A 144,179-nucleotide genomic window follows, 5' to 3' on the forward strand; every position below is an offset into this window, starting at 1 on the left:
TTCTTCATCTTCAGCATCAGTGCCATGCACTTGAAACACTGTATTTCATGGGTAATCCCAGGAATCCCTTAGCTGAACTTCATTCACTGAAATGAATGAAGTATCTGCAGTATCAAGTACGTGACTGCATCTGCTTGGAAGCACTAGGCTTCCGGGTTCAGAGAGAGGCTTTCTCAGTTATTCTGTGCTAATATTTTCAGTTTTGTGAACATATAACAGATGGAGAATGTGGCCTTGATCTCTGAATCCCTAATACTGCCAAGATCAGTAAGAGTACACAGGATTTGGGGCTAGATAGAAAACATTTTTCCTATCCTGCACATATTTTGAGACTTTCTAACATGTTTTCTATTTGCAATAGAAAAAAGATAATAAATTTGGAAACTTTTAATGTAAGAAAATGAAACATAAGATTGTCCCCTGGGATAATCTGTAGCCATATTTTCAATCAGGATACTTATTGCATTTTGGTGGAAAGAATATACTATTTTAATTTTTTGCTCAGCTTCATCTCAAAGAGGGTCTAGATGTCATTTTAGATGACTACATGAACTGACCATTTATTTTGTGGTGAATTTCTTTCCATCTGTTCTGCTGAAGATGTTTGTTCTTTACATAAATACAAATAATCGGTAGTCACTGGAAAGACTAACTGACTGTTATTCAGGAAGATCATTTGGGAGGTAGGATGAAATCCTTGTGTCAGTCATTCACTTTTTTTGTGCAAAGTGGTTTGGATAAATACACTGTGGGGCCACATGAATTTTGGGGTTTGATGATTCTGCTTTTTCTGATGGAAAGAATAGCATTTTCAGAAGAGATTCCACCAGCTCTACTCAACATGATGCAGAAAGTACTAAGCCCACAGACATTTCATTCTAGTCAAGGATCTCCACCTTTTCTGCCTAACCTTCATGTGATGGGCACATCCTTTTTAGTCACAGCCTTTCAACTACACAGTGCAGTTCAAATTTCCAATCAGTGTTGTGTTTTAGGAGTATCTCTGCCACTCACTTCAGCTATCTCACAAGGTCTTATACAATTATAGCCTCCGTGCGTGCTCTGTCTCCATGAACTGGCAGTCAGCAGAGGTGTACTACTCTACAAAGCCTACTGTCAGCCCCTCTCTGTCTTCCTCATATAAAATGGAGGAGGGAACATTTTGCTCTATGAAAAATCTTTGTAGGCAGCAAAGAACCATGCATTGCTTTCTTATTTATTTGTTGTATAATAAATTTCCTACTGCCATAACAACAAAATATGAGGCATTTTTTCATGTATCTGAACAAGCCACTCAAGTTATATCTTTATTTTTGTTGTGGACTACACCAGAATCCTATCATCACTTGACAGGACTGGTTCACATCCACTCTGCTTAGGAGAAGTGTCGTAAGAAAGGTCATGTCCATACTGCATAGTGTCTCCTGGATCACATGTGGTCTTGTTCTGCTCTTCTAAGAAGAGGCAGATGTGCCATCTTGAAGGTCAGTGTTGCTTTGTCCAGCCCAAATGACACTGTTACTGTGTTCTGTAAATCACTACCGCATGGGCTGCCACTCCAGGAAGACAGTAAGAAACATTCCTTTTCACATCTGTGGTTTGTATCTTCCAAATATAATCTTCACAGGAATGTAAAATGATCTAGCCCTCCTAACTGGGAGGAATTGTCCCAAGAGGAATCTGAGAAAGTCTGTCTGGAACCAGCTGAGTTTGAAGGGTCTGATGTTTGCAGTGTCCCTACCACACATCTATATAACAGACACCCTTCGCAGACTTAGCTTAGGCTGCCTCCAAATTCATGGCCACCATTAGGCTTCACCCTGAGAGAAGTAGAGTTCAAGTATTGTAAAAACCTGCTAGTCAAGAATAGTAGCCTGAACTAATCTAGCTAGCATTAAGGAGGACTTGAGACTGATACAGCTGGGAGGAGGGGGTGCTCTTTCTTGTGTTGTTTTTTGGTGTTCCCTGAGGGGTCTATGCAGACAGCCCACAGTCTTGGGTGACTGTAGATTTAGTTGGTGGATTCACTGCTGTTGGTAGAAGAACCAAGTTAATTTAGGTGGATTCTACCTATGCTAAACACACAGTTCTGGAATGAGCAAAAGTGGATCAGGAGGTTGAGTCCTCTCTGGCCGTGGTTTCTGCTGCCATCAAAGACATGAATGTGCAGGAAGTGCTGTTCTTTAGAGGTTGGCTGAAGGGCTTCCTTACTCACTTGAAAAGCAGTAGTATTTTAATCTGGACATTAGCAGTACAGATTTGTTGTTGTCAGGGCTGAAATCATATCTTTGTCATGCTTCTTGTTTTATGACTATGGATTCAGGGAAGAGCCTTAGCTGCAAAAGTCCTTCTCCATTCACATGGTCCAGAGAATTATCACCTCCCACTTATTTACCACTAGACATGGCTCTGGATGCTCTTCACGTCAGTTAACTCTGGCCTGGCCCTGTAGGGTACCTCAGTAAAAGAAGATGAGCAGTCCTTTGAACAGGTATCAGAAATATGATAGAATGCTTTGGTCTTGCTGTGAAGTCTTGGCCTGGAAAGAGAAGGTGTCACCACTCACAGAGGTCAAGCCTGAGCACTTGAAACCAGATGTCTAACCCTTTGTTGTTCTCCAGGTGCTGGCACAATTCCATCCTGGCCACAGAAGCTGTCTTTTTGCTATAGCGCGTGGGTGGATAATGGCAAGTAAATGAGGCAGAACTGCCTGGTGGGGTCAAAAGACATCAGGGAAGTCAGGGAAAGACAAACACCAGAAGAATTTGGCCATGGGAAGCTACAAAGTAAAATGCCATGTTTGAGGGCTGCCAAGACAGACTGCTGCACAGGTACCCCAGGCCAATTAGAAGAAGCCTGCTGTGCTGCAGAGTACAGCTTCAACAAGGGACAGCCCTACAAAGTGACTCACAGCACAGTGAGGATGTGGCCGGGCAACCAGAATAATTGAACTAATTCCTTGGTAAAATGCATGCTCTCCTTCCAGCCACATGCTTTGGTTTATTAGTTTCAGTCTATTAGATTAAATCCTGCAGGCAAAGCAGTAAAAGAAATCTGTAGTTTTCTGATTCTGACAGGTCTAGACACAAGGTGGCAGGTTGGTTGGCAGTCAGTTAGGATTTTAGTAGAAGAAACTTAGCTGATGGCTCGGCAAGGCATCAATAGCCTTAAGTTTTAACCAGGGCATTGGAAACCTTAAGGAACTCAGTTGATGCTTGATTTAGGTCCTTTCATGGCTTTAATCCTCATGTATTTAACTCAAATCATCCATGATATATATGACAAAGCAAGAAAAAGAACATAGGTTTCTTAGTTACGAGCCAGTGTCCTGTTACGGCATTGTGCTTTTCCCACTTCACTAAACTCAGTACTTTCCATTTTTTTAGGTCCAAAAACAAGTGAAGCCAGTGGAAGTTTCCAGGCATCTTCAGTGGAACCTTTCTCATGGAAAATTCTGATATGCTGCACTACTAATATTGCAGAAATTGTTTTTGACAAAAATGCTTCAAGAACACTTTTATAGTTCCAACATGAAAGTTATGCTCCAAAACAAAAGCAAAGAAACTCTAAAAATTCGGCAGTCTAAAAACTAACTTGTATATGAGAATCCAGAGTATAGATTCTCAATTGAGGACAATTCCAAATGAAGAATAGCAAAAATTAAATGAGGCTGTCATTTGTATCACAGAAGTATCCTGACTATTCTTTTATTGGAAATCCTAATATAAATGCATTTCAGTCATACGGAAGTGACAGGATCTCAGGATTTTCTGGAAATAAAATGCACAGTCACTCCAGTGACACAAAACAGTGAATGACGAGGTAGTAATATAACAGAGTGATATTGTAATTAGGATGTAGTGGGAAATATACAGGAAGTAAAAACACCAGTTTATTTCTGATTAATTAATTGCTATTACTTCTATGAGCATCTGAAGAGTGAGAACTGAGAAAGAAATAATCAATGAGGAGATCTTCCAGAGCCTGGGCCCAAATCAGTCAAAATAACAGAAATAACAGAAATTGACTTTGATTCAAGAAGTAACTGCGCAGAAAATAGCTGTTTTGTAGATTCTACTTGGGAGACCTATTCCTTGCATGCAGCCAGTCTCAACTTTACTAACAGCTTGAGAGAAAATGCTGTCAATACATGTGCATGGTGTGGAAGAGCACCTGGCTTTGCTAACGTGATGTTCAAGCAGAGGAAAGCAGAAGGACTTCATAAGCTTTCTTACGGGTGCCAAGCAGGAAGCACGCAGCCTGCAACTTCACGTTTGGGAATTCTCGGCATTAAGTTCTTGGGTCTTAGAGTATGAGCTAAACACTCTGAAAATGAGTCACTTGATGCGCAAAGTAAATATCGGATGTGGGCTTACTATGCCCATGTGAAGCTGCACAAGCATTGACTCCTGAGGAAAAATACTTGCTGAAAGCTCAGGCTCAAACATTTACAGTGCTATTCATGCTGTCTTAAATAAACACTGGAAACTTCAGTTTTTTGTAGTCTCAAAACATCCTCTTGTTCCATTCACAGCTCTCTGCCTTGGAATTTTAATGGTAATCTAAGTAATGACTTGATGATGATACTGATGCGTGTTTAAAGCATAAAGTTTCTCCTTTGACCTAACGATCACAGTTCCAGAACGTCAGAACAGCCCGGCTGTCCAAATCAGAGGCTACCTCACAGTGTCCTGTTTCCCTCTATCTTTAGAGAGAAGTAAAATGTAAAAAAACCTCACCATGGAATGCTGAGACGTAAAATGTCTCCTCAGATTCTGTTTGTTGATTTTTCCTTATTTTTTCTTTATTTCTGTCTTGCATAATTGTCCTTGATATCCACATTCTTACTTGAATCTCAGATTTAAAATGATATAGTAAACTCCATAGAGTTTTTGGTTTTTTTGAATGAGTACCTCCCTATTATCTATTTTTCAATTGATGTCCTATTTCACAAAATGTATCGTTATTCTCCTATTAAGAAACAGAACAAATAAGATCACCTACTTTCTGTAAGTTTATTTAATGTTATTTATTTCAAAAGTAAAACTGATGGGTCAGTTGTCTACCACCTGATGTGAATATTATTTCTGATTTTCTTAACAGTTTTGACAGTCTTTTATTCCTGCTATCTGCTTTTCAAGACTGTATAACCAGGATTATACATACTATCCAGGTCAAGTGAATCAAGTCATTACATTTCTAATACTATCATCAATCTCTTTCTCTAAACTTCATGACTTTATAGATCATAGACAGATGTATTTTAAGACGTTTACTTTACTTTAACTGCTGTTATCAGAGATGCCATCTAATAAGGAAAAATAAGCCAAGGAAATTCAAACTTATGAAATCATCCAAAACAACAAATAAGTAAGAGCCAGGAACATCATCTGTATTACTTCAAAGATTATTTGTCTTCTATTTACCATTGGCTTTGTGTTTATTAATGGTCAGAGATCTGTGTAATCCATTTGAAGAGAAAACAATTAAATGGAATAAATTACAAGCTTCACTGAAACACTAAACATGTTAATCAAAATTTTAAAGCAGAAATTTTATAGCAAAATACTGTTTGTTTCATGGAAAAAGCTCTAATGGCATCCAGGACTCGTGTTCCAGAAGATAAATTTGCTTAAATAATAACTCTGAATATACCTAAACCTTATAATGTCTTTTTTAAGACAACTTCAATTTATTTTATCTTAGCTATGCAATTATCTTATCTTGCAATTTATGTGGGACCACAATTAATGGTGGATCCAGAATGTAGACTGTATGAGTCTTGTGAATTTAAATGCTTCATCATCATCAGGGATCATCAGCTATCTTCAGCACAGTCTCATTCCTGCTGAGAGGAAAAATAAAAAACTGTCAAATGTTATATGCTTTTGAGTGTATAACATCTAAAAAAAGGGTATTGCAATGTCTAAAAGCAATGTCTCTGAGAGAAATGAAAACTAGATTTAGTATCTATGTTCTTGGTACAGTGCATGGAAAGAATGAACTGCTTTCTATTTCAAGGATAATTTTTGTTTTTATTCAGTGACCATGCAGCAGAACACAGCCAGGATCCAAGGACTTTCTCTTCCAACTGATTGCCCTATTCATTGTGCTATGGTAGAGGTCATTCCTCCCTCTTGGTTCCACAAAGCTTTGCAACTGGAAGTTGATAGGTACTGAACTATTCACATCCCAGGAGTCAGCATGGATCAACATAGGCAATTAGTAATGGTCAATATGGGTCAATTCTATCTGCCAATAAGGAGTCACAAAAACAGCGCAGCCATGCTATTATAACAGAAGCACTCAGAATTAAGGTAATAGATGTTAACATTAGACAAAGTCAGGGACTAGTATAAAACTAGGACTTCCCTGAATATATCCTACTATAAATAAACTTTTGACAGGGTACTTACAGCTCCATTTATTGTGACAATCATATGATGCTAGGCTTTGAGAAAATAAATGTAAAACACAGCAAAAAGAAGAAAAATGCTGAAAGTACATTTCTCAGAATATAAGGATTTGAGGAAATAAACTCCACTTCATTACAGAGTACAAATTTAGCGAATGTTTGGAGTGAAAAGCTTTGGATTGTAGGATAGGAACAAATTGTGGCATCAGAAAAAAAAAGGAAGGTTATCATTACCAATTAACTCTGCCAGTGCTGTTATCCTTAAACGGGAGGATACATAAAAGCAAAACTTTCAGGGGCAAGAAATGCCAAACCAGCCTTGACAGATATGTGAAACTCAAAGATTTAATACTAGGAGGAAATCCACAGGCAGGTTAAATCACTTATCATTGCCCTGTAGATCAGGCTACAAGGTTACTAAGGTGTAATTCTGCCACCCCCTTCTCTACCTTACAACAACCGCAGCTCTTTGAGTGACACAGATGTGCTTAGGCTTGAATAGCACTTAGGTTTTGATGAGCTGAGGTAACAAAAACTATTTTCAGTATTTCTAATAATGTAATTTGTTACTGAATATAGTGTATATGTAAAATATCGATTTTTAAAAAGTCTATTTTTAAAAAATGACTTAATTAGCCTTACTTCCTCTGTTTGATTACTAAACAATAACAAACCCCCTATCTGCCCAATCAAGATGCAAGCTACAACTATATATGATATGAGAACTTACTGTATCATTTATTACTCATGTCAGCGATGACCAACATGGACTGCTGCTTTTTCTGACATACTGGGGCAGGGAGAGAAGCAGGCTTTAGAGCCAAAGAACACAAGGTGGAATGCTTTCTGTTCTGGCAGAGGCATGCTGCTTATTACAAGGGTGCCTGTGGACCAGGTAAAAGCAGTATTCTTAACTCCAGTCTGGCATAAGATTCAATTCTTCAACTAAAGAGCTTGTGCTCCAAATAGACATAATACACAGAGAGCTTGCAGGTATGACGCACAGTACGGTGTGAGCAGAGTTTAGCCCACCAGAGGCAGAGTGCTTCCATGGTTTATTATTTTCCTCACTTTTGGATGACATTCTGTTGGCTAGAGAATTAGCTGCACAGAATAACAGGGAGAGAGAGAAGGACCACCAAAAACAGGGGCTGGAAGAGAGCAAGAAAAGGCAAGAAGTGAGAGGAAGAAAGGAGTGATAAGTAGGGCAAGCGGGATGATTAACTAAGGCTGTGAATGGTTAGCTAAGACTACAACTAAGACTGTGAGGGTGACTGAGGAACAGGTTGCCAAGGGAGGCTCTGATATATCTAGCCTTGGAAATATTCAAAAACCATCTAGGCATGGCCTGGGAAAATCTTTCTAGGTGACTCTACCTTGAGTGGAGGGGTTGGACCAGATGATCTTCAGAGGTCCCCTCCAACCCCAACTATTCTGTGACTCTGTAGCTACATCTGGACTGTGGGGCAGGTAAATGCTGTCACCCTGACATCTACAATGGGGAAATGTGGGAGCAGGTCCTTTGCAGCCTCAGTTTCCATTCTATGGAAATCAAACTGTAGGGGAGAAAATATGCACCCTGCTATCACCTCAGGAGGGAGGAGAGACATACCCATGGATCACAGCGAGGCCTGCGAGCTGGGAAGTGCTCCCACATACCTTTGCTTAGCTATAGGGTAGATGCTTAAGTGTCTTGACTTTCTTAGAGGTAAATTGCATGATTCAACACTGTATCCAAATTTTCATATTGAAGTGCTTGTTAAGAGAGCTTTTTTGGTAGGGTTTGGTCTATACTGATCTTTTATTAGGAAAATAGCAGGCTTATATCCAGCACTAGACAGAGAAAAGATTTCCAAGTCTTCCTGTTATTCTCCCAGAACTTTTTTCTGAATAAAGTTGAACTCCTTTTGGGTGAAGATTCAGAAGAGGATGGATGGGTCATTTTATGCATATAGTAAACATTTTCCATGAGCTGGTTTACCAGATCCTGCATTCCCCATCTTAACAAAAGGAAGGATTTACTGACACTTAAGTGACCTATCTTTCGCCTCAAAATTTCTATTGTTATTCAACACCTATCATTTACTTCCTGAGAATCTACATTACAGAGCTTCTTATATTGGGATTTACTTCAGCCCTTCCACTGAAGACTGTTCTTCTTTAAATAACCAACTGTTCATTAAATTTGGCAGAAGGTAGTGATACTGTCGTCTAGTTTTAGCGAAATCATCTGACAGCCAGGTAATGTGGCCCTTTCTTAGTTGTTCTGAATTTATCCAAATACAAACAATTTTTCTGAGGAAGTCTGACAAAGTGCCTCTTTGCTCTATGGTATTCAGGCATATAGTTATTTCTGATATTAGAGATCACCATAAATGGCTATTGCTTTTTTTCTTGGGAATATCCTAGTTTTAATGTGTAGGTGTAATAGTTGTCTAGAATGAGCCTGTTGACTAGTCTACTTCCTCACTTTGAATCATTAGACATTTCCATCAAGCAGCTTGCACTAATTTAATTTTCTTCCAGCTCTCAAGTCCCTATGTTAGTCCACAAATCTTGTAATTTTCTGTCAGACATAACTGCTTCAGACAATCCGTAAATCATCTACTTTTCTTTCTGATTACGTCCTTTAACTTTCCCTTTAAAAAAGGTCTGGAGCAGGATTTAAGAGAAGATAGGCCAGCCTTCTCAGCTATAGACATTTTCCTGCTTGACTGGAATAAACAGCTAAGACCTCGAGGGCCTTTCTACACTCAGCAATAAGAACAAATTCACAAGGCTAAGGGTACGTTATGTAACAGGAAACATTGCTTGCTGGAACTTGTATGAGAATTAAGATAGTACGGATCAGCATTGAAAGAGCAACTCTGCTTCTCAGCATGCAAATATGTTTATGTGAGACTTTTGTGGCAGTGTCTGCACTTGGCTGTCATCCAAGTAAGCAGGACCCCACTGTGACTAGATCCCCTGAGCACTGCTGTCATATAAATAACATGAATTATGCATCCTATTTTAGTCTTCTCTTGCTTCATCACAGCCCTGATGCCTTAAAAATCATTCCTGTCATTCAATTTCAAAGGGCCCAGAATACAAGCAGTATCCCCTGGAATGCACCCTGCAGGGCAGGAGATATGCTACGAATGTCCTGGGACTTTATCACACATCTCCCAGTTACAGGCCCGAAACCATCTGGCAATGAAGAGGTTATAATATATGACGGCAGGCGATGGCAGAATGGAACAGAAGGAACTTGTTCCTTTGAACAGAAGATTGCAAAACAGGTGTTGTTGCTTCATTGCCCATACAGGAGAACCTTTAGGGCTACAGGAGAAACTGCAAACCCAGAGAACAACTTGTGCATGCATAAAAATTTATTTCAGTAGACCAGATGAAATACATCTTGAGTGTCAAAGAAAAATGAAAAAATAAGCTCTCTCTCTCTATATATGTATATAATAGAAATAAGTAAATCAGTCTGTCTTACAGAACTACAGAATAAACTGTAAAATTCCTTTTTCGTACTCAACAGACATGGTAAAGACAGCAGACTGGTGAAATTACTTTTTATTGATAATGTGTATAAGTTCCATCCATATAATCAGTTCTGAATGAACATCATTTCTCTTCTTTGTATTCATTGAACCAAGCTTCACTTGAAGTCATGTAAATGAAACATCATGCACTTAATTTTAATGTGAGCTTAAGGAAAAAGTGATGGACCTCAAAAATAGAGCTGATTAATTAATAAATATTAATAACTAAATTACTCTTTTGAAAAAAATATAAATGATTTTGACTGAAGAATGAATTTGTTAATAATTATTATTTTTTGATCTGCAAGAAAAAATCCAGTGGTTTAGCATTTAGTTTCTATACATGTAGGTTGGCTAGATTGTTAAGCATATACACCTGGAAAGAAGGTTCACCCTCCACCTTCTTCAGGCAGATCATTATGAGGTCTATATAGTTTCCTTATGAGAACAGTTTGAGTAGAGCTGCTTAATTAACTACTATTTCTGTTCAGTGGCTAACCTGAAAAACGTCAATCAAATATCTTTGATTCACAGATCAGGGTTCTATGCTCATAATTCCAAATCTACGAAATACCAGGTTGCCCAATACTGCAAATTATGTCCAGATTAGAGAGACACACAGTCACATTTCTTAGTGAATAAACTAGAGCAGACAACAGAGAATTTATGTGGATATTGTCTGGCTTTACACAGTTGTCAAGAGAACAGACAATAGCAATGCAGCATGAACACTGCCCTTACAGTGTTAATCCATTAAAAGTTTTTTAAAAAATGGAAACTAGTGAGGTAAGCTTCTATCCCTATTGAAAGTCTCCTTTCAGTAAGTTGAGGATCCAGTCATAGCAGATTGGGTTACTTTACAAAGAAATTAATTTATTCTGGGGATGTGGATTAATAACATCAGAAATGATGTCGAGTTGAATACAGATTTGAAATAGTTTCCTGATTCTTAGCATTCCCTTTTAAAACAATGAAATCTACAATTTCATATTGCTTACTCTAATCAAAAAGTGATAGGTATACTAATATTTCAAGTGAGAATAACTATTTAATATGGTATTCCTATCAAAAGCATACTAATATCTACATTTCACAGTAATCAACTTGCTTTTTTTTTTTTTTTTAGTAACATGACACAGTTTAAAAAATACAATGCTGATGCATGTGGCTACATTAAAGGTATATTAGATGACCTTTTCAAGTTTTGTGAGTTACCTGCAACTTCAATTTTGCAATTAATCTTTGCATTTTCCTCTTTCTTTTGTTTTCTAAGAAGCTAAAATTATAAAGAAAGAGGAAAAAAGAGAGTAAGTAGTGAATTATTTTAGGGGAATATGCATAAATAAATGAGAAGTTAGACTAATCTAGCAAAGAGAAACTGAAATTATGCTAATAGTCACTGTTTGAAATAGCTCCATAAACAGCATATGTTTTAAATGATTACCTTAAATACCCTTAAGCTAGGACTAATTTTTACCTGACTTTAGTCATCTGAAGGTCAAATTGCCTAGGCTTTCACTGTAGTCAAGGGAGAGAAATTTATACTTCTAGAAGGTGATTCAGCGCATCCTAACATAGATTAATAGACAATAAAATTATCTGAAGCTAATAAGCAAAATGAAAGATGATTAAATTACTCATTTACCCATGCATTTCCCCAAGATTTCTAGTCTATAAATAATAAATGTCACTATTCATTTTTTACATGCTTACCTAGTAGTGGAGAGATGTTGTGGGAATGAGACATCAGGAGCAATATAATGTGCTAATGATCACTTCTAACAAGCACCACCTGGTAGGATACTTGTCAAGATCCTGAATTCTCTCTTTGGTTCTGCTTCAGGCAAAGATAATGAGCTGAGGATTCAGAAAGAACTGTAAGTAGCAGGCTCAAAATATCAACTAGAATGGAGTGGTATGGATTTCTGTTTTAATTTTTGTAGCTCTGTAATTTGTAGTATTTGCTTTGTTCTTTTCTTTAAGTATTCAGCACTCTGGATACGAAGTGTGTTCCCTAAGCGGAGCTGACTTATTCAGAAGAAGCTCTGTTCTCACAAGAGCAAAAGGCGGACAGACATACTTTGCCAGTATCTTGCACCTAATACGACATGCAGAAGATTTCTAGAGATCAGATGTGTATTTTTTGCTGTGCCGCACTTAGTGCATTGGGGAATCTGGATACTGACAGATAACCAAAGCTCCTTTTGGGCAAGCTGCCTGAGGGATATCTGAAGGATTATGACTGAGCAATCACATCTCTTTCCTGTCAATCTTATACATGATTTGCATTTTGTAGCTTCACTCTATTTCTTTTACACAAGTTCTTGAGGTCACCCTGCATTATCGTATTGAGTGTGCCTCCTAACTTTGTGACAGTTTTCTGTCCCCCAGTCTTTAATTAAGTTCACAAAGAAAAATAGTCCCAAGACCCAGCTGGTTCCTGAAGCTCTTCAGTTCCTCTTTTAGTATATCCTGTAGCATTTTTCCTTATAGTTAGCTGTTTGCTCCTTACACAATTCTTTTCTAAACATCTTTTCCATTTTCACTTGCTTTGCTTAGGTATTGCCTTAAATGCTTTATGGAAGCCCAGGAAGATATGATCTACAACATTTCAATCATCTATTAAAACACTTGATTAATTAAAAAAAAGATATTAAATTTGCTTATTATCCTATTTTGGTAAGTTCATGACATATTTGTCTTATACTTTGTTAAATTCCATGTCCTAATTATTCTCATCTTCAAATTCATTTAAAGCCTTACATACTACTATGGTTAGATTACTAGACTTTCTTTTGTTTGGACAATTGATTACGGGTGTTTAATATACTATATTCTCATAATTCTATGCCACTTCTGTTTGATAAACTTCTTCTAAACGTTTCTGATTTATTCTGAATTTTCAGCTCATACATTTCTCTCAAAATTAGGTTTCGTCTTAAAAATGGTGCTTTCCACTCTATGCCCACATCCTCTTACTCATCTGGTATTTGATCATACATTCAATGCCAGTGTTCCTACCAAAAAACGAGATGACAAATTTTGCTTTCAGCTCATAAAATATCTTAAATCTCTACCACTCTTTGCACATAACATCTTTGATTTTTCTTTCTCTTTTTTTCTCTCTCCACGTAACTGACAAACCTTTTGCTATTTAGTTTTCTGTTCAAGCTCTAATTTGGTTTGACAGCTTTCACATCACCCCTGCATATCCTAACCCCCAAATTAGAGCCTGCTTTGAATGCCTGCATTTTTTTCACTTAACTTTAGGCATCTAAATGAAAAGCTGAGATGTACAGCTATTCTGTGCTTCCCATATAGCCAATGAAGAGAGATAGGCACTGCTGGAAGGTGATTCAGACCACTAATATCTGAACTTCTGCCTGAAGATATCTATCTCTCCAGTGACTACAATAAAGATGATTATTATCCTAAACTAGACAAATCTTTGAAGTGTCTACATTTATGAAATATATCTTAGAATAGCTTCTTTCTGTCCCTTGTATGTATCCTTTCTGCCTTTTCCAAAATCAAATCATTATATTCTGATATAATGAAGTGCTTTTCTGAGAAATTTTACTATTTGTTTGGATATCCAGTCTGTTTCCACATTGTATTCACAGAAAATTTAAATATCCTCTCATTTTAGTACCTGCACTTTTTACTCCAGCTGATTTCACCGATCTGTTTTCTGATTTTGCCCATTACAAGTTAAGATCACTATTTACACCCCTACAAACTGAACATATGTCTAGACACTCAGTTCAATTAAACATTTTGTAGTCAGCGCAGACAGATCTTTAACGTCTTTGGTAATTACCAAAGCCAAAGATAAAATAGGAATACTCCATATTGGGTCAAAGACTATTGATAACACTGTGTTGGTTATAATATCGAGATTCTTCTGGACTCTGCAGCTGTTAATATTACTAGTTAGGAAGTTAGGATGAGATCCATGTCATGAAATGCAGATGTTTAAACCTCTGTTAATCACCTATTGTTACAATTAAAGCAAGGAAATAAACTCCATTTAAAAACTCAGTTCACATAATCTATTCAAGTGTACTTTAGGACAAGATGATTTTTTTTCCGGTTATATATGAGTGTCAAAGGGAGCTTATCCAAATAAGAGCGTTGAATTTCTTTCCGAAAGTCTCTAATAATGATAACTTATATAGGTTTTATTTCTCTAAAATCATTACAAATGATATCTTCATAATCTACCTAGGGATGTCAATCAGTTTATTAACTGAGCATAGTTTTGATCCAGATAGATTGCTTTTTCTTTGAAGTGGCTTGTTTCTTTTTATTCTGTCACATCATAATGTTTAAGGCTAATTTACCTTCCTTTTCTTCCTTTTGCCCACAGAACACACACTTTACTACTTATGTTGCAGTCACACTTGTTGTTCTGTCATGTTATTGCTACTTCTCCCTTCGGATTCCTGTTCTCAGACACTATCTAATATATTTTGAAACTTTTTTTACAGTCAAAAATTAAAGATAAGTCTAAAGATAAATTCTTAAAATTCAGATGTGTTCTGCAACAGAAGAAAAAATGAATAAGAGTTGGTGAGAAAGTATAAAATAAATAACATAAAATAACAAAAAGAAGGAAAGCAAATACATTTGCTTGTAAGCAATTGTTTTGAATAAGTGAAAATCCAGTGTACATAAGTTTTCAAATTACAGTCGGGCATTAAAAAATGATGATGCAGAAAGATTCAGGAAGCCTCTGTGGTCAAGAATGCTCTCAGACAAATAATATGAAAGTGTGGGAAAAGACGGAGAGAATCCAAATCCTTGCTTGGAGTTGAGAACAGGGAAGGAAAGAAAGAAAGGCAGATCTCCAGGGAGGGATTACTGTAGTCCACATCTTTTTTTCTGTCTCTTTCCCGCATAGCTTTTGCTGTTGCTGTTGCAATGCAATGAAGCAGCTCAGCCAGATCAATTTTGTGCAGGTAGCAGCTCCAAATTTACAGATAGGTCCCACCACCCTAAGCCAAACAGCTGGGTATGTATGAAGGCCTGGGGTGAGGCTGGTCAGGGTCACCAAAGCCTGTTGGTGCCATCAGGGCCCTGATGGAAGGGCGTAGGGCACAGCTGCGGCCAAAATGAAAAGGCTCTGTTGTGGGGCAGGGAGGGACAGAGAGCCTGGTCACATGAGGACATAAGGTGCATCATGCAGTTCAGGACCAGAGAACAGTTCTGGGACTTCTTACTTACTGGGACAGATGTCACCAGGAGCTTAGAATCATAGAATCAGTAAGGTTGGAAGGGACCTCTGGAGATCATCTAGTCCAACCCCCCTGCTCAGCAGGGGCACCTAGAGCATGGTAGACAGGGTTGCATCCAGGCAGGCCTTGAAGATCTCCAGAGAAGCAGACTCCACAACCTCTCTGGGCAACCTGGTCCAGTGCTCTGTCACTCTCACAGGGAAGAAATTCCCCCTCACGCTCAGGCAGAACTTCCTGTGCTTCAATTTCTGCCCATTGCCTCTAGTCCTGTCACACGGGACAACTGAAAAGAGTTTGTCCCCGTCCCCTTGACACCTTCCCTTCAGGTACTTGCACACATGGAGAAGATCCCCCCTCAGTCTTCTCTTCCCCAGGCTGAAGAGGCCCAGCTCTCGCAGCCATTCCTCACAGGGCAGGTGCTCCAGCCCTCTGATCATCTTCGTAGCCCTACGCTGAACTCTCTCCAGGAGCTCCACGTGTGTCTTGTCCTGGGGAGCCCAGAACTGGACAGAGGACTCCAGATGAGGCCCTCACCTGGGCTGAGGAGAGGGGCAGGATCACCTCCCTTGACCTGCTGGCAACAGTCTTCCCAATGCATGCCAGGAGACCAGTGGCCTTATTGGCTACAAGGGCACATTGCTGGCTTATGGTCAATCTGTTATTCACCAGCACTCCCAGGTCCTTCTCTGCAGAGCTGCTCTCCAGCAGGTCAGCCCCCACCTTGTCCTGGTGCCTTGGGTTATTTTTCCCTAGGTGCAGGACCCTGCACTTGCCCTTGTTGAACTTCATGAGGCTCCTCTCCACCCAACTCTCCAGCCTGTCCAGGTCTCTCTGAATGGCAGCACAGCCCTCTGCTGCATCAGCCACTCCTTCCAGCTTGGTATCATCAGCAAACTTGCTGAGGAGGCACTCTGTCCCCTCATCCAGGTCATTGATGAAGAAGTTGCACAGGATGGGACCCAGGACTGAGCCCTGGGGGACACCACTAGCCACAGGCCTCCAGCTAGACTCCACGCCACTGATGACAACCTTCTGAGCTCTGCCTTCATGTAGTTCTCAATCCACCTCACTATCCACTCGTCTAACCCACACTTCCTGAGCTTACTTATGAAGATGTGATGGGAGACAGTGTCAAAAGCCTTGCTGAAGTCAAGGTATGCAACGTCCACTGCTCTGCCCTCATTTACCCAGCCAGTCATGCCATCAGAGAAGGCTATCGGATTGGTTAAGCAAGATTTCCCCTTGGTGAATCCATACTGGCTACTCCTGATCACCTTCTTTTCCTCCATATGCCTGGAGATGACATCCAGAAGGAGTTGTTCCATCACCTTTCCAGGCATGGAGGTGAGGCTGACCAGCCTAGAGTTGCCTGGGTCCTCCTTCTTGCCCTTTCTGAAGACTGGAGTGACATTGGCTTTCTTCCAGTCCTCAGGCACCTCTCCAGTTCTCCAGGACCTTTCAAAGATGATGGAGAGCAGCCTGGCAACAACATCCGCCAGCTCCCTCAGTACCCATGGGTGCATCCCATCCGGGCCCATGGATTTGTGGATGTCTAGCTTGCCCAGAAGGTCTCTAATCCTTTCCTCCTCAACCAAAGGAAAGTCTTCCCTTCTCCAGACTTTCTCCCTCATATCCAGGTTCTGGGACTCATGGGGACTGCCCTTAGCAGTGAAGACTGAAGCAAAGAAGGCATTCAGTAATTCTGCCTTCTCTGCATCCCTTGTCACTAGGGCCCCTGTCCCATTCAGTAGCAGGCCCACATTTTCCCTAGTCCTCCTCTTGCTGCTGATGTATTTGAAGAAGCCCTTCCTGCTGCCCTTAACATCCCTTGCCAGACTCAATTCCAACTGGGCCTTAGCCTTCCTCGCTGCATCTCTACATACTGCATTCCTATAATTCTCCCAAGTAGCCTGTCCCCTCTTCCACATTCTCTGTATTTTTTCCTTCTGTCTGAATTTGGCCAAGAGCTCCTTGCTCACCCATGCAGGTCTCTTGTCCACTTTGCTGCACTTCTTACTCATAGGGATGCACCGCTCTTGAGCTTGGAGGAAGTGATGTGTGAATATAGCCATTTCTCCTGGATCCCCCTTCCTTCTAGGGCCTTAACCCGCTTGTTAGCACTCTTTCCCTATAGATGCATAAAATTTATTTACATGGCAGTTGATACAGTTTTCCACCAGTAAGGTCTGTGCTGCCACACCTGCATCGTTATCGGTACCAATCTCATCAGACATCTGACTCCAGGGAGCTGCAATTGGATCTATTTTTTCAAGGAAATTCCCTGGAATAGCTACTGGCCTTAGATACTGCTCAAGAAGAATAAATGCTTAGCTCTTCATTAAAGCACATTTGATTTTCAGAATATTCCACCATTCTAGTTATGTTTCTTCATTCCTGTAGACCTATGTCTTCCGGCATTTGTTCAGTCCATGTTAGGATAGTTCTGATTGGTGTGGAAAGTAGGTACGTGACAGCTGTAGGGAGATGCAAATACTTGCCAGTAGTCTTTACTCAAGAACTTAGCCTCAGGCAGATACTAATAATTGAATCACTGTGCTAAATAGCCATAAACACCTTAGTCAGTGCCATTATAATGCTCTCAAGAAAGAAATAGCTTCAAGAAATCTGGTATGGATTACTGAATCAAATTCATTTTCCAATAGGGCATTTTAGGTTAAGGATTCTTTCCTGAAATGCCTGCTGGGAAGAGTTCAGATAGTGGCACACCTTTGTTAACTCCACAGTTGCAATTTGGTAGCAGTTATTACACTAGAGATTTATTTTTTTTCTAGTGACCTCTCCAGGGAAATTAATCAAACATGTTTCTTTCTTTGCCAAAGTGACAAGATGTTATAGGATGATGAAAATCCTATTGCACTCTCTGCATTATTCTTTGTTTAACAACACAGATGATGTTTTTGCCTTTTCTTTTCATTGTCCATCTTGTACCAAAAACAGATCATTTTTATCTTTCATTGATTAGATCAAGTCGCCTAGAAACTGCTTGTGAACAGGATATATTCTCGTCTATGCTTGCCCTTCTCCATGCTAATGATTCAGTAGTTAACCTGGCAGAGAGTTATTCTTGGCCCTCTCTCTTTTACTAAAAGGAAAGCACAGAATTATTTGTACAGCTGCATCAAAATATTGTCTTTTGTGGAAGGATACATCTCACTTCGCTTTTAACTTTTAAAATTTGATATAAAACTCTCTCTATAGCCAATGGAGAAACAGAGGAAACTCTCCAAGCATTGGCTCAGCTCATCCCAAGGGAGTTACCTAAGACAGCTTGGATGAGCTGCCTTCCTGAGGTGCCTCTTACACTCCCTTGAGAGCAATCAGAATCTACACTATTAACAAATTGGATGCCTGACTTTATACAGGCGAAGGTAGTTTAAGTGAATCCCATCCTTAATGTGCTGGCTTTTTAGTGCTAACGGAGGACATAACTGCAACTCCTTTATTCAGCTCTTCAAAGCGGTTTGTCTGTGGGTGCAAAGACCTCCCTTCATGTCCTTCTCCATTCAGGTTCTGCTTGTTCAGTGGAGGACTCCCCCTCTCATCCTTTCACCTGTACTTTATCTCTTCTCCAAGGTCAACTGTGCACCCAGTAACCCAAAATCTTTATTAATATTTTTAAAGAAAGAATCAGGATCCAAGCCAACACATATGAGCAGGTATTTGTAGTTGTTCAAATCTTCCTACCCTTAGTCTGCCTTTGTGCATATAGAATGTGTTAGAGTTTTCCTCACTATAGATCAAATCAATAGTATCCTCTTAAGCTTTTTTCTGCCCCTACACTGGTGGATATGATTATTTAAGTCTAAAACATACAAGGTAGCTTTCTGAAAGCAAGCAGCTTCCATATTTTTGGTTTAGTTGTGTTCTAGCCATGCATTTTTTGTGATTATTCATCTGTGTTTATTTTCAGGTTTGATATTTTGATAGCCAGATGCTACATGAGTAAAAGAATGCATCATATAATTCTCCAGTGACTTTCTTTGAATTAGTCTGAACTTCAGATGAACAGTCCAAAGGAAAGCATATTTAACCTTCTCACAAAATGGATAGCTGAAGATAAGAAAAGTAGAGTGAAAATGCAAAAGCATCAAGAGTTAATGAATAAAGAGAAAGAAAGCTTCTTGATAAGAGTATAAAAATTGCCATACTGAATGAGTGCAAGAACTCGTCAGCCCAATGCTTCATCTCCAGACTGTGTGTAGTAGTCGACTTTGCTAGAGATTAGTATGGGAGGTACTGTCTATGTAATGTGAATCTTCCAGTACTACCCTCTCCCACCACCTGCAAGCTCTGAGGTAGGCACACTGTGGGAGAGAAGCTGCATCTGGACCATCATGTTTAATAGCAGACAATAGATTTTTTTATCTGTGGATCTTTCTAAAACTTTTTTAACTTACCTGTGGCACATTTTTTAGGTTATGTGTGTTTCTTACACATTGTATTAAACTTATATGATTTTTCCCTATTTTCTTCCAAAGGTTAAGAATTTTTTGATTATTTGTTCCAGATTTTTTCCAGCAACAAAAATTAGCACTTTGAGGAAAGGAAACTTAATTTACAGTGAAATTTATTCAGTGACATGATGCTAATTTCTGCTTTGCATTTTATGCTTTCTTAATAATTAACAATCTATATGCCCATGTTTACATTCACTGCATAGCTCTGTGTATGAGGTACGATCATGGGTAAGCATCATGACTGGACATGAATACTTTGTGTGTCACCACTTAACTCTTCTGAAGGCTGGGGCTGTCCATTTCTGCGCCCTTAGCCAAATATTAGGTATTCTTTTATGTACTGTGTGTTAAGAAAAAATATTTAAAAGATTTTTCTAGTTAAAATGTGTTTTGCAAGCCTTACTTACTTAAAAGGACTCAATGCCTTACTTCTAATACTGCTCAAAAAGAAAAAAATGTGTGTTAAACCAGAAATCTAGACTTGCCAAGTTCAGGAGAAAAAATAACCTCAACTGTTTTCAATGCTTTTGGCTCTCAATAACCTCTGATCTTCAAGTGGTTTCAAAATCCACTATAAATAAGCTTTTTCTCCCTTTTCTTGTCGGCTTTGGGCAGGAAATTGTTTTCTAAATCCATGAAGTAATAGAGGGTGTAAAAGACTGGAATGCTCAAAATATAAAGTGGGGAAATTTGAACATATTTGTCAAGTATTTTTTCTAAAAAAAGGGAAACTTTACTGTGGAGGAAAGATAAATAAGGAGATGCCTAGCATATTACATTTGCTCTGAATAGGCATGAAAAAAAAAGTTTGAAAAAGAATGAAAAACTCTCTAATAACAGTTTAGCAGTGTTGTATGATTACTTTTTACACATATTAGCTGACTAATACATATTACATAATATTTCTCAAATGACTAGCAATTTCCTTCATTATCTGTCCAGCTATGATTACTATTAAAATTGAATCATGATTGAGCTCTTATTGCATCAATAAATCTTCAGGGAATTTTTTTCCCTCTTCCACTAGTGAGTTTCCTATAAAAGTCAAAGGAAATTCAGACCTGATTCTTGCTCATTTTGTTTTAAATTATCGGTCTGTGATTTCCATTAAACTATTCTGAATTTTACCCCACAATAACATGTAAATATGATCTGAAATATTCATCAAATGAGAGAAAGAAATCCAAATGAGAAAAAGAGTCAGGAATTAACTACACACAACACCTGTTTTGAAATAAACTCTGAACAAACAATGAAAATAATTGCTAGATGTTGTATTAGCAATTGTTCTCAGATGTCTTAAGATAAGTGTATCTTAGAATGTATCTCTATTTTTCTTTTTCCTCTTCTCTATTAATTTTTCCAGTATCTAAGGGAAGATAGACCTGTTTCTTACAGGGGTATGTGATATGAATGAGATTTTTCAGATGGAAAATAAAAAGAAATCAAGCTTTCTAGTGATCTTATTCTTATTTTACTGCATGTCTCTGACTAACAGTAATATTTGAACAACTAATAAATAATACACCTTATTTTATTCTGCTTCCATATGGTGGGAATATAATAATACTACTGTCTCTTAATTGCTTTTTTTATTACTTCACAAATATTATATGTATTCTCAGGTGAAAAGAGAATAATATAGCATAGATGTTAGACGAATGAACCGATGATCCATTTTACACAACATCTTGGCTCTAACAGAACAAAATTTGGATACTACAAAGACAGAAATTCTCCATAGTGTAACTACTTTGAGAATATCAGTGTCTGAAAGGATGTTGAAGTCTCACCTGAGGCAATTGCAACTCTACACTTTGCAGTGTAAATCCAAAGATCAATGAGTAGTTCAAGAAATACCAATAAACTGAACAAATGATACAAAATACATTAAAAAATCGATTACAACCTATTCCCTTTGGCTTTTATGTATTCTTTAATACAAATCAAATTCAGTCTGATTGCTATTTTTTTTTTTTTACTGTTTTAAGTATCCATTTCTAAACGCTATAAATTAAGGCTTATTATTAGATCAACTAAACAGTAGGAAAACTTTTACACTTACAAAGTTTTATTCGGGTATGAAATAGAGGCAAATGTCTTCAGAATCAAACACAAGATGAGATCCTTTATTTAGAGTTTATTTACAAGTATATCAATTAAACATCTCTGTAAGAAAAGATGATAGGTTATGTTTGTGGAGCTGACAAACCATTATTTCCCTAAGAAAATGAACATTTCCTTAGTTATGTCTAGGGGAAAGGTAAAGACTGTTTAGACCTATGGATAGTAAAGAGATTAGAGATGGGGAAAGACATTATGTGCCATAAAGCCAATACTTCTGTTGACACTGTATTTTTAGGTATTTAGTGTAGACATATGATTTAATTCCCATTTGTCTTTAAAGGTGTTTTTTAAGTCTTCCTCAACAATTGGGAGTCTAAGAAAAAGAGATGGGCAATGGCTATTTAGTTTGCCCTGTAAGAGAGCACATGGTTAAAGTGTCTTCCAGTGCAAGAAGTGCACGTATGAACTAAAGATTATAATGGGTTTCATTATAAAGTGTTTACTGTAGGGAGAGTGGAGGTGTGTCATCAGGCTTTATATATCTTGTAAATGCACAATCTGGAGAAAAAACAGCTACCATGAGTTCATTACACTGCCTATAGCTTCATTAACACAGCTATCTGCAACTTCATTTCTAGAACTCTGTGACTATCCGTATCTCCCCTGTCTACTGTCACCCTAGCTACTTCTCATCACTCCGGGAACAGTTTACTGGGTCTTTAAGAAGTGAAGGATCATCTCAAGGGATTTTGGAGAGAAAATAACGCACTCACATCTTGCAAAACTGTATGGAGCAATATCCTGACGAGCCCTGCTTGCACGTTTTTAATTAGCTACAGGCCACTATGTCAGTGAAGTAGTGGATGAGCCTCTGTGTCAGATTACTTGAGAACATGGTTAGCATAAAAATGTAATTTCATTTAACATCTGAAAACTAATTCCTGCCCTTGTTTGTGATTGCACACACAGTGTTAACTCAAGCAGAACTATCAGTAATGCCATCCGAAGAAACTTTCTCCAAACTTCTCCCTCTGCCATAAATAGGTGTTTGATTATTTAATCTGGCATTCAAAAGAAACATTTTCCTTGATATCTAGGTTTAATAGAAATGTGGAAAGTTGATCACTTTCTTTTGTCTAGGCATTGTCACAGATGCACAAGGACTGTACCTTCACTGTAGTCAGCATCTATAAAAAAGTCATTTTGGAAAATTGACTAATTTTCTCTCTTTTTAAAGGGAATTTATACTAAATTGCATTTTACTTCTTTTAGACATACAATGAATATGTAATAATTCTGGCTACCCTGCTTAACCTTGGCAAATATCCTATGGGCTGGGCTTACTGTCTAAGAATTGCATCCCTAGAACAGCTTAATTGCCAATGTTACTTTAAAGCTGATGAGCTAGACACTGCTCCAGAGCACTGAAATGAGCTTAGGCACTTTCTAAGGTAACATCTAAGGATTTCTCTCTTCATCACTTTGTGCAAAGATATTCTTCTACCACATGGGTTCTTTGTGGGCATGGGGTTGCTTAGAACAGGCAGAACTCTATGGTGGCCATTGGCATTTCTGCCCAGATGAATGACCTCGTGTTACCTGCTTGTGATTACCATTTGAAAGAAAGGAAGTCATTGATTCAGAAGTATGAGCCATTTAAAAAAATAAATATTTATATACACTATAAATTTTGAACCAGATCATGGTATCTTTCACTGTCTTGTTTGTTTTCCTACCACCTCCAGCTTCCTCTTTGGCCAGGGACTAGTTCAGAAGTCAGAGCTAATGTAGGAGGCAGATTTGGTAAAGACATGACAAAGACATGAGCAGCTTTCACACACATACCAGTAACTCCCAAGCCTAAAATGTCTCAAATGCATCTGGTGGCCTCATATATGTTATTACAGAGGCAGAGTTACAGTACTATATACTCTGTAACAGAAATCCTTCAAAGTAAAAAAATCATTAGTTGCACAAAGGATGCTGTCCACCAGCTGTGGAGATGAGAAAGGTAGGTAAAGCTTATAATTAGTGGCCATGATCTACTGACAGGATCTACTTAAGGATCATTGTAGATTACTACACTAGGACAAAGTGATTGCAATTATCTAAAAAAGGGGGTCAAGGAAGCATGAAGATGTCAAATAATTCCAACTTTATCTATATATACAATACTCTCCTCAAAAAAAGAAAGAAACCCTACCACTGCAGCAGCATAGAATTTAACTCTGTGCTAATCCCTGATCAAGTTCATTATTCAGTATCGGAAATGACTGTTCTAGTCTCTGCACCTAACTAAATAAATATGATCCATCTGCTACAAGTCATTGGTATATAGGAAAACTTTCTGCTTAAAAAACATTGATTCAGAGACGGTATGGATGATTCATACCTTAAAGATAGTGGCTATTGTATTGGACACCAATATCGCAATATGCAACATGAATTGAAGACCAAGATGGCTAGTAGCTGCTTGCCTAAATTTTCAGCAATGACTGTTATATACAATAATGGAATGACAGACAGTTTTCTAGAGCACTTCCCACCTATCCCTACTTGTGACTAAAAGATTTAGAGCACTCAGACTTCCAAAGGAGACATCTGGATCTTCATATTGGGGGCATACCATCTTGGCTGGTTGAATATCTAAGTCAGGGCTTTTTTGGCAAATTACCAGTGGTAGGCTTTTCCTATTTCACACCAGAAGGAATTCCAGAAAATTTTGGAGCCTCTTTAAATTAGTAAACTCTTCATCTCTTCTTAATACTCTGACAATGGCACTGCAATTAAGTTCATATAACATTAACTGTATAATACTAGCTACGGTTTATGGAATTGTCCAACCAGATGACTCAGATGTTAGATATTTAAGCAGCCGTTAAGAGATTAGATGATCAGTTGCATAGGGAAAATGGCTTTCTGTGGACATGTTTTCTGTTCTACAGAATCAAGAAATTACAGTACATGCTCTTGAGACTAAACTACTATCACTTGAGCTATCACGCCAGAGATCTGGAAAATTCTTGATTCCTTTTGTAATGGAATAGGAATCACAGTTTTAGGTCTCTGCACATTAATGTAGCGGGGAGAAGTTCAGCATTTTACTGACCCTTCTTCTTCAGTAAAAAAGGTAGGCTCATGCCCATGTTTCACATTTTCATATTTTGGGAGAGTAACATAGACTGAAGCTAGTAGCAGCCAGGAGAGTGCAGAGGAAACAGTGAATTAAATGTGTCTCACAACTGCAATGCTTCCTGCCTCACCCATTGCTCAGGGCTATGTCTAGCTTCACAGCGTAGCCCCAATATGTTGCTGCTTATGAAATAAGAAGTCTTCTGTAAGGGGAGAAAATTTCAAAGTCTGTATTCATGTTTAATTCCTGCAAACCTTGAAATTCTGGGACACTGGATTCCAGTCTACCTCTTGTTCAATGATAGGTGATATAACATCAATGAACTGCAAAGCTCTTTGTGACCATGCCTGTGCAAAAAAACCCTATGAAGTCAGACACAGTTGCCAGGAAATGACATGCTGCTTAAGAAACTTGTTTATACCCATCAGCTAAATACAAGTGCGGAAGTGATTTCAGCTTTGTTATTGTTGATGATCCTCAAGGAGAAGACATTAAAAGATATTTTGAATTCCTGTTTAATTAAAATCAGCCCAGATACTTTCTTTATGTGCCATCTTCCAGTTTATAACAGAACGTAGACAAAATACCCAGATGAAAACGCTCATATAAGAACAGCAGCCATATATTACAAGACTAGGATGATGAGGTTCCATTGATTAATGAAACCATATGGATATACAGGTACAATATGCAGGCACATGGAATTCAGGTCAATACCTACTTGAGACTCCATTTCATACTCACTTTTCTTTCCTTGTGGATAAAGAGAGGTAAAAAACATTGTCTTTTCCTAAATCTATTTTTTTCCAAAACTATTAAAAAAAAAAAAAAAAAAGACACACATCCAGTAGATAGAAAATCCAGAAAGTGCAGCACAGTGCTCCAATATTATTCAAAATTTGTTCAGTGTCTGTAAAACCAGTTCACTGAAGCTCATTCATAACATGAGAAATTATCCCTGGGGCAGATTCAGATGAGCATGTGAGACTCTCCTGAATTTTCTGCTTGCCTGATCACCTCTTAGCATGCTCAGATAACTAATATAGACTCCGGCCCATACAGTGATACAAAGAGCTTGTATCTTTTGCTGTGCAGTTATTGTTCCTCTCACATCAGCACCTCCTCTCTTGAACTTATCACTCCACCACATTTAAATGTAAAAACATAGCAACGTTTTTCAGGTCTGATATATCCATGACCTTGCTACTCCATCTGGCTTCTTTGACACAGCAAATCAGACAGTAGAGAATTTAGAAACAATATGGGGGTGGAGGAGGTGGGAGAGAAGACATTCACAGATTGTTTTATAAATTTTGGAGGTGAAATCATAGTGTGTATATGTTTAGTCAGTTCAAGATTCCTTTGATTTAATTTGCAGTTGTTAGTACATTTAATTACAATTGTTTATATCATAGAATCATAGAATTAATGTGCCTATATTGAGTATTCTTCTCTTCTTTCCACAAGTCTGAACTGCTAAACAAAACTGGCACGACATTTCCAGATGGATTTTCAACCATACAAAAATAAGAAATGGCAAAATTCCCAGCTAGAATATTGACAAATCTACTAAAAAGCTTGAAGCTTGGGCTGGACCTCATAGCATAAGGGCATGCCAGAGGACATACAGTTCTGTGGTGAGGGAGTATTAGCCTGGCTGTTAGGAGAGTTTCAGAGAAATGCTACGTTCTACAGCAGGGGTCTTCCTGGGAAAGTACCTCCTGTCGTCCTTCAGTATGGTGATTAAAGCACTCACCCGTGATATGGGACGTATGAGTCTGAATGCCTGTGAGCTGAGAGAAGAAATGAGCAGTATTCCTTAATCCACATAAGGATCTGGTAAGAGTCATCACTGCAGTTTGTGAGGACTCAGCCCAACAGGATGGGAGAAAGCATTTCAGAGCATAGCCTAGGGGACTGGTCTCTCAGGGAAGATCAGAAGGTCGGTGTCTAGGTTGGGGGTGCCTATGGGGCCAAGGTACAAAACAGGCACCAACTTGCTCAGTTTGGCCACAAATGAAGTGCCTCTGTGCATCTCTGAAGCAGAACTCATGAACCCATATAATAAGAGGTAATGAGCAACAGGGATATATGAAAAAGTGCCGTATCAGGTCATTTCTTCTGTTCAGTTCACACTGTTTAAATCGGAACTGTGTTTATTGCTGACAAATCTCCACTGTGTCCATGGAAGACACAGTTTGCAAGCACATTAAACCTTACCTTCAAGTCATAAATCAGTTGTTGTTCATATCCTGTAATGTCTAAGACTATGACTGAGAATCCATTAGTTTGAGCCCTAAAAGCTGCTAATATCTTCTGGGTCAGCACGAGGAGACAAGTCCTCCCTTGGATGTACATTCGATGAGAAAGCAATGAGAAAAGAATCTCAGAGTCATGAAGGCTGCTTCAGCTGTGAATTTTCCCCATTCGTGCTGCCAAACACATTGGCAAGACAGCACCCAGCACTCACCCACCCCAGTACTCACCTGCCACTCCATAAATGTCAGCTGCTGCTCGAGCACAGAGGCAACACAGCCGCCAAGAGGGGAAGCCAACAGCTACGAATGAGCTGTGGCATCCTATCTGCAGCTGTACTAAATGCAGTGAGAAATGTTTCCTAAATATTGAAAAAGGCTTATTAAAATGTTTGCCCATTGTTTTTCCTGCACTTCTCCCCTCTGACTACATAGTCCCAGATCCTCGGGATGCAGGAAGCAGTCTCTTGACAAAATGTTTAGTTGAAAGCAAAGAGCATATCTGCCACACGACACCAGCTGCTATTGGGTGCAGAGATATACAACCATAGTATTTTAAATGTCTTTGCCTCCTGTCTGCATTTCTTTGTGTAAATGTAGACACCATAATAATTGCTGCTGCCAAAAGGAGAGATCCCAGCCTCACGTCTGGCTGCCTCCCTGCATTCTTGTTCCGCTCTGTGCTACCCCACCACTCTTTTGTGCTGGCTCCAGTGCTCCCCTGATCCTTGCAGAGCTAGTGCAGCTTGCTAACTTGGCAAAAAACTATTTAGGAGTGGGTGAGGTATTTTTCTGTTCTTGTCTCCTGTAGCTTCAGCTATCTGAATAAGTTGCCAGAGGGGGCACCTGGTACAGAACAGTGCAGGGAAACAGCAGCATGTGCAAGTGCTGGCCAGGATGGGAGAGAGGGACCAGGAGGAGCAGGAGCCCTCCTTCACTGCAGCAAACTGTTGGCAAAGTCACTCATCCCACCGTAGCCTTAGACAAAATGCCTGTGCCACATAACACCACAGTTCAGGGCCCTGGGCTTTGACCTGGGTCATGCAAGCAATGTGACCCTACTCTGGTCTGGCAGCCCGGCTCCTGTTTCTGCTGGAAGGAGGCCATGCCCTTTTCCCCAGGCCACCTCTCAGACTGCAGAGCTCAGCTATTGTGGTGCTAAAATTGTTTTTTAAAGTCTCTGATAAATTTGCTCTCACTGAAGAAGTGGTTTCTTTTACTTCTTTTTTCTCATGTTCAAAAGCAAGTGAATTATTTTTAGCTCATATTTCTTCTTTCAAATTTTCATTTGGGCATTAAGTCAACACAGGATGATTCTGCTTCAAAAGGCAGATGTCTCAGAAACTATAGACAAGAAAGAGAGAACTGAATGACAGTGGTTCTACAACCTCTGCATTCACAGCAATACACTGAGTTCAGAGAAGGACTTAGGAACTGGAAGTAGGACTTGTGGCAAATTTGGGAACTTGGAATCTAAAACCTAAAGCCTTTGTTGTCATCCTTCTGTCTTTGGAGATGTGTATTTTTAGCCAAGGGGAATAAAAACTTCCGAAACATCCTCACCTCGAGGTGCCTGTTATTCTCTAAGACAATTTCTGTCCTTTTTTCATTAGTTGCAGAAATGTTCTTGGCTGACAAGCTAAGCTGACCAAGACATATAATCTGGGGTGCTCTACTGACACCTTTACATTTTGGTGTGTGGGTTGCCTGGGGTGAGTGCAGGAGGACAACAGGATGCAGCCATAAATCCATGATTGCCTGGGCCACTCAGCAGCACAGAGCTACAGGACTAAGGTGGTACCTGGAGACCAGTCCTTCGTGTCTGTCTGCACAGCAGTCCTTCCAGTCATATGGCAAGCCAGCACTTGCATGAGCTATGCACCACATGTTTTCAGGACAGCCTGACTCCAGACATCCTCCTTCCTGACGGGCATAATGCCACGCACTCCAAGGAATGACCCACAGCTGATTTATGTGCCCCACTTTGGCCCTACATTGCCACTGCAAGATGTTGCCATCACCAGACTTGCTCCATCCAGTCCTCCATACCTGGCCCTATGTTAATGTGTAATAGCCTCAATGGCCCCATTGCTCTGTGCTGCAGAGATACCCCCGCACCAGAGTGTGGACTAACATCCTGAAGGAGTGCAGACTCTGAGTCTGGTCTGCAGTGCAGGTGTGGGCCATGTCCACAAGGTGCTGTAGATGCTCCTCTTACAGTACCTGAAGAAGTTATCTTTCCCTCAATCTCTTTGCACATTTCCATTGAATTGTATTAGGATATTTGGGCTGTTCAAGAAGAGAAACAAATGGGTCACTTGTATAACCAGCTCTATCACTAAAGTTAACTGGGAGAAGATGGGCTAGAGAAAGGGATTTGTTCCTGACATGCTAAGGCACTGCCGGGCTGCCTCACTGAGAAAGGTGAGGAAAGGTTTCCTGAGGTCTCTTATCATGGTACAAGGAGTTTTAGATTGATGTACCCCACAGAGAATCAGATTCCTTTAGCACCCCCCAAAAATGAGGTGATTTTTATTCAGGAGATCTATACAGATTTGGGTACTTGTAAGTTTAAATTTAGTAGTCCAATTTAGGAATGAATTAAAAAATGGTACACTGTCCAGTAATATGATTGCGAAATCAGGGGGTTTTCAGAGAAGGTAAGCTGTCGTGTTACTCTGCTTCTAAAACAAAATCTGTTTTCTATGCTTCTGTGGGAAATCAGAGGATGTTATAAGCTGAGTCATGCAACTGTTGATTTTACCAAGCACACGAGTGATATAAATAGAGAAACACTGGTGAGCCTTGGGCAGAGGAAGAAGAGATTGAGAGGTCTTCTAGTAAGGACAGACAGGACAGAGAGGCAAAGATGAAAATCAAGTCCTTTCCTTTCCTTGGGTTACTATACGTAACATGTTCTTGTGCTTTACCAGTGGTTCCAGAAAAGGAAAAAGAAGATATACAATTTGCTCAGGTAAGGACTGCAAGCAGAGCTTTTGAATTAATTTATTGATAAAATGAATATAGTCATGCGTTGGGAATAACGGTAGAATACTTTATTAACAAGTCTACATTTGAAAAGAAACATTTATATAATAACCTGTTTCTTTTTCTCCTCCACCAGAAATACCTGGAAAACTTCTATGATTTTAAAGAAGAGAAAAGCTCTCTCTTTAAATCCAAGAACCTCAATCTCATGTCTGAAAAAATACGAGAAATGCAGTCATTCTTTGGACTGGAGGTGACTGGGGAACTGAATTCTCAGACACTGGACATGATGAAGCAGCCCAGATGTGGAATACCAGACGTCCGCTCATACAGCACCTTCCCTCTGAGCCCTAAGTGGAAAAAAGAAGATGTGACATATCGGTAATATATTCTAAAATGTGCTTCACTGAACAGCACCGTGAAGTTTTGTGAATGCCAGGCAGAAGTAATGCCAACAGGTTCCTTATTATTTTATTCTTATAGTTATCCTTATAAGAGTCATATTCAGGGTCACAGCACCATAAAGGTGGGGAATATTCAAATTCTTTGCTTTAGGCTTACAAAGGATGATAAAAGGGACCAAAATAAGAGTTTACATTGCTTAGTTAAGAGTCTACTCAGTTATGTAGTCAATAAGGAGAAGGGATGCAATTGAGGTTATCTAAGCTAGTGTGCTTGAAATAAAACTCCAAAAACATCCTGTGTTATATCCCATACAGTTGGAAAATAAACAACTCAAGACATACAAACAATAATAACCAGTAAGCAAAATATTTGACCTCGACACTGTGTGCTGTAGTCACATGTGGTCTGGTTGCTTTCAATTCCTTTCTCCATATTTCACAGGATTTTGAACTACACTCCAGACATGCTACAAGATGATGTAGAGGAAGCAATAGCAAAAGCCTTTCAACTCTGGAGCAGTGTGACCCCTTTGAGATTCACCAGGCTCCACAGTGGCGAAGCAGATATAATGATCTCCTTTGCATCTGGATGTAAGGAATCCCCTTGCCTAGAATTGATAAGCATTTATCGCTTTTACAGAATTGCTGAAAAATGTAACATGTTTCTTTCTTATTTTTCTTAGTTCACGGTGACTTCTATTCCTTTGACGGTCCAGGAGGAACTCTGGCACATGCCTATCACCCCGGCAAAGGAATAGGCGGAGATGCCCACTTTGACGAAGATGAAAACTGGACCAAATTTACTACCTATACTGGTAGGTAGGCTTAAGCATTGTGCTGCATGTTGTTTGTTAAACAAACAACCAAAACAAACAAACAAAGCAAAAATCTTGAAGACTTTTAATTACACTGTAAAGCTACAGAGGCCCTAGCAGTAATTCCAGGATTTATTGAGATGTAAAATGTCAATGCATTTTAGCAAAATGATTCTGCCTATTCTGACGTGGGCTGCAATTGTGGTAGTTCCCTGAAGTTAATGTACAGACTGAAACTGCAGGTCCAGTGAAGCAAATGAGATTAGCACAAAACAGCAATAGAGTGAGCAGGACACTTTAAGGCAGGGAATTTTACCATCAAGTAGTATCCTTAAAAGTTGTAATACTGATATCACTTTCTTTTTTAATAAAATGATTTACAGTTATGAAAATCTTTAACTTCTGGAAAAAGTCTTGAATTTGTGGCAAGTGATGAAAGTGAGGCTTTCTGGTGTCTAGCTATGTCCAGGGATGATATCAGAGCCCACATGTTACTGGGCTCTATCAAGCAGTTAACAGTTAAAATCCATGTCTTTTATGTTTCCCAAAATCTGACAGGATGATTAAAATGTTCCCATCCAACCTTCCATCTTCATGATTATTAAGGAAACTTTGATTCTTTGTGGGCAGGAAGACTTCTGGAGCATGAGAAAAAACTGTCTTCAAATTGGTCTCCCAGTGAAAGATAAACACTTATAACCAGAAACACTTCTTTTCCAGGAAACAAGCAGATGACCACCTACCTTAGACATAGTTAAATTATGCTATTTTATTAACACCCTGAATGATGTATCATGCACAAGAGGATGGCATCTGCATCTTATTGTTATGCAAGAAAATTTATTAACTGTTTGTGCTGGATTATTTTTTAGGATACAACTTGTTTCTCGTTGCTGCTCATGAATTAGGCCACTCATTGGGTCTTGGTCATTCTAATGTCTTTGGTGCCTTGATGTATCCTATATATATGGCCAGGGATACAAGAGACTACAGACTTCCTCAAGATGATATTGATGGCATTCAGTCCCTCTATGGTAAGCAAGATGCATCATTTTGAGGCATGGATAAGCATTTTGTAGCCAGCTTTACTCAACAGCTAGACAGTGATAATCTTTCTACTGTAGCTAGGGTATCTGCTTTAATTTCTTAATGTTATTTTGGGCAAATTTCATTTTCTTTGTGACTAAGAGCCTACACCAAAGTGGAATCTGGGGGTTGTATTTATGCCAGTAAATCAGAAGTAGTACCACTTTGTAGTATTACCAGAGGAACAGCCCATATCTATAGTATTAACCTCTCTTACCTTCCAAAAAAAGAATGGTCCCACATAAAACTGCCTTTTGGGAGTGGTGTTTGGTTTGTATTAACTCCTGAGCACATACAAACTGAGAGCGCAATAGGCTGTAAAGGCAAAACCACGCCAGAGACTATTTTAACGATTAACAGCACAGACAACTGAGTTAATTTGCCCAGGAGCTTTCCCTGGCATTGTATGACTTACTGGCTGAGCCGCAGCCTTGAGGAACCTCTACACCTGGCTCTGTATGGTATATCTCCAAGCTCTACAACACAAAATTGTAATTTACCTGTCAATTCCACATTTATCTGTTTCCCGAAGGTCCTCCCAGGGAATCTCCAACAAAAGCTTTTCCTTCACAAGAACCGACTGAAATGACACCTACAGAAGCACCAACGGAAATGTCACCCCGTGAAGAACCAACAGAAATGACACCCTCCAAATCTCCTGCAAGAGCAGAGGACTGTGACCCTCATTTGACTTTTGATGCTATCACCACTCTCCGTGGGGAAATACTATTCTTTAAAGACAGGTAAGTGGTTTCATTTCTTGCAATACCTTTTTTTAAGACTCAAAATGGTAAAGCACAAAGTTCAGGTCACAGAATTTATTTTCTCTTTGATACAACTGAAAATATCTCTTTTCGAAAGTGTTAAGGCAACTTTGCAAAATTTACTAGCCCATCAGGGCTGGGTGAGTATTGTGACTAAGAGGTGAGTAAAATATTTAAACCATCATCCATCAGCACCCTGGTCTGACAGAATTGCACCAGGCTGAATAATCACAGAGTCATTCTTCAGCCTGCTTCGCATGAAGCACTACCCTGGTCAGACTGCGTCTGCATGAAGATCAGGGGGCTACAGAAAATGTCACTAGTGGCAGCAACATCCTTATCCAGGAGTCAGCTCTGAACCTATGGCCCAGCACTGTCTTTGGAGAACCCTGCTATTAGGGCTGTCCGCTTCTTGGACACAATCTGATATTGAGCTCTCTAACAGGTTGTTAACTATGCATTTCTACCTTGAAGAGAGAGATTAAGATGTCAGACCCAGGCTTTGGCTTACTTCTTGGGTTGATAATTGTGTTCTGATTCAACAAACTTCCTTTGATGAAGTGATTCTGATTCCTCTCCTATAACATGTCAAAAAACTATTCCTGTTCGCAGTATCATTAGGAAAGGGGAGGAGCGAGCACTTCATCCTTACCTGTTTCTCAAGGATGTTTAATGTACATTTCTAACAAAACTGAAATTAAGAATGAAGCTGTGCCTGCCTGCATGGGATGTGGTGATGACCTGGCTTCAGTTGCCAGCACCACTCAAGCTGTTGCAGCTTGTGCTGCCTCCTGCGCAGAGCTGTGCAGGTGGAGAGGCCTGATGGACCTCTGCACAACCAGCCCTAAAGGGCAAACGTCTAGGAGCGGGGAGGACGAAACGGTGCCCTGCATCCCAGAGCTCTACCTCAGCGGGAGGACTAGCTCCAGCACCCAGGCAGCAGGAGTTAAAGTGTATTTCTGTGTCACTGATCCAGTGAAATATTAATAGTGAAACACTGCTGTTTTCTTTTTTTAATCAGCTATGTCTGGCGCAAAAGTCCTTACTTCGCAGGCATTGAGCATGACACCATCTCCTCGTTCTGGCCATCGCTGGCAGCTGGCTTTGATGCTGCATATGAGATTGACAAGAAGGATCAAGTGATTTTTTTTAAAGGTATTTCTCTTACATTTCCATCACTCCTTTTTTGTGTATGGATAAACTTACTGTAGTATGGACAACTTACATACATTTGGGTATGTTATATAATGATAAGAGATGTAATATAATAAAAATGGTAATGATAATAATAAAATGGATTCTTAATATTTAAATCCATTTTCATTTTCAAAATGCTGCTTTAATGTCTTTAAATAACATTGTTTCAAAACAGCCCTGTAAAACAGCCCCAAAAGCCTTGGTTTTGCCAGTGAGAGGGAAGGTCATAGCTGAGACAAAACTGACTGCCTACATTAAGTATTTTAAAAGTGTTCCTAAAGGTGCTAAACCTACCTCGAAAATAGGTAATGAGTTTATAAAATGGAAAATCCAGCAGCACCAAAATATTCAAAACTGTATGAGTCCTACAGGAAAATGTTTTCAGCTGGAAATCTGTGCTATTTCATGACATTTGCTACAAAGAAAGCTCTGAGGCTTTATTTGAGAGGAGCTCACCTCTTTGGAAATCCCTACTAAGATTTTACTTTTTTCCTGACAGATGACCAGTACTGGGCTATCAATGGCTACAATATACAGCCAGGTTTTCCCAAGCCTATCCACAACCTGGGCTTCTCCAGAAATGTCAGGAAAATTGATGCGGCTGTTCATGATCAAAATACCAAGAAAACATACTTCTTTGTAGGCCATAGATACTGGAGGTAAGACTAACTCCTCTTTTGTACAGCAGATAATCAAGATAGTTTTTTAAAAGCTGATTAATGCTAGAATTTATGCAATACATTTGTGTTCTCTTATTGACAGCCTTCTTAGCCAATATGAGGCTGAAATTTAGGAAAATTTTTCCAGTCTTTTCATAGGACAAAGTTTGTAAAACTTCACATAAAGACAACATTCATTTACTGCTAGCAACCTGTAGCTAAGAGATACAAGCAAATAATTCTTGTTTGTCCTCTAGAAAGCAGTGTTACATAAAATCAGTAGAGTAAAATAATGTAATGTAATATGAATAAAATGATTTTGTTTTCTTGTTGCACATTCATTCAGTGGCTACTAATGGGCCAGAAGTGCTCTTAGAAATATAAAAACGCCAAATCTATCAAGAAAAGTGCAGAAGCAGATTGGAAAATTGTTTTTAAGAAACAGTTCAACCAAACAGTAATATTATCCTAATAATTAACCAGTAATAATTATTTTATAACGGTATTATCACCGTAGAAGTTTTACATTCTGCTCAGGGGATCACTTCATAGATTGAATAAAATAATCAGTGTGAATAATTATTTAACTTTATTACTCACTATGAGCAACATCTATTCTTATTATCAGTGTTGGGGAATAGAAGGGAACTGCTTAGTCAGATCTTCTGAAACCAGCCTTGTGCAGTCCAGTGAAGATATGAGTATTCACACAGTGAGGATTTATACAGTTCAATGAGTTCACAGATGCTCATAGTGGATTTTCAGCTGAGAGCAGGCTTATTCAGTAGAAATTCCACTTCTCTACATTGGACATCAGTTTGTTTCATGTTTTCATTCAATTTCTTTATTTAGTTTCAATGAAAACACTCAATCAATGGAAAGGGGATATCCCAGAAAAATAGCAGCTGACTTCCATGGAATTGACCACACAATTGATGCTGCCCTTCAGAAAAATGGTAAATAAATTAAAATGCAATTACAAATAAAACAAGGACCACCAATAAAAGCAAAACAAATAAATAGCATACATTTCAATATATATTTACATAAATATATATATATATAGAAAATGTTTATTATGATTTTTTAATTACCAAAGAGAACAGCAAGTGTTTAACAACATTTATACAAAAAAAGCAAATATTCATTTGATGCTACTTCTATCTTTCCCATTTCTAGGACATTTCTATTTTTTCCATGGATCAAAGCAGTATGAGGTTGATGTCAAGACCAAGAAGCTTATCCGTACAATGAAGAGCAACAGCTGGTTCAATTGCTAGAAATATTAAGTGACAGTGTAGGACCGAATTTACACTAGAAATGTTTTTTTCATGTTCCTTGGTTATAAACAATATAATTATCTTTGTGTATCTCAATCTGAAATGAGTTGTGGTCTTTGATAAATCTAATTTAAAATCATAAATATGTAAAACAATGTACAGTTTTAATTTATTTTCCAACTATTTATTAATCAAAATGTGTTTGAGTAATAAAAGTATTTTGCTTGAATATAACAGCGTTTGTGTATTCTGGGTCAGTTCACTGGGGACAAGGAATCTGATATGGCTGCACTCAAGTCTCAGCAGTGTTAGGGCTCCAGCTCTGTTTTTCACTGGGTTCAGTATCTGTAAGAGAGGAGTTAAAGATAAGCAGAAGCAGTTGAGCAGTTTCAAGAGGCCAGAAGAAATGATCTGGGGTCAGGAAGGTGCAAGGCAGGGAGGAGGAGGAAGGCAGACACAGGGCTTGGGGAGGACGTTCCCAGGTGATGGCACGTGAAGTCTTCACATACTGCAATGGTTCATATGGGGCAGGTATAGGGCAGTGTGGGCTGCCCTGCAGTGGACCCTGTGTACGCAGGGACAGTATAGAGGGAGGCTACAGGGGCCAGCTTGGTGAGTAGGCGTAGTGGGAAGAGTCAGGGGCTGGGGTTCCCCACGTGGGCCATGGCAGAAGAATGAGCAACCAAGGAGAAGTGGTCGGTGCCCCAGCTGGGAAGGGATATTGCAGAGGGAGGATGGGAAGCAGAGGATGTGTGGGTGCAGGGTCCCAGGAGTCAAGTGATTACCCCGGCTGAGCTGTTACTGGGTGGTGCACTTTGGTGGACTGCAGGAATAAAGTCAGAGATGATGGTCCAGTTCGTAATGCAGTTATTTCTCTCATAAAAACAACTTCCAGTAACAAACAAGCCAAAGGCTAAAGAATAAAAAGGGATTTTCATGTAACTCCTCAGGATGACTCTTCCAGAGAAAGAGAGGGCCGAAGTCTAAGACAAATATCTGTGCTTTCGCCACCTGCATTTATATTGCAATGGGATCTGTTCTCAGAGGCTCTGGGGCTATTTAGCATGTCTTAGCTTGTGGATACCCTTCACAAATGCTATGCAACTGATGTTTATAAACACATTGCACTCCCTTCACAGTATATATACATTCAAAGCAATAAAAAAACAGACTGCACCTTTACTCACTTTTCCTCAGTGTCAGCAGAGAGTCATACTCCTTCACTAGTCTAAACTAGTGAGTTGCTGGACTTATTTTAAATCAGTCAGCTAATGAGACCAAAACACAGTACAGAGCTGTGTGGTCTTCTATTTTCCAAGCTCCTTCTGCCTCCTTGGCTGCAGGGGGGAATCTGAAGTGAAGAGTGATCAGCTCCTCTTTCCTGATCACCTCCAGCTGCAGCAAAAGTGGGGAGAGGGCAAGCCTTATATCCACACGTCCTAAGGAAGGACTGTGAAAATCCTGCTTTCTAGAAAAGGTACTAATTAAAAATACTGTGCACTGACTGGAATAGATATACTCCAGCGACCAGCCTTGTGCGGCACTGAAGTCTCTCAATTCACCTTCTCGGAGGAGCTGAAAAGCTTGGGACAGCCCAAAACCATCTGAGAGTCAGTGCCAGGTTTCTGAAGATATCCTAAATCGCAGTGAGATGCTCAGAGAGGCATTCGGGATTGAGGTATGAAGGATTTCCCTACTCCCAAGTTCACCCCATCTAAGGTTCATGCCCAGTGCCTGAGGCTGCATTTATGCCAATGAATGTGCAACTTTGCTTGCTCCTGCTGCCTGCACACCAGCTGGCTGGACATGAGGCAGCGCAGGCTGGGAAGCCGTGCAGCTGGGCTCATGTGTGCTCTGCCCCCCAGGCAACCCCTCGCCAAGGAAAAGGATGCATTAACCATGTCTCTGAGCTGGAGGTGGCGCACTGTGTGTTAGCCAGGAGCATGGGTGCAAGAAATACAACCCACCCGCACTCGTTTGTGCATTTATACTCTAGCTTATGCACCAGGCTATTTCTAAGGCATTGAGAAGATCTAGGTATCTAAGGACAAGATTCAGGGGACCAGGATAGTACCTGGGGAACAGCCCTGCTAGGAGCTTATGAGCTTGGAGCTATATTTTCTCAGAACATACAAAATACTGTGGATCCTCACGGGGTGATATCTCAGTGATTAAAGCACTGCTTGGTCTGTGGGAAAGCCTGGCTGAAGTCCTTTCTCTCCTTGAAGGGATTTGATCTCATCTACCAGAAAAATGCGCTGATGACCTGATTGTAAGAGGAACTCTACTCCATTATTTCTCTCGCTCTAGCAGAATTGGCAACGACAGCTAGAGAAGATGAGAACAAATGTTGAGGACAGTCTTTCAGTTAGCACAGTTCAGACCCAGTTAGGCAGAACTGAGATTTGCTCCTGATCTTCCGCACAGTATGTAAGAAAGTTGATCCCTCAGATAGCTGGTCAATGCACCTACTAATTTCTACTAATTTCATTGTGTGTCAGGGCCAGAAGAAGCTGTCTGTCTGCTGGAGTACTCACATCCTCCAAGCCTGCAATTACAAGAGACAAGACTGGACGTGAGCAGCTGAGGTGCCTCTGTGTCTGTTTTCTCACGGTCCCTTTTTTGTGACATTCTGCTCCAGTGAAAATCCAAACCCTGTGCATGTTTTGTGGGATGTGAGATACACTCTGAGCACTGCTGTGAGGGGGCTTAAAACCAACCTCGGTCAGAAATTATGCTGTGAGTCTCAGTGGAGCTTAAACATTAGGGTGGCCCTGGGCAGCCCAGCATCCCCACAGAGGCAGCCGAGCACCACGCCGAAGTCGTGAACTGGAAAGTGGGTGAACTCACCTGGCTGGCGTTCAGGCAGGGCAGAGAGGTGTTGGCTCAGTGTCTGCCAGTATCTTTCACAAGCACAGAAGAAATTTCGGTTCAGGACTGCATACGCCTGCAGGGTTAGGCAGGATATTTGTGAATGCTACTTGTACCTAAATAATGGAGTTAATTCCTTTTGATTTTAGACGTGCATACACGCTTTTGAAATCCTGATTAGATATCTGCTTATATCTCAAGGCTACCTTCTACCTTCAGAAATCAGGCCTTTAGGCCCTAAGTAATTGGCTGAAGTTTGAAAGTGGTGAAAGAGGAACCAAAACGAACATTTTGTTAATGGTGAAACAGAATATTGACGTTGTTTACAATGACTCACCAATTCCTGTCTCTCAATATTTCTCTTACATAAGTGGCTTTTAATTACTACCTCAAGGAAACAACTAAATTAAATTACAGTCGCCCCCCACTCCCCAATATCATTAGCTGTAAGTTAGCTTAAAGTACTAGTATTTGAAAAATGAATTATATTTTTTAGCCTGTGGAGGAACATCCAGAAAGTTTCCTGTTGTTTGAGTCTAACCTGAACCTGATAAGCTGTGTTTACTGTGGTTTTCCATCTGTACTTCTACTTTATTAATATCTTAAATTTTGGCAGCTAAATAGTACTTCTTCTGGTTTGAGAAAAGCAATGAAATTCCTGGTAAATAGAATAATAATATGTAACTCAGACTGGCTTGGAAACAGGAGTGCTAAAGTTGCCCTTCTGCAGTTAGTGGGCAAGAGAAGATTTTTTGTCACTATGATTTTGTTATAACTCATCAATGATTGCTGGAACTAAACGTTTCTTGGATACTAGCAGGGAAAATTTGCCCATGGACATAATTTCAAACATTCATTTTCTAAAAATATCAACTTTCCAAGCAGTCTAAGGCTGAGCATACAAAAGAGACACACAAAATCACCAGTTACATTTGAAATTCTTGGCTGCGTAACTGTTCTCCCAGATCCAATCTCCTTCATATCAAAATTCGCACACACAATTCTTGAGGACTTCACTGACAGTGTGTTAGCTGTGAGAGCTTGCAACAGTACAAACTGATAAAAGATGTCACATGATAAAAGCAACTGAGCAGAGTCTGCTGTCTTGACACTTCAGTCACGTGTACCAGACGCTTTTGAATGCTATAACAAATCCATGGGTTCCAGACCAGGATGTCATTTAGTTCAATCACAAATATTCACTCTACAGTTGCAAGTTTGATTTAGTCCAACAGCCAGCAAAGGCTGTTATATGCTACTTTGGGGGAAGGCGAAACAGTGTTATAGGGAAGTCTTTGGAGATGCTGTGAGAAAGATCTTTCCATAGAAGAGCATTTTCTCTTCTTGAACTGATTTTCAGAGGGTGGCTGGTTGCCAAGGAGATTTGGTAATACATGCCTAATACATGTCCTCTTTGCCTGGGATTTAAGATCTTCCTGTACAGTTTTTATATATAAAGCAAGCCTCTACTTGCAGAGACACAGCACTGTTACCAACATAGAGAAAATTAAAAGAAATTAAGCTGCCAGGAAGCCCTGAAAACTCAGCACTGGAGAGAAATGGTGACCCACATGTAATATGACCAAGACAAGAGGGAGCACTGTCAGTGAACCAACATCGCAATGTTAGATAAGGATGATTGTTATATAAAAGCCAAAAGTAGGTCATATACTCCTCATCGTCAGCAATATGACACATACAAGGCTTGGCCTTGCAGCTTGGCCTCGAGGTTGGCAGCACAGCCAGGCAGGAGGTGCCCAAAGCTCTGAGCTATGCACCACACATCAGCATCAGCAGCTGAGGCTGCAGTTCTGCAGTGCAGTTCCTGTGAGGGAGCTTTGTCAGGGGTCCTCGACTGCTGCCAGGACTCAGCCTGCCAGGACCCAGTCTGGTATAGGGCAGCACAGCAGTGAGGTTCCCAACTCCATGTAACTAAAGCCTTTTCCTCTTCAGAATAAAGCAGCTTAATCACATCCTGTCCAGGCCCTGTGAGATGTTCTTTCATCTTCCTTTTTTCTACACTTTTTTTTTTAAAAAAAGTTTTTAAAGTAAGTTTGTATTAGTTTTTAAGTGTAGGAATTGTCTATCAGGAATAAATTTTGCCAAAAATGGAACATTTTATTTTTTCATTTTTAAGAAATTTTAACATAATTTTATATTATGCCCATGTAGGATGATGAACATAGCAATTTTCATACTCACTTCTCTAAGCCCATAAGAGATTGCCATTATATGTTGTATTATTTTGAGACGAAGTCCCCTCAAAGGACAATGTCAAAGGTGATCTCCCTGGCTAGGGAATTTTCTAGGTTCATATTCTAGGTTATTGATAGATTCTTGAGAGTTATGGTGAATAATATTAAGAACATTGAGAAACGGGACAACATAGTAGCAAAAGAATTTATTAGAGAAAGCTGCTAAACAGAGAACTGCAAGAGTTTCATAAATACTCTCCTGGGTGGTTTTAATGGCCTCTAAAGGCCACTCCATTAGAGATAATGATGAGAGAGGAAAATTTACCAAGTCCTATAGTCTGGAAAGTTACTTCTTTCGTCTGGAACCTTAGAGATGTTGTACGTGTGGAGACACAGTACACTTGGTGAGAAATTTAATTATGTTCGGGAAGAGAACAAAGTTCTGGAAAGCTATAGTGGGGCATCAAGCACAAGAAACTATTTCTACAGAGCAGTGTTGCTGGGAGGAAGCAAATGAGCATGTAGGCTGCACGGGAGAACATTCCACGTGATTTTTAGACTCATCTCACCTTATTTCAGGCTCCTAACAGAACTGTCCAGAGTGAGGAGAATTGTTATTGAAAGTTACCTGTACGAACCCTAATAAGGGTAGAAGAGCCCCTCCCAACAGAAGAGTCTGCACCCCAGATCTGAGGCATTTTCTGCAGGTACTCACCTCCATCCACAGCCAGAGAGGCAGCCTCTCTCCCTAAAGTAAATGCTTCAATTAAGTATCTACCTTCAGAGGAAGAATTCAGTTGAGGCTCCCCATCTCCAAGCCCCCATCAGCCACCCTCTTACTTCCACTTGCACGAATGGCTCTGGCCACACTTCAGCTGCGTAGATGTCAGGAGTCCCCCATTTCTCATTGCTGATGATCAAAACACGTGCTGTGCTTTCCAAATCTTTTTGGCACCAAGAAAATGTTCTTGGGCAGGAAACAATTCATCAAATGTCTCAAGCATATAACACTTTTCTAACCTCTCCTTTCATCACTCTATTATGCTTCCAGCTGTGTGGAAGAGTTATTTCCTCTGCACTTGCAACATCCCACTTGCTGCAAATGTCCCCTAAATCCTATGTCATATTAGGTGGCCCCACACAGAAGTCTTAGAGAGTCAGTAGAGACAGTAGAGAGTCTCTGACAACAATAGTCATCTCTGTTCATGACTCCCAGGACCTTCACCAGGTCAGAACAGAGAGGAAAACCATCAGACAGTGAGCCAGCATACCTCAGTGCTTTTATAAAATCTTCCATTCAGTATGCAGGAGGGTGACTGAAATACAAAGTAATCAGACAATCTTCTGAGAACAGTGGGAACTGCTGAATAAAAGTGGCATACAAGTAACTTGTCCTCAGTTTTTTACTGAGTTTAGTTTGACTACACTGAGAAAAGCATTTTCATTTCCCTGTGGGACTTCCATATTTTCCTGCAGACAAAAGTTAGTTTCATCCAAGTGAGAACTATATCAAACATAAATGGCACAAACAAAGCACTACTTCAGTTATAGCACTGACCTATTATTTTTGAAAAAATCTACCAAAGGATGGTACTATAATAATTTCCAAAAATGTGTGTTTTTGTACAGCACAAAAATGTGCTGTACAGACAGCTACAAAACAACTAGAAAAAAAGAAAAAATATAAAACACTCTACAGCTCTATAACCTTCCAGGACTTCTTTTTTAAGTGCTTCAATCACACATTCAAAATTAATAGGAGTTTTGGATGCAAAACACTAGAATGACATACATTAGATTTTTGGAAAGTGAGACTACTTTTTAATAACTGAGAGGTTAATGAGCTTATTAAAAAAGAACTACAGGTCTATTTTCTTCTCATTATTCATATTCCTATGTTGCAAAACCTGCACGAAGGTGGAACAGGATGAACGATAACATTAATCCTTTTGTGGTAAAATCATTGTTTTGCATATATTCTGCAGCTATGAGAATCAGTGAGTCAGAGATTGGAAAGTTTTCTAAAGCAAACAAGTACTATATAAATGTGAGGCAGGTGTGTAACAGACTATGAAAAAGATATTTCTAAAGGCAAGGGAAAACGAAAATGGAGAGCCTCCCATTTCTGCTGTTACTGTGCACAGCACCTTCTTGTGCTTTTCCTGCAGGTGCGAGACAGAAGAAAGAAGAAGGCATGCAGCTTATCCAGGTGAGGAAGGTAGATTCATAAGGATGCGATATTTGCGGCTATTAAATATCCATTGCAATCTCTGGAATCATGCTAGCATACAGTAGCTAAGGAGCTAGCTCTGCAAATTCCAGGAGAATGAATAATGTGATCCAGTGTTTCTCAAGCAAAGGGGCTCCATTCTGAAGGCTTCTTTAATTCTTGCTTTACCTCTAATATTTTTGTAGAGAAGAATTAAAACTGATTTATTTAGGATTTGAGTCTACAAATAGTTAAACACCTGAATCAGTCTACACTTGATCAGTTTGGGTGGAAATACAGTTATTTATGTGACAATATTATCAAACATAACTCTGCATAAGATCAGAATTTTGTTTTGTGTGAATCATTACTCTCAAAAAATTTGATAAAATGGGGTATTACTACTGAAATTTTGTATTCATTCATATATTTCAAACACTTTATGCACTCCCTGCTCTGAAGGACTATGTGCAACCTTGGAGCACATGGCAAGTGGAGGATACATTTATCAAAAAACAAGCAATTTATTGAGCAATTTATTAGCAAGGCTAATTCTGAATATGTTCTCAGTAAACTGCAAAAGCTTTGTAGTGATATCATAATACAAAAGCACCATCACTAAGAGAAAAATATTCATGTGTGGCTTTAACAGAGCTCTATTACATACATTCCGAAGGGATAAAAAATACAAGTAGCAACGGTGCAAGTTTGAAGTGGTATTAGTATATTTTTTAAGAGCTTCAAAAGTAAACACATTTAACAGTTCTAATTCTTTTTAATTTTTGTTAGAAGTACCTGGAAAATTATTACAGCTTTAAGAAAGATGGGGAATCTCCTCTCCTTTGGAAAAGTGATAGTCCAATAACCAAAAAAATAAAAGAAATGCAGGAATTTTTGGGGCTGAAGGTGACTGGAAAATTGGATTCTAACACTCTGGACCTAATAGAGAAACCACGCTGTGGATTGCCTGACATAGCTAGGTTCTCCACTTTTGCAGGAGAGCCAAAATGGGCAAAACAAGTTCTGACATACAGGTAATTATAGTGGAATTCTTAAAATAAAGACTGTTTTGCACAGTATAAGCATCAAGAACACGACATTTTCTCTATCTTATATTTTAAAGGATATTAAACTATACATCAGACCTACATCCAGCAGATGTGAATGCAGCAATCAAGAAAGCATTTAATGTTTGGAGCAGTGTAACTCCATTGAAGTTCACCAAGGAAGACAAAGATCATGCAGATATAATGATCTCTTTTGCAACCAGAGGTAAAAATTCCATGAAACAGTCGGCCTGAAACAGTATCGATTTATTCTCCTCTATTACACGTGCAAAGTTCAGTGTCAGATTGAACAATCACACAGAAGAACACAATTCCTCCTCAAAATAACATGGTTATGGTCTGAAAGATCTTTGCAGGAGGACATAGAGGGAGATGAAGAGAAAGAAAGAGAAAATGATGTAATGTGCTGCCTGTAGTTCACTGGAACTATATCTAGTATATAATGTCCAACATGTGCATGAAACACAATAGATGTACGGCTTGTGCAATATGCTCAGGCTTAGAGCATTACAAAGTGGGTAGCTCTAATTACACTTCTAGGATTAGTCATGTGCTTTCTGTGAGCTAAATAAGCTTATATTTTTGGCATAGCCCTTAGGGTGGATTTACCAGTAGCCTCCTCTTTCATTAATAGCATCCCGCAGGCATGCACATTCCTAGTCATCTCTGCTCCCGCCCCAGACACACATCTCCACTCATCTAGGCTGCGCAGCCTGTGCAGACATGGTGTGTAGCTGCTGTGTTCTTGCATCCTTTTTTGAGATTACATCCAAGGACTCTCGAGTGAAGAGATTACAGTGCTGCAGTGGTCTTGCTTCTGCCATCAACTTTTAATTTACCACTCAGGCTCACGTAACTACCTGAGGATTGTAGACCCAGCTCAGGAAAATTTAACTTTAGGAGCAAAAAAGGGAGTATACTTCTAGCAAAACTATATCTGCTCCTTCTCCCTCACAACAGAACTAGATAATCATCCAACCATTTTTTGGGGAAACTGAGATTTCATCAGCTCAAATTTTCTCCAGTTTTCCTAGTGAAAAATAGGGCTTTTAGCAAATCTGTTTGGAGGAGGAACTTGAAAGTTTAAAAAATCAACAGAACAGAAAGTTCTGTGCATGGCTGAAGTCTGTTACTTCCAGTAGCCCTCAGTCAGCTGTGTGCCACTCACTCCTCAGGTCACAACGATTTCATCCCCTTTGATGGCCCAGGAGGCTCCATTGCTCATGCCTATGCACCTGGCAAGGACTTTGGTGGAGATGCCCACTTTGATGATGATGAAACATGGACTAAAAGTGTAGAGGGTAAGAAATTAAATTCTCCAAACCCTGCCTGAGGCAGGACATACATGAAATCAAGGACTCACTCAAAGTTTGTCTCCTATTTCCCCTATGAAGTGCTGAAAAGTGGGGCTGATTTGAAGGAACATTGGGCAACTGGCTTCTCTAGTTACAAAAAGTCTCTGAGCCCTCTGGTTTAGAAAGTTGACACTCCAGCTGAATTTCTGCCTTGGACAGGGTGGAGATTTACTTGGAAGGGAGCTGAGGAAATTGGTAGTCCCCTCCTTCCCTTTTTCCTTCTTCTTCCTTCTGGTTGTCTCTCTCCTCACAATTACCTGATTTACACTTGTTTGGGGTGCCTTTCCCACACTGACTCCTGCAGGAATGGCAGATTACTTCCTCAAGTGCTAACAAAATTATACTTTTGAAACTTGCCATGGATTTCAATGTTTTCATTATATTTCTTCATGGCCAGAATTCCATCCCCAACTGAGTTTACTATAAACAGCTTCAGTTGTCAGGAAAGTGGTTCTAAAAGCCTCTGATCTGCTTTATGGCCTTAACGTTTTCAGGAGATATGAAAAGACACAGCTCTTGTTTTGTGCATTTTATTGCTGTTTTCAGGCACCAATTTGTTCTATGTTGCTCTACATGAGTTTGGCCATTCACTGGGACTTCTCCATTCCAAAGACCCTGAAGCTCTGATGTACCCAATATATAGGAAATTTGACCCTTCAGTGTTTCCACTGCATCAGGATGATATTAATGGCATTCAGCACCTCTATGGTAATTCACAGTTCTTAATCAATTATTCATCGATAATTAATTAACTAATTAACAATTAATCAATAATTTCAAACAGTTTGGAATAAATTTGAGTGACATTTTTGTGTAATGGATATACCTGAATGAGATGTTGTTTTAATTTAGGACATTCTCATAACACCTACAATGACCAAAGAGAATCTGCTGAGACTGAAGAACCAGTTGAGCCCACAGAACCTGCACTGCCAAACACCTGCAGCCGAGATTTGACTTTTGATGCTGTCACCACTTTCCGTGGAGAAATAATGTTCTTTAAAGACAAGTAAGTCAGCTCTCTGGAAGTAAAATAATAGGGGTTCATTCTTGAGCTATGCTCAAAAATATGGAAAAATTGCTTTGCCCAGAATATTGTCAAGCTGGGATTTCTTATGTGGTCAAAAAGGGGTTCAGATGAGAGGTATAGCTATGCTTTGAGGTAAAGGGCAGATTTGAGAACCTCAATTTTATTATTCCTATGTTTCTATCTGCTTATGTTGTTAGCCCATTAGCAATCTGGATGATACTATACAACTTTAGGTTTAAATTATGTAGTATTCCCTAGCACCCTCTTGCTGATGGAGATATTTCTCCAGATGGCAGCTCCAAGCAGAGACCTAGCTTCAGTGCTCTGAACAGCCCCCTGAGGGAAACTAGCCTTTCTCCTTCAAATACAGCAAAGTGCCAGTGTGTTCTGGCATTGCCATCTGAGCACTGTACATCCTCAGGAAGGGTCTCAGCTGGCACTGGTAGAGCTGAGGCCAAGCACTGGCCCATCAAAACACCTGCAGCAACCTCAGGGCTTCCTATGCCCATGCCCATGCAAAGGCTCTGGGCTGTGGGAAGGTGCAAGCTCCCTCTCTTTAGTGTTCACTGCAGCTAAATCTGCACCTTAACATGTATGAATGTGTACACACAGAGGCAATAACAGGGAAGTCTACACTTGACAGTAGGCTCAGGTCTGTGCTATACTGATAAATCCTATCCTGGGTCTCTCCCCAGGCCCAGGTGTCATTCTGCTAATCACTGCAAGTTTTTCTCTTTAATCTCAGCGGCAGAAAGGTACTCAAATCTCTTACGATATTTATGGCTTAAGATCAGAGACTTTGATACAGAGACTTTTTATCTGTAGAAAAATCTGCCTGTTTTCTGCTGGCACTACCCTAGTACAGACAACAGATGGCATTATAACAGCAGCTCTTTGTCACAATTGAAATAAGTGCAATATTCTGACTTACTAATGTTGTGTTATCCTGACATACTAGTTTAGCAACTACTGGTAAAGTCTAATTCTTTCATTATTATAATCTCTAATGGTGGAATTTATGCCGTTCATATTGGTTATTCTTACCTTGGGTCAACCATGTCTTCTAAGCAGTCGTTAACTGAAACAACTAGACAAAGAATTATCTCTAAGTGTTACAAACCTTTCCCGTTCTCAGAATCATCAGTTCTAGGGAAGCAGACAGGACAGGAAATCAGGATAAGGAGTGGGGGGCAAAAGGAAGCAGGTGATGGAGAAATGAAGAGATAAGTATAAGTAAGATCACATTTGAAAGAGGACATGATATAAATAGGATGGGGAAAATACAGCTCATTCAAAAACATAGGCAGTTTCTATTTTAGGCTGTGAGCAAGTCGCAGTAATGGGACTTCAGCTTCTGGAAAAGGCACCACCAGCCCAAGGGTACTCAACAGCATCATTGCAGTCCTTGCTGAGGGTTTACCAGCCCTGGCACAATATCTGCTTGAAGACTCTCCATAGCGGCAATTTAATAGTTATAAACGGAGAGGATGATTGATTCAGTGCTGCCCAAGGCATAAACTGTCCTCCTCCAAGGACATGACAGCCCAAGGGCTTGAGGAGAAGGTACAAAAGAGATGATTTCTCCTCCTTTTTGTGTGATAGGACTGTGCTTCCCCTGCTCCAGACCCTCCCCAAAACCATCACTAAAGGCAGAATTTCAACCTCAAAGATTCCAGAGTCCACAAAATCAGTAAGATGTTATTTTGCAGAAGCTGACATTATTCATGCCAGCCTTTCTCCAAGCTGGTGTTGGCAAACCTGAAGCAGGGAATCATTCTCAAAATTTCATCCTGTATCAGCCTTTACAGGTGAGCCAGTTCTGTCTAGGCTCCTTTTCTGTGTACAGGAAAAATAATAGCTGTTTTGACAGCACAGTTCATCTGACCTATTTCAGATATCTACGTCAAGATGAGATGAATCCCGTCAGGGAAAAGACATTTTCCCCATTTACATTTCCGTTAGAGTGACTAACGTAGGGAAGAGGCTACATTTAGTTAGATAAATCCTCCCCTGCTGCCATGATAGGGTTTCGTGCATTAGTGTGTGTAAACATGTGATTTCATACAAAATCTGTACTGTATTTATATCAGGCATTTTTGGCGCAAGCATCCTTCAGTCAGAGCAGTTGACTTTAATTTGATTTCTTCATTCTGGCCATGGCTGCCATCTGGTGTTGATGCTGCATATGAAGTTCCGGAAAAAGATGAAACTGTTCTTTTTAAAGGTAAAATGTTTTTTTTGGTTTTGGGTTTGTTTTTTTTTTTTTTTTCATCTGTGCCTTTCCATGTAGCCTTGAGGGATTGTGTCTGGTTTGAAAACCAGTTAAGCTCTTTCTGCGAGATTCCACAAACTTTAATTTAGTCCAACAAATCAGTGATTTTCAATCACAGAGTTAACAAAATATTATCCAAGATAAGAAGCATGTGTCTTTTTTTTTTTTTTTTAACATCTATAAGGAAAAAATATTCCCTGCCAAAATAATGACATAAATAAATGTCACGTTATGTATCAAAATTAAAAATGATAACACACATCTGTTGTTAATTTGCAGAAAACTAAGGTGAATTAGGATGGAAGATTGAAGTTTTAGTTTTTGTATAATGCAGCATATAGTTCTTTCATTCTTGCATATTTTGGAACACTACTTTCTTGGAAAGGATTGTGTCATTCTCAGCAGAAGGCTCTGATAACATTTCCTTCAATATTTTTTGGTAGGGAATGAATTCTGGGTTGTGAGAGGAGATACCAAACTTCCTGGATACCCTCAAAAAATCTATGTCTTGGGCTTTTCAAAGGATGTTACCAAAATCGATGCTGCTTTCTATAACAGAAAAAAGGGGGAAATATATTACTTCATAGCGGACAAGTTTTGGAGGTAATATTTCCTGTGCTACTTTCTTAAATAGAAGCAAACACAGTCACACGATGTCATCATGTCATGATTTAGGATGAATTAATCATACAGTTTTGGTCATTGTTTTCACCATCACCACTGTCCATGGAAAAATATTTGAAAGGGAGCTGAACAATTGCTTTAGATTTCTTTTTAATTGCTTTAGTGATTTAACAGTCCTCTCAGTTTCTTTTATTTGACTGACTTGGAAAAAAAATCATTTTATAACTCCACACATCACAAGAAATCAGTCAGAGTCATAAAGACACACCATTTTTATCAAAACCATTTCTGTGGAGTGTCCTATTCTATTTTCACTTACCAAAAGTAGTTCCATGAAATTACGATTAAATGCTGCATATTGCAAAGAATTATCCCGTGTGCATGGTTATGATTTGTTTTCTTTTCCAAACACTACTACTCAGTTTTGTTTCACAGGCCTTGATACTTCTGAAAACTGAAGGATGTGCTGCTATAAGAGAAGTTGCAATCAAACACAACTTTTAGAGCTGAATGCTACAACTTTTATCTTTTCTGTCACTGTGAGAATTCTCAAGCAATCGATCATACATACAGTGATCATCCTGAAGTAACTAGTCAGACATATATTTACAGTTTAAACAGAAGAATAGATTTCCATACTTTAGTTCAAGTTGTCACAGTTTGAATAATTTCACCTGAATCATTCATTTAATCATTAAATCTCTTGCTGAGCAAAGGTATTAGAATGAAGACGCTGTAGCCTTGTCATTCCAGCACTGATAGATAAGTTGCACTTAACTCAAAATGTAACAGCCTGCTATAAGTAACTTAAGTAAAATAACCAAAAATAACTTATAGCTTATATAAAATTCAGATTTTTCCTGATAAACATTTCTTACAAAGAGGAAATATGAAAGTAATCTCATATAATCTTATAAATCTAACCTCTATTTGAGATAAGATTATCTGTCTCTCCTTCATGTACAGTTTTTTAGAAAAATAATGAGATTTATAATGGTGGCACAAATATTAGGTATTCTTTTACCATGCTTTGAGTTGATGAAAACAGAAACAATTCTTTCAGTGCAGTTAATAGTGTGATAATGATTTCTGACACCTCCAAGTCTGCCTCAAGGCTACCCAAAGGCTACTGAAAGTCTTGAGTGAGCTTAATTCCATATTAGTCAGTTCAAGGTAATGTGCTGGGCTGAATTAAACATGATTTTTTTACATTTTTAGTTGATGCCAGATTGTTTCTCATTTTTCTCAGTTACAGTAAAAGAAGTCAGTCCATGGACAGGAAGCCCAGACAGATAAGAGATGCCTTTCCAGGAATTAATGGGAAGATCGATGCAGTTTTTCAACATAAAAGTGAGTGACAGCTCTCAAGTAAATCTGCAGTAAATGCTTGGAGCCACAGCGCTGAGAGTGCTTGGACAGAAAGATGTACTTCTGCATGCTACTCTCAGCCCTGAGAGTGGCCCCTGAGGCCCTGAAGTAGTCATGTAACACTTACTTCCTTCACTTTACCCATTTGAAGACTAGGGATATTTTTGATGATAGGCTGAAACTGAATTCATAGTTAGAAAGTCTTGTTCTATGGGACAGATTGCAACATCCGTACTCATGTTGGTCTGCATCTCATACACCACTCAAGACAGTGAGGTGTCCACAACATAAGGTCTACTTGCTCTGAGGAGGGCTATCACAGCCTGGCCTTATGATATGAAACAGTACTGTTTGGAAAGTAATAATTGTCACTCATTTTGCTTGTGCAAGAGGATGTTATTTAGACAGGGAAATTCTGGGACAGACTCAGGTTACAGCCACACTGTCAAATGGCCTAGCTTCCCAGTTCACTCCTGAGTCCTTGTGTCCTGATTGTCAAAGAGCATAAATATTAACTACTTCCCTGGGAGTGAATATATCAGCCTGCTCCAAGAAAAGCCTTACAGATGGTGCAAGGATCCTCAGCTGCAGCCATGACTCCCAGAGGGCAGGGTGGATGAGAGTGAGCTGAGGCTGTGTGTCTGCTTCCCTGCCCCATGTCCTGTAGTATCACAGTATGCTTGTGCCCACAGCCATCCCACCACGGTCTGTACCATGGTCCAGGGCGTGCAACACATGCCTTCACCTGCATGTGAGAAAAGAGTCTCCAGAGGGTTTCTGCACAGGCTTTACATGACAGCTAACATTTTAAACTGCAAAACATAGGTTAAATCACCTCATGAGATGCATGAGGATCACGTCATGGGATTCATTAACTATCTTATGCAGCATGTACACAGCTGGTTTGCTAAGGAAGGTGCTAGCCCAGAGCAGTGTGTCCCCAAGCCACTGTGTACCATGTTGCAGAGGTCACCCCTGGGAACAGATGTTGTTAGCAGTGTAAATGTAGCTAAATATCTTTCTGAACCCCCATCAACTTTCGCTAAAGCATATTAATCCTTATACCGGTAATACCATAACTGATATATTTTTTTTCTTAGACTACTTCTACTTCTTCCATGGAAGAAAGCAGTTTGAGTTTGATCCTGGTAAGAAGAGAGTCACTCGCCTCTTAAAGACAAACTTCTGGTTTTCTTGTTAAGAAAATTAAATCTGTGCTGGAGTTGGAGAAAATGGAGTGTTATTGTACTAGAGAGTTTTTCTTTTATAAATATGGTAATATTTAAATTCTTCAGATTTCAGTCACCAGACCTCAACCCCTGCACAATCTGCACTTCTGTAATAACAGAGCTGTATTTAACATACAGGTCTGTATATATATGTACATAGGTAACATCAGCATTATTACAAACTAGTCAAATTGCTAGTTTGCCATAGAACAACACAGTTTTTACTTTTGATACAAAATTGTCTCTTGTTTCATTTTTTTTCCACCTTCTTTTCACTCTTTGTGCCATATGTCACCCTATTATAAGCCAGGAGCTGACTAGGAATAGTGCTTCTGTTCCCAAGGCTAGGATTGCTTTCAACTAATTTTAGAAAATTGAAAGCTAAACAACCAGGCTAATAGAGCTTCTTTCCATATTTATGAAAAGACAAGTAGGAACTCCAGAAAGCAATTTCTCCTAGTCTAAGATGGGTGCATAGATATGGAAGTGCTCCTTTCTCACTATTCATTTTAGAGGCAGCTGATGTGAGAAGTTTATATTCAATATCTGATTTTAGATTACTACTAAAGTTATATGTGATGAATCCTACCCTGAGACATTTATTGATTTTTGTTAGATTATGTGATTAAAAGCTCCTCCCTGCACGTACGAAGGGGCGCAGAGGCATGGCAGCAGTGGGGAAACCCAGTAACCCTGTCCAAGCCACCAGAGCCCTGAGCTGTCACTTCCCATTTCCACTAGTGGACCTCAGTCCTTATCAGAGGAGGAACAGGATCAGGCCAGCTGGATTTTTCCCATTGGTATCAGTGCTACGAGTGTCCTTACCACAATGATGTCTGTGGCTGGTCTCGTGTGTATAGCGTGTGTTTGCAGGCACATGTGAGTGTGTGTCCACTTGCATATGTGTATTGGGAGTATGTGCTCAGCCTCACCAACGTCTGGACCTGGGGCAGAGCCGCAGCAGCCTCACATCTACCAGGCTGCCAGTTCAGCACTGTTCTCCCAGCCACTGCAGTCAGGCATCGCTGTACCATACCACAGGTGGGGTGGATAAGGATTTCTAGGCTCCTGAGCATATAGATGGACAGCTAGGAGGATCTAAGGTTTCAAAGATTGGATTTTTTGTTTTATGAATGTGAAAAATCTTCTCAAATGTGGCTACTGGCACAGTACTCCTTTTCTCCCTTGTTAGACAGCTTCCCTTAGGGAAAAAAAAAAAAAAAAAAAAAAAAGCCTGTGTTAGAAAAAAGAAGATGTAAGAAGATGTTTCCCTTTGACTTTTCTGCTCCAAGAACACACTGAGTTATTTCAATGCAATTCATGGAACTTCTTATGGAACTTCTTTTCTGATCCAGTTTTAAAATCCCCTAGAAGGAAGGTTACTCAAATCATAGAATCTTAGAATGGTAAGGTTGGAAGGGACCTCTGCAGATCATCTAGTCCAATCCTCAGTGTAGACTATATGGGGATTGAACCCGTGATCCTGGCATTAGCAGCACCACCCTCTACCCAGCTGAGCTAAACCTGCCCCCCAGGGGAGACTTCAGTGGATATCTAGACTATGGGCAAATTTTATCTGAAATTCATCATGGTCCAGACCACATTATAGCTCTCTCAGTCTTGCAAGACACAGATATTTATTACCACTCTCTTGTTCCCGCAGTGAGCGGTGCAAATGCTACTGCCATTCACTGCCACGGAGGGAGGGCGCAAATGGGGCTTCGCTGACTAGGCAGAGCTGGAACCAAAATGCTGCTTCCAGCTATGTGAATCTTAGCTATAGCACCTCCAAAAAAAGGACAAATAGCTCTAATTGATGTCTGATATGGTCAGGAAAGCAGGTTCAGGTCTCCTAACTTGAATGTCCCTATAGAATTTAGTAGGAAAGAGTTCATTCAGTGTTACTTTGTTCCTTGTTATTCACCTTATGCTCTTCTTGTTTCCTTGGTTTCTGTTTTTCCTTTACAATTCTCATGATAGCTTTCTAAGTGGTCACATAACAGCAAGACATTTTAGCGTCTTAGTCATTTCACTGTCTCAGCTACAAAAGACAAAAGGACGTATGACTAGTTTGGCTCATACTTCATATGTCTTCATTTCTCAAAGGGGATTTCTAACTATCTCTGAGGTTTCAGTGGTTTTATTTTAGTTGTTCCTAGTGCAGAGCCTGCTCTACAGTATCTGTACCCTCGATAACACTGCTGTTATGGTTAACTGGATTAGACAATTTTATTTATATCTATTTATAACAATTACATATGTATGTAATATTTAAGTTTGTAAATATATTTCTAATAGATTTGTTGTGTATTTATTTATATTTATTTTTATTATAATCTCTTCTGTTTTGCATCAACTACTGTTTCAGAATTTTTTTGAAATATTCTCTTTCAAATCCTTCTGAGCGTGAAAGGGGTTTGTCATAGCTCCTTCATGACACTTGTTGGTATGGCCATGTCTGCATTACCATAATACCTAGGAGCTGTGGTAGCGAACTGGAAACCCACTGTGTAATGATTTGTACTCCCAGAACAAGATCCCAGAGGCTTCACTACCCAAGTAAGAGACAAGTGATGGCAGAAAAGAACAGAACCTAAAGCGAGGCCTTTTCACTGTTATTTTCTGAAGGTTCCTAGTAAAAATTTTCAGAATGGGCTTCAGGAAGTGAGGAACTAACAACCGCTCCCTCAGCGACAGCAGCTGTGGATGTGCGGATCCACAGTGCCTGAGAGCCGCCCAGAACTGCCGAGGAAGGTGCCCCTGGTATTCCAGAGCAAAGAGTGAGAAAGGTGTCAAAGTGCGCTTTTGCTCCCAGGTGGTTCCCCCATGGCCTCTGAATTGCCACCTGGCTGGTCTCCAGCCACCCTGCTTGTGTTCGCTGCTGGCCAGCGAGCCGAGCGACCGGGCCTCACAAGCCGTGCCGCTCTGCACTGCGTTGGAGTTACTATGCACGGGCCCAGCCGGAGATACGGGAACGTGTAGCGATTTCAATACATTTCAAACGCGCCGGAGCCCCTAGATATACACAGATCTATCGTGCAAATCAGCGCAGCGGCGTTGACCTCGTCTTGCTGGCTGTTTGGGGGCAAGCTTTGCATCTATGCCACTCCTGTGCCAACTGTCAGGCTTAGCGACTTGGATGGGGTGAGGTCAGCCCTGCAAGGCCGCCCCACGCCCGGTCCCGACAGGGAGACGCAGCTCGGGCACGGCAGGCCACGTCCCTGGTGCTGGCAGCAGCTCCTGCGAGGACAACGGATCTGATTTGATTTCTTTGTGTACTCAGGAAACAGGTACTTGGTGTGGAGATTGGCACTCCTTCCCTTTTTCTTCGAGCCCTACTGATTTCAGTGATGATATCATGTCTGAGACGTGCAAGTCACTAGGTGTAACTCAGGAACTGCCGCAGTCTATGACCCGCCAGGTTGTTTTTCTACAATACAATGATTACCACTGATTCAGCACATGCCATACCGAGCCCTATCGCAGTGGCCTTGTGGCACAGCCTGGCACAGCCTCCTGGTCCGTAGCTCAGACACTGATCAGTCTCTTGGAGCTCAATCCACAGTATTTCTTTAAAGGAAATGTTGAACATTAGCTCATTGCACACCAGGAAACACCTGACTTGAGGAGCACCCTCAGCTTTTTTGTCTCAGTGTCAAAATGTGCATTGCTCATTAGGAGAAAACTCCTAATAAATTTTCTAATTTTCAAAAACTATCTGGCAACCACTTGAGTATTGCTGCACAATGACGTGATTTACATCTTTGATGTTTCAGTCTTCTCAGTAAAAACTGATTTGCTCCAAGAAAAAGAGCTTGCTTCAGTGTACATTTTGTTTTTGCGGAAAGATTTGGATTTTGTTGCTTCAAAATATGTTGGAAACACATGAAGGAATTAGGATACACTTAATAGCACAGAAAGGGCGTAAAAATAGTACTTCCTGTTAGAATGACGACAGTACTTTCTAGTGCCTCCTGCTAGTGAGAAAGCTCGACTGCAGTCATCATTATGACAGACTGTAAACAATTAGTAAACAATTATGAATTGCTGTTTTTATTTTTTTAATATTAAAAATATGGAACTACCAATTCAAGTTCTCCTTTCTATAAAACCTGTGAGGAAACCCCATTATGATTCACCCTGGGAATTTATTTCTTTGCTATTTAGTCAGGACTTTGTTAGTTAGTCAGAACTATTAAGTTTCACTTAAGGGAAAGAAGGATAAAAGTTATTTCAAATATTTTCAAATATAACTGGAGGGGAAAGGGAGAGAGCCCAAACAGTCAAATATAACCCCAAGAAAATGAGGCCCAGAGTAAATTAGAGTCACAAATAATTCCTGGAGGCTCGGAAACTGTTCTGAAGAAATAGTACTATCTCTCTCTTCTTATACTTTTGCCTAAATGCCCTTTTCAGTCAATGCTGGAAACAGGAAATATCATAGACAGACCTTTGGCAGTTTTTATGTTCCTATGGAAACTTAATGAAAGAGGACTGATGAGTAGAATACCTAGAAAAGGAATATTTCAGGTCTCTTCAACAGCCAGGATGCAGTTTTGTTGAGTAAGAAGTTTGTGGATAAAGTAGGATTATTGCTAATACAGGAAGAGATGCACAAACACTCTCTGGGGGCAAAATGGATACTGAAAACTCCGACTTAATATTAATTACAGCAAATCCCTATTCAGGCTCCCAATTTAGGTATAGCAGTAGCTAACGGATGGACCCGGCAGGATGGGCCAGGATTCAGGGCAACCTGAGCAAGGTGCCTACACTCAGAGTCCAGGCGCGAGCTGTCTCGGGCGGGCAGTTCCAGGAAGGGACGTGCAGGGCTCCCCTCTCTCCAGTGACCGTATAGGGAGTCTGGGCACACTTTGGGCAGAGTTAAAGCGTTAGGAGCTGCTGAACCTGGTAACCTTGAAAGGCAAGGCTGCCACAGCTCTCTGCCCCCAGGCCCAAGCAGGAGCAAGTCTGAGCTTGTATTCCCTGTGGGCACAAACATATGCACACAACACATATATACACATATATGTATACATATATGCATGGTCAGTCATGCAGCTTAACACAGATACAAACACTCATGCAAATGCAGATGACGCAAATGTTCTCATCCTGCACCCCTCTCTGGAAGCTCAGGATTAAGATCTGTTAATAAGTGCAGTGTGGATCCCTCCCACCACTGGCCTTAGGCATGCAGTCCACCCAGTAGCTAATGCTGGATCCCCCCCCCCCCCAAGTGTTGTCTTGCCTCCTGCACAGACAGACATGAAAATGGGTCTCTCTGTTGACCTGCAGACTCCATGTTTTCCTCAGAAGCTGGCTTGAACCCTCTGGTCCCTCCAGTAGCCAACTTGCAGATGCCTTTGTCTCTCCAGTATCTGGCTCAGTCTTTCAGCTACTTCAGCACCTGGATCCCCAGCCATTTAACCTACTCACTAGCTAATCTGGCTTTATATTCCTGATCCCACACTGCCAGACATACCCACATGACATTCCTGCACTCCAGTCTCTCCAGCTGTTGCCACCACTGTCACTCAGCACCTCTGAATATGGCCCCACTCCCACTGCTGTTCTTGGACTTCCATGCACACGTGCCTGTTGAGCAGAGCACCACTCATTCAGGAAGGTGGTGGGAAATGGATGATGGTGAGAGGAGAGGCCAGACTGCACTCGGCAGGGCAAGGCAGGCCCAGATGAGCCAACTGACCAGCAATCTGCCTGCACACGACCAGCACCTTTTATCCCAAACCACTTTGATCTCTTCCTTTCGCCACCTTTGGTCCTTCTGCCAAATACTACATAAGAAACCTTGTGCAAGCCCCCAGCACCCCTCATGTGTCCCACTCCTCAGCAGTGCCCTGTGGTCAGTTGGTGCCGGGGGAGGCTCTCCCAGCCACTCATGCTGCCAGCGTCGCCCCAGCCCCAGGCTGGCAGCTGCCTTGGGACAGCCCTGGGAGGGGACAGCTCAGGGCTCCAGTGGTTTGGACAGGGTTCCTGGGGCCCCCTCCAGCCACTGTGCCTCTGCACCCTTTTGTGTGTGGGGGGAGTAATTGCTACCCCAATGGTCCCACAGGCAAAGTCAAGAACTCTACAGACACCAGCTGGCACTCAGCAAAAATTCTCACATATTGCAGGGAGTATCTGTTGCATTCTGGCATATTCATGTTTCCTTTTATTGAGTTTTAAATACCAAGGCATTTTCTAAAGGCAAGTATTTGGAAAGGAGAGGGTGGCAATGTGCCAGCTGCCTTGCAGGACTCCCCTTCCCTAATTTGAGGGAGATGTGCAGAATGGCATGCAGTAGGAAATTCACGAAAGGGGAACACAGCTTTGTAGCCCAAAACTGGGAAATTCCAAAAAAAGAAGGAAGTGATTGGTTCTGCTTCCCTTTCCTGCTGCTGTTTAAGATTTTCACTAAATGATCTTTCCAATGTATAAACAGCTCCTCCAGGCAGTGCTAGAATGCAGGACTCTTTACTCAAAGACTGTACTCAAAAGTCACATGGAAAATAACAAGCTGTCCCTACCAACCCCCCCCCCCCCCCCCCGCTTTGCGTTACTCAATATCCTCCTGGTAATATCTAAAATTTGGCAGAAGACCCTACAAAAAAAGCTGTCTACCAGCAGAATCTTTCTGTGCAATCTGTGACACATGATTTGTTAGTGTTCCTGTGTCAGCCGGTGGATGCTTCTAATAAATCCAGTTCTGTTCTTTGTCTGCATGTGCTTAACTGTGTCCATTATACCTTCAGAAAATAAAAGAAAAAAATGATAAAAGAAATAAGTGAGCTACTAAAAAAAATGGAGTCATTGTAGCAGAAACTATATAAACTAGCTTATAGAATCAAATGAGGGATAAATATTTACAATGAAAATGCTAGTTTAGAAATAGAACTAGAGAAATTAAACAGCATTTCATAAATCCCAGGGTCATGTGAGCTGTAGCAAACCAAAAATACAATGCAAAGTCTTTGGAGAGGTATTCAATGTATGCACTTCTTTTTATGCCTGAAAATCATGATGGATCAAGGATAATCAACAATAGCATTTCTTGGACAATGACTCATGGGATTGAATTTCTTTGCATCTAGAAGATCTGTATACTTTGAAGAATTATCTTACCAGCCATTTCAAATACTAGCACTATATTGTTTCTTCTATTTTTGAAATGTCCTGTATTCTCTTTATTGAATCACTCCTAAAAAGCATTGTCACTCTGCACTTTGGAAGGCACAAAGAGATTCACTTTTTCCATGAGTGCATATGTGCTGTGCTGAACATTGATGTAAGTTGGAGGAGATGGGATGCTACATCGCAATGAGGGTAGAATCATATACTAAGTATATTATTGTTCTGTGATTTGGGGGAAAATAAGTGAATTATTTCCCAGGCCAATTAAGAAAGTTTTCACCCTGCATTGAGCCTCTTCAGAGCAAAACTTACTCAGATATCAGAAATAAATGATAATGATTCATATTTGCCTTTCTTGTTCTAACAGTAACATTTTCAGTATTCCTTTAAGACAATGAATCACAAAAAAAAATAAACCGGGAGAGACCTCTAAAGGTTTTCCACTGAGGCTGGTTATGTAAGGCAAGAACAGCAAAACCAAAAGCATTCCAAAAGATATCTTGACACCTTCCAAAGTTAGAAAATAATCAGCCAGCTCAAGCTGTCTACTCTGGGGCTATCCTGTAGTTAAAAGTGTTTTCATGAATTCAGGGGTTTACATTGTAGTGATTTGTATGTGTTCTGGGTATTTAACTCTTACATTGTCAACATAGATCTGTCTGATCCAGCCAATGGAGTCTAGAGAGTGATTCATTTCATCTTAAAGCAGATACTGTATGTCAGGTGAATTGCTCTCTAGAATCCATTGTCCAAAATGGGAGCTTAGACACCTAAGTCACACATAGCCACCTACAAACACGTGTACAAACACTTAAAGTTGGATCCCTTAGAGCATTTTTCATTTGCCCATACCTATCTGAGACATCCACATAGGGCTGGTTGTGATGACACAGGACCCATGGAGACTTATGTCCTTCCAGGGTAGCTAGAGATGAGGTGGGATTCCATAGGGCATCTCAAATAGCACAGATATTCAGACATCTGAAGCCCAAACCTACTATTGAAACTTAATCACTTTTGTTTAAGACCGTATTAGAGTCTTGGAGGAGTTAGTGCTTCCATCTTAGGAACAACATTTCATTTATTTAACAACGTTTGTCGTGCCTCCCCTCAGTCTTCCCTAGATGAGACACTGATCACAGAGTCACAGAACAATTCCTTCAGTTTGTCTTTTCTAGACTTACAACCATTCCTGCTTCATGGACTCTTTCTAGCTGATCATGTCAAACACAGCATTGTAGCTGAGGTCTTCTAAGAGTATAAGCATTATTTCATATGTCTTACATATGGGAAGCCAGTTTATGCATCTCAGTTTCATGACTGATTTTTTTTTTTAGTAACAGTAGAAAGTTATTGAACCGTTTTAGTGCTCAGTTTTGCTAACATCACAAGATGGTTTTAGACAGAACTGCTAACTAATAGGCAACTGCCCCCTGGAGTTATGATACTGATTATTCTTAGCTAAGATCAGATCTTTGCATTGACTTTACTGAATTATAGATTATTTCCTTCTCCAATTTTTCAAGATCACGTGCCATAAATATTCTGAATTCACCTCCTCTTATCTGAAAATTTTCATTATTTGCCAAACACATTACAAAAATGTCCCAAACAGAAGTCTCAGGCAGAATAAGGACACCAACATTAATCAAGTACATTGCGTCACTCCCTTGTGATGAAACTGTTATGCATCATTTCTAATGATCAGAGGATATTATACAATATGAGTCAGACTGTCACTGATTTGCATGTTACCTATATAAACAGAGTTGAGAAATGTGTTCAGCAGATAAAGATTTAGCAGTGTAACTGAAGTAGAAGACCTACGATTAGAATGAAGTCCCTTTTGCTTCTCCTGTTGCCGTATGTGGCAATCTCCACTGCTTTTCCTGTGGCTCCAGAAGATGAAGGAAAAACCATAGCACTTGTGGAGGTAAATATTTTTCAATTAAGTTTTAAATGAAACAGGAGATAGTCTGAGAGATAACTATAACTGCACTTCTTTTCAGAGAATATGACTTCATATTAAAGATGTATCATTTTGCAGAGGTTTCAAGAGAAAACTTTTCTTGTTAATCTGGCTTTGTGACAATTATTCACGTAAAACTCATTGAAAATGGCATAAATTCTCTTCCAATATTGTAATTAATGATTATTTCTGTCAGATTTTATATAGTAAAACAATAACAATAATGCAGAAGTATGAGTTCTATTAATAAGGCTCCTCTAGCTGTGCAGAAATAATAGTCAAAATCAGCAACAAATTTACTTTTATGAATGTGCTTTGATACTTGTGACATGACTAGTGTCAGTAATATAGAGGAAGAAACTCATTTGATGGAATTAGACATACATTTCAGTATTTTGCTAAATCAGACCTTTCCTGGAACACTGAAATAAAAAGGAAATCGAGGAGAAATACTACATTTGTATAGATGGAACATTTTATCTATTAGCATCAAAATTACTGAAAATTAATAGGAAGACTTGGATTAATAAAATCGTATTTAGCTGCTAAAATGTATTTGCCAAATGTTGAACCTCTACAGCATCCACTGGCTTCCATGGGAGTCCTGGCTCTCTGGCATTAACTGCCAGTCTTTATTCTCTTTGCAAGTTTTGCCAGTGAAATAACAGGGCACCAAAAATAAACGTGGAATTAATTACTAATAGTATATATTAGATTTCAAGAATATTTTCTCCATGTAATCCATCAGTAAAACAAGAAATCCAGATACATATAATGAAAACTGTAAGTCATATCCGACTCTTTGTATAAATTTCTGGAGAAAATAGACAGTTCTAGCTCCTGGCAAACACAAGACATGTCAATATAGGAACAATATAAGACTATTCAGAAAAAATTAAGTGTGACTGAACACAATTCTGATGCACCACAATGTTCTTTTTTTAAATTCTGTTTCAGACTTATCTACAGAATTTCTACAATCTTCAAAAAGATGACCAGCCTCACATAAGGATAAAGAGTATAAACCCTCTTTCTGAAAAGCTCAAGGAAATGCAGGAATTCTTTGGACTAAAAGTGACTGGAAAACCTGATCTTGACACTTTGAATATGATGAAAAAACCCAGATGTGGTGTCCCTGATATTGGAAAATATATGTTTACACAAGGGAATCCAAAGTGGAAGACAAATAATCTCACATACAGGTAACATTCCCAATTTGATGCAAAAAGATATAAACCTAATTTTCCAATTTAATGAGCCTAAAGTAAGACATTTTATGTCATATTTGGACATCTAGAGTGATTATCTGATTTCTGAAAAGAGACAGACATTCTAGAAGGCAAGATCTAAAACAAGGCCATTGATTTTCATTCATGAAAGATATATTTAATGTTTCTGACCTTTGTACAGATTTCAACTAAATCACTGAATTCTTAACACTATGTAAGAACTTAACATATTGATTTTGCTTTGAAGGATTGTGAATTATACCCCACTTATGAGGAGAGCTGATATAGATGAAGCAATTCAAAAAGCTCTCAGTGTCTGGAGCAACGTGACACCACTCACTTTCCGAAAGATTGAGGACAAAGAAGCAGATATAATGATCTCTTTTGTTGTTAGAGGTAATACTGTTATCTTTATCTACAATAAATAGCCACTTGCAACAAGAGAAATAGTTTAGGATTCTAATTTATTTTTCTCCTTTTCATTTTAGACCACAAAGACAACTCTCCTTTTGATGGCCCCAATGGGCAGCTGGCTCACGCTTTTCAGCCTGGTGAAGCCATTGGTGGAGATGTGCACCTTGATAATGAGGAATACTGGACAAAAGATGGAAAAGGTAGAGATTTTGTAGCTATATCTATTTAAACAGTTTTACCTCATACAGTCTTTGCTCATGTGATACTTAGTTCCTAAGACTGATTTCAGGCAAAAAAATGGTAAAAGTGGCAGATATTGTTTTTAATTGCTTTATTCCCTTTTCTCTAGAGATTTCTTTGTAGGAGTCTATTCTGATAAAAAAAAAAAAAAAAGATATTTAGGTCATAGTGGTTTATAACAGCAAAGAAATCAGTACTTAAAAATGTCTTTTCCTCCAATCAAAGTCTAAACTTGAATACAGGAAGATCTGATTGTAAAGTTCTCGGGTCAAAATCTCTAACTTTCTTAACCTAGCACATCAAAGATTGGTACTAACTAGGATGCTTGTACATCACCAAAGCTGTCTTCTCAGTGCTTTTCATGATGATCTGTTCTATTGTATCACTGCACTGCCACACACATCATTAGAACAATACTTGATCCTAAGCAGCCTAAGTAGTAGTAGGAGAAATGGGCTTTGTGTTTAAGACACAGGGACACTAGTCAAAGGGCGAGGAGACCATAATTAATGCCTGACATGCCCTGAGTACTTGTATAACTCTTCTCTTACAATATCTTTTTCAGTTGTAATGTTGGGAGTATTACATACTGTCTGTTTTCAAGCCGTAGACTGTTTTGGGAAGATGCATAAAAGTGTTTCCTGTTTAGTCAACTGTGTTGAAGACTGAAACAGATTTTACCCATTTCATATGATTTTTATCCCACAGGATACAACTTGTTCATAGTTATTGCCCATGAGCTTGGCCATTCGCTGGGTCTGTCTCATTCCACTGATCCTGGAGCACTGATGTATCCAACTTACGCCTACACTGATCCTAAAGAATTCCATCTTCCTCAGGATGACATTGATGGCATTCAAGCCATCTATGGTAAGAAAAATAAACATCTCATTATTTTTGGTTAATATTTCTATTTGAGGGTCTGATGATCAATAATTAAGGCATGTTTAAAATATGCTTCTTTCACCAAAATGAAAAGTGTAAATGTTGTTGAATCATTGTTCAATAACAGAAAAAAAAAGGAAAAGTCCACAAGGCTAACTTCAGCTGAAATCCTGTTCTGCAAAAATCTCATTCTGGAGGAGATGAATAGCTTTACACAACTGATTTTAGTAATGTTAAAAGCTTGACTTTAAATGACAAACTCCTATTTTAAAACAGTGTTGCCTGTAGTTCCTTATAAGGAAGGTTCTTGGTATCTTTACACAGCTTCTGAACGCTGGCTTTAGTCTATATTTCTCTATACTGAAAGGTAAAATGTTCTTCACTGATCTTCCTATAGGACAGTCTAATGCTCCTGTACAGCCAACAGGACCTACGACTCCACAAGTCTGTGACCCTAATTTGACGTTTGATGCTATTACTACACTGCGTGGAGAAATGTTCTTCTTCAAGGGCAGGTAACAATAATGAGAATAGATATTATCTCCTCAAAGCATTCAGTTGTTTAAAAAAATCTATAATACCTGAGGGAAAAGGGTCCCTTTGGAACACAGTACAAAGTAAAGCACTAGAAAACCACCATGTATTTACACAAGGAATAGTTCTTAGACAAAAATGTTCCTTGGCTTTCTCCAATCTTTTATTCCCAAGAGCCCTAATTGACAATATTGGTGAAGGAGATTAGGAATTGTGGGTTATTTTCTGACTATTCTGCTGTTTTAGCTATTACCACAACAGATTTATCACCAATTATTCCTTAACAATGTGTTCATGTGACCCATAATATCATTTTTCTGCTAGATCCCAATGAAAGAACAGGAAGAGAACTGAAAATAACAGTAATGTAGAAAAATTTCTATCAAGTGGCAGCTGAAAACAACTCTCAGCTTTACTGCTGTACAGAGGAATAGAAGGGCTCATATTAATTTTGCCTGGGTTTTGGTATCTAATTGAGCCATTAAAGTTAAAAGTGCAGCTGCCCTTGACTTCCTTTACATTCATCAGAAATGGATATTCATATCCAGATGGTATTTATGAATTTAGACAGAGTAAATCACCATGTAAATATACCCGTCTCCCTCCTGTCATACTCCAGAAGCTATAATTATTGTTTTACATTTATGATAGTGGTGAAACTATTTCAACATATAAATTTTCTTTGAACAGATATATGCTGCGCAAACATCCTCAGAGGACAGAGACAGAGCTCAATTTTATCTCACTGTTTTGGCCAAAGTTGCCATCAGGAATTCAAGCTGCTTATGAAAACGTTGAAAGGGATGAAGTTCTACTTTTTAAAGGTAATGGAATCTGAAAATGTCTACTTTTTTCTAATTTTTCCCTGCAAACGGTGCAATTACAGATGTCAAAGTGGTTCTTTTGAGAAGATCAGTGTAAAAGAGGAGTTCTCTGACCAGGCTCTTTTAAAGACATGCAAATAATTAAACCAGAGCATCACAGAATCATAGTACTGGAAGGAATCTCCAGAAGTCATATGCATGAAAACTTGTTTCTCTGTCTTAGTTAAGGAAAAGCAAGGCATGAGAATAGTTTCTCGTCTTCATATCTTCTAGTTCTTTCTGAATAACAGCATTTGACAGTAGAAGGATTTTTGCTGAATCTTAACATTGAAGTCAAGTGGCAAATATAGTTGGCCGGACAGTATTATTACTGTTGTTACTATTAACATGGAAAGCATTGATAACACTGATAGCACACCTAAACATATATTGCAATATGGAATAATAAAAAAATAAGACTCTTACTAAAAATTATATGCAGTTTAGATTTAAAAATGAATGAGAGAAATAATTCATAGACTTAGGCAAAACAAAATGTATTTTGTGGAAAAAGATTTCAAAAAGTAATTTTAAAAATTACTTTTCAAAAGCCCAAGACAGACTACTGGAAATCTTTGGAAAACTCACATTATTAGTAATATTTTATCACATTTTTGAAATGTAGACTACATATGAGGAATAAGACTGCTTTCTACAACAAATGAGTAAAGAACATAGGGTTGACAGCACTTAATGAAAAAGTGTGCTGTGAGGGGAAAGTTGTTCGTTCATTCAAAAAATGATCAGTCCTTTGTTTTAAAGGTCTCAAGTATATTTTTCCTACTTTAAATAGCTTCACTACATGTATATTACAGTCTATGAGATATTAGAGTATTCAAAGAGGATCAACACATCTATAATTATCAAGGAATTTTGGTCAGATATATGCACTCCTTAATTGTTTAATTTCATGCACATCTATCCAGCTTTCAAAGTATTATGACTACGACTACATAACGTATTACAGGACTTTAATGAAATCCCAGCATCTCATTCACAAACATCAGTGCATTAACACTTGAACTATCCCCAAATTGTTACCCAGATACAATGTATTTTTTTGAATAAAATCTGAGGAAATTACTATCCATACTACCTTATGATTCTAATAGTTTATTCATAAAAGCAAAGTGCACTTCCACTGACTTCTAAGGAGAAGAACCATTCGCTAACGTAATAAACTGAAAGGAATGATACTTACATCTAAAAAGCTCTGGCTCTGGTTGCAACTCATATAAAATACAGTTAAATGTTATTTGTTAATAGCAAAAACAATTAAATGAAATGTGGTTGTATTTTTCAGAGGATAAATATTGGGTTCTCAGAGGTTATGACATTGCACCTGGCTATCCTAAATCAATTTATCGTTTGGGATTCCCAAAGACTATTAAAAGAGTTAATGCAGCTTACAATGATGAAACCACAGGAAAAACATACTTCTTTATAGCTGACAGATACTGGAGGTAAGATTTAATGTTCAGCTACCGTGAAGTGTATTTTCCCCCTGAGGACTGATGTATTACTATAAAATGAAAATGCAATAATTTTTAAATCAGATAGACCCCAGAACTTTAAAAAGGAGTCTGTGGAAGTTTAAACATTATTTTGTTAGGAAGTGTTTGTTAGGAAATACCACTTTTTCTATGGGACTTTTTTACATTCATTAGATTAATGTACTGGGAATGTAATTACTTGCTAGTGGTGAACCATCTGTCTAGTAAAAGAATTGTTTTCTACTAAACTACTCACTCGTTCTCCACAACAGTGCAGCTTTTCTGGGTAATGTTATGAGAGTGTATATTTTTCACTCACATCTCAAGCAGAATAAACTGCTAATAAAAAGCATTATAATTGAATTTCCCTATGAACCATCAAGTTATATATAATCTGTGATTGTACAGCTGGTAGTATTTATAATTTATGAAAAGTTCATGATAAATTTCAGACAGTAATTTTGTTTAATAAGTACATGGTTGACACTAATACAAATATGTTAGTGCTACAGTCTTTTTATTCCCACGCTTTGCTCTTTGCTTTTATACTGAACTGAATATTCCATAGCCAGTAAGAGAAAATCATTTTGCATGCATTTAATGGCTAAGGCTGTAGATAGGCCAGAAATGTATGAATATATTTCTGATCTAAGCTCCCAAGACCTTTGAGAGCTTTGCTGCAAACTCCACTGAAGGTAGGATTTTCAAACCTCAAGACACTCATAACAGGCAAACATTAATACATAACAGGAAGACTCAAAAAGCTGATTTAGTTTACCTTTATTAGACTTTTAGTAAGAGCAGAGTTTCATGTGTCTAAATTTGCTTTGGACTTTACCTGATTCCTTATACATTTTAATGATGTTTCTTATGTTAAGATATGATGAAAACAAAAGATCCATGGATCATGGTTACCCCAGGAAAATAGTCTCAGACTTTGGAAAAATTGGCAGAGTTGATGCTGCTTTCCAGAAAAATGGTAAGTAAAATACATCTTTAATCTGGTTTTACTTGAATATTTAGGCATCTGTAGATAAGAGCATTTATTTTCAAAAAAAAAAAAAAAAAAAAAAAGGCTTCTATTAATCTTGATGCAAATCTGTTGAGATGGAAATGAAAAACAGTAAATATGCATGGACTGTTTAGGTTAATTGTTTTTCAAAGTACTGAAAAGAAGCCATTAATAAAATATAATTGGTTTCAATTTTATTTGTAGGCTATGTCTACTTCTTCCATGGAACAACTCAGTTCCAGTTTGATCCTCGTGTCAAAAGGATTGTCAGACAAATGAAGAGCAACAGCTGGTTTGATTGCTAATTGCAATGGCTTTTCATATGCACATTATACATTTTTATGTGATGGATTTTTTTCTGCATTTCACAACCATCATGTCACAGTGGTTTTCTGACACAATGATTTATGTCCAGTGACTTGTGGAATTATGATCTTAATATTTTTAATATAAAATTTTAATACAAGTACAGTTGCATAATTTATTATATTTTCATTTGCTAGATTAAAGACTTTTAATAAACTATATTTGTCATATTATTTTGTCTATGCTTTCTGATTTGCACTAATATTCAATAGCCAAGTCTAGCTTCCAAACATTAAAAAATGTATTCTGGCGTGAAATATCAGATCCTTTTCTCAAGTCACGGAAAGGAGGAGCCAGCCGGCTCTGAGCTCTGTTACCCACATAAGCCCTGTTGAAAACCCTACGTGTAGTTAGGACAGTTGGGGCTTATTACCATCAGCCCACAAATCACATTTCATCTTTCTGCCCTCCTTTGGCCCTCTTCTTCTTTTAGCCTTTCCTCTAGGACATAGATCGTAGCAAACATGGATGCTTTTCTCCTGTTTGGGGATTTAAACTGGATTTAAGACTGAAAAAAATGTAAGATTGGAAAGGACTTCTGAGATCACTGAAACCAGTCCCCTGCTATCACAGGTAGCCACATTATATAATGGATGGGTGCACTTCCCTGCTCAAAGCTCTTTCAGGTCCTGACTACTCTAGTAGTTTCTAAGTTCCTTCTGATTCCAGGCGGATAAAGGAGAGAGAAGTTTACTGAAAAAATTCTAGTCCAAGAATATTTCCCATTCAAAAACTCATGAAAAAGGCAGCTTTATATCCAGACTACTTTATTTTTTTTTCAAATATCCTCAATTAAAATGATGTTTGAACAGTTATTCACTTTCACTTTTTTTTTTTTTTTTTTCTGTAGCACTGCTGGTAACGTGAGAAGTCATATAACAATCACATAATGTATCTTGTCAGATAGATCATCTCTAGAATGTGACATACCTCAGAGAAAGGTATCAGGATCCTATAATAGCAGTAATTGAATTTTGAGAAAAGAATGTGTAACAGTATAGAAGCATCATTTGAATTGTTTTCGTTACTTTGCTGTCTATATTAGGATCCTATCAAATTTCATGTCATGTAAATAAAGAACAGACTTAGTAATTCTTACATTTATTAATTTCAGGGGAAAAAATTAGTCAAAACGCAGTTTAATTCAAAAATACGAAATTGCATTATTGAAAATAAAGGTGACTATATGATATTCTTTATAAATCCTGAAAAAGTAAAACATTAAATTGTAGTAAATCTAAGCCTTTATTGAAGAAATTAATTTATGTGTGTGCCCTTCACAGGAGGTGATTTAGGTACCAATTCCTTAATATGAAGTCTTAGTAACAGTGCTAATTAATTGTATTTTCTTGTGTAAGCCAGTGATACTAAACTACCAAAGACAATTAAAACAAAAATTATTTTAAAAGTATATAAATCTAAATTGGTTATGTTGTTATAGCGGAGATGGTATACAGACACAGCAACACAGTATTTATAGGGAAAGATAATATGTCTTATCAGACCTATCATAAATTAAAAAATAAGCAAACCCTGGGGCACACATCTTCTTCAGATGAGGAACAGAAACAGCAGACCCCAAAGCAACTCGAGAGCAGCTCCTCAGAGCTAAAGTGGAACTACTAACCTCTCTCTAGAAGGAAAGAAGTAGCTGATACTTTTGGAGTGGAGGGAATATTGAATAGGACACAGTAAAAAGGAGGCTATAATTTGCAGTAAAGAGAGAGAAAAAGGGTAATTTATGACGTGTGGAATAGGAAGAGATTAAAGAGAGGAGGAAGTTTAGAGTGAAACATTTGTAGTCTGTGACTTTTGGTATCCTGTAAAGTATCCCGGATTTCCCTCAAGCATCAAGACCAAGGGCTCAAAATAAAATGATTTACTTCTGAGAAACACTTCTCTGTACTTATCTGAGTGCTTTTGTCTGCTATCTTTATGAGTTCAGTGATTACTCAACTTCACCCACACATTTACAACAAGGGCACGTCTGGTGCCTGGACCACTATATCACATTCCTGGAAGCACAAGCTCTAGTTCCAAGATTTTTGATCTTGCAGAGTCATCTAATATGGTTACAGTTATCAGCCTTAGTCCATGCAATCACCTGCAATTGTTTACACTCTTTTAGTAAGTTTATGGTCCTATTTGCTAATTACTGTACCATAGTTAGAGTAGCACATCCTGGTGTATTGTAATAGTTTGCATGCGCAGTCCAAGCCCACATCACTGTTAATTGAAACAGATTCACCCAGAGTGGGATCCAAATGCCTAAATATATTCATCCAGGGTATTTGAGATGCTTTAGGGTATCCAAGATACCCCTGCAGGTATGAAACAGGACTTCTGGCAGATCAGTACTCCCCTGAGCTCTAGAGCCCACAGTGCCTCTAGATACCTATGTTTAGGTGACTGAATCCTGCCTTCACAGCCTGTAGTCTTTGCCAAAGGTTTGAAAGGGATCAGATAAACTGTCTGAGCCATTTGCTATTGTCTCATGTTTTCTCATTCAAACTGAGTGATTATTTGGCTTTGTTGAATCTGTGGTGGGATTAAACTTTAAGTATCAGTTCAATTCAGCTGCCTGATCAGGTATCTAGTGCCATTAAGATACCTTAGGGTTTTCTACTTGGCCTCCAGCTGCAAGTCTAAGAGGCACAGGTCCCCTCTGCATCCTGCGTCACATTCACCAGTCTTCTGTCAGCGTCTCAGGTTCACTAGATTATCTCAAAAACAAGGCATCAGTACTTAGGCAGCTAAATTTCAGCCTAAGTGTTTTCATGTGAGTTCAGGCATAGGCTGTTGCCATAGTCAGTGGAGCTGGTCAAGACACTTGGACTCCTGAGAGCTATGCAGCTCATCTTAAATGAAATCCTGGATGTCATCTCCAAGCATATGGAGGAAAAGAAGGTGATCAGGAGTACTCAGCATGGATTCACCAAAGGGGAATCCTGCTTAACCAACCTGACAGCCTTCTATGATGGCATGACTGGCTGAAGATGAGTGGAGAGCAGTGGACTTTGCATACCTTGACTTCAGCAAGGCTTTTGACACTGTCTCCTGTAACATCCTCCTAGAGAAGCTCAGGAAGTGTGGGTTAGATGAGTGGACAGTGAGGTGGCTTGAGAACTGGTTGAAAGGCAGAGCTCAGAGGGTTGTGATCAGTGGATGACAAGTTGCCCATGAGCCAGCAATGTGCCCTTGTGGCCAAGAAGGCCAATAGTCTCCTGGGATGCATTGGGAAGATTGTTGCCAGCAGGTGGAGGGAGGTGATCCTGCCCCTCTACTCAGCCCTGGGGAGGCCTCATCTCGAGTCCTGTGTCCAGTTCTGGGCTCCCCACTACAAGAGAGACACAGAGCTACTGGAGAGCGTCCAGTGTAGGGCTACAAAGATGATCAGAGGGCTGGAGCATCTGCTCTACAAGGAACGGCTGCGAGAGCTGGGCCTCTTCAGCCTGGGGAAGAGAAGATTGAAGGGGGATCTTATCAATGTGTACAAGTACCTGAACGGAGGGTGTCAAGGGGATGGGGACAAACTCTTTTCAGTTGTCTCATGTGACAGGACAAGAGGCAATGGGCAGAAAGTGAAGCACAGGAAGTTCTGTCTGAGTGTGAAGGGGAATTTCTTCCCTGTGAGAGTGACGGAGCACTGGAACAGGCTGCCCAGAGAGGTTGTGGAGTCTCCTCTGGAGGTGTTCAAGGCCCGCTTGGATGCAACCCTCTCTAACATGCTCTAGCTGACCCTGCTTGAGCAGGGAGGTTGAACTAGATGATCTCCAGAGGTCCCTTCCAACCTTACTGATTCTGATTCTGTAAATTTAACTCCTACACGTGGTCAGATTAAGCATGATCCTGATACCATTTGATATGCATTGACTAGATTTGTGTTGGCTATTATGCAAGCCTAAAAAGTTATCTCACATGTAGACACCCACACTATGTACCACTGAATCCTTCCTGATATCATCATCATGATACAGCAGTGTTGTTGATTTCTGTGCCTCTCTGTGTAGTGTCGCCTGGTACTTCCAATGTGATGAGGACAGGCAGTGACCTTTCCAAGTTAAGACATGGGTCATATTACCACAGTCTGGATAAAAACAATGGCAGGACCACAAGAAGAAGTCATGAGGCAGATGAGAATCCATCAACTCTAAACAATGCAAAGAATTAAGGAACCATAATCAACAGCTGCTTTACAGCTTCTTCTTTTCTCAGGCTTTTCTTTGTGAGAAACTGCACTTAGGCATCTCTCCCAGGAGCAGCTGGAACTGGCTGCTGTGCTGTGCAGACGGTCAAGGGCAGAAACTTAAAGTCAGAACACAGGCTTTGAACCATGTAGCCTCTCCCACGTAGCAACAAAGTGTTTTCGGAACAAATATGAAGGTCATTTTCTCTACATTCAATGAAGAAAGACAGAGATCCTCTTCTAGGATAACTGGTTGAATCACTCTCCAGAGATACCTGTTTCTGTTATCCATAGAAGAATTCTTAACCAATAAGTATTTAAAGTTAGATGCAACTAATCTTAACCTAACTGCTCTCATTGGCGCTGTCTTTCCAGTACTATACAGCAGGCAGTTCTGGGCAATGGATGACCAGCCTCAGTGGAAAAAAGATAACTACCTCTCCTGGTTCATTTCAAATCTGCTCATAGTGTTCCCTTGATTTTTACAAAATTAAATTCAAATAAGAAATAAATATCTTTTCCCCAATTTTTTTTCCAGTGCCATCAGAAATTATACTTGGAATAAAAGCCACTGAGCAGGGGGTTGTGTTTGTGACCTATGTCATGTATATGGTCAGACAATAGCACTGCAATAATTCCTTCTAACTTAAAATCTCTGAGACCAACAAATTTTTCAGTTTAATAATGGTAGGTAGAGCTCAAAAAAACATCTATTTATGCATAAATGCACGTCATTTCCAGGATCAATGCGGTCACGCTCGCCGTGTGAGAAAAATCATTGTCGCAGTTTGTACATCAGTAAGAGAACTGAATGGGATCCAAGTCTCATGATCTCTCACGTTACCACAATGCAATTAATAATAATGACAAAGTAAGGAGGGTTTTTTGTTACTGTAGCTGATAAACACTATGAAGTTTAATAAACAAGGCTATGTTGTGAAATTTGGGCAATGAAATTCGTCATTAATACCCCCACCCAGAGAAAAGTTGGCTGCAATTGACAACGAAAAATAACATGGAAACAAGGATTTCCTGAAAAAGCCACAGCCACATGAGATTGTTTGTTATAGTATTTTTTCAAATGATGAGCACATCCCGTCAGAGCTCTTTTGAGGTGCCAAACACCTTCATTTCCCATTGCTACCAATGGAGGAGGAAGGTGCTCAACCAGCACCTTCCAGAAGCAGGATGAAATCCTCCAATTTGTCACAGCTTGTGTGATTCTTGAAACTTCCTCTCTTCCGAATTACTTAAGAGAGGAAATAATCATATCCCCTGTGGTTAATGTGGTTAAACTGAAGAAAGATTTGTTGATGAAATGGCAGACGTTAAATAGATGGATAAATAGATAGCAGACAGACAGATAGATAAATAAAGGTAGGCAGAGATACAAGATTACTCACACACTTTAGGCTGGGCACAACTTAACCTTGCTAAAACTTCAGTGAAGCAGCACCTTCATACTTCTTTTAATAGGCATGAAATAAAATCTTTTTTTACTTATGCAGAACCTGTATTTCACCGTTATAATTAAAGGAAACACACAGCCTTTTCAAAGAGTTACAGCAGGGATGTGAGGTTGATTAAAGCTTCTCATTCATTCTTCAAAATATCCACTCTGATTTTATGGATCAATTCAAAAAGAAAGCTTTCTGCTTGCATATGGCAATAATTTCTCCTAAAAAATTTTAATTTTTTTGGATGGGATTCATATCTGATGCATGACTCCCATTTACCAGACTGAGAGTACTAACAACCACATCTTTAAGGGTCTGTACATTTGGAGGCTCAGTTTCACACAGCTGGGTTGGGACAACCTAAAAGGTTCTGCTTTGTCCACCATTTCATGTGGTGTGAAATTGCTTGGGTTCCTAAAATTCAGTGTGAAGTATCTAAAATTGGCTGCCACTTTTGAAATGGTAGCCAAGCAGCTTAGGAGTATTCAAATACTGACTTCAGATGTTTTTAAATCAGATGGATTTAGTTAAGTTTTATTTTGTCAGTCAGTATAGTGTTATAGGATGTCTGGAGGTAATCAGAGCATGATAAACTGTGACTCAGTCCACAGCTGACTTTACGAAACACTCTAAAATCATACAAATTGGGATGTGTGAGACCATGCATAGGGAGCAGAAAGCAGGACTGTTCTTGTACTAGGGCAGAAAAAGAGTGTAGAGTGTGAGAATGCAGAATCTCTCACTTCTGCTTTCAATCTGTGTAGCTGGTTCTATCGCTCTTCCTGTGCACCCAGAGAAAGAAAACGAAGAAGATCTAAAGCTCCTACAGGTAACTATATCGTCCACTCCTGAGATCTCTTTCTTTTTAGATACAAACTATGTGTTCTAACCTACACAGCAGTTTGCTGTCTGAGATTATGCTGTTACACACACCTCTGATGCCCAAACTTTATTAAAGCATGTTAAATCTGTACATACTGGAAATGTCAAGAATCAGGGACAAAGTTGTCTGTTTCTGTTTAGCTAAGATCCTCAGGAAAACATCCGTTTTGGCTCTGAGTAGTCACAGGCATATGATTGTGCCAGCACAGCACATGAATATTATCAGTCCTAAGGTATTTATGTAATAAACAGATCAAAAAGTGAAACGTATTTGTTTAAACTTTTCATTAGGACTACTTACATAAATTTTATGAAGTTGAGCCAGATCCAAAGCAACTTGGATGGAAGAGAAATGCTGAATCGACAGCTGAAAAACTCCGGAAAATGCAAGACTTTTTTGGTTTGAAAGTGACTGGAAAACCAGACACTGAGACATTGGAAATGATGAAAAAACCCAGGTGCGGAGTTCCTGATGTGGGTCTCTATGGTGTTACTTTGCCAGGATGGAAAAAAAACAAGCTTACATACAGGTAGTATTTCCATACTTGCTTTTCTGTGATTAAATTGTGGTTTTGTGGATATATACATTTATTGTATTTAAATAACTTCTATAGCAATTATTTCCAGTCAGGATAACAAAAATGTTTTTCTCTCCCCTACTGTTAGTCATGCATATTCCCTAGAGAAATTTTTGAGAGTCAAGCTGAGTATTTTACCTTTCTTAAGTCAACTGCAATATTTTGTCTCTCATGTATCACTCCTAATAAATATTCTGTAGGCAAAAGAGAAACATCAATTGCACCTTGCATGAACCCTCTTATCATCAAAATGTAACTGACAGCTTAGTAGTCACAGAAATCTGAGGAGAGGATTTTCATCACATCCAAGAGAGCACCTGTTAGCTAAGAGCTATTTAGAGAAAATTTGATAACACGTCCACAATTATTATTATAAAAAAACCCATGTGGAACAGTTAAGTTATCACATTCCTCAAGCTCACACTGTCCAAGATGATTTGGGGGAATTATTGGATTGCAGGTTAAATTTCTTCTTAAATATCTCAGTTCATCATCTTGGCAATATGCAAGAAATTCTTCATGCCAGCACTAAGTATTATTATTACTTGAACCTTTATTACTGTAGAATTGTGAACTACACACCAGATATGAGAAAAGAGGATGTGGATAAAGCAATCCAGAAGGCATTTAAAGTATGGAGCACTGTCACTCCACTGATTTTCACTCGCATTCATGAGGGGATAGCAGATATAATGATTGCTTTTGGCACCAAAGGTAACATATTGACTGCATATTGATGGTAAGATTAATTTAAATATTTTCCAATAATCAAGACACAAATTCAGAGTTATTTCAACATTGTATTTAGCTCATGGACATTGTCCTCGCTATTTTGATGGCCCCCTTGGTGTGCTTGCTCATGCCTTTCCACCTGGCAATGGTTTTGGTGGTGATGTGCACTTTGATGAGGATGAAGACTGGACAGCAGGCTCAGCTGGTACGTAACAGAAGGTTTCTAAAGTATTATGCAGACGCACAAATTCCTTTCTAATTTTAGTTAGGTGAAAGAACACACTGAGATGAAGCACATTAAAACCAAGCATAGCTTGAGGATTTTAGAGGGCATCCTCAAACAAGGACATTTACAGAGATGATGATATAAAAACTGACCTGATCCACTCTGGAAGATATTTACCACTCATAAATATATTAGTGGGAAAACCCTTTTCAGATAGGAGCATTACAGACAGGGGCAACTCTTATCTTGGGGACAGTGGGGCCCATCCACACCAGAAATTCACAATCTTTGGTGAAATCTTTCTGACTCTTGTTTTCCTCATTTGCTAAGAGTGCATGGTGCATGTGCTAGCACGAAGCATGACACTGCCACATATAGCAAAGGAAGTATACTGTGCCTGTGTAGTAGCCTTCAGCAGAGATCCTCATCAGATTAAAAAAAAACCCCAAAAAACAACAAAAAAAATAAGAGTCTCCAGCAATTACAGAGTGGCCTCACTAATAATGTCAAAATAGGTCCAGCTATAGGTTGCTATAGCTTTACTGTACATTCAGGCTGGAACTAACTTATACATGAAAGTGTTTTCAAAGCAATGTGAGCTTCCTGCGAGCAGCTGGGAGTCTCAGTGTGCTGTTTGGGCTACCCACGGGCTGAGATGCAGCATGGAGAGCTGACTACAAATGCATACCTTCAGGCCAGAAGACCAATGCCAAGTGCTCAACCATCAGGCTGGGACCTATGCAGTCTCCTCAGCCCCCTAGCCATACAGTATATATACTTCCTTTAACAGATCTGTCAGTACACAAGAAAATTACCCTGTTGTACTTTAGACCCTTTTCTCATCCATGGTTTTTGGGAGGGGTAACAACAGAGAGGAACTGCAGTAGGAGAGTCTTGGTTACAAAGCATGAGAGGCAAGGAGTTAAATAACAGGAAGGTGTTGTAAGAGTACTGTATGAGGAAAAGAGATGTGGGTTTAGTGTGCCAGAAGAAAACTGAGAGATCAGAGGTGAACTTATCATGCTGATAAAAATATAATGTTTCCCCCACACTGGGGTTGAATGGGTCAACCCCCAATTTTAGTGTTGCTCTTCAGCGCCATGACTCCGACAGTGAGGTATTACAGAACTCTTTGGAGAGCTCAGAGGACTCGTGAGAGGGAAGGAATGGAAATACATGTGGAAAACTTGATGCTTTGTTTTGTTTTTGAGAAATGGAGTTCTTGGCTTCAGTCAGCCCTTCTTGGGAAATCTGCTGTGCAACACAACTGTGATCTTGACAGTCTTTTGATATTTCTAGCTCTTGATTTTGCTGTAGGGCAGATGATCATTCTTCCCCAATTCAGGAAAGTGTGCTACCTTGATGGATGCAAGCAGTTAAATGTGCATTGAAGGAAATCCCATTTTTACCTATTTGCAGAGTTACCATAGGTCCTGGAGAAAAGCATGCACAGGCACAACATTTTAAGAGATACTTTATTTGACAAGGCTTTAAAGAAACTGTAAGTTTAAAAGTCCTATTGATAAAAAGGGAAACTATCTTGCTGATATTATTTTTTCTCTGTTTATTTGTTGTCTCACCTTTCTTTCTCAGGTTTGTAGGAAGGATTGTGACACACAGAATGACAGCTTGGTACCTCAGGTATCACAGAGTGTGTCCTCTTCTCTTATTAGTCTGTTCTGACTCATCTAATCTGCTCTAGCTCAGCCAGGAAACATTGCCAGGACATTCCTCAGAGCTGCACCCACCCTCACCCCCAGCCATCTACTCACACCACACACATACTTTCAGTTGCTAACAGAGATAACAGCAAGAAAGACAGCCAAAAGAAACTCCCTTCCTCTGGGTGTCCTATATAAAATACATGCATATGTATATCCTAATTAATTTCAGTATATTGTATGAAATCCACCACTGAGCAATGGTCCTCGTGCGTTCACAGTACACAAGCCATTTTCAGACCAAAATTAGACTGATTTTTTCCTCTATATACATTTTTTTTTAAAGGATTCAACTTGTTCCTTGTTGCTGCTCATGAGGTTGGCCATGCACTGGGTCTCTCCCATTCTAATGACCAGAGGGCCTTGATGTTCCCCAACTATGCCTATGTCAACCCCAGTGAATTTCCCCTCTCTCCAGATGACATAAGTGGCATTCAGTCCATTTATGGTGAGTAGAATGTCCATTTAAAAAAGGATAGAATAAGAGAGAAACAACTTCTTTCATAGTTAGATCATTAAAATCATTACATTCTCATAATATATGTAAATATATATATAAATACATATTTTTAAAAGTGATATATATATATATGTGTGAAAAACATAATGTTTACATAAATTTTATATAATTTTTTTTAATATCTTCCTTAGGATCTCCACCAAATGCCCCAGATAAGAAGCCAGCCACCCCTACATCACCTAAAACATGTGGCTCCCAAATGTCTTTCGATGCTGTGACTACACTCCGACGAGAAGTCATGTTTCTGAAAGGCAGGTAAATATAATCCCTCTTGATATTGACATTTGTCTCTGTGAGATTTATCTGTTCGATTTCTACAAAAATCGAACACTACAGTGTTTAGTATGATTAGTGGGATTTATAGTGAGACCAGTGAAATAGATTTTAGAAACAATTGTCCATGGAAACAAAACTGTTAGCAAACAGGAGTTTTATCAATGTTTTTACATGCCAAATATGCTTCTTTTCTTTTTCCAGAAACTATCTCAATCCCAGCATAGCTTTATTCTTGGACATATAGGTGGTCACACAGAGTATGTGAGGCATACATTGTGCGTAGTGACATAGTTCAATACTGCAACCATTTCCTAAGAAATCTATACAATGCATTTGGTCCAATCTCTCCTCCACTCACATATGCAAGTTGGAAGTCAGCTGGGTATACAGGGAATAGCTTATGCCAAGCCCATTTGGAACCCTATAAATCTTTTATTCTTATATTACAATATGATACAGGAACCATCTGAATTTTTCTGTTTTTCTGCTGCTTCTAGCTGATAACATTAATCAGTCAATAGCAATGAAAATGGCATTTCCAGAAAAGAAAGCCAGTACAGCTCTTTGCAAGACAGAACATGATTTTTGTTCCCACTGAGGCTAGTGTTTCACCTTCTGATACGTTGATCTAGGTAGTCCCACTGACATGAGCAAACCTGTAAGTCACAATGTTGTTCACATACTTGTGCGTATATAGAAGTATCTGTAGTTTATTTACTACAAAAATTGTTTCATATTTAAATCAGACACTTATGGCGTGTGTATCCTGATAACTCAGAAGTTGAACTTGAATTAATTTCTGCCTTCTGGCCATTTCTTCCATCTGGTATTCAAGCAGCATATGAGAATACTAAAGATCAGATCTTATTTTTCAAAGGTGATGTATAAGATTTTTTTTAAATTCTTATTTTTTAATTTGAGGGGAAATGGGAGGGAAGAAGGGTAGCTTCTGAAACTATGCATAAAATTAACTTTACAAAGAATAAAAAAAGGGATATTTCACTTAATTTCTACAGCCTACACTGAGAAAGTGTATCTTTTTCTTTCAGCTTGTCAAAATTACTAGTGGAACTTCACAAATCTTTTCTTTTTCTTTTTTTTCTTTTTTTTTTTCCTTTTTTTTTTTTTTTTTTTTTTTTTTTTTTTTTTTTTGAATAGGCAATAATTTCTGGGTTATCAGTGGATATCAGGTATTGCCCGGTTACCCAAAGAATATCAACACATTGGGCTTCCCTAAAAGTGTTAAGAAAATTGACGCAGCTGTTTGTAATAAAAACACTGGGAAAACAGATTTTTTCATAGGTGACAAGTACTGGAGGTAAGGACAAATGATGAGCATTATCTTATGATTGACTCCAATACAACCTGTATGCAATTAAAATCATCCATGTGATAAAGGAAAAATTAGGATTTTAGGTAATGATCTGTAACTAGGCAAATATATTAATCCTACTTTTCAAAGAAAATAGGATTAATTGTTTACCTGGCTCTTGCACTAGGAGGAGAATACAGCTGTGACTTTTGAGAGTTTAATAGTGTGTTAAAACAGGCATTCAAGATACACTTATTTTGATGCATTATACCTGGCAGCTGAAAAAGTTCCAGTATATATACAATTTTTATAAATAAAACAGATGAAAGCATCTACAGAAAATAATGAACTGAGAGTTAACCTTCTTTGGCAGGAGGCTGCTTTGGATGGCCTGGTATAGGTTTTCTCGAGTTTCTGAAAAGTCCTAGATCACTTAATCTCTCTCAGAAACAAACGAGTTTATTTCCCTTTCTTTGGCTGGTTAGTACTGGATTTGCAATATGCTGCTTCTAAATTCTGTTTACTCTCTGGAATAAGTAACTGTTGGTACCCAAATACCAGGCAAACAGAAACAAAAACATCAGCTTTGGCAAGCTGATAGATTGCTCCTGTGTGCAAGGACAATTGCTGCAAAGACCTTTTGCAGGCAATCAGGAGCACATTGTGGGTTAAACACAGATTATGGTGATTAATTGTGGGTTCCTTAATGAGGCATACATTGCCAGCTGGATTTTCAGCCATATGTGGTTTCCTGTCCTTTGTTTTTGATAGTTTTGGAAGGAGTATTTACAATACCTTGCCCTGCTATTTTACTGCCTTGGTCACAAGACAAAGGCATGCAAGAAAACTACAGCATGCATTTCTTTATGTAATAACAGTAATTTTCTCAATCTCAAGATCCTGTGAAAAGTATTGCTTGTATCCAAGAAGTAAAACAAAGGTTTGTTTGTTTCCTTTTTTTTTCTTGGGAGGGTTCCTCAAATCTTCAAGAATGTTTTAGGTCCCTCTTTCAGCCCACAAATTCAGCCCCATCCTGTAACAAATTTCCTGGCTCTGTGAGGAACTTGATTTAACTAGAAATATGTCGGTTTCCTTTCTTCCTTCTAAATCTGTCAGCCAGGAAATGACAATGTGTAACACTAGATCAGAGTCTAAGAAGTATTTTAGATTCATGCAATAAATTCACCCGCTCGTTACAGAGGAAATCTATCCGACCAGTTTCCACTGGCAACCTAACATTCATAGTACTGAAGTTACAGGAGGTAAATCTCAACCCTGCTATTAAAAATGTGCATCTTACTTCAGTTGGCCTCATTTCAGACACTACTTTGGAGCTATGCCAGCCTCTGTCAGCAAAGAACTAACCTCCTTGCTGCAAGCACGAAGGCCAGAGTCCAGCAAACATTTATGTGTGCAGCTAACGTTACTCACTGCAGTCCCAGTGCAGCCAGTCAAACTACAGATGGTGGATACAATTCAGCATCTGCTTAATTCGAATTGATGCCTAAACGCTGTCAAATTAAATGTCTCCTTTCATATGATTTAGGTATGATGAAAACAGCCAATCCATAGAGAAGGGTTATCCTAGACGGACAGTAGATGACTTTCCAGGAATTAGCCAGAAGGTCGATGCTGTTTTCCAACACAAAGGTAAATTAAATGTATTTTTAAGTAAAATCAGTTTATTTGTAAACAGCATATGCTTTAGAGTTGTTATTAATGTCATTATTGTTGTACTCTGCAAAAAACGGAACAAAATAGATGCTATGAATAGAAGGTGATGTTCCTAGCTTTGTTTGTTAGAACGAAGCTTGTTTGCACAAGATAAAATTTCACTTTTTTTATTTCTAGGGTTCTTCTACTTCTTCCATGGATCAAAGCAGCAGGAGTTTGACCCTAATGCTAAAAAAGTTATCCGTGAGATAAAGAGTAACAGTTGGTTTAAATGTTAGCATCATTAAACTTTCTGCAGCTAAGAATAAAAATCACTCTAGATTTCTCAAAGGTTGTTCATACATTTGCTGCTATATGGGAGAGGCAACAGGATTGGTTTTCATGTATGTCTATGATTTTAGTAAATTATCATGTCAGCTCTATTTTACCTTCAAAGTCCAGAACAAATCTGCAAAGTGATTAAGTGCAGAATGTCCAACATAATTTTTTTTTTATACTCTGATGGGGCTTTCAAATATTTGGCAATAAACAATTTTAAGTTTGGTGTTAACTATTTTTTGCTTCATCTGTTGAAGATGTTTCATATTTCTGAAAATGTGTGAAAAACATCACATTAATATGCTGACTATTCCAACATGTGATGCTCCTTTTCTTTCATAGCATCTTCAAAAATCAGGCTTTTCATTGGTCATTTATTTTTCCATGTCTTCTCTCCTGTCATCTTCTCCTGTTCGTCTTTGACAACCGCAACCTTACCCTCTCCACATTAAGTCAATATGTTGCCACCAAAATTACCCTCCTGCCCTAATGCTCCAAATAGACTCTCATCCTGATCTGTCTTTCCAGTGCCTCAAGGAGCGCCCCACCTGCGGGCATTTCGAATCAATTCACACATCACTGTGAATCTATGAATTACATCCATTCACAAATCAGCCCTCTCCTATTCAAGAAATATATTCATTTGACAATGGTTTTGTCACACTGTGGAGGACAAGCTTTGCTCTGCTAGCAAAAGCATGTGCCTCAAGTGCAAATATATCTGAGATATTTTTTACATGCTACCATTGTACATGGAACAAATTCCTCACAGCAACAAACAGAATCTGTGAAGTCACAGCTCTATCCTCTTCAAATATTTCCTTTAAATTTTATTCTGGAATGAGGCCCAGAATCACTGTGAGATGGATAGTCATATTATGTGTACAGCTGGACATATGTGAGAACATGCTCTTACTAATATTGGCTTGTCCTCCTACTCCCTAATTCTCATATATCTGGCTGTTTTATCCACCTGCTGCATGCTTGAGTTTCTTTTTGATATGTATTTTTGCACAACCAGATAGAGCAATAGAGTGATCCCAATTTGAACCTTACCAGCCTAATTTAGTAAAAACAATAAGATTATCATTATGTCATTGCTATCACTGTGAGAAGCCCATTGGCCTGTGTCCCATCAGGAAATCAAAATAGAGGCTCGTGTATTTTATTTCACTAATCTACAAAAGTAGTCACAGAGTCAGTAAGGTTGGAAGGGACTTCTGGAGCTCATCTAGGCGAACCTCCCAAAGGTGTCCTGATGCTGGTTCCACTGGGGCTTGAGCTGAAGACCTTCAGCATGTAAAGCATACATCATAATCACTACACTATTCTCCTACCCCAAGTAATGGTGAACACCTTCACACTCCAGAACCCTAACAAAATTTAAACTTAAGCAGGATGAAATGGTCATCATTCAGGTGAGCTTCATCTGACCCCTCTTTAGCTATCTATCTAACAGTTATATATCTACTCTATTTGAGTGGATGAATGAAAGGGGAAAAGTACCTTGCACAGTGTTCCTCATCCCACTCAAACTCTATGCCTGGGATGCTCAGGATGAGCCACTTCTTGGAGAAAATGTCTCTTTGCAGAAGCATTCCAGACATCTAGCCTAGAGTAACTTACTTCCAAACAGCTAAAATTTGTGTCTTTTCTAGCTACCTGATCGTTTTTATGTGATCCAGAATAGAAGAGTATCCACTTTTTATTCTCTCTGATGTTCCCTCTGGCAAGATACCAACAGCTTTATGTATCATCACAAGCTAACGATAGAGCTCTTTGTAGACACCTTGGATTGACACTGCTGCTGGAGTGGCCACAGTAAGACAAGAGCAGAACACCCTAAGGGTGCCTTTCTATTTCTGTATATGCAGCCTGCTTAAACTCCTCTCTAGCATAACTCATTGCAATTCATTTGATGACCATCTAGCACACAGTTTAACAGTTGGTTCACAGAAGCTGCCAAGTCAGTTACACCCAAATGTTTACCCTCAGAGGCAAGGTTATTCTTTTACACACATACTGCTTGGTGCGTAATACAATAATAATTGTAGCTACAAAAAAAGTATAATCATTGAATCATAAGGGAAATTATTCAGTGCTTCATAATGCATTGGCAAGTTCCTCTACCTTCAAATGCATAAACAAAAATTGTAATTATTCTCTACTCCCTTCTTTTCCCAGGTGAAACATTGTTTTGTAAATTGAATAAATTCCTTGTCTTCAGAAAAGTTAATTTTTAACAGTAAAATGCTATTCACAGCTTTATCAATAGGGTGTGTGTTAAGAGGTCATCTGCAAAGATAAATAAATCAGTGAGCAGAATTTTATGTTATTTTGTGTTCAAAGAGGGCATGGAAAGTCACTTGCAACACAGAAGGCCTTAATCTTTACATATGCATATCAACATAATAGTTTTTTTCCCCTCTTCAGTGTTTCTTTAGAGAAACAGAAAATGGAACAGGAGTGTCACAGCATGAAAAGAGTAAGTGATGAATGTTTGCTGGTGATCCTTTCCCTGAACTCTTCGTCAAGACCATGGCTAGGATGGGTTAGGTCTTGTACCTCACTGTACCCTCACACCCTCCCATAGCCCTAGTGAACTCCCAGTCTTACATCCGCAGCACTCACTTATAACTCCTCAAAACACATATAGTTTCTTACCACATCCCTGTGCTACATTTAGATTGCCACCTGGGGAACACCGTGGCTGCTGCAGGCTGCCTGGCTGGATGGTCCTGGGCAGTGATGGGTTCCTCCCCTCCCTTTTCCAGTGGGTCTATTAACAGCTGCTTATTTTCACAAAGCTGGTAGGAATTTCAATGCCTGGGTTAGTTTAGCTGAAATTGGCTGGTATGTTCAAAAGTTACTACTGGAGCATAGGAGAAAACACAATTTCAGGTGATCACCAGAGAAAACAGTTTTCTCAGCATTTTCACTAAACAACTTTCTTGCTCTCCACTGCACATTTCCATTGGCTTTTGTACTGTTAGAGTCCCCAGACTGTTGACCATAGAAGTTTGGAAAGAAAAACAGGGAAGAAAAGGCAAAAGAACAAGGAGAAAGCTTATCCACACTTACCTTTCCAGTTCCTTTGTCACAAAGAAACAGTGGTCATTTGCTTCCCTGCCAAATCATATTTATTTTTAATAGCTATTTTTTAAATAGATAATGAGGTGGTGGTGCTGAGACTGGGTTAGGAAATGAAAAAATTCTGCATCTAATGTGTTGCTGGGACATATAAAAAAGAACACACCTCTGGTAGGTTGTCATTAACTGTCCTGCTCCCTCCTCTACTTGCAGGATCATGGACTCACAGCACTCGGTTGAGAGTGCTCTAGCTACCAGACTGGGGCAGGAACTATATGTAGTAAAATTCACTAGAGAAAGCCTTAAAATTCACCTTTACCCTTTACTCTTTCACATGAATTACCCAACCTCTGAGCTCTAGGGTAAAAGGCAGAGACTTTGTCTTCCAAATACTTGAGAAAACTTACACTGAATTTTTTGTATTTGGTGCCTTAAAAGCAGTGCAAAGACATGTATCGGAGCCTAACTATGAAGGAAGAACTTGTTGTCCCCTGGGTGCATGAAACCACTCTTCCCTGCACTCAGTCACAATTTCATGCCTGGGCCTGTTAATTGTCCAAATTCTAATAACTTAAAAGGAAGATGCATGGCCTACATTTAAGAAATGAAGAAAGGATGAGAATTAAAGTAGACAGCCAGGTATGGCACAAGCAAAGACCGTCCAGTTTCTTATGGGTGGTTGCTCCAAGTATAGGAGCATCTTCACCCAGATGGTGATGCCCAAGGCAGGAATGCTGACTGAGGTCACGCCTGCAGGGAAACTTGTCCTGTCCATTGGTGGTTACGCAGGCAGGCAGTGCAGCTGGGCCTCTCGACACTTTCTGGGGTCTGTTACGTGAACACAGCTGCAGGGTTTCATCCAGCATCACTGGCATGGGGGCAAGCTCATGGGAACACTATAAAAAGCAGTGTAGTCACTAGCAGTCCCAGTATAATGAGGTAGTCCCAAGGAACAGTACTTTGGTCATCCTCGTGCTGGGAAGGGACATTATTTTCTGATGTGATGTGATGTGATGATGTGATGTGATGTGACGATGTCCTGCTCTGATGCAGTTTTGCCTCCCCCACACATCAATTCAGAGAAATCCCTAGAGTTTATTCCCTGGACATATGTAACCACTCATCCCTGCACTCAGTCACGATTTCATGCCTGGTGCTGTGAATTGTCCAAATTCTTACAAAAGAGGAAGCTACAGAGCCTATATTTAGGCAATCAGAGCCAACAAGCTCTTTGAACAGCTTAATACAATTAACTCTGAACACCGAACCACCAGGAATGCCAGAACCACACCAAAGGCAGAAGGCTGTAATTCATCACAGCTGCTGCAGACACTGAGACCAGACACAGGCAAGAAACTGAGGCCCTCACACGAGAGCTGCATCACGTGCCCTGCTAAAATAGGGGACAGCACTTCTCCGAGGGCTGCAGCCAGAGGCAGAGAGCCCTGCCAGCTGCCCCTTTGCACGACAGACATCTCAGAGACGCTATCCAGTGTGTCCTGAACACTTACTTTCCAGACAGGACCTAAAGGTTTAAGACGTGGTTCTGGCTGTGAAATACCATTCATGATCTCTTTGCTTTCATTGATCAATCAGCTTCTGGTGAGGGGTCTGGTGGGGCTTTTCCTCAATCATCATGTGCTTCTATGACCTGAAAATACCGTGCCCTGCTGCCTTTTGGTATATAAGAGACTGAGTGTGCGGATTTGCACGTATGTGTGTGCATGTCTCTACCGGACCACCTCACCTGCAGGTGTGTGGGTCTGTGCAACCCTTGTGCAGCTGTTTGGGTGGGCCGGACAAGGAGGATCACCAACCTTATGGCAAGGGCTGTTACATGTTTCACAAATAGTAGGTATTCCTTGTGGGACCAAAGGAAATAGAGCTCCCTCATTATTGAACACCACAAGGTTTTAACAGTTTAAAACAGCATGATGAGTACAAAACAATTGTGAAAGAGTGAGGATGAGGTAGGTAACTCGGGCTTTCCATATCTTACATGAATAAAGGGTTGCTGTTTGACTCTGGAGTGAAAAATGTGCTGTTCATCTACTGAGAAGTTTCTAGTGATAAGATTAATACTGGCGATCAAAGCTCCAAGAAACACCGATTCTTGCGATATGATAGAGCTACAGACCTTGTATGGAGAATGTGGCGTACACATCCCATGGCAAAAGACCGCAGCGAGCCTTCAGCGCCGCCGCGACCGCTGCCCGGGCCGGGGCGCGCCGGGGACTGCGCGCCGGGGGCTGCGCGCCGGGGGCTGCGCGTCGGGGGCTGCGCGCCGGGGACTGCGCGTCGGGGGCTGCGCGCCGGGGACTGCGCGCCGGGGACTGCGCGCCGCGGGCTGCGCGTCGGGGGCTGCGCGCCGGGGACTGCGCGTCGGGGGCTGCGCGCCGGGGACTGCGCGCCGGGGACTGCGCGCCGCGGGCTGCGCGCCGGGGGCTGCGCGCTGCGCTCTGCGGCGCCCCTTCTCGGGCACCCGCCGGCAGACCATCTTCCCCGGGAAACGCTTGCCACCGTTTCAGAGCGGCTAAACCGAGGGTGCTTACCGCCCAAGGGCTGGTCCAGAGCTACCGCGGAGAAAACACGCGCAGAAATGTGAACGAGGTGTTAGAAATTACACCCTGAAAGGGTGAAATCCTCCCGTCGGTCAGCAAGAGTGTGGGAAGTGCTAAAGGCTGTTTTGCTTTAGGTTGCTAAGGTTGCACTCATCAAGATGAAAAATGAATATTTAAAACTGAAGGTGTTTTGGAAAAAAATAATTTACAGACATATGATAAGTGATTATTTAGTAAAGAGGAGAACTTGGCAATACAAATGGAAAATGTATACAAACAGTATGGGGATCCCTTTTCAGTAATGTGTGTATATGCATATATAGTACAAATATACACTATATATAAATATATTTTTATATATAGTTACCTCAAGCTATGTTTCAGACTATCCTAGTTACTTTTGCAAGCCCTATTATTGATTTTCACTCAAGTATAGAGGAAGTAATTTGTACAGGAAATATAAGAACCCTTTTCTTAAAATCATGGTATAATATATAATCATGGTAATATAGCTCAACAGTGTATTTAGTACTTTATACTATTTTCTTGCAAACAAGATTACTGTTCATAGGCTACAGTCTTAGTACAAATGAAATATTCCTTAAGAAAGCAATGGAGGTTGTGCTGGCCTTAGGAGGGAATCAAATTTCCACATGTATGTTATGTAACAAAGTTTTGCAAATTAACAATACCAGAAATGTGCACAAGCATCACTGTGACACACATTTTAACATACGTAGAATATGAAGTGAGGATGGTAATAATTAAAGTGTTTTTTTTTTTTTTTTTTCCTCAAGAGTGACAAACTCCTTCCTCAGGCAGAGCTCAGAGGGTTGTCATCAGTGGCATGGAGTCTAGTTGGAGGCCTGTAGCTAGTGGTGTCCCCCAGGGCTCAGTCCTGGGTCCCATCCTGTGCAACTTCTTCATCAATGACCTGGATGAGGGGATGGAGTGCCTCCTCAGCAGGTTTGCTGATGATACCAAGCTAGGAGGAGTGGCTGATGCACCTGAGGTCTGTGCTGCCATTCAGAGAGACCTGGACAGGCTGGAGAGCTGGGCGGAGAGGAACCTCCTGAGATTCAGCAAGGGCAAGTGCAGAGTCCTGCACCTAGGGAAAAATAACCCTAGGCACCAATGCAAGCTGGGGGCTGACCTGCTGGAGAGCAGCTCTGCAGAGAAGGACCTGGGAGTGCTGGTGGATGATAGGTTGACCATGAGCCAGCAATGTGCCCTTGTAGCCAAGAAGGCCAATAGTCTCCTGGTGTGCATTAGGAAGAGTGTTGCCAGCAGGTGGAGGGAGGTGATCCTGCCCCTCTACTCAGCCCGGGTGAGGGCTTCACCTGGAGTCCTGTGTCCAGTTCTGGTCTCCCCAGGACAAGAGAGACATGGAGCTACTGGAGAGAGTCCAGCGTAGGGCTACGAAGATGATCAGAGGGCTGGAGCACCTGCCCTATGAGGAACGGCTGCGAGAGCTGGGCCTGTTTAGCCTGGGGAAGAGAAGACTGAGGGGGGGGATCTTACCAAAGTGGATAAGTACCTGAAGGGAGGGTGTCAAGGGGACGAGGACAAACTCTTTTCAGTTGTCCTGTGTGACAGGACAAGAGGCAATGGGCAAAAAACGAACCACAGGAATTTCCGCCTGAATGTGAGGAAGAACTTGTTTCCTGTGAGAGTGACAAAGCACTGGAGCAGGTTGCCCAGAGAGGTTGTGGAGTCTCCTTCTCTGGAGGTGTTCAAGACCTGCCTGGATGCAACCCTGTCTAACATGTTCTAGGTGACCCTGCTTGAGCGGGGTGGTTGGACTAGATGATCTCCAGAGGTCCCTTCCAACCTTACTGATTCTAGGATTCTAGGATTTCTAGGATCACAGTGCAGCTTCAAACATCATTATAAGCAAGAGGATGGATTTTAATTAGAGGATAAGGTTCTGATTCAGCAAAGTCATCAACTGCATGCTAAATTCAAACCTTTATTCTAGTAATACTGCTTTTGAAATCCTTTCCTCAGTCAGAGTCCTGATGAAGCCATCTGTGGTCATTACGACCACAGAAATGTCCTGCCATTTGCTTGTGCAAAGCACTGCCGTTTCCCAAGCATTTGGCTGAACAAATGCACACACCCATCAATGTTCACAGTCATATTCCAAATTTTCTTTATGCCAACCAACAGTGATGAGTTTTGTCATTCTAGTGGCTTGTTTAGAAGATATCAACAAAGACAAATGTCAAAATATGTTACAGTGTACATTCAGAATGAAGTTACCAAATTCTGATTGCTTTCAATATCCTTTGAATTCTTCATATTGAGAAAAGGAGATAAACATAGTGTTAAATTTCTACAAAAATTTCTACTTACTGGCCTTATGGGACTGAATTCAGCAGCATGGGGTTATTTGGTGGTGCCTCATCTTCTCTGCCTTTGACTCTCATCCCCATTGCTTGACTCCCACCCCACTAACCCTTTTGCCTCTGCTTCTGGCTTTGCACAGGTTATCACCGGCTGCAGGTTATCTGAGATTGTATTTTCGAAAATCTGTGCTATTTAAAGTCAGAAGAGTAAATAAAATGCACATCATATACAGTGCAATATAGAACTCTTTTTTTGATATGTGATGTGATAGTTTTGCACACTGATCATGCAAGCCAAGTTCTGATTATCTAAATTCCACCTATATCCTTGTCTCTGGGTTTTCTGTTGGCTGGATCTGAGCCTTCAAAGATGCTTACTCATCAGGAAAATATAAGTCTCAGCAATTCAGGGAGATTTTGATCATCATGACCCCATCTCGACAACTTTAAAGCAAACGTGAAGCAAAATACTCATGGAAAAAGCATCCTGAACTTTGACTCGAAATATAGTGACAATGGCCAGGCATAAAATTTTTATGTCTTAGAGAGTTTATTGGGGGCAGGAGACAATGGAAGTGTAAATTTTAATAAACTAGGACAGAATCATAGACTAGCTGGGGTGGAAGGGACCTCTGGAGATCATCTGGTCTAGTCACCCCTGCTCAACCAGGGTCACCTACAGCATGTTACTCATGGCTGTGTTAAGTTAGGTTTTGAATGTCTCTAAGGATGGAGACTCCACAACCTGTGTGAGCAACTTGTTTCAGTATTTGAGGACCCTTAACAGTGAAAAAGTGTTTTCTTATATTCAGAAGGAGCTTCCTGTGTCTCTGCCTCTTGTCCTATGGCTGGGCACCATTGAGCAGAATCTGGCCCCAACCTCTTGGACTCTGATACTTATACACATTGATAAGATAACCTATCAGTCTTCTCTTTTCCAGGCTGAGCACTCCCAACTCTTCCAGCATTTCCTTGTATGCGAGATGCTCCAGTCCCTTCATCATCTTAGTAGCCCTTTGCTAGACTCACTCCAGTAGTTCCATGTCTCTCTCTTGTGTTGGGGACCTCAGAACTGGACATAGCACTCCAGATGTAGCCTCACTTGGGCTGAACAGAGGGGGAGGATCACTTCCTTTGACCTGCTGGCAGCCTCTGCCTAATGCACCTTAGAATACCATTGGCTTCCTTCGCCACAAGGGTGCGTTACTGGCTTGTGCAAATGGATGAATGGGCCTAGAAAGGCTGCGTTGACATTAGCATCTTGGTTCAGAGAAGTAGTGAGGTTTTTGAAACCAATTTTCTGGTTGCTTCCATTTTCCCATGCATTGTTTTGGTTTACAGAGCAATTTGGGGATGTAAAAATTAGATTCCTTTTGGAGAAAACTGTCCTGAAGCTCTAACACAGATGTACAATGTGCACTCCCAGCCCTACTTAATGCAGGGAGAAGGATTCAGACTAAAGATTGGTCCTTTGGGCACCTTCAAACCACATGCATGATGGGGACATCCAGCTTGGGCAGCCACACTAAGTCTAGTTCAAGCTAACTCCCCACCCCCCCATCCCATGAACTGAATAGCAGGCAAATGCAGGAACCACAGCACCCCAACTGTTTAGACCTACTGATCTGCTTCTTTTGCATTGAATTATTTCATAGTGTTGATATACACAAAGGAAACTAATTTAGCACCAGAAATCAGTCCCAAGTTTCCTACTGAGTACTTTGCCTGTGTGTAGCCAACAGCAGGGAGTCAAAACCAAGATGGACTTGGCCCTCTGGTAATGTTTCTGTCAGCAGTAGTTATAAAAACGTAATTGTGCATGACCTGACTCATACTGGAATATTCAAGGCTAACAGATGAATACACGGCCTAGGCAGCTTTCCCTGACAAAACATTTTGTTTATGTTTGCTGATGATAACCACAATCACCTAAACTGGTATCATGTGAATAAACCTCCATGTGTATTGCTATTTCTTTAGCTATTACAAAATCAAAGTCAGCTTTGCAGCCATGTTACTCTGAAGTATCTGGTAAGAGTAAATATTCAGTGTAAGGCACAGTGTAACAACCCCACACGGGTTGCCTATGCCTCTCTGGAGTCCCATGGCTTCACTTCAGTGCTGTCCTTTGAAAGGTTATTTCCTATGCAAATTTAAAGTCATAAGAACAGCACTGATACTGCCTCATTATTCAAGCACTGTACAAGGGTTAATCCACAAATCCACTTATATAACCCTACTGTAGAGTTAAGGGATTGCATTCATTTTTGTGCAGAAGGGAACTGAGCCAAAGGAAAGTGAACTAGCTTGCCAAAATCTGTATAAGAAACTCAGACCTGGGAATCCCCTCTTCTTCCCCCTTTCATATGGTCACTCCCCTGACCCAGTTTAGCAGACTTCTCTCTAAGAGTTTTTATTGGGTTACAGATTAGGTCTACTTCTTTCATGGGCCATTTCCAGTTACCACCTTGCTCTCCCTAGCTGCTCCCTCTGTGCTTTCTCTCCCTGCCCCTCCCTCCCTGTCTTCACAAGGCAGGAGGGAACCATCCTGTGCAGCCCCAGGGCTGCCTGCTCTGGAGCCCCCAGGACCTCTCCCCCGGCCCACCAAGCTGACATCCTTCACTGGGAAAGCTGCCCAGATCCCAGATCTGTCCTGTCTTTATTTTGACAAAGGACTGTGCTATGAACTGAGTTCCTTTGCAAAGTTACCTATGCAGCCTATCCGTCACCATGCTTAATCACAAAATAAATAAATAAATAAATAAAAATAAAGCAAGAGAAAGTACACCACCAATAAAATAAATCACAGGGTTTCAGAATAGCATTAGAATTCCTAGGATCATGCCAAGGCTTGAGATAAGTAACACAAACATTCTTCAAAGTTTAATTACAACACCTCAAACCCTGCAGGTAGAGCTTGGTATCCATACAACTTGAAAATGGTGAATCAAAGCTACTCCCCTCCCCAAAAATCTGTGTGTAAAGTTGAAAAATAAAACCTCCACATTTCTGTATTGGTTGTCAGACAAAGCATAATGGTGTTTGTTATAATCAATGGATGGCTGATAACCTTGTCCCTTAGCACTTCCCAGAGTTCAGATCCATCCAAACTTATTGCCAACACCCTCCCTTTCTCAGAATTTGAGTGTCATAGAGATTACCAGTGCCTTTCAAGCTGGTTTACCTTCATTGTCTTTTCCACTGCAAATCCAAGCCACATTACCAGGAAAGCAGGACAGTGACTACAAAAGGTGCTGAAGATTATTGCAGGTGGGGATCTGCAGCAGGAAGAATGGGCAAGGCATCTGAGTGTAGGCATTTATAGATAAATATCCCCTTCTCATTTTCAAAGTAATAAAGTTTTATTATTAGAAGTGTAAAATGCACTTTAGAGAATAAAACATACACAACTATCACATGAAATAGCAACTCCATGATATATGCAATAATATTGCTAAAATGTGGGAACATTTATGACCTGGATGAAGGGACAGAGTGCCTCCTCAGCAAGTTTGCTGATGCAAAACTGTGAGGAGTGGCTGACACACCTGAGGGCTGTGCTGACCTTCAGAGAGACCTGGGCAGGTTGGAGATGGGCAGAGAGGAACCTCATGAAGCTCAACACGAGCAAGTGCAGGGTCCTGCACCTAGGGAGGAATAACCCTATGCACCACTGCAGGCTAGGGGCTGACCTGTTGCAAAACAGCTCTGCAGAGAAGGACCTGGGAGTGCTGGCAAACAAGTTGACTATGAGGCAGCAATGTGCCCTTGTGGCCAGGAAGGCCAATGGTCTCCTGAGGTGCTTTAGGCAGAACATTGCCAGCAGGTCAAAGGAGGTGATCCTGCCCTTCTCCTCAGCCCTGGTGAGGCCACACGTGGAGTTCTGTGTCCAGTTCTGGGCTCCCCACTACAAGAGAGACATGGAGACATGGAGAGTCCAGGAAAGGGTTACTAAGACGATGAAGAGACTGGAGTATCTCTCATATGAGAAACGGCTGCGAGAGCTGGGTCTGTTTAGCCTGGAGAAGAGAAAACTGAGAGGGGAATTTATCAATGTGCATAAGATATTTTATCAATGTGTATCAGAAGGGAAGGTGTCAAGAGGATGGAGCCAGACTCTTCTCAATGGTGCCCAGCAACAGGACCAGAGGCAATGGGCACAAACTGAAACACAAGAAGTTCTGTCCGAACGTGAGGAAAAACTTCATTACTGTGAGGGTGATGGAGCACAAGAACAGGTTGCCCAGAGAGGTTATGGAGTCTCTATCCTTGGAGATATTCAAAACCCAGCTTGACATGGTCCTAAGCAACATGCTCTAGGTGACCCTGCTTGGGCAGGAGGTTTGGACTAGATGATCTCCAGAGGTCTCTTCTAAAGTGGGAATATCTGAGGAAAACAGGTTCCTAATGAACTGAACAGATTTTAACACTGTACGTTTTGTAATTGATTATAACTGTGAATCTATCAGATGTCATAAATACTGAGAAATAAGTATTATATTCAACTTGTTTCCAAATTTTACTTTACAAACATAGGTTAATGATACAGTAGAAAATTCTCACTTTGACTCCCAGAAAGTACTGAGATCTTTGCTTAAATTACCCTCTAATTTACCAAACTGTTAAGTTAAAACAATGTGGAAGTCTCATATTGGACTAAAATGTGATCTTAATGTCTTTTGTCTAGTATTTCACCCTAGCAAGAAAGATCTCTCCCAAATATCCATCAAAGTTTAAATCAGTGAACCTACCTTTACTGTAATTAACAGAGTTATATGTCAGTCAAGTCAAGTGTGTCAGAACACTAAACAGACAGAAGATTTGACTAAGCTTCCTCTGCCTCCATCAAACACAGAAGACTGTCATATAGTTCAATATGCTGGAAGTCAGACAGATGGGACATATGCCAGCGAGCCCTCATGCCACTGTATCATTCTTTCACCGGTTATAGTCATGGCTTTGGTTGGGATTTAAATTCTTCCTTTTGTTCTGAGGGATTTACATTAGGGCACAACGACACAAACACGGCTATTGCGGCTGGAAGATGCTGCGGTAAGGCCCTCTTTTACGTACTCCTCTTTTGCAGTCCTCAGCTTACCTCTGTCCTACTGCAGAAATCAGAATTTTGCCTTTTCAGGACTTTTGAGAAGAAAAAAGTAAGTATAAGATGAAAAATATTGAATGTAGGGATGAGATTTACCTCCATGGTCAGCCACCTAAGTTTAAGGAAAGCATTCAGTTTAGGTTGTGTAAGTATAGGTTTCTACATATAGATGGCTATATGTACCCTAGCTACCCGAGGTCCTATTGTAGTTAGCGGAAATCTAGAGAGAGATTCATCTCAAAAGAAGTCTGTGTTTGGTCAGTTGATCTCCTTTCTCCGGTCTGGGCTCAATTCAGTTACCTAACATAAGTGTCTAGCATTATTTGACATACATTGAGGCATCCAAGACTTCTTCAAAATGCTGGAAGATAGGAAGGATACAGGACATATAGTAGTTTTATATTCTTCTGGACCAGCAGCTGCAGTTCAGGCAAGATATACTAGGGAATTTCAAATGTTGCTGGATTCCTACATGTAGGCATCTGATTCAAAGCCCCCAGTGCCTGCACTGCCTAGACCTTCACTGGCTATAGCAGGTCTGAGACCTTCCTCAGATGTAAATACCCACACTAGAAACACCTACATAGTCTGCATCTAGAGCTAAAAACCACCATAATGCTATCAATTCTAAGACTATGTCTTTACTATGAAGTGCAAAAGCATTTCCACACTCTTAAGTCTGGAAGGGCATCCTGGCATTATGTGGACTTTTGTTTTGGTATACAAATACTGACCCTTCCGATCTGATGTGATGGCTTCACTGCATGCACTTTTCCCCTGTACTGAGCAGAAAAGCTTACTCAATGGTAGACTGTCACATCTCTACCCCACATAATCTTGTCAGCAAAAGTGACTGGAAATACAGTCCCATTTATTGAGCTGAGGGCTTCATTTCTGGTAAGAAAGCAAGTTGTTTAATTCATGGAGCTGGTTTCTATGGCTGCCTCTAAGCCTTCTGCTCTGTGGGCGCCAGCTGGCTCAGTTCTCCCACAAAAACTGTGCACATGTGCACAACATGCAAGGCCACCCTCATGGGAAATTTCCACATAGCTTTAGAGACAAGTACCGACCATGCCTAGTAACTGCTAACACGTCCTTCTAGAAATTAGGCAACCCCTGAGACTGAGCTGTTTTCCTGCATGTTCCAGAGGCAATTACCCAGAGACTCGGTCTGCAAGCATCTAAATCCATTATTTAGGCCACAGTTGGGCTATAAAGCTCCAACTAAATCCCACAGGTACCTAAAATAGTGTTACTCTTCAAAATTGTCTATAAAACTGTTTGCTCTTGTAATTCATCAGTTGCACTATAGAATTCTCTTCCATGCGAGCAGTGGAGCAAAGCTGTATACAGCTAAAGGCATCTGAACAAGGGACACAGGTAAACACGGTTAATTAATTCAGATGATGGGATAAATTTATTGTATTAGCTTTTAGAAGGCAGATACAATACCTAAGGTAGCAGACATCATCAAAATGAGGCAATGAAGAGAGAGGGCTAAGGAAGAAATGCAGATTGATTGGATTCCAGTATCATTTTCATATTCCAGTTTCATTACTCAGCATTTTAACTATGTATATTCTTATAATACGGGAAATAATTTCATTGCCTGAAATGAATCATGGGATATGAAACAGAATATTCGTGAGAGAAAGATATAGACAAATTACATAAAATATACAACTGTATACTTTATTCAGATATATATATATATTGTATACTCATAGCACTTAGAATCACCACATGTGACAGACTCTTACTGTTAAGGGGCTAAAGTGGAAAGAAAAAGAGAAGTCATTGAAGATTATCTAGAAACATGTGAAAAACAGTATTGACTGTGACCACACACTCCACACAGGGCACTGCTGGTGAGGTCCTGTAACAGAGAGTGTTTTGTTCTCTAGTGAAAATTCACCGAAGCAGAGTCTAGAGCTTCTCTTTAGAACACTCACTCCACTTCCACAGTGAAAATGGATTCATTTCCTCCTGAGAGGCAAGTCTGCATGTCCTCTTTTCAGAAGAGAAAAACAGAAATCAAAGACGGCATTGTGCCACTCTGAAACACTCCATTTACCTGTATAACTCTGTGCTGACCATTTTTAGTTTTCTTTCTGCTGTTCTTTCCTAGAAAGCTTCAGCTTGGCTTTGAGGCCTAAGTTCTGCTTTCAGCTGCTTCATTTCCTATTCCTCTTTCCCCTTTTTCCTCTCCTGCACTGCACAGCTGTCACTGAGAGAACAATTTAATCCTAAATGAGAGTGGATACCTTAGTGCTCAGTACCTCAGCACAAGTTTTATAACCAGGATACTCCAGTAGCAGGAAAAAATCAGACTTTGATTCATGTCACCTGCCTTTAGACATCTTCTGTGCAAATGACTACATCGCAGCTAATTATGCAGGATTCCCTTTATAATAAAATAAATAATCACTTTTTCTAATATGCACTTCAGGATGAGATAGATTGCACCCTGCAGTTATTTCTCCTTACTGAATATAAAGTGATCTGTGGTGACTAGCTCAGACAGAGAAGTATTCACTGTACATAGCTACATTTCATCAGATCATGGAATTACGGAATCAAAGAATCAGTAAGGTTGGAAGGGACCTCTGGAGATCATCTAGTCCAACCTCCCTGCTCAGCAGGGGCACCTAGAGCATATTAGGTGCAATATAGGCAATCGCATCCAGGCAAGTTTTGAATACCTCCAGAGAAGCAGACTCCATAACCTCTCTGGGCAACCTGGTCCAGTGCTTTGTCACTCCTACAGGAAACAAGTTCTTCCTCACATTCAGGCGGAAATTTTTGTGGTTTGTTTTTTGCCCATTGCCTCTTGTCCTGTCACATGGGACAACTGAAAAGAGTTTGTCCCCGTCCCCTTGACACCCTCCCTTCAGGTACTTGTACACATTGATCAGATCCCCCCTCAGTCTTCTCTTCCCCAGGCTGAAGAGGCCCAGCTCTCGCAGCCGGTCCTCATAGGGCAGGTGCTCCAGCCCTCTGATCATCTTTGTAGCCTTACGCTGGACTCTCTCCAGTAGCTCCATGTCTCTCTTGTAGTGGGAAGCCCAGAACTGGACACAGGACTCCAGGTAAGGCCTCACCCGGGCTGAGCAGAGGGGCAGGATCACCTTCCTCCACCTTCTGGCAACACTCTTCCCAATGCACCCAAGGAGACTATTGGCCTTCTTGGCCACAAGTGCACACTGCTGGCTTATGGTCAACCTATCATCCACCAGCACTCCCAGGTCCTTCTCTGCAGAGCTGCTCTCCAGAAGGTCAGCCCCCAGCTTGTATTGGTGCCTAGGGTTATTTTTCCCTAGGTGCAGGACCCTGCACTTGCCCTTGTTGAACCTCAGGAGGTTCCTCTCCACCCAGTTCTCCAGCCTGTCCAGGTCTCTCTGAATGGCAGCACAGACCTCAGGTGTGTCAGCCACCCCTCCCAGCTTGGGATCATCAGCAAACTTGCTGAGGAGGCACTCTGTCCCCTCATCCAGGTCATTGATGAAGAAGTTGCACAGGATGGGACCCAGGACTGAGCCCTTGGGGACACCACTAGCTACAGGCCTCCAACTAGACTCCACGCCACTGATGACGACCCCCCTGAGCTCTGCCTTTCAGACAGTTCTCAATCCACCTCACTATCCACTCGTCTAACCCACGCTTCCTGAGCTTCTCTAGGAGGATGTTATGGGAGACAGTGTCGAAAGCCTGAAAAGAAAGATGAATCAGTGTCTTATGGTGGAAGATATTGATGTAAGATTTCAATGAGTCTTGTTTCTTTTTAATAACATTTCCTAAATAGTGGATTTAGAAAGCAATGTAAACAAGAATCTAAAATCTTCTTGCCAGCTGGGAGATGGAGATTGAATGCAACATAACACATCACTTTTCTGCTCTAAGAATGAGGCCTCCTGGATGAAGCACATCTGCCAGGGTGCAGCATGCAAGATGGCCACCATCACACACATACCAGGTAAGACAGAGACAAGAGCAGGGACACATTAAAATGACTGAATGATTTTACACACCAAAAATTTCAGTTCAGCTGAAAACAATATATTCCAATGGAAATTGAAACAGGTCAGAAGCATAAATGCTGCCCTTCATTTTCCATCAGTTTGATAGTATGATCAAGGGAGCGTGCAGATAGGTAGCATATCTGAAAGGAAGGAAGAATATTTATGTTTTTCCCCCAAAGAAAGCATTTCTAGATTTTAAGGGAGAGGAGAGGATTAGTGATACACGCTAAATTCTGTATGATGAAATTTGGTCTTTGGCAAGGGGTTCTAAAGAGAGAGGATTGATGCTTTTAATTCAGGGCTATTTTTAGCACAACAACCTATAGTCTCTTTGAGCTGATAGCTCTGTTTTCATTGTCACGCTTTTCTATTAACTATATGTTCAGCTGTTATTTTTTTATCAGCATTTCTTACAATATAAAATGTGCAATTAAACCATTTATGTTAATTAATATATTGACATGTCATTAATATTTGATTGGATTTGTCTGGGTTTTTAAGAGTACCTTAACAAATATTATCCACAGAGGCAGCAGGCTGAGGAGATGGCAATGGCTTACCTGTGACAAGGAAGCTTAGAGACATGCAGGAATCCTTAGACCTCCAGGTCACCAGGAAGCTAGACTCCAGCATGGCAAAGGTAATTCAGAGACCATGATGCAGGGTCTTGACATAGCAAAATGCTACCTCTTTCTAGGAGAGCAAAAAAAAAAAAAAAAAAAAGGAAGGATATCTTAACATGCAAATGATGAGTTCTGGGTGTTCTGGCTTTGTAAGTCATTAGAGCTTGCTTGGATAATTTAAATGGACCATTAGTATTTTTATTTTTTTATCAATACTCTCTCCTGTTTGTATTTCAAATCTCTTATCTCCAGTATGAATTCAGCACGAAGACTTCATTGTGAGTCTGTATGATTTTTCCAGAAAAAAAAATCTTGGAATTAAGAGAAGTCTGTATTGTAAAAGGATGTCACAAATTTAAATACAGAATTCTTTATCGATTTTCAGTGAGAAATAAAGTCTTGTTACTACACTATTAAGTGTTATTTATTAACATTTAATTAACTGTTACTATACTATTAAGTACATTGCATTACATTAAGAAAACTATATTTAAAATAAATATATCTCAGATCACAAAATGATGTTATGCTAATGGCTAAATTTTTTCCATAATATGACATTTCTGACCTCTGACTAGATTTTTTCATCTAGTTGCTAGTACAGACTACTGCCACTAGATGTCACATTATAAAAGGACTTTACTATTTCCCACAAGTGCTTGAATGAGGGAAGTATTGTACAGGGTATTATAAGGGGAATATCTGAAAAGAAGTAACGTTATAGATCCTTAGATCTTGATAGTGTGAATTGATGAGTCTTTTATGAAGAATCTACAATTATGACTCAAGAATACAGGAAAAATCATGAAATCATCTCTTTCTTTTTTTTCAATGTTTTTAAAACATAGAATCATAAAATCAGTAAGGTTGGAAGGGACCTCTGGAGATCATCTAGTCCAACCTCCCTGCTCAAGCAGGGTCATCTGGAGCATGTGAGACAGGGTTGCATCCAGGCAGGCCTTGAAGATCTCCAGAGAAGGAGACTCCACAACCTCTCTGGGCAACCTGTGCCAGTGCTCCCTCACTCTCACAGGGAAGAAATTCACCCTCACGGTCAGGCAGATGCTCCAGCCCTCTGAACTGCTATTTCCATCTTTATTTAGTGATACTTATAATTGTGGTAATGATTAGGAGCTCCCATAATGAACTAGGGTACATCTTTCAAAATGGACCCTAGTTCATTATGGGAGCTCCTAGTCATTACCACAATTATAAGTATCACTAAATAAAGATGGAAAATAGCAATGCTGAACTAACTTGATGCAAATTTAAATCACATGATGAAAAAATAAAGGATCGAATCTGGTTCCTTCAATCATCATAAATCTACCAGTATTCTCAATTCCACTGGCTTAATGGCCTTGCCATTCAGCCCTGTGCTCACAGTTAAATTATAGTAATGACAAGATCTGGTGATGAAGTATCATGTTACGACTACATTCGAGCAAGAAGGCAAACTGGACACTAGAAGGGAAAGAAGACTTGGTACACCTTCTATGCCATGTCACGGAGTTGGTGAATACCCCACGTAAGGGGTCTGGTTCAAAGATCACGTTCCTGGGTCAGATCCTAGGACCTAGCAGAAGAACCAAGCCTTGGATCCTGGATCCTGCTCCTCCATCATGGGTTTAGTGAGTTTCCAGGGCCAAAGCTAGAGAGGGACAGAGATGGGGAAAAGACAATGTTCTGAATATAAGTACAAGACAAAAAATGTCTCACTTTCATCAGGATGCAGGGACAAGCACAATATTCTGTGATTTAGCCAATCAGATCTGGTTGTTCTATCCATTTGTTAAGTATAATAACATTTAAATTAAGAATAAGTGCACTTCAAGGGGTTTCATTCTCCCCTAATACGTCATAAAAACTAAAATGATGCAAATGAATTTTGACCAGTGAATGAGACTAAAATACTGTTAAGCCTTTTAATACGAAGAACATAGTGAATTGAGCAAAATGTATTTAAAAAAAAACACTGAAATACATGGTCAGCTTCTGTTCCCATACTCCCAAACTTCCCTGCTCCCTCGTACCATGTAGTGGCTATGTTTTGTTTGCCACCTTTTTGCTTCCTTTCACACTGATTTTTCCTCTTACAGTACATATAAAAGTGAATGTCCATGCAAGCTCTCTCAACAGCATTTCAACATAACTGGCAGTCAAGACATGGAGACTGTTATACCCCAATGGAGAAGGGATTCATTATGTAGTAGTAAATTCTTAGTGGATATCTCATGGGCATGCTCAGAATGATTTCTTTTTCCTTTTGCTTCTACTTGTATCTTTGTCTGCAGTCTGCATCCTGCATAAACACTGAAATTCCATGCAGATCATGTCTGAGAATTTTGTTCCAATGTGGTCAAAACATTGAGGGTTTATTTCCTTTAACGACTGGAAAAAAATATTCTTCTTTCCCGTTCTACATCCAGAGTTGCCAGATGGCATGCACAAAAAAAAGGACATCTCTCATTGACAGACGTAGTGAACCATGAAGTAATGTAACTACAGTAATGTAACTGTAGTAATGTAAGAGAATCCCTTCTTTCTGGAGCAGCCCAATACATTTGGGAAGAGTCTTAAAATCAGTCCTAAACCCCAAGACTTTCACTATTTTATCAGGAGGTTAAATTAAATCGATGAGGACTGCACTAATTTTATGGAAACACTTGACATTGCCACTAGCCCTCAAAAATGACTAGAAGGTGCCAATCATGGAAAAAGTAACAGGAATCACTGACAAACACCATCAAATTCCTATTGCTTTTGAAAAACAAATCAATTACAGAGCCTTCTACTAATGACAAGTAGAAGGCAATCATTTATATAAAAATGTTTTATTCTATTTTTTGAATGCTTAGCCTCGAAGAACTATACAAAACCCTGAAAGTCACACTAACATATTATCTTATTATAACATAACAAAGCACATTTCCAGCCTGAGTCATGCAGAGGTGGGCAAGGTGGTAGAGAGCATTACAAGCATGGAGCAATGCAGCTCTGTTGAACCTTGTCAGAACAAGAACGGGAAAAGCAGATATTATGATATTGTTTGAGAGTGGAGGTAACTATCCAAAACATAAGAAACCACAGGTGATAACAGACTTATCCTTTCCTAGCTATAGAATGAAAGCCCTGAGACAGAATGCATAAAACACTGAAATCATGAGTTAATTACTTGGAATGACAAAGAGGCTTCAAGCTGCGACAGAACCACACTGCGTTATTTTATGACACTGCTTAGCCTTATACCTGCAACTTGTAAGTGAACATGAATCACTGTGTTTGTGCTACTGAGGATATGACCTTTTTTTTCTAAAGGTAGTGTTCAGTCTCCTTCTGAAAAGTATCTAAATAAGATCTTTTTCATGGGGTCCTTCAGTCCTTGTTCACAGTCACAGTTCTGAAAAGGAGCTTTCTCAGCTAGTCTGCTTCCTAGGTTGATGTTACGTCTGCTTTCCTTCTCAGAAAGAATATCCTCGGCATTTGTATGGGCTATGGTTTCTGAAACCTATTTTTTGTTCTTTCTTTTGCATTTATTTGCTAGATCATGGTGACTTCTTTTTAATGGCCCATGTGGGACTGTGGCACGCACTTTTACCCCTGGTGATGGATTAGGAGGGGACAACTCATTTTGACAACACAGAGAAGTGTACCATGGGAACACATGGTACCTGGAAATAGTGTATAAATTCTGAAGATTCAAGGACTGCCTGTGAAACAGTCCTTGAAACAACATCCAGCAATCAGTACCTTCCTGAGATGCATGGGGAGAAACAGCAAAACAACGAGGGCTACCAGAACAACTTAAAATGTGGAAGTATGAAATCCTGAATTAGGGGGTATATTTGAGTTTAATTTGGAAAGTACATACCACATAAACAGACTGAGAAGCCATAAACACAAGCAAACTTATTGAAACAAATATGAGAAACAAAGGAACTATTTTTACTTCTCCAAAATTGGACTAACTTAGCAACCTGTGAAAGTGCTATTTCTGGTCTATCCTTCTATAATGGGAGGTGGGAATATACAGTATGTAGTACTGTATATGACAATAACTTAATAAAATAGCACATTTTTTTCTATTGGCCACTAAGGATCACCACATATGTACAACCTTTATACATTGCTTATTTTTGTGCCTTGGCTAAGGATACACTGGGTACAGTAACAATTTCCCTGCTATGTGCTATGAGACTATATGATAATAATGTGACTGATGGCTGGTTTCATGCTAAGCCAGTACTGAAGAGCTTTGCTAGAACGCTTATCAGCCACTAGTGTTGAGGAGAAAAATTCGGAAATATCTGTGAGATTTACTGGCTCTTTATCTATATTACCAAACTAGTATAGCCAGAGAACAGATAATCTGTAACATTAAATTATTAACTTTGTCCCTGGCATAGTTTTGTCCTGTACAAACTAGCATTTGGATGTGACTCAGGAGTGAGCACAGTTCAGGGACCCTTCTCAAGGAGCAGTCAGTCATTTGGCCTCAGTGCCAGGGAACTGTTCCAAGCCTATTTGCTTTACCGGTACTGAGAGAGTGTTTGCTCTTCACACTTTGAAGTCTTGCCATGCTCTTGTGGGTAAATGTGACATGCCTGGCCTTGTTTTCTTGTTTAAATATCAGCTTTGGTTCCCACCTGATAGGTCTTACATAATCTTTTTCCCTTCAGGGTGGCATGTGGTAGCGTGTCCAACTTTCAGTAACCTTTCTTCTTGGGACTTCCAGGGAAAATAAATGTGATCCTTAGTTAGAAGTCAGAGGTCCAACCTACAGACCTCAATACAAAAGCCTTTTTTCCTGGTATTCCCTTGCTTCATACCCAGCTCTTTTGAAAGCATATCCTCACATTAATTTCAGGCACATTTGGCTGCATTAACATAACAGTGTCACTAAACTCTATTGCCATGAGAGGCCCTGTTCGGTGCCTGCTAGCCAACCCCTCTTTATAAACCCCGTCTCTGTAAGGTAGATTTAAGACTAATGTTTTCTATCACCGTGTCATTTCTAACTCTTGGACTTAAGTCAAAACAACAACCCATATCAAAGCTATCCAAGACATTTGACAAGCTTCTGTCTATAAACCTGTCTGACAAGCCTCATGTTCTTTGAAGCCCTAGACTATATTTTGGCTAGTCTAGCCAAGAGGCTCAGCCTTTACCTGCCTAATTCCAGCATCCAAATAGATTGTTCCATCTACAGGCTCCATTTAGGAACCAGCTCCTCTTTCTCTCTCCAGTCCTTCAGTATTCTTATCAGATAGGTCCAAATGCAGTCGTAGATCACTGACTCAAGTGAAAGCACTTCCAAGACCGTGAACATCATCACTTGCCTCTGCATTTCTGGAAATGTTCACTGGATTTCTAAGATAGTTTGTCATTGGGGAAAACTTTATCTTTTCCAAAAATCTATGTTAACTTACAATCCTGACCCATGAATTTGGTCATGCTCTCAGCCTCAGCTACTTCACTGATCCATCTGCTTTTATGTAGCCTGCTTACAAATACCAGGTTCCATCTGGATTTCACCTACAAAAGGGCAATGTGAAATGTACCCAAGCACTGGGTATGGTATGTTCTATATATTTCTTAATGAACAAATTATTAATGAAATGAAAAGAATTGTGAGCAGTTTCTGACCTGGTTAGACTAATAGATATTAATCTAACAGGCGTTAATCTAACAAGAGAGTTAACAGATGTCATGTTTGACCTACATCATTTTTTACTAATATAGTAATGAATACATGAGCTTTCTTTTAGATATTAATAGAAATACTAAAAACTACTAAAAACTGTTGAAAGAATTTTATTCTCTAGATATGGCATTCTATGGTTCCTTTTCTTCCAGGTTGCTAAAAAAAAATCTGATAGAGGGTCAGGTGAATACATGCAATTCTGACAGTGCTAATTTCATTTAAGAGCCAAATGGTAAGCAGTAGCAGACCTTTCTGTTTCACTGAAGTTCCATTTCTGCGGCTGAGAAACCAATGTATGGCTGCTATCTGTTCTTGTACTCACTGCCCTGGTGTACACACCAGGAACGGTGTCTTTCTAGCACTTGGGAACATATGTGCACACTTCTACTTCTTTCATAAATGACTGTTTTAACTCTTTGACCATCTTACATAGACAATGCTCTGTGCTCTGTTCAGATAGGGCATAAACAAAAGTCAGCAAAAGATTATGTGAATGAAGAACAGAAGAGAAAACGTGAAACAGGTTTTAGCCAGAGCATGCATTGAGGGAAATATGGCTAGAGGCAAAGAGTCAGAGAGAACTTGATAGTCAATATTCATGCCCAGACAGAAACATTGTGACATTTTCCCTTAGAAAAAAAGAAATATATTTTACTGTTTGCTGGACAAGAATGAAGAAATTTGCCATTTTCATCATGCCTTAACTCACTGAAGCAGATGAAGCTATGATTCTGTTTAAAAAGGCCAAAATTACCTGTCCTGAGAAGTACAATAGCACTAGGTGGCACAAGGTTGCAGTAGCACCTTGACACTCCATTAATTTGGTTTGAGGGTGGAGAGGAAGGGAGATGATCTACTAAGAATGAGTAAATAGGCTGAAATAGCTGTGATAGAGGAGATGAACACTTTTCTCCACCAAACAGGTATAAACCATGACTTTTCTAAATCAGTCACAAAGTGCTTCAGATCTAGGAACAGATATGGCTTGCACAGAGTTACTGTGTCTTGACTAAAAATTATACCTGAAAGATAGTGGCATACGAGCCATGAGGCAGGTGAGCATTCCTCATATAAGGAATCCTTTGAAAGCAAGCTCACAGTTTCACTTGGTCTAGTTATCTCCACAGTAGATGCTTCTGAGGCTGTAGAGGACGAGGACCAATGCACTCCCTTCCTGCCTGAATGTCAGTAAGTTATCACGCAGAAGAGTGTTGCAAATTATTGCTTAGATCTATTTCAGCCCACGTTTTCAGTGGAGTTGGTCAAACCCCCAGTTCCTCTGCTGAGCCTCTCTCTGAGTGACTTCTCCCTCTTTGCTGCCCTGACACTTCCGCTAATGCAAAACTAGGGACTGGATGGGACCAAAAACCTGTTCTGTGAGAAATTCTCAAGTTCCTTCAGATAATAGTAGAACAGAAGTCTGTTCAAATTGTGGTTATCGCTGTTCCCCTTGGGCTTTGCATACTTAAAGCAGTCAGTTTATTAGTACCATTTTAGAGCAACAGCCCACTGAAATCCTAGATAATTCAGGCTCTGTGCAATTTAGATAGCATGACACAGAACCATGAACTGTGCAAGGCACAATTCACCACAGCTTATCATGGGAGTTAGGCAGGATTTCACTGGACTTCTGTCTTAATAGCAGCTTGCAAAAAGTAATAATTATCAGCAAAATACTCTTGAGGAGTTACGTTGCCATGAAATCCTGTTTTGGAAACTTCATAAAATAACATGCAATTTAATATTACTTTTCATTTTCATAAAGGAACTGAAAAAATGTCCCAGATTTCATGAAATGTTTCCAATATCCTTTGTGGCCTATGAATCATCTCCTAGATCTGTGGTAGGAAGATTTTGAAAAAAAAAATCTAGTTGTTGCTATCACTCAGTTTCTCATACCAGGGCTAACAGAGGAGATATTTGCCATGAAAAGTGCCTCACAAACCAGAAGTAACATGACTTGCTAAATTAGTGCATTAATCAGTGCTGAGCATGATCTCCTGTTACAGATAGAAGTGATATGATGAGATTGAACAAAAATAGTAAGATTGACATATTGCGGTTGCTAGTTTGTGGTACATAACATAGCATTTAAAATAGAGCTTATAATTTAAGGTAGCATCTATAGCAGCAAATAAAATATACTGGGGACTATTCCCTGACACTGAGGCCAGCATGCTCATAGCAGCTCATGCTTACGCTGCTAACCTGTCTCACCCTCCAGTTACTACAGCCACCTGGTTATTGGGAATGATCCCTGACGCATGACAATTATTGAATAGGGCCTGGGAATTGTTCGAGGGGTTGGCCCAAAACGAAGCCTGCAACCTAACAGTACCCAGGATTGAGTTCTGTTCTTGTATCACAACCAAATCCACAGATGCCAGTGTAGTAGCTTCCGATGAGGTTCACAAGGCAAAGTGCTTTCTCCTATTTTCTTTCTTCTCACCTAGCCTTCTTTCTTTTAACATGTTCTTATTTAATTTTATGCCTGGAAGTCATACAAGAGAATTTATATGACTTCGACAAGAATCTGAATCAGTGGCAGTTGCTGCAACTGTTTCACAAGAGGCAAAATAACAGTTGCTCACATGAAGCCACAAGACCACAAAAAAAGGGAAGAACTTAGAAAGGGGTATATCCTTTGGACAATGCCACTGCCTACCCAGAACAGAAGTGAAACACACATGTCTAGTGGTAGGATGAACAGATACAAGATTACTCTGAAGATCTAGCCCATTAAGATTGCAAAGGATCTTTCCATACTCTCTCTCTCTCACACACACACACACGAACATATGCATGTATGTATGTGTATACACACACACACACACACATTCATTTTTATATATGCACATTTTTATGTATTTATGCTTATACATATAAATACATGTAGGGATGGATGTATGTATGTATCTGCAAACAACAAGTGCTGGACACAACATGTTAGCAGAGCCACAACAGTACGCTTAAAGCTGACTGTGCCACACTGCAGAGGTGCTGTGTGTATGGCAGCTGCACACTGGCAAGCTACATACTAGGCACATCTGTAGCTAATAGGTGCCACACAAGTAAGTGTAAGACTCAGGAGGGTGCAGCCCATGGAAGAGGGATTTGCTCAGGGGTGCTCCCCAGGAGTTCAGGAACCCCAGGTGGACCCCATGGCCAGAGTCACCACACCATAGGGTTGCTGTAATCCTCCAATGAGCCCATGATGGCTGAACAAACCTATTCAGCAAAGGAGAAGTGACACTGCAGGCTCAGCCCATAAGCCTCCATGTTTTGCAGTGGGTTACTTGTTGAACATCCATACTTGGCACCTGTTGACTATGCATAAAGTTGTCTATTAACCATACGGTTGAACATCCCATTGGTATCCATACGGCTGAGGCCATCTGTTCTACTGTGTAACTGTGGTCTGGCACTGATCGACTGAATAATGAACTAAGCTCAGGAAGGATAAAAGCAAGTAAGCCACATACCTCTGTGTGGACTCAGACTCACCATCAACTGGTCTGCAGACCCGACAACCCACTCATCAGCAGGGACACACCTGATGCCAACTTCCAGAGAGAAACTGAATCATCTTGGTGCAGCTCTAGTATGATGAGAATAATCCGGGGAAAACTATACCAGAGGGATGGCCAAGGACAAGGAAAGGGCGAGAGCCGTCATTGTACCATGTATCTGTGGCTTAACCATAGAGTTTTGACAGATGATATTCTATTTTTAGTTCTGTTATATTTCTAGTTCTTTACTATCCCTTTTAGCTTTGTTATACTGGTAGATTGTCTGGTGTTAATTGTTTAGTCTTGCCCAGTGTTTGTCCTATGTGTAGAATGCAATTTGGAATGAGTACAGTAAGTGGAGGAATATGAATAAATTACTGAAAGGAAGAGGCAAAGATGCCAGATACAAGCCACTACATAGCTGCCTTACATCAGCCTTGGAAAAAAAGAGAGGAGGCTAAAAATATTCTAAAAGAAGCCCATAGTGGCAGGAGGAAAGCCAAAATGGAGAAAATGTTTTGAGATTAAAAAGTCGGCCAAGCAGGGCCACCACATTAACCATTTAGAAAAGAAATTACAGCCTTTAATCATCTCACAGATGGAAAACAAATATGAGATATTACAAAAGACTAATAAAACCTGGAAAGAACTAGTGCAGATATCCCAGCACCAGGAAATGCTAGCAAAGGACTCCGCTACTGGTTATGCCATCTGGGGGCAGGGTGGTCAGCGTGTGATTCGGGCAACAGGTACAAGGCAAAGTCTGGGATCTCGGATCATGGGACCATCAGTTATAAAGAAAGCAAAGGAGTCTCCTGGGCAGCCTCAGTGTGGGATGTCTGTGTGAGATTGCACCCAGGGAGAACTGCAAACCATTGCAGAAGCTTACTAGCAAAAACTAGGGCAATGGTTAATGTGAGAGAGTGAATGTGTGAAAAAGAAATTAAATAGGGCAAAAGCCATAATCTTATTAACTCATCCCTCCAGCAGGAGAGTGTGACTGTGTGTGTCAGGCAGTGCATTATAACACTGATTGCACCTTCAGGCAGCAAGCACATGGGTCTACCGACTAGTTGGGTCCATCAGAGCCTCACCAGAATTCTAGTGTGTGCATGAATGTAACCATTGAACCTCACATTATGACTGGGTCTGACCTCTAGTCAACCTGGAAACCAGCTTGAACCTAACTAAAGTATTTAAATGAAAGCTTAGCTGCAGGCTGCAAGAGGAAGGGGATTCCCTGGGTCCTGGAGTCTGTCCTGCTTGCCACTCCAAGACATCGCAGCTGAGAGCATCCCTGAGACCATGGAGACAGTGCTCAGTGTGAGGGCATTAGGGAGTCATCCTTCACAAATGTGCCCAAAATGTTACTACAGGTGAGCCAACTCTATAACTCACTTAAGGAGTATATTCAGGAACACCTCAACAGCAAACTGTTGGTCACAGAGCAGGCAAAGGCCCCCAAAAATAGGCTAAAGCCAAATCCCCTGAACTCTGCTCACTAGAAATTAGACAAACAGTTACATCAGAAATAAAAATTGCAGGAGGAATGCCTTGTCCCATATAAGTGAACTTTTCCTTTTAATTGAGGAAATCAAAACTCCCAGTTGTGTTGAAAACCATGCCTTTGTGAGGAAAAAGGTACAAAGTTTAATTCTATCGCTCTATGAAAGAAAATAACATGTGGTGAGCTCAGAAAAAAAGTGAAATGATAGAGTTGCTTACCAAAATGGAGAGCAGAGATGAAAGAGTTAAATCTTTCATCTCTTGGAGAAGGTAGAGTCAAAGCCCCTGGAGAGGTGACAGCTGCTACATGCTGTGCTGCTGCAGAGGCTAATCACAAGGATGTGAGAAACGGATAAAAGCCTTAGGAGCACAGTTATGAAACAGAAAAAAAGACCTATCATGTGAAAAGACAGTATCTTTAATTACACAAGAAACAAGAAGAGGCTGGAAAATGCCCCAAGATGTATTAAGAGTTTCTGATCATAAAGAAAAATCTGTGCAAAGAAACTGTTAATAGATGGATGTAACTGAGTCATCTTAAGAGAAATGGTTTCAATAGTCATAGAAAGCCAAACTATAACAACTTAATGGCCTTGGTGGACCTTTTGTCTGTCTGTTTGTTCGGGTTTTACAGAGTGATCCTCTGAAGAACAACCTGAAAAGAAGCAGCCAAAAGTAGTGATAAAATTGTTGGGTTGAGTAATATTTTTTTTTTGACCATGTAAGTAGCAGAATGAATCTAGGAGCCAGAACAGAAATAATATCGAAGATGGCCTAGGTAAGTATGAAAGGATACTCATACAAGGCTGATAACCAAACTTAACAACTATATTCTAGTATTTGTAAAAATTCATGACCCTAAGTAAGGTGCTAACATCTTGATAAAAGGAAAAGAAAGAAAAAGAAGATGATAAAATCTATGCAGAAGTGTAACAATTGTTGATTCAAGTTAAAGTTGACTGTTTATTATAGAGAAGACAGGGAGATATGGAAGAATAAAAAAGAAAAGGTGACTAAATATACCAGCTGTATTTGAAGTTCCTATGAAGGGAAATATTCCAGCTTGAGGAAGAAAGATAACTATTAATAGCAATCTTTTATCTCTTATTTTCAATAAGTAACATAGGAAACTGAGTATCACATTCTAATCTTACAGATACTGATATATATATATATATATTATATCTGTACATATCTGTTTACTTTTAAGTATCACTATGTATTTTACAAAAGAAGCTGAACAGGAGACAAATTGCTGACAAGCTCACATAACCTCTCCTCCTTTCCCTCCATAAAATCTAGGCCAGCTACAAGAGTCAAATATCCCTAAAACTCAGCTACAAGGGTTATATAAACCCAGAGACAAAGTCTGGATTACCAGGGAGGTGATTCCTCTCATGGGTGATAAACTGATATGCCACTAATCTTTTTTGGCTTGGACATCTGTCCAAGACCTATATTCTTTCTTTTTTTCCCCCTCTAGACTCACATTGCATGTGGACTGACCCTCGGCACAACACTGAACTGGAGTGGACACAAGGAGTGATTATTTCTTATTACTGGAGTTTCATTGTTCTTTCTTTTTATGATTATTTGCAAAACAAGGCTTTAAGGTCGTTAGGTGGTGACACCTAGTAAGATCAGTGGCATTCCAAAATTCATTTTCAGGGTGCTCTGTTCCCTGTTATCTCTACGTTAGTATAATGCTTGTACTCCAGTTAAAAACAGCGTATGGATTGTGGTCCCATAATGCTGCTATACGAACCAGACAAACACTCTGATTGCTGGATCTGTGTCCAGGGCCCAATCTGCTACAAGGACTTCCTTGACTGGGGATTCCCCTGCATCATCACACCTCTTGGGCAGGCCTGGGACAAACACCATCTTTAATTTGATTTTTCCTACTTCCTCTAATCCCTTGCCTTGTCCCATCATGATGCCTAAAGGGGGAGCGTACACCAAATGTGTATTCCGAAGCAGCAAAGGCAGCAGGCAGAACTAGAGAGTGACCTAGATACAAGCTACCAACCTTCCCAAACCTCCCCTGGCTAAAATAAGAAATGCAAAGGACTAAGCTCATGTGAAAGGTTGATATTGCTTATGAAGTTGCTGAGAGGCGTGTGGCTTATTTTGTCAAAGATCAGTCCTTTCTGAAGAAACTGTGTAAAACTGTTTAGGAGAGAAAAAGCTCTCAAGCCTGCTAGCCTCCTGAAAGATAAGCACAATTGCCTGTGGCTTAGATCATGAGTTTGGGTTACTGGAATACCTGAAGAACAGATCCAGGATTGAAAGTAGGAAGCTTTAGAGCTAAATTGTCAATTCAGTGTCTTCTTGTGTGTATTAGCTAGACATGGAGAAAGATCTGTCAGTAAAGGTTATATTTAGCAATCAAAACAGGAAATTAAAATAAATCCTTCCTTATTCTAGCTTCCTGCTTATCCATATTAGCTAAGGACTGCTGCCCACGTTAATTTATATCAATATCCTAAAGCTTCCTAGACTATTACTGGAAGAGTTATATTTGAGCTAGGACTTTGTGTCTTGCACAGAAGCTCTGTCTCTGTCTAGCAACATTATTCCTGCAGAGGAAAACTTACTGCAGATGAGAGAATTGCTGAAGAATGGCTTTTTAAGAGGAAAAAAAAACTGTTTGTGAGAGTATTTACATGTAAAAGGGACTATTCTGTCATTTCATTTAGTCTGGGGAATTCCTCCATGGAATTCCTATATAGAATTCCCCCATCAGTTCCAATTTTCAACCCAAGAAGCCTTACCAGTGAATATATATTTTATATATGGGTTCAATGGTTCGAATGCATCCAAGGGGTCTGATCTTTATCTAAGATAGCAAGTGACAGAGAATTTCCCAATTCTTTAAATTAGATGCTTTAGTATTTGAAGAATTCCCTATTAATTTTCAGAGTAAAAACTATGTAAAAACTTCTTTAACCAAATCCAAGGTCATTTGGGATTTTAGATGTTATCAGTCAGATCCTAGGATTTTATAAGGGCACCAGTGTAGACTGCACTGGTCACACAAGATCTTATTCCACAGGTTGCATCATGTCACAGTTTTATTTTCACTTCTGCTGAAGTGTAGTCATGTCATTTTTCTTCAAGTTCAGATCCAAGAATTGTATCCGTAACTCCATTTCTGGGAAGCTGACAATTTTAGTACAATGCCTTTCCTTTCCTTTTTCTCAGGTCTTCATTTGTGAGTGACTCAAGGGTTAAATGCAAGGCCCACTTTGCATCATGTCTGACTTCAGGTTTTCAAGAGAAGCGCAGCTCATTGATGCAATCATCTACCTAAAGGATGAAAAAGAGACTTTTTTGGGGGGGAGGGGGAGATGAGTATTATAGGTGCATTCACTACTATCTGACATTTTTGGACTGTGGATTCTATGAAAAAGCAAGTATTTATTCTCTGCTACAGAAACATAAACAAGCTAAAAATGCTAGAAGAGTGGGATACAACAAGCTGACAAAATGTAGATGTCTGCAATGTATATGTCCATACCTGAATCTTTCATGCAAGACTCCCATTATAATCAATCTTGATCTGTGACTTCTGAATAATAATTCGAAGCGTGCCTCCACGGAGCAGAGCTAAAGCCAAATAGAGACTGTTCTGCCATCAGCCAAGCTTCCCCAGGGCTGCCGATTTCAGAAGCAGAGCGAGATACACTCGGATGTCATGGCTAAACACGAAACAAAGGGCAGATAGGAGCTACCTGGTTCATCAGACCTTGGCTCCTGCAGTTTCAGGCAACTAAGGGTTTGATGTTTAGAAGGATCCACAAAATACTTATTCCACCCACCTGCCTTTGGTTCAAGGCGTCAAACAGTGCTATAATAAACTATTCAGGTTAAGATCTTTTGTAAACACCAAACTGCACCAGAGAAAAACATTAAGAGACTTCATAAGGATCTCCTAAGTCTCAGGCCCTAAAAGAGCAAAGAATTTGTTAAATATATACAGTTGATTCCTTCTTAATATGATCTCCTCTTCCTCCCTCATACTGCTTGTTCTGGCTCTAGGAAGATGCTGGGGAGTAATCTGAATAGCCTAGAAGCGAGTCTGATCAAACCTGAGTTTAACATAGTATTAATCATCCTTAAAATTATCTGGCCTTGTTTTAGTAGAAGTGAATTTGAAATACTCATAGATAGTTAAGGAAATAAATAATAAAAATATCTTAAAACTAGTAAAATGATATGACAATCCCAGTAGAAAGACAATTAAATATTTTCAGATGCCTTTACCTTTCTAAACAATTTTGATTTCTTTCTTTCATCTTATGAATCAAGGTCTTTCTCATCTGTCTAAATAATTTAATTTGTTTTCTTTTCCTGTTTCCTAATAAAATGATGGGGAAATTGTAACTGAAAACTGAATAAAAAGGTAGATACTCAAAAAAAGTGAATAAAAAATCCACAACTTTTCCAATAAAAGTTTTCTGGAAAATTCTGACCCATCTATCTTAAAATCAGCTCACACTTAGTAAGCATATAAAATAAGGAGCGAGAGTGAATGCAATATTGTTACAGCTGTTCAAACCACTAAGCAAACACATTGATTCATTCTAAAAAAACCACATATGGAAAAGCTGTCAGATCCTCATAGGAGGTATTAAAGACATTTGACTTGACGAATACAGAGCATATGTATTTGCTGGCACAGGCATGGGTAATAAAATAAATAAGGATGGTACCAAATAAAATGTCTGTGCTACTGTTGCTGATACTTACTAAGTTATTTATCCCATGAAGTGCATTTGACTTTCCATGAAGACTAATATTAAATTCAATAGCACCAGAGATTTTAATCTGATTTTCTGTTGTATTGACTTGACAGTGACCATTTTATTGACTTAACATCAATTTTATTGCTTTGGCTTTTGGATCAGTGGGCTGATCCACTAATCTTAAAGAAATGGACACTGAGTTGATTTTAATGAGTATTTTCTACCTGTCCTTGAAATTTCCATTATCCTAAAGCTAATGATGTTTCTTACTTGATGTTTCTACAACTCTTCCGATCAAGCAGTTTCCTATGGCTTCCTGTAAATTTTCTACTTACCATGTAACCTAAATCTTCAAACATTTCCTCTTCTGGCCTATGCAGTCCTTTTGGGTAAGTTATGAGAATGTCTCACTGCATTCATACAGGCTATATGGATACATACAGCCCAATCCAAGTGAAACTGTCTTAATCCAGTCACATAGATGAGGAGTAAAGGCTCCCATATGTTAGTTGGGCAACCACGTTAGGGCTACAGGGAGTGCACAAATGTCCTGGGGGCAACTCAGCAAGAAGAGGTCAGAGGAGGTTTAGCTGAGGACAACATTCCTCCTCATTCACCAGCAAAAGCCCGAAAAGAGCTGCTCATGCTCACTTGCTGATATCCTATATCCAAAGATCTGTATCAAAAGCACCTTTTAGATCTGATTATAACAGTTGCCTCATCTTCCAAGGCTACAGTGACACAAGAAAGATGGGAAAAGACTGTCCAAACCATATTGGTGAAGAGTTTGTAAGAATCAGCAGCAAAATAGATGCTACGGTAGAGGTGAATTGTTAACTACACAGCATACAGACCTGTCAGTTAGTCCCTTGTGAAAGCAAGGAATTTAATATAAACATAATATCTGTTTCCAAAAACAATATCATTATTGCTTGATTTTTGTGAAGAAGTTGAAGTAAACTTCCTATATAGTTGTCTTAACAGAGACTCTGGAATATGTCAGTTTCAGATCTGTGCTATTAAGTAATCATATGATTTCATTGCATTTAATTTTATATTTCTCTCCATTTTAGTTTTAAACTCCTGAGGAAAACTTAATATTCTCTCTCTTCAGTTTTCTGCTGAAAGGCTGTAATATGCAAAAACTATCAGGTACCAATTAGGGAAAAATAGTATACATTTTTATTGTGTGTTTGGAAAATTTGCCTTTTTTGAACAAGAGGATCTTGAAAATGACTTGAAAATCTCATACACATATAGTTCCAAGAGAGAAACTTCTAATCACAAATACCAGACTTCATGTTTTTCTTGGTATAACAGTTACTATAACAAACCAAGAAGTGGCTGGCCAACACTAAGCCCCCACAGATGTTCATAAGAAGTTGTTCATTTTGACTAAAGCCAGTATTTTAGAATCAAAAGAGTTGATTTACAGTTGATGTATCCGTGCTACTGATGGTGCAGCCTGAGAAACCAAGTCTGTACTACCTGTGGCCACTACCTGTTAACAGCCCAGGTATTGACAAAACCATTTTTGAGTGTCGCAGATTTGAACGATGGCTAGCTAACTTCAGTCTCTGAGTCAAGGTAGTGGGGTGATGGCCACCACTGCAATGAGTAGTCCAGTATCTCCTAGCCTGAAAGCATATAAAATGAACAACCCTTAGACAGAAGAAGGAATTTAGCTAAGAACAGATAATTTTTTTAAAATCAAAATATTAATGACTTTGTGGTTGTACAGAGCATGAAAACACTGAAGAGAGACTGATGAGTGTCAGTCACAGCCAAGAGAACATAGTTTTTCCTGTGACAGGTAGAAACAGTTGTTGACATGCATACAATACATAAAATACTCTTCAGATGTTTACAGGTATCAATCAACATCAGATGCTGCTCACTGAAGTTCACACCTCAAACTCTCCAACAGGCCACAGCAGGAACTGCTTTTGCGAGCTCCATCTAGTGGTGATTGTGAAACTCTTCTCAATAACTCAACAACAAATACATGGATGTATTTGTATGTATTGATGTGTATAACAGATGTTTTAGCCTGCAGATAGCAGTGGATGCATTGTATGAGTAAGATGATATGTTGCAAAAATGAGGTTTAATCCAAGAAATTTTTCACTAAGATTCCTCTTCATGACAGCAAGTTAAAGATGCATGAAAGAGAAATTGTCTGTCCTGCCCCAAACATATCATTGGCATTCAGCCTACATTTAGATGAAGCACCTCAGGAACAGCCTAAATTTGCAGCAGCACTGAGCTCAGTACAATCTGCAAGGCATACTAGAGGAATGGGGTAGATTCTTAGCTACACTAAGCTCCAAGCTAATGATTTACATGTTTAATGGTACCTTGGCAATTCAATTTAAAACTGACTTGGCTGTCTTTGAGCTACACTGTAACTAGAGTAGACTATAGAGCTATCTTAAACCAGGTCAGAGCCTAGTTTGGTTATGAGTATTACATTCAGCCTGTCTAACTTTAGGAATTCAGTTGTCACATGAAAGGCCTGAAGGTTTCCAAAAAAACCCACGTGGGTCTGGCAGATATGAAACAGGACATATGGTAAGCCCATGCCTTCTAGACAGGCACCTGAAGGCCAGGCAATTTGCCCCGGGGCCTGTCAAAGAGCACTTGATGCTTGTGTTTGGGCAACTGAATCAAACACTACTTATTTAGAAGACAGACACCTAGGGCAGGTTTTAGTTGCCTGGTCTTAGATGTACAGTGCCATGTACTTAATGCCAAAGTACCCAGGCCTGCTGACATACCAGACATCCATGCAGAATAGGGAAACATGACAAAATATACAGGAGACCCATGTCCTTATGGAGAAGCTCCCAGAAGTCAGTTGAGATATTGCACCTCAGAGGTCCTTAAGTACTTATGTGTGGACAACTGAACTTCATCCCTAAACCAGTTTGGAGCTACAGCTTCAAATACTTGATTTCATATCTAAATCTAATATAGGTATCCACATGAAGATCTAATCAATGCAATGAAAGAGCATAGAGAGTAGATCAAATATGGATGTCTTTACCAGTGTCTGATGCCACAGGCCTCAATTCTGCCTGAGCCCCTGAGTCAAACTTCCCCAGTCATGGAAGTTTTTGCTGGGCAGATAGAAGCTTATGTCTAGAATTCAAGAGCTCATTTTCCTGTACCTACAGCCTCAAACTCAAAAGCCATCTATTAGAGCCTGATAGAACAGAACAAAAAAACTGCAGGGATATGAACTTCTGCCTGAACTTGACTCCCCAAACTTAGAATCCCCAGACCTAAAAAATATCACTGGTCATTTAGCATAATACTCTAATATTCTCTATTTTAAAACTCCATGAGGATCTTGCAGCTCTATAATGCAAAAATCTGTTAGAAAGTAAACCTAGGAATTAAACTTGTGCTGAGCCACTCAGCTTTTCTGACCAGTATGTAATATGCATCTGTAGCTGCAAAATATTGCAACATAGCCCTTACAAGGAGCTAGTTTCTATAATCAACATTTCCTTTTCTCCCTTTTAGGGATTTATTTACATCTTTTCTGCTCTAAAATATGCCAGAAAGAGGAAAATGTGGTTAGTATTGTGAAACTCATTTCCTGGAATGGTTGCTAAAATGGTCTTTAGTAGATCATCAGTGCAAGTTCAAGAGACTGAAAATTGGACCATGAGGACCAGAGACAAGGTTAATCCTTTTCTGAGCTTTTGCTTTTATGTTAATACAGAGCAGGAGGAATGCTACAACACAGGCCAGTTACATCAAACTATTCTGATAAATTCGTCACTGTAGGCATTTCAAAGAGCTTCGATCTCACCTTAGAAGCCACTAGCCCACAATTTTGTTATTTTTCTCCTGCCTAAAGAAACCTAAAGAAATTCTCTGAGAAATTATTTTTGACCACTTCTTAAAGACTACATTTCTAGTGAACAGGACGACATATTGGGAAATCATTGCAGAAGCTGTGACTAACCTGCACCAGCAAAAATCTTCCAGGAGGAAAAGCTGTGGAGGAAGAACTAGCCTTGTGGTTTAAGCAGTTCTGTCCAAGACAGGTGAGCAGAGCAGCAAGTATTCATGTCCATCCAGTGACTAATTATAACAGTTCAGTCTGCAGCCTCTTCAATCTGATATATCATCAGCACAACCTGTTTTCTTCAAGGAAAAGACAATGACAGAGCGGAAGCTAGTCTTCACTTCTCCATTTTAGTTTGAAAGTAATTTACCGTGTGATGAGTGACACTTGTGACTACACAAGAACTCAGTTGAAAACAATAGGAGATTTTTCATATGTCATTCACTGAAACACTGGGGTAAAGTAAAAAGTATGGATATGTAGAGTCTGGTACTATCTGTTATCACAGTTGCTTGCATTAAATCAAAGAAAACTTGGGTTTAGACATATGTACCTTTCACATTCCTTCCTTTCTTTGTGCCTTTGTATGCTAATCACAAATTTCCTCTATGAGCATCTATTCTGGAGTTCTATTCTGTACGTATCTTAGGTTATTGAATAAAAGCATTTTAAAAGATTGACATAAAAATATGTAAGAAATATATAAGTGCTGAGAAGACAGTTTTTAAATAACATTGCTATTACAAGGGAAAACATCTTTATTTACTGAATTACAAGTAACCAGGTAGTTCATATCTATAATTCTTGTATACATATCAATAAAGTTGTGAGTTAACTGGATATTCCTACATTTTGACTAAATTCAGTAAGACATTGCACACTGATGTCTTTCAAAACTTTTGATTTAAAGAAAAGATCGCCAAAGGTGGAATTCCAATTCAGACCTATGCAGTGGGAGGTGGGAGCAGGTCTTTTCCTAATGTCAAGCTTTGTGACTACGTGCTGAGGGTGTTTTCTTTAAACTTCTATGACTTAATGAAATCAACAACAAGCTTAAATTATGTCATTAGTGATAATCTTTTGAAATTTCAGCAAAGCTGGTTACAAAAATGAATCTACTTCAGTTTTAATTTGAAAAAAAAGATCCCGTCCACCCCCACTAAGTATTTTTGGCAAAATAAGATGCATTTTTGCTTATTAAAGCAAATATTTAAGTTGTTCTTGATTTCCTCTTCAAAAAGACATACTGTGGTCTGCTTTTCTGCTAATCCTCATTTTTGTAAAATTAGAAAATAAACTATGACAGTCTACTTCCCTATCATTTTTTTCTTACTGAATTCTGATGCACAGAGAAGTTATACTGATGAACACATCTGAGGGGAGATGTTTGCCATATTGAAATCAGTGACCTTTATCACTGATTTCAAGGGATCAAAGATTTCATCCCGAGGGTTAAGACAGCATGAGATGCCCAGATTTTTGGAAGCCAGGATCCCACAGCCTAGCTCCAAAGTATAACTCGTAATAATTTGAATGTGATATACCACAAAATACATCACTCGTGTAACCAAAACACTTAATAATGAATCCAGCATGTACCTATCTTTCTAATTTAAAAAATTCTCATGTGATGTGGTTTATAATAATGGCTCTTATATGTGAGTGGTACAAACAAACACAATTCGGAGAAAATTAGGAAAGCACTGAGCAATTTAGCTCAGCTTAGGTATCTCAGAACTACACTGCACTGCGCCCAGATGGTCAAATACGTAGTATTAGTCCTTCCTTAAATGTTTGATCTCTTTCTAGAGTGCCAGCTGGCTGTTGTTGCAGCACAGCAAGCTCATATCTACAAAGCCAAGATACATTTAGTCACAGAGTTCATACTGCCACATATCAGGCATCCCAAAACTTAGGAGTTTGGTATAGGCATACCCATCAGTGTTCTCATCTCCAATTTTTCTACTGCTGATGCACAATATGTTAAAATCTGAGGACAAATATTGAAATCAAACCATTTCTAGCATAATCAGAACATACTTAGCAGAGAAACACAGTTCATTTGAAACAAAGAACAAGGTTCTCCCATGCAAATAAGACATGAAGAAAGAGTTTTTGTCAGGAAAAATTCCTTCATAGTGGTCCCTCAAAGTGCTATGGAGTCTGCGTTAGGGAGAGCAGCTTTCTCATGGAAATACCTGTTGCAAATCTAGGCACTTACAGAAGACAGAGTGCTCCTATCATTTTGTGGACTCTGGACCTTGCTGACCTTCTGGGTCTCTGCCTGAACAGCTTGAGTGAAAAGCTTCACAAGACGCAATGGGCAAAAATTGAACCACAGGAAGTTCCGCCTGAATTTGAGGAAGAACTTGTTTCCTGTGAGACTGACAGAGCCCCAGAACAGGTTGCCCAGGGAGGTTGTGGAGTCTCCTTCTCTGGAGATATTCAAAGCCTGCCTGGATGCAATCCTGTCTAACATGCTCTAGGTGACCCTGTTTGAGCAGGGGGGTTGGACTAGGTGATCTCCAGAGGTCCCTTCCAACCTTACTGATTCTATGATTCTATGAAAAGAGAGTGTTGTTGGGAAGAGCTGTGGATCCCTGGAGCAAAGGAACAGAAATTATTGAATTCTTAGGTACCTAGCTTGGGTCAGCCTCTCAAGAGGCCTACTTCTATCCAAGAAAGAGACTTGGAGCCTAGACCTTTAGAGCACTATCTTTTAGATGAATCCCTGCTTTAGTGTACCTCATGTTTTTATTTGTATTCATATGTTGCAGCTTAAAGATGATCTACAGGAATATTCATTGTTTCCCTCTGCTTTGTCTATCCTTACCACTGATATTACTTCTTTATAACATTCTGTTTTAATGACACAGATGATCCCTTTCACCCTGAAATTGGCCAAGTGGCTGTAAAATGGTGATCAATTAAACACACAGAACCAGGCTGTGAAACACACTCTGGTTTACTGAGTGCAGAGCGGTCATCTCAGGCAAACACACTTCACATTGTCCACTTCATAAACTTACCAAGCTCTATTTTGAAGCCAGTTCAATTCTTCCTCTTCTCACCAAAAAGCCTTTCCACAAATAATTTGATGATGACACCTATTTATTTATTTTCTAAAATTTCCATATAATTTTCCATATCCTTTAACTTCATTTGTCTTTGTCCTACGTTAGTTTTAATCTCTAATAAGTATTTTAAGAGAGTAGTCATGTGTCACCTTCATTGCAACAATGTAAATCATTGCTGTGAGATGGTGAGACTAGCGTCTGATCTCCAGTTTTGTACCCTCTGTTACACAGATGTACAGAATTGCTCTAGAGAAGAAAGCAAATAGCCTGTTTTATTAAAATTCATAAGATTTAGCCCAGATGATGCCAGGAAGGATGACACTAAACAGAGGTCCACTGGAACCTGTAGAAGCTTAGGAGCGTTTGTGAAATTTGGCCGTAAGTATGTTAAAAATATACAGTTATAAATTGGTTTGCAACACATTTTAGATGAATCACGTTCAATCGCCAACAAACTTAGAGTTATAAAAATACCTGCAGGCTACATTTTTTAAAAAAACTATGGGAATGTTCATCTTAGCTACTACTATAATCAATGCCATGTTATTTTCCAGTTAACATTTTTCTCACTTCTTTCTTTTGTCTTCTAGGGTTCTAGGCTTCTTTTTCTTTTAAGAATGTCCTTTATTTTTTACAGAATATCAATGTATACACTGTATATCACCTCATTTCTTCAGCTTTAAAGGACTTGATTGATATTATCCCACCGATACTTCTCCTACCCAGCGCTGGAAAGGCTGCTCCAGTGACAAGTTTTGGAAATAAAGAAAATTCAAAGGTATTTAAAGGAAGGTCATACTTTTGTCCCAGCTCTGCAAACTTAATTTTACATTTGGTAGGTTCTAAGCACATACTGTCCATAACTCAGTAGCAGAGTACTCTGCTGATTCAAAAGTGTAGTTAGCACTGGTATAAGAGTATTTTTCTAAATATCTTTTTAGCTTATGGAGATTCCTATTTTTTTTTTTACGTTCAAGGAGGCACCTGGCTCATACTTTTGGGCATGGACTTGGGGTAGATAGACATACTCTATGATGGAAATGAAAAGCTGGGTTTTTCCGGTGTGCAGTATGAAAACAGTAAAATGAGAACTACACTTCTGTGCTTAAGCCTGGTTAGAGCAAACCATGATCACATTTTGCTGAAACATGTGTCCTATCTCAAAACAAAAATTCCCTTGCCACTGCTTCTTGTTTCTTCCTGACTGTAGCTATGGGCTAGTTCCCTGCGACATACTGTTACTTTTGTTTTTGAAGCTACTATTTCTCATCTACATTAATTGCATTATCTTTTACAGGTGTTGCTTGTACTTTGTTGCTGCTCATGAGTTTAACCACTTACTATGACTATCCCACTCAAAAAAACAAACATACCTAAAACACAGCACTCCTGGGTCCCTGCTTTTCCTTGAGGATGTGTATATGATGCAAACGCTGAATGCTATGAACTATATTTTACAGTTCTGTACTCAGTGCGTAAGAGCACGTTTTATGTTACTCAACAGGGCTTGTTGACAGTAGCATTTTCTGGTTTAATACCAAAATACAAAGATGAGTTAAGGGGTAGAAGGAACACTAATACAAAGTAATGTTTGTGAATCCATAGATTTCATTCTGAAAGCAAACACCACGTGAAGTTTGAGAAAACCATGAAGGGTGCCAAACTCAGCAAATCCTTCTTGATATGAATCTCTTTACATCTGCAAGTAAGAGTGTCCTTTGTTAGATCCCAGCTCTGGAAACACTCATACACAGGGAAAAGAGTTTCTTCAGAGCAGTCTTGCTCTTATCTTATTATGAAAATATGTAAGAGCTTGAAGCTAAGCAAGGATATAGGAAAAGTTTTTAAAAATCTGTCTTGTTTCTTCTTTTGCTTATGCAGTAAATCTCATGCAGTGCCATTGAAGCTGAAATAAAACAGGTGGAAATGAGTGGAATAAAATCCACTGCAGGAAAGAAAATAACTTTTAAAAGACACAAATGCAAATTTGGCCCTATAGTTGCTTCACAATTTCTTCACGCCCTTTGTTCTTCACAAACAAAAACAGGAAAATCCACGTCTCAGTGCTGCGACTCAGGCTCCAAACATAATACCCTGTACGTAGCATTAGTATGAGAGATACCTTCTACCCTTACTTTCTGCTGTGCAAACCAACAAGAAATATTTTATAATGAAATCTGTTTCTCCTTATTTGAAAGATTTCATGAGGAACCAAATACATCTTGGTCTGAAATCCTGGCTCTATTGAATTCAATAGCGAAACTGCTACTGACTTTAATAAAAACATGAGAATGCTTTGCTGGATGAGATCCAAGATCTCCACAAGAGCCAGTGGCAGACGCCTGGGGAAAAAAAAATAGTGCAAAGGAAAGCATCTAAATAGTAGGCCTTGTTTCAGCAAAATCCCTTCAGTGTTTGGCCAAATTGGCATGATTTCTTTCATTTTGTATTGGATAAATGACCAGTCCAAATCCTCAGATGAAATTAAGCTAACATTTGATGTTGTTAGTAGTTTGGAGAAATGTTATGTTCTTCAGAAATGGGTATAGTAAATACGATATTATATCTATTCCGGAAAACAGGAAGAGCACATTTTGTAATTCAAGCAGAAATAGGCTTTCTGACTGGTAGTTACAAGCAGTGAAGAGGCGTCATCAATGTCTAGAAAAGATTTTTCTTCCAGAACAAATCATTATCCTTGAGTGCTAGAGTTAAAATAGCAAGAAAAGGCAGATTATGGCCAAAATAGCAGAAGAAGAATGAAAAATATTAAAGCAGATGTAGTTCACACGTATTTGGGGAAAATATGACTCCTGTTTTTAGAAAAGCAATTTAAAGCAGGTAATATTAACAGTACTCTTCAACATTTAAAATATTTCTTTCATCTCTCAAGAAATATGGAAATAAAGCAGCTATTACTTGTACAAGTAAAAGAAGGTCCTATCAGAAGCTTTTTGCTACAGATTAAATAAAATATTACTGATGTTTATGGTCTCCCCACACACAACATTGCATATTTTCCAATATAAACTTACTCCTTACTAAAAATCAATCCTTTAGCATTCCAAAATAGTGTATATATGCACACATATCTAAAATATATTTATTCACCTGGTAATTGTAGGTGTTATTACAATATCTGAAGCAATATTACCTCTAGATATTTTCTTATTATTACTTCCAGATATTTTCTTCTAGCTGAACATCTATTTTTAAAACTAAAGAGTCTAGAAAATTTTGTTGTTTACTTGTCAGTGTATAGCTGAACTAAGCACAACTCTGGCTGAAGACTTCATGGTGCAACGGTGCTCCAGCCTTGCTTCGGCCCTGGGACATATATACCCATGCAAGTGCCTTTCATTGGGACTGGAAGATCCCCCCAGACTATGGCATCTAGGACTTTTTCCAGTTAACTGGTTAACCTGTTAACTAGTGACAGTCTGTTGGTACTGGGAGAAGCTGCCCATTGACTGCAAGGAATTTAGTTTATTCAGAGACCAGATGCAATCACTACTAGCATGAGTAACGAAAGTAGCATGTCTTTTGCTTCCCTCATCCCGAACATGTTCTGATTTTTTGGAATACAGATCCTGAACTATAAGAAATCTAAGAACTCCCTTCAATAGTCACACAGTAGGACTTCTAAACAGCATTTCACCTACCAAAGCTACATTACACCTTAAAGAAACAGAAAGAGCCCTTCTCTTTGCAGGAGAAAACCACTAGCACGAAGAAAAAGTAACATGCTCCACAATTAATTTCTAAATATCAGATATTCACCCCTCCTCTGCAAATAAATAAAAAGGATTGGGGCAAGGAAATGTCCATTCTACGGCATTAGCAGTTATCCTGATTTCTTCCTGTGTTAATGGTGAGTAAAAATAGCCAATATAGACTGCAGTGGAACTATTGGAATAAAGCAGCTGTAGTCAGATTCTCTGCTTCACCAACAACCACTACAGATGTAAATCCACTCGTCTGGGTCCCTTCCAGAATAACAGGCCCTGCTTTAGTGACTGCTCCACAATGTGCCATTGTAAGCAAGAGTACAACTGAGCACACCGGCTTCTGCAGAAATTCTGCTAAACCCTGCTCAGGACTGATTGTATTCCCACCAGATATTATCAGAAGAAAAATCACATTTAGGTGAGGCAAACCCCATACTTATTTCACCTGTGTGTATATCAGGAAATCAAACCAAACTCATTATCTAGTCACACTCTGAATTCAAAGGAAAAAGACAAGTACATAGTTCTGTGTTTAACTACTACATGCACTTTTTCTCCCTCTGGAAGAATGGGTCTAGTTTCAGTCCAGCCAGTCCCCTAATCTATAAATCATCAGGATCTTTCAAAGTGTCTGTTCTTTCCTGCCCAGGAGTTTTATCATGCCACAGAAAGCCTGGAAATGCACTAACCAAAATATTTATGGCAATATATAACCTTATAGATTCTGAAATACACATTCACTTGAAAGGTCTGAAAGCTACCATCATCACCTGGAGCATGTTGCCAAAGGCCAAGTCCAGACATCTTTTGAATATCTCTAGAGAAGGAGACTCCACAACCTTTCTGGCAACCTGTTCCAGTGCTCTGTCGCTCTCACAGTAAGGAAGTTTTTCCTGATGTTCAAACAGAACTTTCTGTGTTTCAGTTTGTGCCCGTTGTTGCTTGTCCTGTCACTGGGCACTGCTGAAAAGTGTCTGTCTCTGTCTTCTTTAAAGCCTCCCTTCAGATATTTAGACACAGTTATAAGACCCCCCCCCAAGCCTTCTCCAGCTGAACACTGTCAGCTCTCAGCCTCTCCTCATAAGAGAAGCTCCAGTCTCTTAGCCATCTTTGTGGCCCTTCACTGGACTCACTCCAGTGGGTCTTTGTCTCTCTTGTACTGGGGGAGCCCAGAACTGGACACAGCACTCCAGGTGTGTGGCCTCACCAGGACTAAGTAGAATCCTCTCTTGACCTGCTGGCAACACTCTGCCTAATGTAGCCTAAGAGGCTGTTGGCCACCTTTACCACAAGGACACATTGCTGGGTCATGTTCAGCTTGTTTTCCACCAGGACACTCAGGTCCTTTTCTGCAGAGCTTCTTTCCAGCAGTTCAGCCTGCAGTCTGTCCTGATGCATAGCATGCAAAGCCCTGCACTTCCCTTTATTAAACTTCATGAGGTTCCTCTGGACCTATTCCTCCAGCCCATCGAGGTCCTTTTAAACCACAACCATCTAGTGTGTCATCCACTCCTCCTAGTTTTGTTTTACAGACACGTAAAAGACAGCTACATAGCAACAATCAAACCAAACCAAACTTTTGCAAAAGGCAGACTATTCAAAAGGGTGTGAAATCTAATCTTCACCGCATACAGTGTATTCCGGTTGGACAAGTCTTTTCCTTTATTCTTTGTCCGACAACTTCCCTGGCTGCAACAAACTGCACAGCTCCCTAGACTCATAGGAAATGCTTCATCCTCTCAGTCACATAGGAGCCTGGCTGTCCATCTGGCTTCATTCCTCTCAGGCTCCCTTCTCCCTCTGTCCCTGTCACTCTCTGCCTGCTCACCAAGAGTCCTCCTCCCTGAAAATGCTTTTTGGGAGAAGTGATTTCCAACACAGCTGGTCTTTGACAAACTGCAAAATCAAGGAAGATTGAAAGTTTTCTTAAAGACTTAACTTTCAAGAGAAAGTATCTTCAAGTTTCTCTAGGTTTACGTGCAATCTAAGCTGGCTTCTCTTTCAAAACAAGTTTTCTGCACTTCATTATTGGCTCTAAAATATAACAGGAACGACTATAGACCCCGAGCTGTTGCAGAAATGCTGGCTGCAGACAGTTATCTGCAGCATGACAGCAGCAGCCATATAAAAGAGTATATCCGCTTCAGGAGGATATGAAGATTGTTTTTCCCCAATTTTTGGACCTTTCTGTATCTGATGAAGATGTAAGAATGAAGGCAAAGAACCTCTGTGTCTCTGGTCTTTGTACAAGTTGTGCTATGACTTTCAGGAGTCACTGAAGGTTTTCAAATTCTTCTACTTTCAAAACAAACAAAAGAAAAAGGATGTTGCTTTGTTCTTCTTGAGACTTTAAATAAACAGATATAATCTGTTGATTGTCAGAATCCTAAACAGTTGTCTATCTGACAAAAGTTAACTTCAGCTTATTGTTTTGAGAAACTTCAATTGCATGCAACATATTCAGGTACTTCTTTCTGAATACAAAGATACTATCACATATTTTTTAACTCCTGTAGGGTACATACCGCCAAGCAATGTGAAAATGTTTCAAATGTCATGTTAAAGAAAAAGACAATTGAAATAAAATGCATTAAGAATTGCATGTGTGTTTTCCTCCATTATTAAAAACGAATCGCAACTGTAAAATGACCACTACTGTTATTTTTCATTTCCAGAGACAGATATTCAAACCATGACAGTACTTACGCCTTGAAGCTACACTAAATCATTATGCCTTCTAAATTCTTTTTTGTTCTATTGTCAATTAACATTCACCGTTGCTAATAATAATTAGGCCTTCAGAATAAGCAGGACAGAGAAGAATCACAGGTAGAATTTAGATTTGTTTGAGGAGCTTGTGACTAGCCTGGCAATTGCTAGAGAAGTTCAGGAAGAATGAGAGAAGGAGAAAGGATGGACAGCAAGGTGAAAAAAAGGAATAGGCTGATGTGGGATGGAAAAAGGTTGGTGACATCTGGCAGTAGTTTTTAGTGTTGGAACATGGGGTAGAGCACATCAGATAAATAAGGCAAAAACATCAAACATTTTCAAGTTGCCATGGTAAAGGTGCAGGGGTTTCATAAAGAAAAAGGACTAATTTTAAAGCAACTTAATGATATTTACAGTTTGCTGAAAGTCAGGTCAGGCCTCTGGAGCAAGTACGCAAGAGAAGAATTTTGCCTCTCTCAATCACATGCATGCAGAATAGGACCTGTAAAGCAGTAGGTGCATAGGCCTGTTAAGTATGTCCTATGGTGGTTCAGAAGTGGTATGTTCTCCTGGTGTTTTAGGGCTAGTTACTGATTCTGTTTGCAAGGAATATTGTGGCACCTTCCTTCTATCCTTTATCCTGGCATTTTGCTATCTGATGTGTTTGGAGGCAACAGATGCAAAGAAACTTTCCCTCATTTTGAGCTGGGCAGGCAGATAGGAGGTGCCTTTCTCTTCCATTCACAAAGGAGACTCTAGTTATTTCAAATTGCTGTGTATGTGTAAAGTAAAACATACACCCCAACTAAAGTCTGTCTTTTGAAAATATCTATAAGCATCTCAGTGTTTACGTCCAGCAGTTAAGTGCCTCTCCCATGTTGTAGCTCCAAAATTAAGCTCTGGTTAAGCTCTTCTAGGTCTCTTCTCACCTACCATGCAAAGTAATGTCTAGGCTGCAAATTTGTGCCCAGCTTGTCCTCCTTCACCTCTCAAAGTGTAGTTTTAATAGTAGAAACTGAAAGGTGTCTCACTCTTGGAAAACATTCTGAGCTATGGATCAGAAATGGAGGAAATAATCTGCATTCTGAAAAAGATATGACCCATGACTTAGTGTTTTCTACTGGTTGTCAGGTGACTGAAGCATTTTCTATTGTCCTTCTTAGGATGGGGTAAATCATTTCCTGGGGCTGTTTGTTTCTTACGCTTGACAATGAAGACAGTGCACATGACATGGCTTATACTAGAGGAGTCCTTTACTCATAAACTTGTAGATACTGATGTAGCAATTGGGCAGCAGAGAAGTTCCCCATCTAACTGATTCCTGCTTATCTGCCCACCCCTTCCTAGTGGTGAGACCACTAAGGGAAAAAGATCCATAAAGATACATAAACTTAATTGGCATAGTGTTGAACGTCTGAGTTCGAAATGTAAATAATATATTTTGAAGAATAAAAACAAGAGACAACAGAAGTGTTGGAACCACTGGGAAAATTTAAACATAACTAGAAATATCTCAGTCTATATCTTGCCAGAGATCTCTGACTGTCCAAAAACAGTCAAAATAAAGTCTGAGAGAAGATAGTGAAGGTGAGGGGCTACAAGTATACTATGCAAGATCAAGTGATTTTGTTTCTGAGCTGCTCATTTCACTGTATAATATGAAAGCATGGGAAGAAAGACACTTCCATACTGCTTCATCAGCAGGCTTAACAAGAACACAGAGAATCTGAAGATTTGTGATCCTGCAGATTTGTGCTGCAGTCACATTAATTTAAATACATTGCCCATTTTTGCTGATGAGTGTAATCTGAGGTCTGAGCCAGATGTTGCTCCTGGATTGAACAGAGCTGTCCTTTGAAAACTACCTAGCAGGACTCTACACAAATTGTCATAAATGAGCAACTATATGCTCATTTATCATTTATCATGCATAAGTAGTATTTCTAAATGGCTGCTTGATTCATCCGTAGAGTTAGTCACATGAAAATCATTGAGTACCCATGACTATATAACCGATGTTTGCTGTGCAAAACATTATCTGAATTCACATGCAAAAAGGCTTGCAGATCTGAAGAACAAAACTAATAAAATATGATTTATTATGAAACGTTCTGTGAAAGAGAGAATGCAAAAGAGTTCTTCTTGTCTCTATGTGTAAGGTAGCAGTTCAGTAAAGTTTTCATCATACACTGTATATAATTCTTGTGTACCTTTTAAAACAAAACACAACATAATATGATCACTTTCTCATTCAAAAGTTGCAATAGCTAAGTCAGGAAGCATAGCTCCTGTATTATGAGCAACATGGCAAGTCACACTTGACAAACTGAAATTAGTCAAAGTAAAGTAGTTGTTTGGAAACAAACCGTAGTTTGGAAGTGTGTCTTAAATAGGTCTCTGAAGAATGAAGATATTAATCAGCAACCTAATGGTCCAGTCTAAGTCCACTGCAAGTCTGTGAGCCGATTATTTCCATACCAAGGTCATTTAGAACTCTCTAGCCTGGCATATTTGTGCAACTCTTGGCAAATCTGCAGCTGAGGAACTGGGTTGGAAAATTCGAATTGAGAATGTGACTAAGATATGTAGTGGGAAATTCAGCCCAGAAACTTACTCTTTAAAATGAAGAAGGTTACATTCCTTCCTAAATGTTGATTAAATGAAGAATGCCCAACAGTTCTCAAGAGAAAATTGGTGTTTTGCATGATTAGGCCATAATTCAAGTAAGTGTTTGCATTACTGGTTGATATAGCACAGCTGCACTTCTATTGAATTTTCTGGGCTTTAATGAACAGTTCATTTGCACAGAATTTCCCTTCTGTTTTCTTCCTGCTGGATGTTTAGGGAGGGTAGAAGAAGAAAGGATTGTTATTATTCTGTCATCTCATTTTTTCAGTTAAAATCCACAAAACTGATGTGTCCTAATTTCTCTAGATTACATCTTTTTGGAAACAATCCAGAAGCCAGGGGATAGTATTATTCTGAGTCTATTGAGTACAAAGGGGTATACAAACAAAAGCACTTAGTTTTCTGTGAAAAGCATTCGGCTGGTAAATGCGAATATTTAAGCAGAAATTGCTACACAAGAAAAAGTGGGTCTGTACATCAGCTGAGCTGAGCTGCAGAGACCAGAAATTAGGGCCTACTGTCCAGATACAACTCAAGTTGTCCCTTTGTGTGGTTTTATTTTGATTTGTACTATCCTTCCTGCATTGGATTAAGTCAATGCTGGAAGTACCTTAATGAAGGATCAGCAAGGCCACAAGGAGTTAAACATTCAGCCCATATGTTGGCATAGCCTCTTAAAGTTTTGACGTACATCTTATTTCACTTCAAAGCTAAGGAATTTGTTATACAAACCTCAGATTTCCCAATCAAAATATCCAAAGGACCAAGACCTTTTTCCCATTCATATCACTTTAGAAAACTGAGTTATTTTCTTTCTTTTTCAAAGTATAAAGAACATATCTGAAGGTGCTGCTTGCTTCCAGGAAAAATGGCCAAATACCTAAGAATCGAATCCTAAAAATACTTAGTATCAAGAGAGTTGCATTAGTGGTAAGATAACTGCATAAACTGATAAGCATTACATGTTTGGATCAATATACTTCACCCGAAGTCTTTCAGTTATACAAATTTATATTTAGACATTCTTTTATCTAAAATTTGTCAGAAACACACCTTTGGGAAGAACTGAAATATTTAATGAATTCAAACTGAGTTCATAAATTGTTTTGTTCAATGTGAAATAGCATTATTTTGCCAGATTAATCATTTCCCTGGAAGATATTCACTCAACTCTATCTCTGACTACGAACTGTAGCTATTTGAAATGTATTAGCAAAATGCGCCCTTCTGTATTTCTTTCTGTGTACCTCTTCACAAGATGTATCCATATATAATCAGGTTTTACTGGTACCAGTAAAAGGCGGAAATGTGAATGGATGAAATCATTGGTTGGAGTTAATCATTGCCTATTATGCGTAGGTGCTCTGTTCATCAACCTGAAAGTATATTCACAACAACATTCATCCTAAAATATTTGATCCATCTGGTGCCATGCCAGCATCTCCATAATAATCTTGGGCTCAGAAGTAGACTCCAGTTTATATAAAATATAGGTAGGTATACGTCACTTCAGGAAGATCAAATTACATCCTGAAGTCCAAGAGAGGCAGTTAGGGGAAACCAGTTGTGAGAAGGAAGTTCTGTTCCATGAAGTTCAGTTGGTCAGTTTTCTTCATTTTGTTAAACACTGGGTCGTGCCTTTGCTTAGCCGTGCAATATGAACCTGAAGGAATGACTCATGGTGATTTCCCCCAGGCCAAGGTAGGTACAACCACTTCACAGCCTGAGAGGCACTCAGGTTTACAAGGCAGGACCTCTGATCAGCACAAGTGCGGCCTCTGAAGATGGCTGCAGATCTTGTGGGCCAGATTCTTGTCTCGTTACCCTGAATATGCTGCAAGATGCTGCAAATAGCCCTAGCCAAGTTAATGAGGAACTGTGGAGTAAGCAACTCTTTATCATCAAAAGAGTTGATAACTGTGAAGCAATGCCAGTAGTTTTTACTCAGACAAATCAGGTGGAAAAAGAATTTGCTTGAAGGAGATGGAAGTGCTTGCATTAGCTCCCAGCATTTAATTTGACTACATCATGCTATTTTGGTTGACTACTAAAGCAGATGAAGCCTGTATAAGCCAAAGCCTGTGGTGGGTTACAGAAATGAAAAGCAGAACAACTAATAAGTGCATCAAGTTCAGACTGAACCATCAAGTCAGTATGATGAGCATTTCTAGACATTCTTTTAAAAGTTATGGTTTGATTTTGGAATAAACATTGATAAACAAAACTTAAATGTTTTTGATTTCAGGATGAATCTGAGATATTATAGTATTATATTATATAAACAGCTGGGCCTTACTAACACAGTTTAGAGGCAGGATTTCCACATAATGTCTGCTAGACTTGCTTCTGCATATTCTTAGATCCACACATGCCTCCCCCGGCCCAGACTGTGCCCTGCCTGTTTGCTCCTGTGCTTGTGCTCTTCCCACTTCCCTACAATGCTCATACTGAGTCATGACTCACATCAAGAAATGGTGTTGTGTGTATCAAAAAGATTGCCTGAGATGTTAGGCTGGCGTGCTGAATGCCACCAAGTATGAGGTGGAGTGCGAGGGTTTAATCTCTCCTCTAACCTCTGTTAACAGGGATTTCCTGCACGGTAGATTCCTTACTTGCTTTCCCTCAGTCAGTACCACTGTAAAAAAGAAATAATAAAGCATATATATTTGCATCTAAAGTGAGCTCTGTTTAGTCTGTAACTGACTTAGACTGTAATTTGAAGCTCTGCAGCCACCCCAGTATAGTCCTTTGCTTGGACATGTCATTCACCAGTGCATTTGCTTCGACTTGAACTAGTTTACCAGGAACCATTGTTTCCTGGTACTGCATTGTGAAGGCACATTTTCCATTTAATATATGATATTTGAATATGTGTTCTGACTTTCAGAAGTACTAGTCAGAAGAGAGAGGATGATCTGTTTACTTTGTCACTGTAAAAACATCATATGATAACACCATTCAAAGGATCCATAAGGTAAAAGAAGTTACAGCTGGAGTTTTTTGCAGAAGGAACTGAAGAATGAAATAGCACTGAATGTAACTCAAAAGCAAGGACTTTTGACTCGTTAGCTGGCACACTGCTATTATTCTTATGCAAAGAAAGCATATGAAATATATTTGATTGAATATTTTGCTTTTAGAAATGTAATTGTAAGAAATATATATGCTGAACGTATTTAGGAAAAAAAAAAAAAAAAAAAAAACAGGCAATTTCTGACAACTCAGACTTAAAAAAACATTTCCGGAAGCCACGCAGTGAGTCAGTGTGCTTCCTGGGTCAACCTTGGTTGACCAGAGTGATTTGACCATTAGGCAGTGCTATTTTCGAACAGTTCATTTCATGATTGCTCCAGAACAGAAGAGGTTTCAAAGCATGTGGCTAAAACACTATTTTTCACCTCTGTATATTAAGGAGAGTGTAATTTTTTCTCTTTGGTGTGGATAGACTTTGAGCAGTAGTCTCTGTCTTTGCCACCTTGATTTTAGGGTGAAATGTATCATTATCTTGAGTCTGCAATGAATTCATGTTAAAGTAAAGGTTAGAGAAGAAATTTAGTGTCATTCTGTTTAAACAGTACCTGAGAGCAGATTACAATGATCTGCTGAAGAAGAGAAAAATACTTGCAAGTCCTGCAGCCCCCTTACATCTGCAGAGACTCCAAAAGAAAGGGAATTTTTAGCTGGTTTGGATGTACTTAATACTACCTGTATGAAGTTATAAACAAGACAGAACTTGTCTGACCAGAGAATAAAGCCTTGAAGTGTTACAAATTTGAATATTTGTGTATTAATAATGATATTTCCTGAACTTTCCTTACTTGAAGGATACAGAATTAGACCAGGAAGAGGTGAACTAAGTAGGCAAAACATCTCTATAAAACTTAGGTGATGTCATACCTCTGAATTTTGTGCAATGGCAAAATGGAGATGCTGTTATCAAGATAATCTTTGCTTCTAAAGGTGTTTGCTTTTCCTATGTTTTTCTGTAAATCACACGTCCAAAAGACATTCTGAAGTAACAAGTTTCCTTCTGAAAAAAGTAATCTCCATGCTGTGTCACCTTCTTACGCAAGCATTGTTAAATACGGAAGAGTTGTTTCACTCATTTGGGGCATGATCCCCAAAAGAATTTGCAGTGCTACCTGAGGCAAATGCTGGAGCCCAAATATAAGTGATCTAAGAAGAATGTTTTCATGAAAGTTCTTAATAATAAACTGTCTGTTACAGTCACTCAGATACCAAAAGGCACCTAACATTCAGCATGAATTTTATCCTATGAGTCTTTGATGCACAGCCTTTAGATCAAATAGTTCCCACTCCCGAAACAGTGCCCACAGCATGCCAGCCTGAATCCTACCTTTGTTCGCCCTCTATCTGCTATTCTCTTTCCTGTTGTGTTCTGCAGAGCACACAGTTCTGCAGAACCAGGGAGGGAACACTCTGCCCTCAAACACTTCAGGTACACAGAACAGTTTCCACCAAATACACAGGGAAGAGTGTGGCTGGAGCCAAAGAACAGTTTGGTCTATAAAAGATACCATGTCTTTAAAAGCTTTCTGATTTGAACTCACAGTGTGAGTCTACCATGATAGAAAGGAATCCTCATAAAAAGGAATAGTTTAATGGGAAGTCAATTGGATTTGTTATCTAAGTGTTGGAATTCACACAAATTGGTTCAGTATTTAGAGATGTATAAGTGCAATATATATGAAAGAAAACTTTTTAAAGGGTAAAACTCTTACTCAATCTCAATCAGGTGATAAATATTAGTCATCATCTCTCTCGGGTTTAGTCATGTAGAAGTTTGATGTCCAGTCTAGACTTCCTAAATTGCCAGTGGGGAGAGAAAGAGAGAGATTAAGCTGGTCCTTCATCCCACTTATTTTGGTACTTATTGTGAAATGGGATGATTTGCCTTTTGAAAGTGATTGACTATTTCAAGAATTACTTGCTATTTCAAGAATCACAGAATAATAGGAGTTGGAAGGGACCTTTGGAGACCATCTGGTCCTATCCCCCTGCTCAAACAGGGCCACCTAGGGCATGTTGCCCAGGACTGTGTCCAATTAGGTTTTGAGTATCTCTAGATATGGAGACTCTCTGGGCAACCTATTCTTGTGCTCTGTCACCCTCACAGGGAAGAAGTATTTTCTTATGATCAAATGGAATTTCCTGCGTTTCATTTTGTGCCCATTGCCTCTTGTCGTGTCACAGCGCACTACTGAAAAGTATCTGGCTCTGTCTTCTTTACAGCTCCCCGTCAGATATTTAGACACAGTTATAAGATCTTCCCTGAGCCTTCTTTTCTTCTCTCAGCCTTTCTTCATATGTCAGGTGCTCCAGTCCCTTCATCATTTCAGTAGCTCTTCACTGGACTCACTCCAGTGAGTCCATGTCTCTCTCATACTGGGGAACCCAGAACTGGACACAGTACTCCAGATGTGGCCTCATCACAGCTCAGAGGGGAAAGATCACCTCTCTTGACCTGCTGGCAACACTCTGCCTAATGCAGCCTAGGACACCATTGCCCATCTTTGCTGCAAAAGCATGTCACTGGCTCACATTCAGTTTCTTTTCACCAGGATCCCCTATTCTTCTCTGAAAAGCTTCTTTCTAGCCTGTGTATCCCCTACCTGTCCTGATGCATGGGGTTATTTTCACCTAGGTGCAGGACTTGGCATTTCCATTTGTTGAACTTCATGAGGTTCCTCTCTTCTCATTTCTCCAGCCTGTTCAGGTTCCTTTGAACAGAACAACCATTCGGTGTATCAATGACCCCTCCCAGTTTTTATCACTGCAAATGTGCTGAGGGTGCACTCCATCCTGTCATCCAGGTCATTAAAGAAGATTCACATCTTCAGTATTGTCCCAGTAAGCAGTACCAACCTCTAGGGGACACCATTAGTGATTCGTCTCTATCTGGACTTCATACCACTGATCACAATTCCCTGATTCTGGCAGTTCAGCCAGTTCTCAGTCCACCTCACTGTCCACTTATCTAGTCTGTGCTTCATCAGCTTGTCTATGAGAATGTTACTAAAGGCAGAGTCAAAGCCTTACTAAAGTCAAGATAAACAACATCCACTTCTCTCCCCTGGTCCATCAAACCATTCCTCTCTTCTAAGAAAGCTCTCAGGTTGGTTAAGCATAATTCCCCCTTCATAAATCCATTCTGATCCAATCATCTTCTTGACCTTCATGTGTCTGGAAATGGTTTCCAGTATTAGTGACTTCATCACCTTCTCAGTGATCAAGGTGAGACTGACTGTCCTATACAGAAACAGTACAGAGAATCTATTGACTGAGATTTTGACATTTTCAGATGGCTAAAGTCAGATGACCAAAATATTTAAATTAGATGTTTTTAGCTCTTCTTTTTTGAGACATTCTCTTCTATTGAACCAATTGCATTAGTTCAAATGGCACTAGGCAACCAAAATGAGCATTAAGAAAAAAATCAGAGATCACCTTTGTAAATAGGACAGGGCATAATGAGGCAAGCTGGAATGAGGGAAGAAGAGAGTATGATCGGGTGAAATCATGACACATTCTTGTAGTATTGGTTAGGAGACAGACACCTTAGGAGAATCAATTTATCTCTGCCCTCAAAAATTAATGCCTGGCAGCTCTCTGAGAAAACTCAGCCTGTACTCTTTTAATTCCTAAATGTTGCTCATAGCACAGCTGGGAATGTAGGAGCTGTTGACTTAACACGTACCAGAGATTTGAAATAAAGCCAATTTAACACGGAAAGAAAATTCAAATGTTATTATTCTCTGTGTTCAAATTACAGTAGTTTCTGGCTGAGTTGATTGGCTGATTCCAAGAACTGCCAGATAAATTCATGCTGTGTGCACTTTCCCACAATATGGAAATTTTTTCCTATTTAATGAACCTCGAGTTGTAAAGGGTCACAAACATAGAGGTAAAGAAAGAGGAAAAATAGGAGATGGCATTCACTTAGACGAAGAAGAATTTGGGGCGATGGCATATATCTCACAAGTTAAGCAGTGCAGTTGATGGAACAATTTGGTTTGTTTTCTCAAGGTGCCATAGAACAACAAACCATAGCTACAGATTATTACAGAAATGTAATTTATTTTGATGACTCTCTTTTTACTTTCACTAAAAGAATAAATACCACATAAATATAAACCCAATTTGTCAGAAAAGCAAACTTAAATTAGGCTCTTCAGTCCACACTGAGGTTTTTAAATAAATGGACCAACTCATAGAAGGACTGAGGTACCTATTAAAATTAACATATATTGGGCACACAACTCACTGTGAACATGAAGTGATCTTCCTGTAGAAAAAGTAGGACACAACAACAAATCTTTGATCTGACTGGACCATATAGCATGTGAAAGGAATGGAAGATACCTCATTTTCAGAGATGATATCTACTGAGGGTGGGACTCATCCAGAGATCTCTGGAGACACTTGTGTTCAGTTCAAGATTAAGCAACCAGAATGTATCTGCATGTGAGGCAGGTACTTAAGCTCCCAATATAGTCAATGGAAATCTAGGATTTGTTTCAGTTGCCCATAAATGGACATAGATTTAGATGTTTATTGCTAACTGAAACTCCCTTCCCTCCAGCCTGGTCTGGCCTGCAATCAGGGTTGCAGAACATCCAGGTTCTCCCATGCTCTAGAGTCATACCTGCCAGCCCTGCGTGGGCACCTCAGACTGAAGGACATTACAGGTGGCATTAGACATCTATCTGTCTGCAGACACCTGAATCAATCCCCCTAATCAGTATAGCCACCAGATCAAAGAGTAGGCCTGATTCAGTCATCTGCCTCCTACCAGTGAAATCCTTCCACTGATTTCCTTGAGCTTTGAGTCCTGCCAAATGCTGCCAGGATGATGACGTGGTAAACAAGTAAGTGTGAAAATCCAAAAACACCTGCATGCTAACAATCACAGCATTCAGCAGGCACATTCAGGTGGATCTTCAGTTAGATATTTTTTTTTACTAAAGGTTTTGTACTGTGATACATGCCAAAGTACTGAAGAATAATCAGTTTATAAGATTTCTTTTAGAAAGGATCTTTTATTGCTTCCTTCCATTTCCTAGCTAAGGTCGGAAAGAGGTTTATGTAGATGGAAGGTTTAGGGTTATTACATGTGTTCTCAGTAGCAGTTATTCATCAGCCATAGCAGTCATTCTTCCGCTCCTCTCAGATCCCCATCCACATTGCTGCTGTATCTGTCCAAGATATATACATTTCTTTTAAGTATTTGCCACATACACATCTCCCTCCTCTCAATTCCTTTTCCAGGTGTGTTCATGATTTCAGGTCAAATTTGGCTTTCATCAAGGAAATAACTGCAGGGCTGGTACCCCAGAAAAATGCAGACAAAAACATAACAAAATTCAACGACAGAAGTTAAAGATTAATTTATTTCAAAGCTGATACTGTCTTTCACGGGTTTTTTGATGATACACTCTTAGTCATGCAGGAGGATTTGCTGTCATGTGAACACTTCAAATCAGAATGGTAGAACTTTTAAATTAACTCTGTGAAACATATTAAAAGCTCTTTTCTGTTGCTATGAAGAAAAAAAAAATCTGAGGTCTCTGTATGTTTGGCTTATTACAATATATCATCAAACACACAAGTTAATCATCTGCCAAACAACAAACTATAAATTTCTTATGAAACCTGAACTATACTTTCAAATCTGATGTGGAACCTAATGAATCTTTTTTTGTTAGCACATGACTTGTTCAGTGCAGTAGCTCATAAATTTGGCCATTCTCTTGGGCAGGGGCACTCCAAATATGCAAAGTTTCTCATGTTCCCAATAAATAAATTGTTTAGGTAAGAGGAATTCTACCTTCCTCATGATGATCTGAGAAGAGTACAGTCCTCGTATGGCAATTTGCACTGAAATGGTTCCTATGTGAATGATAAAGCTTCAGTCCTCCCCTGGAATATGTTGTAGCATAATAATGTTCATTCTAGTCTAAAAATTCATGAACAATTAATTGAGGGCTGGAGGGAATGGTAAAATTATAAGTAATTGGAATATATGAGCGTCCTTTTGGTTCATTAGTCCTCATTTTCAAAAAGAGCATAGAAGTATGCTTAAATAGACAAAAACACGTATGTCCTCTGTAAAATCAACACCTTTCATTGCATAACATTCTGGGACAAATCCAAACATTTGGGGACCATTTCAGAATTTAGAATAGTGACTTGCCCTGCAATGCAGTGGTTGCAAATACATGTAGATGTTCAAGCATTTAGTTATGGGGTTTTGCCATTGGAAGTGAATATCCGGCCTCAGAAAAAAACAAAAGAAACAATAAATTTAAACAGTGTGTATTAAACACAAAATAATCTTGTTTGTAATTGCAATGGTGGCAGGAGCAGGAGAGGCAAGAGTGGTTTGATGTTCATCTAGATGCATCATTCAGATTAGTAATTTCAAGAACTGTGAGGGTCCATTGAAAGACACTGCATGCAGATTTACTACTCCTGGAAATTTCTGACGGATCTTCATTCATTCTTGCAGCCAGTGAGAGGGAAAACTGGGCAATGTTCAACAGGATTGGGATAACCTCAACTTGCTCTTACAATGGAAAATTAACAGTAACGAGCCTTTAAGCAAGGTTCCCTTACCCTGGCACCTTCCTGTGTTTTGTATTTGATTGGTGAATGTCTCCTTTGAACATTCAATCTCAGATTACATATGCACCGGATGCATTGTTTGATGTTTTAAAACAGAAATGTGGCAGACTGAATACACCATTCATATTCTAAGGGTCCTCGAGTTTTACTTTAAGCTTAAACAACATGTTTAGGAGATGAGCAGGCATATACAGGAAAACCCGAAGGAGAGAGATAAATTTATTCAATGCAGTGGAGTTCTTCTTTATGTGGGTTCTTCAGGAAAAAGTTGTCCTTAGAGACAAAGGTAGTCCTTAGGGAATACAGGTCTAGAAGGTGAGAAAGTATAGTCCAAAAACCATCTCCAGGTAAAAAAGGTTGAAGAAAAAAGTCCTAAACATGTCACTCCTGAGTGATATAAAATTTATTTGAAAATTAGAGTTAATTTCAAATCTTTAGTTTTAAAAATGTATAGACATATGTATCTGTGTTTTTTTGAGAAGTGCTCAGAAGAAAAAAAAACACAGAAATGTGACTACTACCTAACTTTTGATGCAGTGACAAGATTGCTTTTTCATCAACGTACATAAAAGTTCACAATAGTTTCTTAATTAACACCTTATTGCATGTCTCACATTGTCACTTAAATGTTCCAAGAGTATGTTCTATGCTAATTTACTCATTAGACAATTATTAAACTGCAGACTCAAGTAAATAACTACTTTATACTCAAGTAAATAAGTACTTTTTTTACTGGTTGAAAGGCAGAGCTCATAGGGTTATCATCAGTAGAGCGGAGTCTAGTTGGAGGCCTGTGGCTAGTGGAGTCCACCAGGGCTCAGTACTGGGTCCCATCCTGTTCAACTCTTTCATCAGTGACCTGGATGAGGGGACAGAGTGTCTCCTCAGCAAGCTTCCTGATGATCCCAAGCTGGGAGGAGTAGCTGACATACCTGAGGGCTGTGCTGACCTTCAGAGAGACCTGCACAGGCTGGAGAGCTGGGTGGAGAGGAACCTCCTAAGGTTCAACACAGGCAAGTGCAGAGTCCTGCACCTAAGGAAAAATAACCCTAGGTACCAGTACAAGGTGGGGGCTGACCTGCTGGAGAGCAGCCTTGCAGAGAAGAACCTGGGAGTGCTGGTGGATGACAGGTTGACCATGAGCCAGCAATGTGCCCTTGTAGCCAAGAAGGCCAATGGTCTCCTGGGGAAGACTCCATTGGGAAGACTGTTGCCAGGAGGGAGGTGATCCTGCCCCTCTCCTCAGCCCTGGTGAGGCCTCATCTCAAGTCCTGTGTCCAGTTGTGGGCTCCCCACTACAAGAGAGACATGGAGCTACTGGAGAGAGTCCAGTGTAGGGCTACGAAGATGATCAGAAGGCTGGAACATCTGCCCTATGAGGAACGGCTGCGAGAGCTGGGCCTCTTCAGCCTGGGGAAGAAAAGACTGAAGAGGGGATCTTATCAATGTGGATAAGTACCTGAAGGGAGGGTGTCAAGGGAACGGGGACAAATTCTTTTCAGTTGTCCCATGTGACAGGCCAAGAGGCAATGGGCAGAAGCTGAAGCACAGGAAGTTCCGCCTGACCGTGAGGGGGAATTTCTTCCCTGTGAGAGTGATGGAGCACTGGACCAGGTTGCCCAGAGAGGTTGTGGAGTCTCCTTCTCTGGAGATCCTCAAAGCCCACCTGGATGCAACCCTGTCTACCATGCTCTAGGTGCCCCTGCTGAGCAGGGAGGTTGGACTAGATGATCTCCAGAGGTCCCTGCCAACCTTACCGATTCTATGTAGTAAACATATATGTAGTAAAGATTTATAGTTCCTAGACCATTGTCAAGTTGCAGCAAAACTGTTGCTGTCAGCATTCTTGAGTACCTTTCCAATGTGAACACAATAATTGAGTAACAGATGACTAGATTCTCTTAATGCTCAGTACTTTTTTAAACTCTATACAAAGAAATTAGGCCTGAATTTAGCAAACTATTCAGAAATCAAATTTAGGAATGAAAACAACCCTGCCATCATTCAATAAAGCCCTTAAATCTCTTTAACTTCAACAATACTTAAACATGTTCCTATGTTCAACAAACGAGTAGAAAATGCACAGGTCAATTAGTACAGCACAAACCTCAAGAAAAGAGATCTTACCTCCTGGCAGAGCTTCTTAACTAAGGACTGGCAATTAGACCCTGTTTCTAAATGATCCACATCTTGCAGGCAAAATAAGCTTGTTTCTTCCTAAAAATAATGTAGCAACATAAATATAATGGTAAATAATCCAGTGTAACTTCTGAGTATTGTTCTTAACAATGGTGGGTGAATTACAGCAGGAAGAAAGGTTTAAAAACGAGCTAGATGATTGTTCAGGGAAATTTTAAGCATGTTTTTTTCTTTTTTCACATCTCTGAGACCATACTCTGCAGGCCACCTGTGCATAGACCTTTCCTTCAGGCCATCAACACTTCCACATGCAGTGAGATGTCTTTACTACTGCAGGAATGTTCCCTGTATAAATCAAGAATCTAGACTAAAGAGTATATTTTGATTTTTGTAATTTTAAACACAATTTTAAGATAAACGTGAACAAAATAATGTTAAAATACCTCAGTTTATTTGCTAATAAATAGTAGTAAAGAATTAGCTACAGACTGCTTAATAGAATCAGCTGTTTTCATACAATTCTGATCTAACTCTTTGTTGAATAAATAGAAATACAAATTTTCCTTCAGTTTTGATGAAATTCACAAAGTGATGGAACCAGGGTACCATAAAGAAATCCAAGAAGTTTTA

General features: G+C 39.7%; 4 protein-coding genes across 4 annotated transcripts; all 4 read left to right on the forward strand.

Moving 5' to 3' along the window:
• The first annotated feature begins 29,987 nt into the window (after window positions 1–29,987).
• LOC134141396 (stromelysin-1-like) lies at window positions 29,988–36,346 on the forward strand. Its single transcript, XM_062577624.1, has 10 exons — window positions 29,988–30,092; window positions 30,243–30,487; window positions 30,953–31,101; window positions 31,194–31,325; window positions 32,198–32,359; window positions 32,944–33,154; window positions 34,197–34,330; window positions 34,872–35,031; window positions 35,884–35,987; window positions 36,211–36,346. Exons 1-10 carry the CDS (start codon window positions 29,988–29,990, stop codon window positions 36,309–36,311), a joined length of 1,503 nt encoding a protein of 500 aa, XP_062433608.1. The 3' UTR covers window positions 36,312–36,346.
• A 7,138-nt stretch (window positions 36,347–43,484) lies between these two features.
• On the forward strand, window positions 43,485–52,503 carry LOC134141402 (stromelysin-1-like). Its single transcript, XM_062577636.1, has 10 exons — window positions 43,485–43,586; window positions 44,376–44,620; window positions 44,710–44,858; window positions 45,829–45,954; window positions 46,555–46,716; window positions 46,861–47,017; window positions 49,129–49,262; window positions 49,754–49,913; window positions 51,184–51,284; window positions 52,403–52,503. Exons 1-10 carry the CDS (start codon window positions 43,485–43,487, stop codon window positions 52,501–52,503), a joined length of 1,437 nt encoding a protein of 478 aa, XP_062433620.1.
• A 10,166-nt stretch (window positions 52,504–62,669) lies between these two features.
• LOC134141410 (interstitial collagenase-like) lies at window positions 62,670–68,686 on the forward strand. Its single transcript, XM_062577648.1, has 9 exons — window positions 62,670–62,836; window positions 63,111–63,259; window positions 63,352–63,477; window positions 64,226–64,387; window positions 64,800–64,917; window positions 65,627–65,760; window positions 67,103–67,262; window positions 68,171–68,271; window positions 68,509–68,686. The coding sequence occupies exons 1-9, from the start codon at window positions 62,685–62,687 to the stop codon at window positions 68,607–68,609; spliced, it is 1,203 nt and encodes a 400-aa protein (XP_062433632.1). The 5' UTR covers window positions 62,670–62,684; the 3' UTR covers window positions 68,610–68,686.
• Window positions 68,687–75,031: 6,345 nt separating this feature from the next.
• On the forward strand, window positions 75,032–82,589 carry LOC134141419 (matrix metalloproteinase-27-like). The gene is made up of 10 exons (XM_062577658.1): window positions 75,032–75,142; window positions 75,487–75,725; window positions 76,339–76,487; window positions 76,582–76,710; window positions 78,739–78,900; window positions 79,104–79,227; window positions 79,995–80,125; window positions 80,407–80,566; window positions 82,107–82,210; window positions 82,412–82,589. Exons 1-10 carry the CDS (start codon window positions 75,041–75,043, stop codon window positions 82,510–82,512), a joined length of 1,401 nt encoding a protein of 466 aa, XP_062433642.1. The 5' UTR covers window positions 75,032–75,040; the 3' UTR covers window positions 82,513–82,589.
• The last annotated feature ends 61,590 nt before the right edge of the window (window positions 82,590–144,179 follow it).

Source organism: Rhea pennata, chromosome 1 (assembly GCF_028389875.1).
Source record: "Rhea pennata isolate bPtePen1 chromosome 1, bPtePen1.pri, whole genome shotgun sequence".
Taxonomy (NCBI): Eukaryota; Metazoa; Chordata; class Aves; order Rheiformes; family Rheidae; genus Rhea; species Rhea pennata.

What these genes read in the sequence shown, in the direction of transcription:
- LOC134141396 (XM_062577624.1), top strand. Translation starts at nt 29,988, where the DNA reads ATGAAAATCAAGTCCTTTCCTTTCCTTGGGTTACTATACGTAACATGT. An exon ending in AAGATATACAATTTGCTCAG is followed by an intron (nt 30,093 to 30,242) that starts GTAAGGACTGCA and finishes CTCCTCCACCAG; the next exon opens with AAATACCTGGAAAACTTCTA. An exon ending in GATCTCCTTTGCATCTGGAT is followed by an intron (nt 31,102 to 31,193) that starts GTAAGGAATCCC and finishes TATTTTTCTTAG; the next exon opens with TTCACGGTGACTTCTATTCC.
- LOC134141402 (XM_062577636.1), top strand. Translation starts at nt 43,485, where the DNA reads ATGGAGAGCCTCCCATTTCTGCTGTTACTGTGCACAGCACCTTCTTGT. An exon ending in AAACAAGTTCTGACATACAG is followed by an intron (nt 44,621 to 44,709) that starts GTAATTATAGTG and finishes TATATTTTAAAG; the next exon opens with GATATTAAACTATACATCAG. An exon ending in GATCTCTTTTGCAACCAGAG is followed by an intron (nt 44,859 to 45,828) that starts GTAAAAATTCCA and finishes CTCACTCCTCAG; the next exon opens with GTCACAACGATTTCATCCCC.
- LOC134141410 (XM_062577648.1), top strand. Translation starts at nt 62,685, where the DNA reads ATGCAGGAATTCTTTGGACTAAAAGTGACTGGAAAACCTGATCTTGAC. An exon ending in GATCTCTTTTGTTGTTAGAG is followed by an intron (nt 63,260 to 63,351) that starts GTAATACTGTTA and finishes TTTTCATTTTAG; the next exon opens with ACCACAAAGACAACTCTCCT. An exon ending in CTGGACAAAAGATGGAAAAG is followed by an intron (nt 63,478 to 64,225) that starts GTAGAGATTTTG and finishes TTTATCCCACAG; the next exon opens with GATACAACTTGTTCATAGTT.
- LOC134141419 (XM_062577658.1), top strand. Translation starts at nt 75,041, where the DNA reads ATGCAGAATCTCTCACTTCTGCTTTCAATCTGTGTAGCTGGTTCTATC. An exon ending in TCAGATCTTATTTTTCAAAG is followed by an intron (nt 80,126 to 80,406) that starts GTGATGTATAAG and finishes TTTTTTGAATAG; the next exon opens with GCAATAATTTCTGGGTTATC. An exon ending in ATAGGTGACAAGTACTGGAG is followed by an intron (nt 80,567 to 82,106) that starts GTAAGGACAAAT and finishes CATATGATTTAG; the next exon opens with GTATGATGAAAACAGCCAAT.